This window comes from Zalophus californianus, chromosome 1 (assembly GCF_009762305.2).
Source record: "Zalophus californianus isolate mZalCal1 chromosome 1, mZalCal1.pri.v2, whole genome shotgun sequence".
NCBI lineage: Eukaryota > Metazoa > Chordata > Mammalia > Carnivora > Otariidae > Zalophus > Zalophus californianus.
Genome location: NC_045595.1, coordinates 112,428,939 through 112,573,117, shown reverse-complemented (window position 1 = coordinate 112,573,117; position 144,179 = coordinate 112,428,939). Strand labels below are relative to the sequence as shown.

At 40.1% G+C, this 144,179-nt stretch overlaps 3 protein-coding genes across 6 annotated transcripts; 2 read left to right on the top strand and 1 right to left on the bottom strand.

The window, feature by feature from the left end:
* Positions 1-32,786: 32,786 nt before the first annotated feature.
* RARRES1 (retinoic acid receptor responder 1) lies at positions 32,787-80,685 on the top strand. The gene is given in 8 exon segments (XM_027586835.2): positions 32,787-32,951; positions 32,953-32,985; positions 32,987-33,178; positions 48,111-48,173; positions 50,799-50,982; positions 54,041-54,177; positions 79,349-79,411; positions 79,949-80,685. Coding segments are annotated over 8 exon segments (876 nt in total). The 5' UTR covers positions 32,787-32,897; the 3' UTR covers positions 80,099-80,685.
* Positions 80,686-92,833: 12,148 nt separating this feature from the next.
* Positions 92,834-136,663, bottom strand: GFM1 (G elongation factor mitochondrial 1). 2 transcript variants are annotated; one of them, XM_027584595.2, is made up of 18 exons: positions 136,457-136,663; positions 134,778-134,930; positions 133,549-133,681; positions 132,909-133,113; positions 130,674-130,790; positions 128,457-128,607; positions 124,434-124,591; positions 123,747-123,831; positions 120,542-120,679; positions 118,913-119,014; positions 117,295-117,351; positions 114,313-114,450; positions 113,329-113,411; positions 102,804-102,966; positions 100,458-100,602; positions 94,847-95,007; positions 94,034-94,087; positions 92,834-93,882 (listed from the first exon to the last, which is right to left on the bottom strand). In XM_027584595.2, exons 1-18 carry the CDS (start codon positions 136,544-136,546, stop codon positions 93,751-93,753), a joined length of 2,265 nt encoding a protein of 754 aa, XP_027440396.1. In that variant the 5' UTR covers positions 136,547-136,663; the 3' UTR covers positions 92,834-93,750. The 2 variants fall into 2 exon arrangements, with proteins under 2 accessions (XP_027440396.1, XP_027440397.1); XM_027584596.2 differs by lacking the exon at positions 130,674-130,790.
* On the top strand, positions 106,990-113,299 carry LXN (latexin). Of its 3 annotated transcripts, XM_027584598.2 has the most exons (7): positions 106,990-107,097; positions 107,282-107,485; positions 108,820-108,882; positions 109,984-110,161; positions 110,428-110,564; positions 112,646-112,708; positions 112,982-113,299. In XM_027584598.2, the coding sequence occupies exons 2-7, from the start codon at positions 107,357-107,359 to the stop codon at positions 113,078-113,080; spliced, it is 669 nt and encodes a 222-aa protein (XP_027440399.1). In that variant the 5' UTR covers positions 106,990-107,097; positions 107,282-107,356; the 3' UTR covers positions 113,081-113,299. The 3 variants fall into 3 exon arrangements, with proteins under 3 accessions (XP_027440399.1, XP_027440398.1, XP_027440400.1); XM_027584597.1 differs by lacking the exon at positions 106,990-107,097 and having other exon boundaries at positions 107,119-107,485; XM_027584599.2 differs by lacking the exon at positions 106,990-107,097 and having other exon boundaries at positions 107,119-107,485; positions 112,956-113,094.
* Positions 136,664-144,179: the final 7,516 nt, after the last annotated feature.

Here is a 144,179-nt window from a genome sequence, read left to right as displayed (position 1 = left end):
TATATAGTTTTCCACCTTGGTGATGACCCTTGCTGGATGGGAAACATAATATCTTTAATACATGAGTTAAATCTAAGATGATGTTCAAAGGGACTGCAGGTAACTGATTATGTCAATAATAAATACAGAGATTACTTTAAAAACCCATACTTTGGACTTTTTATTACAGATGCAGTTGCTGACTTACCATAAATCAATGTGCTTAAAGTGCCAATATGATATCAAATGTTTAGCTTAACCGTATAAAATTGAGCCAAAACTGTAAAACGTGTTTTTATAGGTGCTATAAATCCTGAGGCTGGAGGTCCTGCTTTTTTGCATTACTCTGATCCATCAAGTCCGCTGAAAATTCCAGATAGCCAATACACTCGGAATTGCAAATTGGCTTTCAGAGTTTTAGTCACTTTGGTTATTAAGACCTCCAGAGACAGCATGTTCTGTTTCCTAACATGACGAGAGAAGCATAGGAAGCCTAGTGTAGGACCCACAGACTTAAAACACTATATCCTTTAAGGTTCTCTTTGGTTATTCCATCTTGCTGATCCTGGCCTCACCCCCACCCCTCCACCCAAGCCTCTTGTGGGCACCTCTTTAGCATCTGAAAAGAGGCCTAATTGATATAGCGAGAAGGTATTCATTGTTTATCTTAAATGTTTGTTTCTGCCAGTAGTGATGCAACATTCATCAGCAAATTGAGTTATTCCTCCATTTTACGCATTGTCTGTGTTTAAGCAATGGCGAGGAGGCAGAATCAGTGAGGAAGTGAAGATGGAGAGATGTGAATGGATATGAGGAACCTTATGGTATAGAGGCAATCAGACTTGGTGATGAAAGCAGGTGAAAAAGAGAGAAAAAAGGAGAGATGATGTCCATGTTCTTGGCTTGGCCACTGGGTGGATGGTGGTGCTGTTACCCTGAGAGAAGCGTATAAAGACAGGAGTGAGGGCAGTGAGGAAGGGAGGATACCATTGAGTCTGAGATACTCATAGGTAATCTGGTGACAGTTTCCAATAGCAAATTGGCTATAATGGATCAAGATGAAAAATACAAATTAAAAGGAATCAACTGTAGTAAACACCATTGATGGTGTTTTCTGTTGTAAATGTAGTCCCTTCCATTATAAACCATGTATCTCATGATCACTTCAAGAATTACCTGATTCAGCCCTCAATCTTTATCCATCCAGCCATTAATTTTTAAGCTTAAACCATGTATTGCTCACCTTTTAGAACTTAGAAAGCCTGCTTTTCCTCTTCAATCTATGGAATCCAGAACTGAAGGTAATGCCTTAGTATGTTGTCAGAGAATCAGCACTGAAGAAATGAGAACAGTCAGTAAAAAAGTCTATGACAAGTTAGTAAAGGGGCAAAGTGGAATATATAAAATGTATTAATCCCAAAAAATGAAAAGAAAAAACTAAAAATATAACACAAAGTAGGTGGGTTAATTAGAAGACAGTAAGAGTCACTATAAAACTCAACTAAGTCAACAATTAATATAAATTGACTATCCAAGTAAACAACTAAAACTGCAATACTGGATTAAAAAAAAAACTATCCTTTTTTTTTTAAGTACAGTTGACACAGATGTGACACTAGTTTCAGGTGTTGAACATGGTGATTTGTTATGCTCCAGCACAAGCAGAGCTACAGTCTGTCATCATAAAGCATCATACAGCACCATCGGCTGTGTTCCCAATGCTGTGCCCTTTCATCCCCCAGGACTTACTCATCTTGTACCTCCCACTCCCCTTCACCCAGTTTGCTCATCCCCCTAACTCCCTCTCTCTGGCAGACACCAGTTTGTTTTCTGATTTATGGGTCTGTTTCAGTTTTGTTTGTTCCTTTGTGTGTGTTTTTTTTATTTCCACATATAACTGAAATCATATGATATTTGTTTTCTCTGTTTGACTTATTTTACTTAGCATGATACCCTCTAGGTCCATTTATGTTTTTGCAAATGACAAGATCTCATTCTTTTTGATGTCTGAGTAATATGATATTGTGTGTGTGTGTATATATATATATATATACCCCCACTCTTCTTTATCCATTCATCTGTGGACATCATATGGACACTTAGGTTGCTTCCATATATTGTCTATTGCAAATAATGCTGCAGTGAATATAAGGGTGTATATATCTTCTCGAATAAATGTTCCCTTTTTCTTTGGGCGAATACCCAGTAGTGGAATTCCTGGATCATATGGTATTTCTATTTTTAATTTTGGGGGTAAACTTCCATACTCTTCTCCGCAGTAGCTGTACCAATTTACATTGCCACCAACAATGCGCCAGAGTTCCTTTTTCTTCACATCCTCACTGACACTTGTTATATCTTGTTTTATTGATTCTAACCATTCTGACAGGTGTGAGGTGATATCTCATTGTGGTTTTGATGTGCATTTTCCTGATGATGAGTGATGTTGAGCATCTTCTCTTGAGTCTGTTTGTCATCTGCGTAATGTCTTCTTTGGAAAAATGTCTATTCAGGTGTCCGACCCATTTTTTAATTGGATTATTTGTTTTTTTGGTGTTGAGTTGTGTAAGTTTTTTATATATTTTGGATATTAACCCCTTATTGAATATCTCATTTACAAATACTTCTCCCAATCAGTATGTTGGCTTTTTGCTTTGTTGATGGATTTCTTCTCTGGGCAAAAGCTTTTCAGTTTAACTTAGTCCCATTTGTTTATTTTAGCTTTGCTTTCCCTGCCCGAGGAGACATAGCTAGAAAAAATGTTGCTAAGGCCAATGTCAGAGAGATTACTATGTTTTGTTCTAGAAGTTTTATCGTTTCTGGTCTCACATTTAGGTTCTTAAACCATTTTATTTGCACTTATTTTTGTGTATGGTATAATAAAGTGGTCCAGTTTCATATTTTTGCATGTAGCTATCCAGTTTTCCCAACACCACTTATTGAAGAGATTGTCTTTCCCCCATTGTATATCTTGCCTCCTTGTCATAAATTAACTGACCACATTAAGTGTGGGGTTTATGTCTGGACTGTCTATTCTGTCCTGCACCTATGTGTCTGTTTTCGTTGGAGGAGCATTAAGGATAGGTATAAATCAAAACATAAGAGAATATTGAACTCCGGAGAAAAAAAGTTGTATAACAAAGGAAACATTAGTGCATGCTGCATGCCTTAGCTAGGTATGATATTTACAATAATCACAAGTGTTAACTTTGAATACTGATTTAACCAATTATATTATATATTTATGTTGGAAGATGAGGAGAACAAGGGTGCTAAATCTTCATAACTTTCATAGAAGAAGTCAAGAGTTTTATATCTAAATCTGAAAAGTCAATACGGAAGCATATTATTCAGACGCACGTAAGAAGATCCAGAAGAAGCTTAGCACAGTTGAAAGTATACTTCCGTGTTTCTGATGAGTAGGGCCATGTGGGAAATGGTAGTCTGTCAGACCACAGGGAATTTTTCTGGTCAACAAATCCCAGACTTCTGTGATTCTTTCCCCCTAGTTCACTGGGTTCAGCCAGAGTCCTCCCTTGAGGTTTGCCAAGTGTAAGCTCTAAGGACAACACAAACGCACACAATGAACTTCATTTGAACTTTGTTCATCTCTTTTTCTGAGCCAAAAGTGTCAGGGGAAGAGCCAGAGCCCACACAGATAGGTGGGGTGTTAGTACAGCAGGTCTAATCCTGAGCCTCTTGCATCTGTGTTTGCTATTGACATGAAAACTATGAGTGGCTTCACTAGCTACCCCAAATACCAGGCACTCAGTACATGTTTGAATGAATGAACAACAAATGAACCCATTATTTTTCATACATTGTGAATGCCTATAAACTAGGACTAACACTATTTTGCCTCTAATGCTTCTTTCTGATTCACTCAGATTTAATGGCCTGTTGTTGTGTTTTGTTATATATGAATTGGGCACCTCTAATGTACCAGGAACACTCCTTCCTTCAAAGATTACAATCTGTTTGGGGAGGCAAAATGTGAATAAGCAAGTTTAAACGTACAGCCACAGATAGCTGAGCAGTGGGTGCAAAGAAGCTACTATGGGATTTGAACTCATAACCTGAGTATGGGTCTGGTTCAGGGAGGTGTTCTTTCCCAGTACTGGGTGCAAAGCCCTAGGGTGGTTTCCAAGCATTTTGCCCACAGTGAAGACGGGAAGATGGGAAGAAAGTGTCATACCAAGTAACACTCTTGTTGACAAAAGTCAGCAAAGTACAGATTTGGTTGGTATCCCACAAGCATTGTCATCTTTGCGTTAGTACTTTCACTCTAAAGAATAAAATAGCAGTTCCTCTGGTGATGAAATCTCACCAGTCTTTATTTCCTGCCATGAGAGAGGGACCACTGTTTGCCTGTCTGCTCACTCCATGACTGCAGATGTCAATTGATTTCCCTCATTTGGGTATTTCTTCCCACTGGAACAATGATCAAACCATTTTTTTTAAACATTGTATTTATTTATTTGGCACAGATTGAGAGTGAGCACACAAGCAGGGGGAGCGGCAGGCAGAGGGAGAAGCAGACTCCCTGCTGAGCAAGGAGCCTGAAGCAGGGCTCAATCCCAGGACCCTGGGATCATGACCTGAGCCAAAGCCAGATGCTTTACTGACTGAGCCACCCAGGTGCCCCAAATGATCAAACCATTATACAGGAGTAGCTAAGAAATTTTCACTGCTTTGGGCTCCTTTTGGTGTTTTCTAATTCTGGAACTCTATGTCTTAACTCTATGTTCTCCTGTGGCATCACATTCACTGCCAGCCCCACCAATTCACATGAGAGTAACCCCTTCCATGTTCTAGGAGGAATATCCTAAAGAGCAAATTCTTTTCTCACTCTGCACTTCAGATTTAGAGGTTCAGACCTGAAAACATAAATCTTCATTTCTTTAGCTCTGGCTACTTTACTTTTATTTACTTGTATAGAATATCTTATTTACTTGTATAGAATATCTTATGTTTTGACTTTTGATCTATGTATTTGATGAATGTGAACAGTACAGTGTTGTTGTTAACTCTTAAGAATTGGTAGCCTATATTTACTGTATTTTATTCAGAAACATTTGGATTGAGTTCTGTCACTTGCTAGAATTTTCTTCAGTGCTCAGATATCTTTATGCAATTTGTAAAACTTCCACAGCTTGAATTTCAAAGTTACAACAGAACATTTTACAGTTATCACACTTAAGCTTTCAAAGTCACACGGGAAGTTTTTATATATGCTTTTGGAGTTCAGTCTAGAAAAATTAAGAAAGAACCTCAAAACAATAGCCTTTCATTTTAAAAGAGAAATCCAAAAAATTCCGGCTAAAACAGTTGACACAGAGCTAACAAACCTAACCATGTCTATAACTTACATCCTCTAAGAGTTTGATGCACAGTTGGAATTTTCTCCTTGCAGAGTCAGTATATAGCATCCATGAATTATTTATGTGATGATTGCACAAAAAAATGAACAGATGAATCTTTCAGCTCATAGCACCCCAAGAAAGGCATTGATCAAAGATAAATAAGACTTTCAAATATGAAATAGAAATTTGTTTTCAGCATGATTTTGTAAAGGCTGTTTTTTTTTTTTTCTTTTCCCAACTGGATAAGTGCCTATTCTTATCTTTAAAAAGTTTTAAAAAGACATGTTGGAATAAAGGTGATACTGATATGCTTGATAAAAAAAAAAAAAGATACTGAGAGATGCAGTATTCTCTCAGTTTTATAAATATTTCTTTTTAGCAAAATGTACACCCTTGGCATTTAAATGTCCCTGCCTTTGGGAAATAAGATAATTACAAGAGGAACTGAAACTTTAAAAGGCCCTTAAACTCTATAGGATGGTTGCTACTGTGTGTGTAGAGTGCATAGTTCTAACTATGTGCATCCAGAACAAAGCCTGGCTTAGAGAAGTCCCTGGGTAAGTATTTTTAGATGAATGAAAAAATCAGAACCGTTCATCTGATGGCCATAAGGTCATCTTACCACAATATGAGAGTATTGGAGAGTTCTATTTTGTGTTCTCTTCAAATCTACTGGCCATCCGGCAAACTTACATAGAGTCTACCTGTTTTGTTTGAGGCTGCCCTGGGAACCAGCTTATATTGATTAATCTAGTGGCTATATGAGTGTAAGGGAAAAGACCTCTCTCCTGGCTCTTTCCAAATAATCTTTTTCATAAGGCCAGCTCTAGGAAGATGGGGTTCCATCTATCACTTTCCATGAACTCTACAAGCAGTTAGCATGGTTTATCATATAGAAAAATCTGTGTAGGAGAAAAGCAGCTGGAGGTTTCACCTTAGAATTCATGGGAAGAAGGTCCCCAAAAGCCCCTGCCCCAGCCATGCTCCATTTAAGGATTCTGTTGTAGCAGCTGAGCACCTACTATGTGTCAGTGGGAAACAAGACAGACACAATCTCTGCTTTTAAGGAACTTGCAGTCTTGTAGAAGAGGCTGGAAGTTATCGAGTCCTATGGGGCACCTGAGGTACACTTGGCCAGACAACCACAGAGAGTGTCTCCAAGAACTAAAACCAGGCCAAAGCAGGTGGACAAGGAGAAGGTTCCAGCAGGGAAACAGCAGGTGTGAAGGCTCATAGGTGAGAAATGCTGTAATGTATTTGGGCTGAGCCTGGAACAGAGAAAGCAAGAGGAGGAAGTAGCTGCAGATTGAGAGAGGGTGAGGGAAGCAGGGGGCAGATCACAGAAGAATCATGTTAGGAGGTTTGGGCTTTATCTTGAGAGAAATGGGGAAGTCACTGAAGTATTTTAAGCAGGTTAGGAACATAATTATATTTGCATTTTAGAAATATCAGATAGTGACTTAAGCCAACAGAGCAGCAGTGGAGATGAAGAAAAGCAACAGAATTTAACAGTCTTTAAGGAGACAGAATATACAGGGAGGAGGAGATGGATATGATGGATGAGAGGTGGGGGAAGTCAAGATGAAGCTGCAGGCTCCTAGAATTAACAGCTGGGTGAACGGAGATGCCATTCCCTGACCTAGAGCTCACAGAAGAAGAGCAAATTTGGAGAAGATAGAAAGATGATTGATTCAGTTTGAACCTGTTGAATTTGAGTTATGTGTAGGACAGCCAAGTATAGATAAATGTCCATTAGATGGTTATGTTTTGGGTGTAGAGTTCACCAGATAATCTGGGCTGAAGGCAAGGATTTGTACAGTATCAGCACAGAGATGGTAACAAAAGCCATGGAAGTGGATGAGAGTGTGTAAAAGGAGAAGAGAAAACAAGAACAAAACCCTGAGGAGCACCAATATTTAAAGGCAAGATTAAAAAAGGGGGGCGGGAATCTGTAGCATAGATTGAGAGGAAACAGCCAGAGAGGTGGGAGAAAATCCAGGAGCGTGGAGTCACAGAAACAGAGAGCTAGAGTTGTCGGTGTGGTGGACACCATTGTCCAATGAAGCTGAGAGATTAAGCAGCTTAAGGGTGGAAAAGTATATGTTGGATTTAGCAGTAAAGCAGTTGTTTTGAGTTGCATTGTGTCCCCCCAAATTCATATGTTGTTTAACCCCTAGTACCTCAGAATTTGACTGTGTTTGGGAACAGGGATCTTTAAAGAGATAAGTTAAAATGAGGTCATATGGGTAGGCTTTAGTCCAATATGGCTGTTGTCCTTATAAAAAGATATTAGGAAGAAAAGGGGAGTATGTCAGAGGGGGAAACGAACCATGAGAGATTGATGGACTCTGAAAAACAAACTGAGGGTTCTAGAGGGGAGGGGGGTGGGGGGATGGGTTAGCCTGGTGATGGGTATTGAGGAGGGCACGTTCTGCATGGAGCACTGGGTGTTATGAACAAACAATGAATCATGGAACACTGCACCAAAAACTAATGATGTAATATATGGTGATTAACATAACAATAAAAATTAAAAAAAAAAAGATATTAGGACACAGACACACACAGAGGGAAGGCTATGTGAAGACACAGGGAGAAGGCAGCCATCTAAAGCCAAGAAGAGAGGTTTCAGAAGAAACTGACCCCTCCAACACTTCGATCTTAGACTGCGAACTTCCAGAACTATGAGAAACTAAATTTCTATTGCGTGAGCCACCCAGTCTGTGGTACGTTGTGGTGGCAGCCCTTGCAAACAAACACCAGGCAGTCATGGTGACTTTGATGAGAGGAGATGCTTTAAGAGTAGCATGAATGGGAGTTCAGGTGGCAGGAACCAAGGAGTGAGCAGCTGTGAGGGAAATGTCCAACAATTATAGGAAATGATTTCAAAATTCTGTCTGTGAAGGGAAAGAGCAGGTCTGGGTGATACCTGGAAGAAGCTGTGGGTCAGTGGAGGGGAGTTGACTAGTTAGTTGTTGGATTAGTTTAGTTGATTTTAAAGTGATATAACTAGTCATTAATAGCTCTCCAACTAAAGAGTCAGAGCACACTTCAAGAAGGTCAGTTTAACATTCCAAGGCTAGAGTTTAACCAAGACCAAGCTAACACATCCCATTCTGGTCAGGTCCCTAGAGCAGCACTCTCCAATAAAGTAGCCACTGGATGCATGGACTTATTGAAATTTAAAATAATTACAATTGAATAAAATTTAAAATTCATTTCCTCACTCACACTGCCAACTTTCAGGTGTTCAATGGTCTCAAATGACTAGTGCCTATCATATTAGGCAGCACAGATATCATAGGACATTTCCATCATCATAGAAAAATCAGTTGGACAATGCTTCCCCGGAGTTAAATTAAGTGAAGGGCTGGTGCAAACTCCACAGTGTCACATGGTACAGTTTTGATGAATAGGGGAGGGTCAGCAAGAGATGCATATCATTCCCCATTTCTCCTTCCCCAGCCCCTGCCAACCACCATTATACTTTCTGTCTTCATGATTTGATACTCTAAGTACCTTATATAAGTGAAATCCTACAATATTTGTGTTTTTGTGACTGGCTTATTTCACTTAGCATAATATCCTCAAGGTTCATCCATGTTGTAGCATATTGCAGAATTCCTTCCATTTTGAAACTGAACAAGATTTCACTGCATGTATATACCACATTTTGCTTATCCATTCATCCATGGGTGGACACTTGGGTTGCTTCCATGTTTTAGCTATTGTGAATAATGCTGCTATAAATGTGGGTGTACAAATATCTCTTCAATTCTCTGCTTTCAATTATTTTGGGTCTATATGCAAAGTGGAATTGCTGAGTCATATGGTAATTTATTTTTTTAATTTCTTGAGGAACCGCTATACTGTTTTCCACAGCTGCTTATCATTTTACATTCCCATCAACAGGAGTTCCAATCTCTCCACATCCTTGCCAGCTCTTTCTTTCTTTCTTTCTCTTTCTCTCTTTCTTTCTTCTTCTTTCTTTCTTTCTTTCTTTCTTTCTTTCTTTCTTTCTTTCTTTCTTTCTTTCTTTCTTCTTTCTTTCTTTCTTTCTTTCTTTCTTTCTTCTTTCTTTCTTTCTTCTTTCTTTCTTTCTTTCTTTCTTTCTTTCTTCTTCCTTCTTTCTTCTTTCTTCTTTCTTTCTTCTTTCTTTCTTTCTTTCTTCTTTCTTTCTTTCTTCTTTCTCTCTCTCTCTCTCTTCTTTCTTTCTTTTCTAATAGCCATCCTAATGACTGTGAGGTGGTCCTACTGGCAGTTTTTTGAAAACTCTAGGTTTAATATGTCCACCCAAAACTGACCACAGAGCTGACCAGACCAAGGTCTGTTACCTCAGCTCAGGCTACCAGTAGGGCTTGCTGCAGCCCATCATACTGAAGGGGCCTATTAAACCATCTGGATGTTCCAGCTGGAACATCAGTCTACTTGGGCACTCAGACTAGAACTACTAGAACTACACTACCAGCCAGCTCTCCTGGGTCTCCAGCTTGCAGATGGCAGCTCTTTTAATGATTCCTTATAAAATTCATGACCTGCTCTCACTGTCCTGACCTCAGGCTGCTCAACATTTTCATCTAATTAGTTTTCTCTTCAAGAATGGGTCTTACCTCTGCCTGGATCATCACCTTAGAAAGGACACCCCTGAGCTCCTATGAAAGGTCCCTTGCAGAGAGCAGAGGCAGCCTATCAGTGATCCACTGGGGAAATAGAGCATGGGGCAAGTGGAAAGGACTTTCCCAGACAGACTGCCCTTTGTGACATAAAGGGCAGGTCAGAAGGAAGTACCCTAATGTGTTACCCTCACCTTAAAGCTCCATATTCCATTGTTTGTCCCTCCCTACACATCAGAATTTGATATCTTTTGTTTTTTCAAGAGAACCAATGCAACAATTTTATTTACTTTTCGATAAATTTAAATCCTTGAGGGGTACAACACTGCAAGGATTCTATGTGCAGTGGCCTTCGCAGGAAGGCTGCTTCATGGTTTGGCAAGAACCCTGCCACTGTTCACATGGCATGAGTTATCTTTCTCCAGATCCCTCTGGTTTGGTTTGGTTTGCTACCAGGAGTCCACTGTGTTGTGCTTTATGCTCATAAGCACATCTCTTGCCCAAGTAGAATTCAGTTTCACGTCAGGCATAAACAAAGACCTTCAATTTTAGAAAGAGTTCTCTCTCTGATTCTGGAGACACTGCCAACAAAATAGCCCTGGACCATAGCCTCCCTGACAAAGTTACCACTTTACAAGTCCTGTTCCAGCAGGCTTCCACAGGCTCCAAGATGATGGACAGAGTAGATTTGATTTCTTTTGATAGCATGAGAATCTCTCTCTAATTAGAGAAGGACAAAGTACTTTTTCAATACAATTGGTCCCTAAATAAACTGTGTTGATTGCTGAATCTAAGACATAGTGTAGCCCTAATCTTACTCAGATTCCTTAAAACTAGCTTTGATTTGTAGGTAGATTATCATATTATTTTGTTGTTACTATTTATTATCTTGTGATTGAAAAATTAACACTACAAAAAAGTAATAGTTCCACTAATAATTCTGCCAGAGAAAAATAACTTCACTTCTCCATATTATCATTTGAAAGAGCATATCATTTTTACATTGACATTGCCTCAAAATTCATAATTAATCCCAAAATGATGTAACTAAAAGTTCTGCAGGTCAGTAAAGAAGAAAAGAGAAATGATTTCATTACAGTATTAAGATTGCTCAAGGTATGGCCCAAAGCCATGCCCCCTTGGGCTTTGTAGGATCATTTTCTCAGGCAAAGTAGAGTTAGGATTGGAGAGAACTCAAATGGGATAAAAAGCACATGGGGTAATAGCAGGACATGGGAGTTATGATTTAGGAGGCCTCCTGACCCTTGAGTCAGTAATAACAATATTTAGCACTCCTGGGGTACTTTTGAACCTTGGAAGCCTTTCAAAGCCCTACCATAGGCCCAGGGCACTGAGTGCCTGAGAAAGGTTATTGCTACAAGGATCATGTAACCTGATGTCCTTCACGCTGATGGACCCCATTGTGGGAGGAAGAAACCAGTACTGAGGGTCACATGTTTACAGTCACACCCTCCTCACTGAACTCCTCATTGTGCCTGTTCCCGTACGTGCACAGCAGGGCAGCCAGAGTGACTCTTTGCAGACCCAGTCCTGATTGTGTCACACCTCTGCTTAAACATTCAGGCCTCCCGTCAGTCTTAGAACAAAGACCAAATCCTAACATGGTCTTCAGGATTTGGTATTGACTCTTGCCCACTTCACCATCATCTTCCACTTTTTGCTCCTGCACACTGGTCTCTTGTAAGTTCCTCAAGCATTCCACAAGGGCACTTTCATGCCACAGAGCTCTGTCCAGGCTGTTCCCTTCCTCCCACCCCACCCACCCTTTGCCTTGGCTCTTGGCTCACACTAGTACTTGAGATCTCAATTTAAAAGTCTGTTCCTCAATAAACTTCCTGCCCCAGACTAGTTTACCTCTCCTAGAACCAAGATCTTTCCCTCAAGAATTTATCACATATGTGATTATGCAGTCATGTGTGTGATTTTTTGATTAATGTCTTTTTCTTCCTCTTGAGCTGTGATCTCCATAAGGGCAAGGCCCATGTATGTTTTGCTTACCATGTTTTTTCCTAATGCCTGGCAGAGGTACATCATGGACTCTTAATGAATGCTTGATGCATGAACCAATGGTAGAGTGCTGCTCCATCCCTTATAAATATAATATTTGGGTTCACTCTCCAACATTCCAGCACAAGGTATAATCAGCATACAAACTTTTATCCAAAATCCAGTAAAAGTTTGTTCACACCTTATTCTCTGGAATTTAAGAGTATATTGATTACTTCATTCGTGCTTCTCCATCCTTCAGAAGAAAGAAAATCCTCATAGACTCATGGTACTAAATGGGATTCAGTTATCTTGACTGGGCATTTTAAACATTAGGCAAATGTCGAACAGTCTAGTTAAGATAACAGAGCTTCCTAATTTTTTTCTACTGTTAGAGATCCTCTTCATGCCCCAGAAGTCTAGTGGAATACCACTTGAATCTTTATTCACCCTAATAGACCAAAGAAATATCTTCTTGCTTTTCATGTGCTATTCCTTTGAGTGATTGTCTAGGGAAATGAAGATCAACCATATGTAGCTCTGGTGCATTCCTCATTCTTCAGAGCTCTCTGTGTAGCTGATGGATACCAAGCTCCCTCTTCCCTGAAATAAACCACTCCCATTTCTAGCTAATTTCTTTATCTAAAGTGGTTTTTCTTCTCAATTGCTGTGGAGCTGTCAAGGAAAAGAAAACGTGTTTGAAAAGAATAGCAAGAATAAACCAGCTCTGCCAGGGATTAGATACATTATAAAGACTGTGGTAACTGTGACAGGTGCCAGGACTTCTGTGTCAGTGGCCGTGGTCCTCTGGGCACCAGACTAACTAGCAAGAATGGGAAATCCATAATGTAAATCCTGCACAGTGCCTGTTCAAGGCTATAATCCACTGTGGCTCCTGAGAAGTAGTTCTTCACTTGACCCACTTGAGGCTGCTTCTAGGTCAAGACCCCCATTTAAGGATCACAATCACAGTTTGAGGGGGCCTGGTTTCCCCTGACTTCTGTGGCCTCTCTCCTCTTCTGGCCACTACTCCTTTCATTCCCTGAGCCAAAGCCTTCGTCTCTTCTCTTCCCTCACATTATCTGTGGTTGGCCTATTATTGGAAAGACTCTCAATCGGCCTATCAATGCTGAGCCCCAGTTACTAGCAACTGACATCACCATGTCAGTCCTCAAGGGCTGGTGGGGCTCATTCTTCATCAAACCCAATAGTTTAATCTTCACTCCAAGGAATGAAGAGAAGTGTTGCCTCTCAGCCCTGGAGAAAGTTGCCCTCACACCCAGAATGGACCAAGCAGCTCTTTACATCCAGAAAGAAAAAAAAAAAAAACAATAAAATTTGAGTATTTGTATAAAGAGAAAGTTTATATCCTGCTCTTCAGGCCATAATCCATTTAATACTCATAAATATCTCATAACCACACACACAGAAAAGGTGATCACATTCATTATTTTTAAGAACTCCCCATAGAAAGACACTTGTTATTTGTATTTTGTTTAATGCTGAATTTATTAAAACCTACAAGTTTAATAAACAAAACTTTGAAAATCAAATTTTCTCATACATTTGAGCATTGATTATTTACTTAAATTACCTCATTTAAGCTATAATGGAATTTTAGCATAACAAATTTCTAAACAGTTCAAACGCAAACATGACTACAAAAGCCTTAAAACTGTTTTAAAATATCAACCCCAACTTATTTCCTAAGCATTTCTATACTTCTTATGCCTTCCCAAGTTTGTACAAATGCAGTATTACTTATTTCGATACCTTCCAAGTATTGTTCGATATTCCAGGCCAAAAGAAAAGATTGGCAGAATCACTCAGTGTCCAGCTGGGAAAACCAAACTCACTTGGGGTATTCCAGACATCAGAAATTAACACAGAGGGTGGCAGCAGCATGAGCACACCATTACCCTCAAGCCACTGGAAGAGCAAGAGGAGAGTGGTGTTACCAGGGTGCACAAACATTGCATGTGCAAGGCTGCTGAGCACCGCTGCTGCCACCACTGCCTCCAGGAAATTCCAAGTCCATTGTCCCACCAGCACACCGAGCCCACCCCATCAGTGCTAGAGCTGAACCCAGTGGTGTTCTTCACCCTCTCTCCTCACAGTCAGTAACAAGCGTACATCCATACCCAGTATTGGTAAGGAAATGCAGCCAGAGGAGAAATAGAAAGCCCACATGTATTACTGTTCTCCTATTTATAACTATCAACACAAAAGTAAACATGCATGATTGTATTCACTCTTCTACTATAACTTCCTTTTGTTCACTTTATATTAACTGTTCTCTTTTACAAATCTAACTTTTTACAAATTCAACAATTCCAACTAACTGTAATTACCATTTTCTTTGTGATATTCGTACTACCAAAGTACCCCTCTAGGTCAACCTCTGTATTCTTTCAGCACAGCTCCTCAAGTCCTGGAAATTATTCTTGGTTTCGCTCCAGATCAATCTTGAGGATTTTGCCAGGCCAACACAAGGAATCAGCTACCCTCTGGGGGTTCTGGATCCTCAGAGAGATCAATTCTGGACAGAAAAGTTGCACAAGAGAGTGAGTGTCGGAAAAGTACCCCACTACTATTCTTCATCATTAACACTAGAGCGAAGTGTCTTAACGACTTGTAGTCGCAATAATGCTCAAATGGAGCATATCATACCGTTGTAAGCTATTTTTCTTAGAGTATGAGATTTCATTCACCACCAAAACTGTTTTTCTTTTCTACTCTTTGTTTCTTCAAGGCAGCTGAGGCTGGGAGAGCTTATGTAATGTGTCCAGGATGAGGACATCAGTAAGCAGCAGATGCTATTTCAAACCTGGTCTAATCCCAAAGTTCATATTCTCTCCATTACACAGTACTTTGTGAAACAGAAGCTACAGTTCTGGTCATTTATTAATTTTACTCTATGAATTGGTCCTCCCTTATAACTTAGGACTTGTCTTTCCTTCTCCATCCTCTGTCATGTGGTTATAGGGTGATCTAAGTATGTCTTATCCGTTCTGGACATGCTGGTAATGATCAAGGGAAGAAAACTCCTGTAATTGCATCAAAGTAAGAAAGAATTATTTTCAGAATTATTTCAATACCTTCAAGAACTATTCTTTCAAGGCAATCATATTACCTTACATTCAAGGTCAAGGTCAGCATAAAGAGTAAAGTACAACAAAGAAATTCTCTGAACAACGCAAGCCAGCAGAGCTACAGTAACTGAGAATTCAAATCTTGCTGAGCTCTAAATTTAAGAATAAAAGATTTGCTCTTTCCTCACAGAATTGGCATGAGGATCAAATAAGAGCCATTTAAAGTATTTGTCATAGAGCAAATGCTCAAAAATGTTGATCATTCGTAGTATACTTCTTTCTGAAACAGCCAGTTCTATGGATCACTTACCATGTGTATTCTGATGCAAACTGGGGGTTATGTAAACAAACAATCCTGCCTGTCAAACAATAAAAATAATTTTGAAGATTAATTTTATTGATAAAAATGTTGATAAAAGTCACAAGGTGCTGTTTTGAGTTAGAGAAAGAAGACGGGCTGGCAGAGGATGGGGTAAAGTCAGCTCAGAGAAATGGGATACACCTGGCATGCTTCAGTGGAGAGCTTCTACCCATCTTTCACAACCTGAGAAAACTAAATGAGTCCAAAAGTAACTGAGTTCAGAACTATGATCGAGTAAGGTAAACTAAATATACATCTTATTAAGTTGAATGGTCTAAGTATTTAAGATGACTTGTCTTCATCAAGAAATCAAAGGGCTGTTTTTAGCATATAAAAAAAGACTTTACCTCACCCCAATCCTACTTCTTCCAAATACAGCACATTTATTTACTGTGGTTTCTTCAATCAGAGTGATTATATCCCCAAACTGGGATCTACTGAAGTCTTCAATGGCCTTCCATCTGTGGCGTTGGCAAATCAAATAAATTGCAATCAGCTCAGTAGGATGTGGTAATGCCATAGTAGAGAAAATTGAACAGTCCCTCCTCCACATATTATAAAAATCTACTTAAAAAAAAAACCGTCCTTTTTCCATTGGATATCTTTTCCTACTTTGTCAAAGATTAGTTGACCAGAGAGTTGAAGGTCCATTTCTGGGTACTCTATTCTGTTCCATTGATCTATTTGTCTGTTTTTGTGCCAGTACCATACTGTCTTGATGATCACAGCTTTGTAATATAGTTTGAAGTCTGGCATTGTGATGCACCACCTTTGGTTTTCTTTTTCAACATTTTTTTGACTATTCGGGGTCTTTTCCAGTTCCATACAATTATAGGATTATTTGTTCCAGCTCTGTGCAAAATGTCGATGGTATTTTGATAGAGATTACATTGAATGTGTAGATTTCTCTGGTAGAATAGATATTTTCACAATATCTATTCTTCCAATCCATAAAGCATGAAATGTTTTTCTATCTCTTTGTGTCTTCCTCAATTTCCTTCATAAGTGTTCTATAGTTTTTAAGCGTACAGATCCTTTACCATTTTCGGCTAGGTTTATTCCTAACTATCTCATGGGTTTTGGTGCAATGTAAATGGATCGATTCCTTAATTTCTCTTTTCTTCTGTCTCATTGTTAGTGTATAGAAATTCAACTGATTTCTATGCATTCATTTTGTGTCTTGCCATATTGCTGAATTCCTATATGAGTTCTAGCAATTTTGGGGTGGAGTCTTGTGGCTTTCACATAAAATATCATGTCATCTGTGAAGAGTGAGAGTTGACTAATATTCGACAAAGCAGGAAAGAATATCCAATGGAAAAGGACAGTTTCTTCAATAAATGGTGCTGGGAAAATTGGACAGCCATATGTAGAAGAATGAAACTGGGCCATTTTCTTACACTATACACAAAGATAAACTCAAAATGGATGAAAGACCTCAATGTGAGACAGGAATCCATCAAATCCTAGAGGAGAACACAGGCAGCAACCTCTTCGATGTCGGCCACAGCAACTTCTTGCTAGACACATCTCCAAGGCAAGGGAAACAAAGGCAAAAATGAACTATTGGGACTTCATCAAGATAAAAAGCTTCTGCACAGCAAAGGAAACAGTCAACAAAAACTAAAAGGAAACCTACAGAATGGGAGGATATTTGCAAATGACATTACAGATAATGGGCTAGTATCCAAGATCTATAAAGAACTTCTCAAACTCAACATGCAAAAAAACAAATAATCCTGTCAAGAAATGGGTAAAAGATACGAACAGAGATTTCTCCAAGTAAGACATATAAATGGCCAACAGACACATGAAAAAATGCTCCACATCACTTGGCATCAGGGAAATCCAAATCTAAACCACAATGAGATACCACCTCACACCAGTCAGAATGGCTAAAATTAACAAGTCAGGAAACGACAGATGCTGGCGGGGATGCGGAGAAAGAGGAACCCTCCTACACTGTTGGTGGAATGCAAGCTGGTGCAGCCACTCTGGAAACAGTATGGAGGTTCCTCAAACAGTTGAAAATAGAGCTATCCGATGATCCAGCAATTGTACTACTAGGTATTTACCCCAAAGATACAAATGTAGTAATCCGAAGGGGCAACTGCACCCCAATGTTCATAGCAGCAATGTCCACAATAGCCAAACTGTGGAAAGAGCCAGGTAGTATTTTTACAATTGTTATTCTTTAATTTTTTGTTTCTGCGTGGAGCACTGGGTGTTATGCACAAACAATGAATCATGGAACACTACATCACAAACTAATGATGTAATGTATGGTGATAACATAACAATAAAAAATTTTTTAAAAACAATCGTTATTCTGAACTCTAGTTCTGACATCTTACTTATATCCATACTGTTTAGGTCCCTGACAATCAGTACTGCCTCTTGTTCTCTTTTTTGAGGTGAGTTTTTTAGTCTTGTCATTCTTGCAGAAAGTGGTTGCTTTTCTATTTGTAGAATTGCAGCAATTCTTTTTTTAGATCTCCGGTTAAGTTCACAGGATTTCAGAATGATTTTATAGCTATCTAGCTGAATTCGTGGGACCAGACAAAACTAAGGTCTCCTACTCCTCCACCATCTTGGACTCTTCTGGTATAGGAATTTTTTTAATTTCATTAAAGAATACTATGAACAATATGACATTAAATCATTAGATGTAATAGACAATTTTCTAGAAAAATATAAAAAACCAAACTTGACTCAAGGAGAATAAAAAACCTAAAAAGATCTTTACGCATTTAAAAACAAGTTGAATCAGTAATTTAAAAAAAAACAGGGACACCTGGGTGGCTCAGTTGGTTGAGCGTCTGCCTTCCGCTCAGGTCATGATCCCAGGGTCCTGGGATTGAGTCCCACATCGGGCTTCCTGCTCAGCGGGGAGCCTGCTTCTCCCTCTGCCTGCTGCTACCCCTGCTTGTGCGTGCTCTCTCTCTGGCATATACATAAAATCTTAAAAATAAATAAATAAAAATAAATCAACTCCTGAAAATAACAATTCTTCAAAATGGCACAGCTACTTTGGATGTTAGTTTGGTGCTTACTTGCAAAGCTATAAACATACTCATATGATCCAGCAGTCATGTTTCTTGGTATTTACCCAAAGGAGCTGAAAACTTTTAGCTACACAAAAATATGTTCATGGGTATTTATAGTGGTTTTATTTATTATTACCAAAACTTGGAAGCAATTATTAAAACTTGGTAGGCAAATGAATAAATAAAATGGTGCATCCAGACATGAAAAGTCATGGAAAAAATTTAAATGCATATTGCTAATGAAAGAAGCCAATCTGAAAAGGCTACATACTGTACAATTCCAACCATATGACATTCTGGAAAGGGCAAAATTAAGAAGACAGTAAAAATATCAGTGATTGCTAGGGGCTAGGGATAGGAGGTGTTGGATAGGCAGATCACATAGGATTTTTAGAGCAGTGAAACTGTTCTGTATGATACATTACAATGGTGCATACATGTCATCATACATTTATCAAAACCCATAAAGAAATTCACCACAAGTGAATCCTAATGTAAACTATGGACTTTGGGTGATAATGATGTGTTCATATAGGTTCACCACTTGTAACAAATGTACCATTCTGATATGGGATGTTGATAGTTGGTGGGGGGTGCTGGGGGTTTGCCGGGAGAGACAAGGAATATAGGGGAACTTTCTGTTCTTTTCTGCTCAGTTTTGCAGTCAACCTACAACTGCTCTTAAAAAAAAAGTCTATTTAAAATGAAAAAAAAAGCAACAGTCTTTGATGGTTTCACAATTGTTTCATCAAACTTTTGAAGAGGTAACAAAAACTTAAAACATTAGAAAACTAAATCCAGCAATGTATTGAAACTTAAACACAGACACACACACACACACACACACACACACACACACACACACACACGTAAGGCTTATTCCCAGAGTGAAACAATGGTTTAACTACAGAAAATCTATCAATGTAGGAGACAGCCTAATAAAGAAAAATAAATAATTTAAAAAGAAAATATAAAATATTTCAATAGATCTAAAAAAACTCATTTAACAACTTTAAAGCCCATTAATGATCAGAAAATAAACTGTTAGCAAAGTAGGAATAGAAGGGAAACTCATGGGTCACCTGGGTGGCTCAGTAGTTAAGTGTCTGACTTCGGCTCGGGTCATGATCCCAGGGTCCTGGGATTGAGCCCCGCATCGGGCTCCCCGCTCAGCGGGAAGCCTGCTTCTCCCTCTCCCACTCCCCCTGCTGTGTTCCCTCTCTTGCTGTGTCTCTCTCTGTCAAATAAATAAATTAAAAATCTTAAAAAAAAAAAAGGGAAACTCATGACCCCACAAAAGATGTCCTCTAAAAAATAATAGCAAACATTATACTTAAGAATGAAATATTAGAAGAATTTCCTCACAATCAAGAAAAACTCAAGGATTTTCCAATATTATCACTTCTATTTTACACAAGGTTTTAGCCAACACAAGAAGCCCAGAGGTGAATATAAAGTGTATAAGGAATGGAAAGGAAGAAACAACCTTGCCATTAATTGTAGAAAATATATTGTTTATGTATGTATCTGTCTTCTGTTTCTAGATAACAAATTACCACAAATTTACCAGCTTCAAACAGCACACATTTATTATCTCACAGTTCTGTCGGTCAGAACTCTGCTCAGGATGGAAGGAGGCAGAAATCAAAGCGGGGCTCTGCTTCTGTTCTCAGCTGGATCACAGGGTACTTTTTCAAGCTCACATGGTTGTTGGCAGGATTCAGTTCCTTGTAATTGTAGGACTGAGGTTTCTGTTTCCTTGATGGCTGTCATCTGAAAGCTGCTCTCAGCTCCCTGAAGCTGGCCACATTCCCTTGCTACATGGTTCCCACTGTGACAGCATACTTATTCAAAGCCACCAGGAAAATCTCTCCATTCTGTGGACTACGTCTGAGTCTTATATGATAAAACGTAATAATGGGAGTGACTATCCCATCACCTTTGTCATACAAAATAACTTAACCAAGGGAGTGACCATTCTATCATATTCTCAGGTCCTGCCCACACTCAGGGGAGGGGATTAGATGGGGTGTGTACACCAGCAGGTAAAAATCTCGGGGGCCTTCTTAGAGTTTTGCCTACCACAACATGGTAAATCCAAGAGATTTTTTAAAACTATTATAAGAAATGTGACAGTTTAACAGGTTGCTAAATACACAATCAACAGACAAAAAGCCAAAGTATTTAGACCAGAATCAACTAATAAAAATGTAATAGAAAACAAGATTTCAGTATTAATACAAAATAAAACCACTAGGTGCCTAACTAGGAAAAAAAAATCTAACAAAAGCAGTGCAAGATCTAGGGAAGACTCTCAAACTATAATGAAGGACATGAGAGGAAACCTGAGCATGTGGCCCTATTTACCACAGTCACAAATGGTTAAAGTTAATATCTTAAATAAGTCAGTTCTCTCCAAATTAATAAATGCAGTGCAATTTAAACAAAACCCCAACAGACTTATTTTCATTGAACTTGTTACGTTCATCCTCAAAGTAATGGTGAGGAATAGAAAAATACAGCTAAGAAAAAACTGAGGAAGGAGAAGGAGACTCATGTTTCTGGATAATGTGACTATGAAGCTAGAAACTCTAAAATAATGAGTGCCAAGTACTGGCCCAGACAAACAGAGCAAGGAACACATCTAGATGCAGGTCCTCACACATATGAAAACACCATTTATGACAGAGGTGGCATTACAATTTAGACCATTAAATGGTACTGGGACAACTGGCTGTTGATTTGGGAAGAAAATCACTTTCACACGCATATTCAAAATTATGTATAATGAAGACTCAATATGGAAAACAACATCTTAATATCTTTATAAGAAAATAAGAGATAATTTTTATGACATTGAGGTAGGAAAGACATTTCCTGAATAAGATATAAAAGCATAAACCATGAAAGAAAAGTTTGATTACATTAAAATGTAAAACATGGGACGCCTGGGTGGCTCAATCGGTTAAGTGTCTGCCTTCGGCTCAGGTCATGATCTCAGGGTCCTGGGATCGAGCCCCGCATTGGGCTCCCTGCTCAGCAGGGAGTCTCCTTCTCCCTCTTCCTCTGCTGCTCCCCCTGTTTGTGCTCTCTTTCTCTCTGACAAATAAATAAATAAAATCTTTTTTAAAAATAAAAAAAATGTAAAACATATGTAGAACAAAAGTCAATACACATAAAGTGAAAAAAAAACAATGCACAGACTGAGAGAAGATATGTTATAGGCATATAATTGACTACATCAACAGGGTCCCCCACTCTCTTGCTTCCATTGGGTTTATCAGTGAAGAGCTCAATAGACTGGAGGCAGGCAAACGTTACAAAGCCGGAGCATCTATTCTCCAGTATCCATGGATGTCCCCATAACTGTGACTGTCAACCAAAGACCACAGCTCCTGAAAGAGCCCTCTCCACATAGCCTCACTGTCTCCAGGTTCCTTCTCTGTCCCGTCAGCCTAAGGGTACAATACCCCCCATATTAAGAGCCCTTATGGTTTCCCTAAGTCCTGCCCACACTTTTATTATACTCACTTCTAATTGCTCAACTTAAGTTTGACATCTGCTCTCTTCCTGGACACTGACTGGTATACCTAGTACAAATTCTGCTTCTTTTTTTTTTTAAAGATTTTATTTATTTGACAGAGACACAGCAAGGGAGGGAACACAAGCAGGGGAAGTGGGAGAGGGAAAAGCAGGCTTCCCCAGGAGCAGGGAGCCTGATGTGGGGCTTGATCCCAGGACCCTGGGATCATGACCTGAGCCAAAGGCAGACGCTTAACGACTGAGCCACCCAGGCACCCCACAGATTCTGCTTTTAACCTATTAGGCAAGTTACTTAACCTGTCTGACTCCAATTGCTTCAACTATAAATGGTCCTACCAAAGGAATTAATTCAAATGATCTACATAAACGCCTCAGTACAGTTTTCAGCATGATGAGCAGTCAGTAAATTGTTACTATTATTATCATGATGATGGTCGTTATTATTATTGTTTCTAGTATTTCTTCTTTACCACCTAGTGATCTGAGTATCAACTAAGCATAGCTGGGCAAAAACACCAAAGCCAAACCTACACAGAAGACCTAAAACATAATTTGCTATCAGGCTTAGAGAACGTCTCAGGATTTTCCTAAAATCACTGTTGTACTAGTAAATGGGACGCACTCTTTATCAAGTGGAATTACAGAGAGCTATCTTCTGTCCACCTACGATGAATGGGCCAGTCCAGTTCATCTCCTGCCTTCATTATCTGCAAGACCAGTCGGCACCAATCACTCACATTCCACAGACACCTGCAGGTACCTCAGCCCAGCAGTCAGGGATGCTCTGCAAATGCAGGCCTCCATAAACAGCAGCCAACGCAAACCAGTGGTGGAGGCTGGCCAGCAACCACTCCTGCACCTGTGTGCACCTGTCCCAGCTATAGACCTCATGGGTCAGTTCTGCCAATCAGTTACCATGCAGGTCCTTACATACCTAATGACATTCATGACCAGGGAGATGGTCTCCATTTCAATTCAATTTTATATATATATTTGAAAAATACTGCAAGTTACAACACAGAATAAATGCTTTAATTGGTATGACATACTGAACTATTTAAAGAAAATTATGCGATGGGAAATGTGGGAAAACAGCACACTTAAAACTTGGTTACCTGTCTCATGGAGGAGGATAGGGAATTTTAAACTATAGGTATTTGTAAATCATGTATATCTGTTTCATTTTATTTTTATAGGATACTTATTCTCTCCCCCCCCCATTATATTTGCATAGGGTCTAAGACCTGTTAGAGTGTTAGAGCCATAGAACATGTGAGGGATAAGGAAGGGGACCTTTCTAGGGTGATGAACATGATCTGTATTCCGATCAGGATGCTGGCTACATGGATCTCTACATTTGTCAAAACTCATGGACGTACACACTTAAGATCTGGGCATTTCTCTGTTGGCATTAACTCAGGTTTAATTGACATTACAGGAACATGTAGAGGAATAAAAAAGTTAAAACACGAACTCTAAAAAGTTACACTTGAAGGTATATCCCACCAGTTTCTTTATGACGGAATAAAATCTTGAAGTTTGATAAATAGTTGAAGGTGAGAGAGTGACTCAGAGACCTCCGAGTGGCAAAGGGAGTCAACTGAAGATTAGGCCTTTGCTGGGAGTATACCGCCCACTAATTACAGGGTCCACGCCTCAATTATCTGTGCTCATTCAGAGTGGAGTTGACCCGATGACACCCTGTGCTTTCTGGAAAAGGCTTCAACCCGTAAAGGATCCCAATTTTTCATGAACATGTGCTCAAAAGCCTCTAGGGTTACCCCTGAGAGCCCAAACACAATTCTATCTATTCCCAGGTGGCTGGACAGGAAAACTATAAATTATTGACGGACAGATCCTCAAGGTTCTTAAACATTTGAATCAATAATTGGGATGAGGGCATAGAAGATGCTTTTACCAAATGTTCAGAAGCCACACGGAGGGTGAGACCAGTAGGGATGGGCCACAGGCTCACAGTTCCCATCACCTAAACAGGAGCACTGACTGGGCCCAAGCCAAAAAGTTAAACTAGAATAAATCAAAAAGTAAACTGCCATTAGGTCCAGAAGCCTATTGCCAAATCCCGGGTGGGAGTGGGGAACCTGATTTGACAGAAGAAAGCCCTGTGCTTTTCACTGATCACACGTGCAGTTCTCTGTCAATGGTGGGTACAGTTGGTGAAAAATTGAACACATTGACAGGTCCACTAAACTCAACGTTGATTATCTCCTTTGGTTTACAGGTGCTGCATTTTAAGAATGGCATTGACAAATTGGAGTGTCTTCCAGAGAGGGGGATCAGGTAGAAGTAGACACCTCATTCTACCACAAACATTCTAGGAAATGCATTGTTTAGGCTGAAAAGGAGTAAAGAGGTACAGGGTAGGTGACCAACCATCTTGGTTTCCCTGGGGCTGAGGGGAGTTTCCAGACACAGAACTTTCAGGTTTAAAACCTGTGCAGACTCTCTGTCTGGCTTGCAAATGATCACCTTCTCACTGTGTCCTCACATGGTGGAGAGAAGGAGCATGCTCTGGTCTGTCTTCCGCTTATAAAGATACCATTCCATCATGGAGAATAGTGTCACCCTCATAACCTCATCTAAACCTGATTATCTCCCAAAAGCTCCATCTCCAAATATCATCACATTGGGGATTAAGGCTTCAACGTATAATTGGGGGTTGGGGGAGAGACAGAAACATCAGTCCCTAACAGAGAGATACAAGCTATGTGAGCCAGGGTCATGAACCTCGAGACCCAACTCCAGACACTGAAGGCAGAGGCCTTGGGACCAGAGTTGGCGGGGTCAAGAGTCGTGACGAGGCGTGGGGAGGTCAGACAGGCCCAGGGCAGAATCCCAGCTCCACCACTTGCTGACTGTGTGATTTGGGCTCGTTACTAAAACCCTCTGAGCCTCAGGATTCATCATCTTCAAAATGACCTGTCTAGAGCATGGCATTGTTCCCAACCTAGAGTAAGTCCTCAGGAGAAGGTGGTTAACACTTGTCACCATCACCATCACCATCATCAGTGCCAGGGAGCACTCTCTTGTACCCCCCCCAAACGGCTTCTCTTCTTTCCCAGACCTCATGCTTCCTGAGGCAGGCAGAGCCCTCACAAATATCAAAAACCTGACAGAGAGAGGCTCTGTCTAGTCAGAGGTTTGTTTCCTCACATAAGAGAGTCTGGAGTCCTGCAGCTGCTCAGGGACCCCATTCAAGAGGCACCTCCTTCTCGTTCCTGCTCCGACTTCCTCCGTGCATAGCTTCTGCTCTGGCAGAGCGGCTGCTGTGCCTCCAGGCCTACCATCTGCATTCCAGAAAGAAGAAAAAGAAAGGGCTGAAGGGCAAAGGTCCCTAAGAACACCCTGGCTGAGCCAAAACCCACCTTGTTTAAATTTTACTTTTTTAAAAAATTTAAATTCAATTAATTACTATACATTTTATTGGTTTCAGAGGTAGAGGTCAGTGATTCATCAGCTGCATACAACACCCAGTGCTCATCACATCACATGCCCACCCCATGTCCATCACCCAGCCCCCCCCAGCCCCCTCCCCCCTCCCCTCCAGCAACCCTCAGTTTGTTTCCTGTGATGAAGAATCTCTTATGGTTTGTCTCCCTCTCTGGTTTCGTCTTGTTTTATTTTTTCCTCTCTTCCCCTATGATCTTCTGTTTTGTTTCTTAAATTCCACATATGAGTGAGATCATATGGTAATTGTCTTTCTCTGATAAGCCAAAGCCATTCCCAGAAGCCATGTGTGGAAACTCCTTGGTTGTCATTGGCCAGCATCAGGTCCCACAGCTACCCCAGCTGCAAGGCCACCGGCGCAGTATTTGGTGGACACACGGCCACTCTGAACAACACTGGGGTTCAGTTAGTAAGGAAGGAAAGGAGAATGGATATTGGGTAGGCAGAGAGCAGTGTAACCCCCCTCCCCCGCCAGCTAGCTCCTTTGGGCTATACATTCGTCACCTTCCCACCTCACTTCTCCTTGGGAAACTGAAAAATCCCCACCAGCCCTAGTGGCACAGCCTGCGTGTGCAGCCCCAAACAGGAGGGCACGAGGATACCAAGAAGAGAGTGAGCGCGGGCTGTAGTGCTGTGTTCTGGCAAGGAGCTCTGTGCCTCCCAAAGCAAGGGTGGTCACAGTTAACACTGTGACCCTGGAGATTTTCCTTTAAGAAAAGTAGCAGTCGGACAGTTGGACATGGAAAAAGGATTGGGTAAGTCTTTTTTTTTCCCTCAAGACTTTGGTGGCATTGGCATAGCTATTAAAAAGAATGTTCTACCAGGGACCCTCTGTTCTAAAACAAAAACAAAATGATTGAAGAGTGGGCCAAGAGGAAGCAGCCTTGTGCAGAGTGGGTAATATTACATGGCTTGTGTTCCGATTAAGAAATACAAAAGAAAATGCAAAAGAGCTAGTCCTGGTCAGATGATTTACAATTCTGACTCTCTTGCTCACTGTCTGCCATGCCTGGAAGGTGCCAGCGGGTGTACCTACATTAACAAGGTTGCCTTTTGGCATCCCCCATGCAGGCACCCAGAGACGAGATGTATACAAAGGCGGTTCTCCATTATGCCAACTGCAACTTCCTGAACCACTGGTGTCTGACGTCTGATCCCGGGGCTGGTACCAGGAGCATCCGAGTCCCCTGGGAACTGGTCAGAAATGCAAAGGCTCAGGCCCATCCAGGCCTACTGGGATTCTGAGACATACACAGGTTTGAGACCCACTAGCCTAAGTCATTGTCCAACAGCAGGGACATATTCAATAAGAACAATCAGTCTATGGTTTTCTAACACATTTTGTAAGAGACTCATTAAATCAGTAAAAAGTTAAATCAGGACTCTGAACTATCTAATCAATTCAGAGAGTTTTAGGGTAGAGATGAATGAGGGAAACCCTCCACAGACCTGTAATTAAATTTGTATTTCTTAATGTTTTTTTATTATTCTAATCACAGCATCTCTTTATATCTGTCTTGAAAGTTGTAGTAAGAAGTGATTTATTTACAAAAATTGCTCTCATTAGAGTTTTGGCACCAGGTAAAGGGATAGAAATGTACTGAAAAGTTTTGCATATTCCTGTCATTGTTATAGCCTTACTTAGTGAGACAGGCCCCAATTTTAAGATCATATCTATTATGGGCTGAATCGTGTCCCCCAAAATCCATGTGGAAGTCCTAACCCCTAGTACTTCTGACTATATTTGGAGATAGGACCTTTAGGAGGTAATGAGGTAAAATGAAGTCATTAGGGTAGGCCCTAAGCCAATACGACAGGTGTCCCTATAAAAAGAGGTGATTAGGACACAGACACCCAGAGAGAGAAGACCACGAGGAGACACAGAGAGAGTGGCCATCTGCAAACCAACCCTGCCAATACCTTAATCTCAGACTTCTAGCCTCCAGAACTGTGAGACAATGAACTTCTGCTGTTTTATCACCCAGTCTGTAGTAGCTTGTGATGGCAGCCCTAGCAGACGAAAATGACATACAAAAAGACTTATGACTAAGTAGGGCCTTGCCTGATAATTACTGTTGTGGTAGACATTTGTTACTGTTCCAGATATCTCCCAGCTCGCCACCTCCTGGGGAACATAATGTTATTGTACCTCTCCACCCCCTGAAGAAGTTAGCCATGGCCACGTGACATGCTTTGGCCAGTGAAATGTGATGGGAACTTTAACAGCCTGAGCACAACTCCCCCTTGCTCCTTTTTCCCCCCTCAGCCACAGCAGGGAACCCTGCTCCCGAAGAGGCTGTTCCCTCAGCCCGCTCCCTGGAAGGAGGGATACAGGCATAGCCTCCAGCCAAACCTTAGCGGACTTGTGAGAGCAACAATATAAACCTTTGCTGTTTTAAGTCCCAAGATTTAAGCCTCGTTCACTACCTGCAAGCATATCCTTGCCTATCCTGACTGCTACATCAATCTAAAACGTGCATCATCTCATTTACCGAATCCCAAACATCCGATTGTCTCATTTAAATTCAGATAATAGGCATAAAAATTAAACTGTGAATCTTTTTTTGGTTTGGATTTTTTTAAATCCAAAATGGCTGAGAAATACACAAATAAAATGTAAATTAAATAAAAGAGTACTGAAAATAAGATAAAATATCCGGTAATAAATCTATCTATGGTAGCTGCATGCTGGTGAGAGAGAACAGGGCTTCTTGGAGAAGGTGGGACAGTAGCACTGAGACTAGTCCAAAGAAAGGACGATCCAGCAAGCCTCTCTGCCTTGGGTAGGCGCAGCTAAAGGAGAATATAACCACAGTGCTCCAAACTGGCTCTTCTTTCTGATTATCATCCCATTCAACCGAAACCTAGCCCTTACACAGAGGAGACTGAAGCCAGTTAGGACGGCTGAGCTGAGCCTAGAACTCTTTCCTCTCGCCTCTCAGACCAGAGCCCTTTGCACTCTTCTGTACTTGTTAGTTCTTTAAGAATCAAAAGATAGAATTCATATCAGCCTACACTAGTACCTCCTTATCCTAAAGTCTGATCATATTTCTGTTTTTACCAGTGAAGAAGAAAATCATTTTTACACTAGTATTTATTTCCAAAAAATAATGTTCATACAATCTTACTCACCTTGTGCATTGTACATTCTTTTCATCCTTGGTGTGTGGGAACTTCTGGGGCACCTCTAAGAACAAAATGCCTGTTTCTGGGCTTCAAAGTCTCCCACCTTTTTTCCTTTACCTGGTAGCCTCTGGCACCACGCCAGCCAGTCTCACTGCTGTCCTGTGCTTGGCCCTCCCTACAGTTCTTTCATTCAGGCCACCCCTCCTGCCTGGAACAGTCCCCTACCTTAATGTTCTCACAACTTGCTGACACTTCTAAACCCACCACAAATGCAGCTTTTCTTGAATAATTGCCCAACCTGAAAATCCACCCACTGCATCATTACAAGGAACTCAACTGACTCTGTATGTATATAAATTGTCTATGTGATTGTGTCATCTATTTATCGGTCAGGTGATTTACTTATCAGTATTTTGTTCTCACTACTAGATGCATGCCTTGTCACGTCTGTGGAAAGAATGGTGAGAAGGAAAAAAATACAACGCGGGTTTTATAACACATTGTCTTATTACCTAGCTGCCGTATGTGGGCAGATGCATTCTTCTGCGGTATGAGGAACTGATTTTAGTTTGCCCTGATAACATACTCTATAATGTTTGATTGGAGAACACTAGTGTCATAAATAGTTTCGTAAATCAGTCACTCCAGGAAGTTCATGGTATACAAATATTAACAATTACTAGGGATTTTTTCTCTGAAGAACATAAAATTATAAGTGTTACTGCCGGGGGGGAAAACTTTAAAATTTTTTATTTCACTCTGAACAAATACAGCATCTTCTCAAATAAGAAAGAATAAACTTTACAATTTCAAGCTTTACTTGAATATCCTTTGCTTGGAAAATTAGAATAGTCCCAACTTGTAATTTACTTTACATCACAGTTTATAAATCAAGTAGAATGTTAATTCATTCTTGGAATGGCAAATACCCTGTCTTAAGTAATTGATGGAAAAACAAAATGCCATGCCAGAATCATCAGAAATGTATAATTGATCTATAAAGATGTTGCATTCCTAACTAGCATGACATGCCAAAATGAGGGCTTACTTTGGAAAACTGCAAATCCAATACATTGGGTACTGACCGTGTTCATTACATTTTAAAACCATCTGTTGGCAATTATGTGTCAAAACGGGCTTGTCAGATCTTTGCAAGAGAAGAAATTTTTGTCAAAGTCACACCATCTAAGTTACTTTTCAGTTTTTAACTGTGAACACATGGTGGATTTTAAAAGAATTGTTTCATGCCCACAGGTAAGTGGAAGAGAGAATTGGGTAATGGTTCTATTCATCTGCTCAAATGTAGCAATGACTCTGAATCAAGAGTATCAAGCAAATAGGTTGTCCTCACTCACTATGTACATTAGCTAACAACCAGTGTTGTGATCACCAATAATTTGGATATAGGAATCCTGATGCTTCTTATCTTCTTTAGAAGCCACCAGTTTCTGGTTAGCCCAAATGCCACTCATACAGCATCCTAAGGCTCAGGCTGTTGAGTTCCTTCTGGGGGCCTGAAGTCCAACCAGGCTCATGAGATATAAAGAGAGATGCCCACACCTCAGAACAAGGCTATATTAATCCCTCCATGACCCTGAGAATAACCAGAATAAAATGAAGTTTTCGTTAGTGGTAATAGAGACAGCCCACTGCTCTCCTCTAAAAAAAAAACTTTTAATTTAGCACTGAAGATTGAGCGGCTCCTTCAGTATTCTTCTCTTGAAATAAAATAATCCCAAGTCTTCTGACTGCAAAGTTGTATTTTCTCACCCTTCTTTAGGTTTGTTGTTGTAATCTAAACCCCTCCATCTCGAGTCTCTGGTTGTGGAATATACCAAACAGTGCTTGGAGAAAAGGTGGGCCACACCTGAGTGTGGACCCCCTTTCCTGACCCTTGCTAGTGATGCAACCTTGGACAAGTCATGTAACCTCTCTCTGGCCTCCCAGTTTACTCCTCTAGACTGTGAAGATTGAATGAGATGATTCTGTTACAGAAAGCATGTAGCATCCTATCTGAAACACGGCTCCCCAAAATATTATTTTCCCTCTTTTCCCAAATCATTGCTGTAGTGAAAAGTCAGTTGTCTATAACTGTGCTGTCTAATATGGCAATCATCAACCACAAGTGGCTATGTATATTTAAATCAATTAAAAATTCAGCTCTTCAATTGCACTAACCACATTCCAAACAGTCAGTAGCCCATGTAACTAGTGGCTGCCATACAGACAATGCAAATATAGAAACATTTTCATTAGAAAATTCTATTGGATAGTGCTGGTTACCTTATCCACTTGGATTGTGAGGCTTTTCAAACACACCCATGTCAGTCTCTAACTAGTCATGTGAAATCTTTCCTCGGTGACAGGAATAAATGTTAACTACTCTATTTTCTATCACATCTCTTTTAGAAAGAACTTGTCTCCAGTTCTGCATCTCAAAGGATTCATTCTCACTGGTTCCAGCTAGAAAGGCTCCATTCTTAACCTCACAAATTCAGAAAACTATCATAGCCCATCACAGCCCAGACCTGCATTCTAGAGCCGTTGGCACTGCAGGTACCCCCTTGCTGTTTGCCTTGCTATTGAGAGTCTGGTGGGGTGTGGGTGTCATGCTCCAAGCCCTGGGTCTTGTTCCCATCTCTGGGGACTTGCTGCAGACAGTGTGAGCATCAGGTAGCTTATGGGCCCAATGTTGAGGACAATGAATTCCTCCATGAGTCCTAGGCACCTTCAAGGAAGAGATGAGGAAGCCAAATGTTCTAGGAAAACAGCTCACTCTGTCAAGCAGGGTTTCTGTTCTTTCCATGACCAGCAAAGTGCCTTCCTCCAGGGGTTTTAGGACAGATGTTACAGGCCTGGAGACACAGGATGGAAAATATGTAGGTCTCCAGGGCTTAACTGAAACAAAAGCTCAAGTCACCTTAGAGCATGCGAGATGCAGACCCAAGGAACCAGGTGAGCGGCACTTTCTCCACAGATGTTCCTGGTTCCAAGTCTCAGAGAAAAAGGATCATCTCAGTCACCGCTGAGCTTTTGTTAATCAGGTTTCAGTAGTCGAGGGTTGATATCTATAGTCTCCCAATCCTACCTACCTTTGCTTTCACCTGCCAAGGAGAATAGAAAAGGGGTATAGATTCACATTTTCTGACTTGCTAATAGCTCTGATAAAAGGTTGGGTTAAGAAGGCTAAAAGTAAATAGCTAAGATTTTATTTAATGGCCCAGCAGGTTTTAGTCCCTGACATCCCCTCTCATCATTTGTGAAAAGAAATCCACAGCTGACTGCATTATTTTCAAGATTATATCTAATTTTTTAGGTTAATAAAAGCAATCACTCACATAGCTATTACTGTGTGCTTTACATATGTATAGATATTAGCACATGCAAACCATTAGGAGGCACCACAAAAGTGCAGAGCAGTCCAGTAACACACTGGGGAAGCTGCTCTTCGAACCCTGCAGTCTGGCTCCGAGTCCACGCTGCCAGCTGCTGTTACTACCAGCAAGAGATGATAGCAAAGAATCAAAGGCTTGCAGTTAGAGTAAGCTCCTCCCACCCCCAGCTCCCTCTTCAGAGGCAACCACTGTTCCCGGTTTCTGATTGTCCCTCCAGACGGTCTGTGCAAACATCAGCATGTAGAAAGGGAGTTGTGTTACAGCGTGTGGTCTCACTCATGTATAAATAGTTGTTTCTACCGGTTTTCTAATAATTGATATCATCTGTGCTTTCCAAGGCCCATGGGGGTGCTTGCACTGGAGAGACCAGGGGTGACAGGAACTGAGAAAACTAAGTTATCAATAGAGTACTCAGGCCTTTACAAAATATTCCATCCACCCCACTGATTCCATCATCTCTGGATGGGACTCTGAGCCCTGGCCCAGGTTCAAGTCTCTAAGGGATTCCAGCCAGGTCCCCGACTGGGCTGGGGGCACGGCGCAGGGTGGCTGCGGGCAAGCTACGCTCCCTCGGGGGGAGGAGTCTCCACTGCTCCCCTCGTCCCTCTGCCAGCGCAGCCTGGGCCAGACACCCCCGGCCCCGCGCCACGGAGGCGCCGCCGCGTCCGGGCCTCGAGCCGGCGCAGCTGGGGCCCAGGCGGAGTGGGGCGGGGCGGAGGGGACCCGGGGCTGGAGGAAGCGCTGAGAGGGCGCGGCCGAGCGGGGACCTGGGCTCCCGGCAGCGGGCCGCCCCGGGGGCGGAGGGGAGTGGCCCTCCGCGGCCTTATTTCCTCGAGCGCCGGCGCAGTCCGCCGGGAGCCCGGACCGTCGAGCGCCGCGCCTGCCTGCCCGCCCGCCCGCGTCATGCCGCCCAGCCGGCAACCGCCGCCCGCCTCTGGGCCCCCGGGGCCCGCGCCTCGCCGTCCTGCTGCTTGCGCCGCTGCTGTTGCTGGGCCCTCCAAGGGGTGGCGGCGGCACCCGCGGGGGCCGGGGGACCCGAGGACACCCCTGGGCTCCAGGACGCCGAGCTCCAGCGCGGACTCCTGCAGCAGGCGGCGCGCGCGGCGCTGCACTTCTTCAACTTCCGTGCGGGCTCGCCGAGCGCCCTGCGAGTGCTGGCCGCAGTGCTGGAGGGCCGCGCCAGGGTGAGTGCCCGAGTGACACGGCCGCGCGCGCAGCGACACCTGTGTGCACGCGCGCCCGTCCGTCCCGCAGCCGATCCGAGACGGGGTCTGTGAGGAGTAAGACGTTGGGGGAGATCCGGCTAGTGCCTCGGCGCCTCCGAAGTGGTCAGGCAGTGCAGCGGCCCATGGTTGCGCAGAGTACACAGGAAGCTGGCTGGCTCTTTCGGCGGTTACGAGGCGGTAGATTTTTCACAGAGCAGCTCCAATTCCTGGGAGAGAGGTGCATGGGGAAACTGAGGAACAGGCTCCAAAGGCGAGGCTTGATCTTGTCTGGCAGTATCCAAAGGTGCTTGCCAAAGGGGTGGTCACTGCGCGACCCACCATGGCTCCGGCAGGAGTCGTGGGCGGGATTTCTTAAAATCTGCGCCCGTTCCCCTGCGGACCGTAGACGGACTGTCTCAACCGCAGGCGACCCTGCAAGGGCTTCCGGATGAAGTGGTTGGAATTGGTGCGTTGGCCGAGGGGGCAGGAACCTTCCTAATACTGGCGTCTGCTTTAATGGGAGTGGACTAGGGCTGTTTTCCATGTGAATGGAATGAATGAGAATTTGGCAGCTCCTGATTTGGTTGCTGATTTCCAGGCACTGGCTGTTGGAACCTTATTTCTTTGTGTCTGCGGAGCTACATTGCTTGCTTCATCAAACAGAAGATTGCAAAGTTACAGAACTCCACTCAGTCTGTCCCCAAAGTAGCGACACTCTTTCCCAGTAACCCCCGAATATTCCACAAAGCCTGCAGACTCAGCCTCACAAAATCTGGAATTGAGTGTAGAGTTTTAAAGAGGGGCAGTAGGATTTTTGTTTAAGACTGTTCTAGTTTTGGTGTCAGATACAGGGGTGGGGAAGGCCTTTTGGAAACACAGACTTTGTTCCTCAAAGACTTAATCCTGTAGCTAAGGTGGCTAAATTTATTGACTGATGAAATCAAATTTTTCCTAGAAAAAGGCAACCTACTCTTCTCACCTTTTTAAACAATCCTTGCTGCCTCAGGGAGAAAAGTTCAGTTTTACCAGTTCATAGAGAAGTGCAGAAACAGCTTGAGAACTTTCTGTCAAAGTAGGAGAGTAGCCACCTCCCAGAGCCCAAAGAGAGTCTCGATGAAGATTTGCTCCCCGGTTATCATAGAGGAGCATTCCCTACAGAAAACTCAGTTTTTCAAGTTCCAGGAATTCTTTTCTTCCTTCCAAGACCAAGAGCTCAGTGTTTTTCATCTGTAATAGTATAATATTCCTGAATTTTAAAGGAATTCTTTTGACCAAAAAAAAAAAAAAAAACACAAAATGGGGTGGGGCAAAAAATCAATCAGTTAGAGGCAGATATGCATGTGGGGAGTGGTGGGGGGGGAGGGTGGTAGTTAATAAGTAGAGGAATGCAGGGTATTGACCCTAAGAAAGGATAACCTGTTGTTATTTGCTTTACCTTCACATTTCTTCTGAAAATAGTTATAAATGTTTTTAAATGAAGGATCCAGGAAAAAGAGCTCAGTGACTTTCAGGACCAAGAGTCTCTAGAGACTAAAGTGGTTTCAATTTTTCCCAGGAATTCAGTGAAATTTTTTCTCCATTCCTCTACCACCTTCAAACATCACCACTAAATGGGGGCCCACCTTCAAGGGTGATCAAGGCAGCCTAGGGCAAGGTGTATCTTAATTTGTGGCAGTGGCCTGCCAGGATCCTTGGGGCTGGGAGAAGCCTAGCCGGGGGGGGGGGGGGGGGGGGGGGGGTTTGAGAGTGGGGTGCTGTCTCCTACTGGGGAGCTGCCATGGGCTGCTTGGTGTGGTGTTGTAGGGAACCCAGATTCTAGCCCCTGCTTTGCCTCCAGTGAGCCACACAACCTAGAGAAGAAAGATCATGTCTTTTCTGATTATTTCCTCATTTGGAGTGGAAATAATCCATGTTCTGCCAACCATGTTAAGAGTTCTATAAGAGGATATAAATACCAGTTGTAAAATATAAAAAATGTGAGCTACCATTATACTGTCTGAGGGGTGATCCATTTATCCATGAGTTATTTCTTGAGCACTTACTATGTGCCTGGCACTGGGCTAGATATTATGGCCCTAATTCAGATTGGGATGGGATCATCGGGAAAGCCTCTTTGATAGTCATTCAGTTTTGAAGCAGTTTCTTGGCTACCTGAATGAGGAGCGCAGACATCACCCGCGTGGAGCTTTCAGTGTAGTGGCTTAAGGAATTTCTGCTGTACTTACAAGAACATAGTATTGACAAGAAGTGAAAAATGGTACAGCCCCCAAAATGGGCCTGCATTCTTTATCAAATTGGTGCATTTCCAGGGTGGGTGCTCAGTTGCTACACAATGTCTCTCACTCATCCAGGACTGCCCCTAGGGTGAGCAAGTGGGTGGGTGGGTGTGAAAAGTGTAGCTCATAGGGAGCCCTCTTCACCCTAAGGGCCCATGCACCTCTTTGTAAGATGAGAGGCTGGAGCCAAGTCAGGGGTTTTCAAAGTAATGGCCCACTAGTGCGGTAGGAAATCAAGTTAGTAGGTTGCAGATGTCTTGTGGTTTGTTGGTTAATTTTTAACAAAATTGGTTGGAGTACAAACTATAAGTGTTTCAAAAGTAAGAGTAAATAGTACCTAAAATGTGTTTCAAATATATATTTATGAACCAGTTCACTATGAAAAATGCAGTTCTTGCTGTGGGTTTCAGCTAAAAAGATTTTGAAAACCAATGAACCAAGTGTTTTAAGACCTCTTTCAGCCCTGATTGATTTGATTTCCTAGTTGTGCAAGAATCTCTCATTTTAGAAACACTTTTGCCCTCTTGTGGTGAAATCCAGTAATAGCTGTGGTAGTAAATGTAGCCAAGTTTTGGGAAGAAATCCGGGCTAGCTGCTGAAAGAGCCACGTGAGCGGTCTGTTTCGTTTTGTGTACTATATCATAGGGGGAGATCGCAGACCACAGCTTGTGTTCCCTCACTCTCCTACCTGGTGCCATCTTTTTTCCTGGCTTTCCCCCTCCACATAGCACGTGGCACAGCCTCATGACCCGCAGTGCAGGGTGGTGGGAGATGTTGGGTGGTGTTGATACCCAGGGTATCCTGGATCAGCCCCACTCCCAATTCCTTCTTCCCTTAAGAGGCTGCCCCTTACACTGAGACGAGTCTTAGCAAGCCCCGAGACACTGCCCCTAGCAGATGATGAGAGGCCAGCCCCTCCCCTGACATTTAGAGATCTTTGCGTGCACGTACTTCATGAGAAAGGCAACCCACTCAGGAATCAGCCGTTGCTTGGGGATTGGTCACTTGAGGTGAGTGCCCGCTGCACTTCTTGGCTCCTATGTTTGGGGGAGGGAGGTTATATACCCATACCTCAAAATGCTTCGATTTAAATTAAAATCAATAAATGTAAATATATCACCTGTTTTTGGGTATAGGACCAAGGCCATTTCATTGTCACCCCTTGCAGTTTTCTGGCAAGAAAACTCAGCCGTTATGGATCATCTGTGATTTCCATTTTGGTTTACTTACAGTGTTGGGAGCACTTGCAAAGAATACAGCACAGTCCTCTCTGCTTTTACCCTTTTCTTTCTTGCTCAGTCTTGACTCATCCACACCCAATTCAACAGCGAGAGTTTTAGAGACTTAATCAATTTCTTCTACAAACTTAACTTGGATTTTGTGGACATGATACCATGATACTTTTTATTTTTGGTGCTTCCACTCTTCACAGTTTATGTGACGGTTAGTTTGCAATTAGGCAATAGGTACCCCTGGCAGGAGCGAGTTTGGGAGCAAAACAGTGGACTTCTGGCAAGCATCAGGCCACTGTCAGGGCAGACAGGCTGGGCTACTGGGGGCACTCGCCCACATGTCTGACAGCGGAACGGAGCCTGTCTGCTGAGCCACAAGCATTTAGGAGAGCACTTACTCTACTAAGAAAAACCTTCTTCCTCAATCACTTTCCAATCTTTACTTTCACTCAAGGAAGCCTCCTAGCTGCTTTTACAGGCATCACAGAAGAACGGGGGTGGGATTTGCAAGATGAACACGGTGTTTCTCCATGTGCCCTCACACTGCCCTGGGGATGGAACCTAACAATCTTGAGAGTGCAAAACAGAGATACACTCTCCTTCCTTCCCAGGCATTGCTCGTGCTGTAAAGGCACAGGTGCACCCAAGGTCTCTGCCCAGCCTCCCACCACAGCACCCATCTGGTCTGCACGCTCTGACTGCAGGGTCTGGGTCGAGCACAGGATGGGAACAGGCCACCTGGCCCTGACGATAAACTTAGGCCTTGGCCTCCTTGGCACCTAGCCCCAGTCACCCAAACCAGCTGCCCCCGGATGAGCTCGTAAGTAGGAATGCTTCTGACCTCCTTGTAATAAATTGTTTTGAACCACAACCATTTTTTTTTTTCCCAGCCCACAACACTTTTCCACTTGTCTTGCCACATGTGGTGTTCTAGCCAGGGATGTGTGTGATCACAGATTATGAGCAGTGGCCCCATATAAAGCTCACTGGTGGTGGTGGGTCATGAATCTAACCACCAGGAATCTGGCTTAGTTGCACACTCTAACTCGAACAGCCTGGGTGGTTCTGCTAGAGATAGAATATGAATACTCAACCCTACAATGACTGATTAATGAGGCATGGAAATGTTAAATACACACGCTATCTCCCAAATCCAACCTGACCTTAGTCCTCCTTGTATGGACAATGAGTCACCCTAGAGATTTTCCTTGCATGTGCAAACTTGCTACTTATTTGCCTTTGCGGTAGTGCCTCAGCTGGAGAGGTTTTTACAGGGCTGGTCCCACAGGAGACGTTGGGGATAGTAACCATAGCAAGGTGTCCACTCTAGGTTACTTCTTATGCTTGTTCAGCACGTCTCTACCCAGTAAAGTCGAGTTATCAAAGGGGGTCTTGTACTGTAGCTGTGAGCAAGATGGATGTAAACCCACCGTGGTCCCCAAAGAACCTGCAGAGTACAATGTTAAGAATCACTAACATCTATAATTAGTTTCACTGCTGTAACAAATGACCACAGACTTTATAGGTTAAAAGACCCCACAGATTATTCTCTTACAGTTCTGGAGGTCAGTGGTCCAAATGAGTCTAGATCAGGGTGTTGGAAGGGCTGCCTTTCTTCCAGACACTCTAGGAGAGAATCTGTTTCCTTGCCTTTTCCAGTTTCTTGGCTCCTGTTTCCATCTTCCATCTTTAAAGTCAGCAGCACAGAGTCTCCTGAATGCAACACTACTGTCTGCTCAAAAGGACTTTTGTAAATACGTTCATTAAGCCCACCTGGATCATCAGGCTGTCTGCCAATCTCCAGATCCTTAACTTGAGGATCCTCCATCTTCACACTGAGAACATTCCCTTTGCCTTGTTGGGCAACATACTTAACAAACTCCAGGAATTAGGACGTGGGCATCTTCGAAGACTATTAATCGGCCTACCTCACCCAGTTTGTGGGGTAGCTATGGGCTCATGCAAGTACTCCCCACACTGCTGGGCACGTGACTGTGCCCAAGAAATAGCGGCTCTTGCCCACACCTCTTGTTTGCCTGACCTCTGCAGCCTTGGTAATCTCCTCACCGCCAAACACGTCTGCCCCCTTCACACCGTCTCGGTACTTGACTGGGGGCTGCTTTATGCTTGCTCCTCAACAGGACTAGGTCAGTTGCTCTACCGTGGAAGGGCTCAGACCTCTTTGTTCCTCCATTCGTCTGACATCAGGCTCTGTAAGAAACAAATGCTATTTGTTCAATGAACTTAGTAAAGGTAGCTGGAAGGGTGCTGGGACCATGGGGCATCTGGAACACAAGCTGGGCTGGGCCCAGCCCTTCTAGAGGAATGCGGCAGACCCAGCACCTCGTATCCCTCTTAATGACCAGCCTTTTCTACTTAGCCCCACCCTGAGCTAGAGGGGCCTTGGGCCATGTCCACTTTAGCTTCTTTCCAAGGGCCGAGAACTTGGAACTAGAGTTGGCTAAACAGCACTCTTGTGTCTCTGTCCACTGCTACTTAACCTAATAAAGCAGAGTGTCCATGTGCAAAGGTCTCCTTGGGCCCCACGGGATGGGGCCTGATCCGAAGGTCACGGACTTTCGTTCCATAGAGTCTTTGCTTTATCTGTCATTGCCGAAGAGAAGGGAAACGCAGGAAGATGATTCCCCGGTATAATGTAATACACTGAAGCTCTCTGTCCAGAACATAAGAACAGCACAGCAATTTTTATCCACCAACGATTCTTTTACTTCTCTGCCACCGAGCCTGACTCATAAAGCTAACCTTACAAAATGAAGAAGTTTGCTTTTACCGAAATGGCATGACATTTATGTTTTTTTTACCAAATGTGAAGGCTGGAGGGGACATTTAGAAGCTGAGTCTGTCAGGCGAGCGGGGCCCAGTGTGTGTGGGAAGGGAGATTAGAATCACTTGGGAACTCAGTGACAACGGGAGTTGTCCCCACCACCCGTCCCCCTCAGCCTGAAAGCATGAAGTTTAATGTTGTCACCACTAGCCCTAAGGCAACATGAAGGGACTGTGCTGAGCAACCATCCACAAAGAGCAGAAAAGCAAGGACAGCGTTTCCCCAGAGCACAGGGTTTTCTTTCTGTAGATTAGCTTTTGGCAGAGTCACGGCATTTTCATGGCCCCCTGTGGCAGCCGACAGCAGGGCTTCTTGGGGACGCTGTTCCTGCCCTTTCGTCGGCTCCCAGTTTTTGAGTGAGTGTAAAGGGGGTATTAGGTTTCTAAAAATGAAATAAATACCTATTGTCTCTCCCTCATGAAGGTCCTCAGGTTTATTTCCAATATTCACACCGGTATTTCAGTGACTTGACTTTAAACAAACATTGTATTGTATCTAATGTAAATATAGTCCAGACATGTGCTGGAAGAAGAATCTTTGACCCGTTGACATGAAAAGAAACCTTTACGTTTTACAGTAAACAGCTGTTTACTGAAAATAAGCCATGACTTTGTAGAGGTGCTATTAGAATGGGCAGTTTTAACTTCTTTTTTAAATTTAGTTTTAATTTTTGAAAGATTTCATTTATTCATTTATTTTAGAAAGCACATGCATGAGTGGGGGGAGGGGCAGAGGGACAAAGTGAGCAAGCGAGAAAATCCTCACACAGACTCCCCACTGAGCGTAGAGCCTGATGTGGGGCTCCCCATCCCAGGACCCTGAGATCACGACCTGAGCCGAAACCAAGAGTCGGATGCTCAACCGACTGAGCCACCCAGGCGCCCCAGTTTTAACTTCTTGATGCATATATAAATGTCTTTACGTGGCCAAGTAGCTCTCCATGTAATAGGAAGCTAGGAGTGAATTTTCTTCAACATTGTATGTATTTGAACTGTTAAAGTCCAGAGTGCCACCTTCAAATGTTCCTGCTTGCCCAAGAGCCCATGCTGGGTTGCCATGGAGTTTATTGACTGCACTCCCTGAAGCAGGGGCTAGACCTGCCACCTTAACCTCCTGAGGCCCCATGACCTAACTGCCAAAGACACTATATCAACCAAACTTTGAATTACGTTCCTCCATTTCAGTCAGTCCTCATGAAAGCCTTGGGCCCTCAGAATTGTCATGTCCTCAGACTCTCAGTCAGCTGTATGCTAGTGATGGTCACTGGAGCTACTTGTCATTTCTACCCCTCCCTCAGAACTTCAGTGGTTCCACCCAGCACCTCGGGAGAAGGTCTCAAATGGTGGTCCCCAGACCAGCAGCAGAAGAGCCACTTGGAACTCCTTAAAATGCAGATTCCCAGGGCCGGCCCTCAGTTTGCTGACCCCAAACTCTGGAGGGAAGGCCCACCACACTGTGTTTCAGGAGGCCCTCCAGGAGATTCTGTTGCCCCAATCCACCATCTTAACCTTCACTCCAAGTATATCCTTCCACTAACTCGAGGACCTCCCAACCTGGCTGCTCACCTCCTTCCTTGTGCCAGGCACCTCTCCCTTTCTCTCGGCTTTTCTCAGTCCCGGTCCTCCCTGGAGATTTCCTCACCTGCACTGGCTCATGCTCCCCTTTATGCCTCGCCTGAAATAACACATCCGAGGCTCCTTACAAAATCTCAGATCGTCTTCACTTTCATGCTTTTGGGGGTTGTTGTGCCATCAGCCATCAAAGAAGATACACTGAAGTCCTAACCCGTGCACCTGTGATCCTGACCTTGCCCGGAAATAGTCTCTGCAGATGTAATCAGGTTAAGATGAGGCCATACTGGGTTAGCTTGGGCCCTAAATCCAATGACTGATGTCCTTAGAGGAAGACCACATGAGAGAAAAATGCCGCCTAAAGACGGAGCAGAGGTTGAAATGCTGCAGCTGCAAGCCAAGGAAACGTCCAGGACTGCCAGCCATCACCAGAAGGCAGGGAGAGGCAAGGAGGGATTCTACCCAGAGTCGCAAGGGGGCACAGCCCTGATAACACCTTGATTTTGGACTTCTAGCCTTCACACCTGTGAGAGTATCAATTTCTGTTAAGGCACCCGTTTTGTGGTACTTGGTTACAGCTGCCCTAGGAAACTGATACACATGCCTGGCCGGCTCCTTCCAGAAGGTTTGGGTGGTCCTGTCTGCAGGTACCATGGTTATAAGCACCGTCAGTCTCCGCCCCCCCCCCCCCAGCCCCATGCACGCATTCAACAGCTTTCTTTCCACCCTCTCTCAGAGGTTGCTGGCTCTGTCTTACAGCTTCTGTGCCATAGAAGGGCCGAGCAGCCGTCTGAAGCCAGGCTTTATTACTTACTAGCTCTGTGACTTGGAGTGGTTGACTCCACTTCTTCATCCTTAAAATGGGACAATGATAGTATCTACTTCAAACGGCTCTCAGCGGGGATGTGCTAATCCACAGGCACTGTGTAGAACCACAAGAAGCATGTAGCAAGAGCCCATTATATGTATTCTAGCTTTATCATTTGTTCTTTTCCTGTGGTTAAGCAGGACGCTTTATGTACAAGCATTAAATAAATGCTTGATATTGATTTTGCTAAGGATGTGAGGAGCATGTTTCTTACCCTCTCCCCCAAAATCTAATATATTGAGTTCAGTCATCCTTTGTACACTTTCCTTTGAACACTTTCTCAAACAGGACTTTAAAAGCAGCCTGTTTCCCTCCCTACTGCAAGGGAAGCCCCAAATCAAAAGTGCTGCTCATTCCCCTAAGAGCCCGTTCCTTGTGAGGATCGGCGTGTAGAAAGGGCACATGGGAAGGGGCTGCCTTCCCTCGCAGCCAGTGGGAGCAAAACCAAGAAACCTGGAAAACAAAACACACACAGAAGCCAGATTAGAATATAATCTGTATGATTAGTGGTCCCTGATTGTAAAGCATTGTGTTTGAGGCGATAGCCCTAAATCCTCTTTTATACATAATTAAAAAGAAATCTGTAGCAAAGAGATACTAATTCATCCCTTCAGGTTATATAGTCACACGGTCATTTGCTTTGTTTGCAGACTTTTCTTTTATATAAAGCGCCAATATTCTGGAAAGTATTAGAACAGCGTGCGGTACCTCTTGCTGTGTTTTAAGAAACAGATATGAGACTTCCTAATCTGTCTCCCATTTGGACACTTTGGGAGTTGGGGGCGGGGGTGGAAGATGAAAGGGTGTAAGCACCGTGGCCTGCTATTCCAGGAACACTTCTTCCCTCAGGGAAGCCAGAACTGTTGTCACCTTTCCCAGAACTAGAGTAAGCTCTTTCAAAAAATATCTACTTAGTTGTTTTTTTTTTTTTTTTTTTAATAGCTATGAATGGATGGATTAGCTCTGCACCATGCGGCTGTAGCAAACCAAGAGCCAGCACAGACGGAGGGCCACCTGACCTGGAGAGTTTGGCTCCATCCTGGGAGTAGAACTTCTAGATTCGGAACCAGGTCTCATTTGTTTAGCACACTCCTCAAAGCTAATCCCACTAACTGGGAAAAAAAGACCTAAATCTAAGATACGGGGTCAAGACATCCATGCTCAGTTACTTTAGACTTAAGATTTTTAAATGACTTTTTATCTTTTTATTTTTTAAAGATTTTATTTATTTGAGAGAGAGAGAATGAGAGATAGAGAGCACGAGAGGGGCGAGGGTCAGAGGGAGAAGCAGACTCCCCGCCGAGCAGGGAGCCCGATGCCGGACTCGATCCCGGGACTCCAGGATCATGACCTGAGACGAAGGCAGTCGCTCAACCAACTGAGCCACCCAGGCGCCCCGACTTTTTATCTTTTTAAAAGCCTGTTCATGTGGTCTTAGTCCCAGGTGCAAAGCTGAGGGAGGACCATGCCTCATTTCGGGGACCATTTTTGTCTTTGGTCCATGGAGGCTCCTTCTGGAATTTATTCTTTTATCCCCATTCCCATTACCCCCACCCTCTCATGGGCCACCACTCAAAAAAGTCTGATGTGTATTCATCTGTTTGTCAGTATTCTTATAAAAGATACTGTTGGGTTTGTGTGCAAACTTTTATTTAAACAATTTTTTGTAAATCGTTTTATGCTATACATTGTGTCTGTTTCTGTTTTCACTCACAGCCTTAAGGATCTATGTACATTGCTGTATGTCAGCTAGTTTGCTGCCTGTCCCCCCCAAATGGCACTCTGTGGCCGGCACCCCTATTTTACCTGCCCACCCTCCAGGGATGGACACCAGATTGCCTCCAGCTCCCACTACACATGCGGTGCCAGTGAGTCCCCTGGAACCAGCGCCACAGTTTCTCTGGGATATGTACCCGGAGGTGGGTTTGTTAGCTTGCAGGGCATATGTAAGCTTGATGTGACCACGTCAGCCAGGCTGCCCCCGAGCCAGGCTGCACTGGACTACTCTCCATCAGCCCCTAGACCTGGCCCACCGTCGGCCCTAACCACTTTCTAATTTATTGCCAGTCTGATAGTTGTACAGTGATACCTCATGGCTTCTTTAATTTGCATTAGTCAGAGGATTACTCATGAGTTTGAACCGGCCTTTGGAGCTCTCTTAGCATAGTTAGGACACGTGGAGTGCTCAGAACTGTACCCAGCACAGACCCACTAGGGTATCTGTTGTTGTTCTCTAAATAGAAGCATCAATTAAATGATGGTTGGTGTAATAATGTCCTAATATAAAACTTACATTCTAGCGGGTATCTCTGCCCTTGAATTACGTTCAGTGTTACCTTCTGTAGCCCTCCAGCTGTCCACCATATACTTCTCTCCATTTCCACGGCCCTCTGCTCGTCCCCTGCAGTCTCTGTGCCCTGTGCTCGCTCTGGACACCTCCTCACTCCAGCTCCAGCTCTCCACACTCCAGCTAGAGGGATCTTTTAAAAGTCTCTCCTGTCTGTGGCTTCCTACTTCTCTTACGATAAAACCCTTACCACCGCCTGCGAGGCGGCCCCTCCTTATCCTGGCCTGTCTCTCTGCCCTCTGGCCCCACTGGCAGCTCCTCAGGGAACTGCCTCCCCACTGTTCCTTCCCCGTGGAATTATTTGCCTGCACCGCTGTCCCCCCCCGCCCCCCAAGTCAATTCCTTCTTAATCTTCACAGTTCAGTTTAGAGGTCACTTCCCCGGTCCCGAGACTGGATCAGTCCTCCAGTTATCCTTCCCTAGCTCTTCAGTCATCTGTAATCAAATCTTCAGTCCCACAGGGCTCTCTTTGAAGTCCCTCTCCCTGCGGAGGATGCAGGCTACCACTGTCCTGTCGCCCCATGTTCCAGCACCTAGCACAGCGCTCCGAGCTCCACCAGTCCCGCGGGGGCAGGTGTTGAACTGCCGAGGCCTCTTTACTGCAGAACAGTCGTAATCAAAGACAGCCAGAGGGGAAGACAGTCCTGCAACGAGACACTGTCCCGGAGCGGGTGCGGCTCACGGGGCTTATCTCAGGAGGACCCGCAAAGCCGCCTCACAGGAGCTTGCGACTCAGGCAAGGAAGAAGGGAGAGGCCCTTGTGGGAGATAAAAGCTCTGCGTCTCGATAACTGATAAAGCACAACCCAAAACACAAAAATCTTATTTTGGACAAAATGCACATGCTTTTAAGGGTGCCTGATTAAAATAAGGAAATCAAATCAGCAAGGAAAATAACTCTTCAAAAGGCCAGTCTCCATTCTGACTCAGCTCACAGCCTTTGTTAATCGAGTTCTGTTTCTTTCCCTACAAAGAGTACGTACTGATACTTCATTTTGCCTCTGTGTGTTTTCAAATACTATCCTAAGTAGTTTATTTAAAATACACCCAGTTGTATCAAGGATGAGGAAGACTTTTGTGAACCCTTGTCTATGGCAAATAAGCACCACCACCCCCCCAATGTATTATTGATATGAAGGTTGGTGGTCCTCAGGATTCCTTTCTATGTACATACAAGTAGATCTTCCCTGGGGGGTTGCATCCAATTCTGTGGCTTCAACCACTCTACTCCACTGAATCTCCTGTAACATCCAGCTGCCTTCTGGACTACTCTCCCTTGCTCCTGGGCACCAGAGATTGTACCTACCAACTCTGCTTCCCCCTTCTCACCTCACGAATGGTCACACAACCCATCCTGCCCACCCCCCAACTAGCAGCCTGAGCGGGTCCCTGACTCCTGTGTAGGAGGCCTACACTCAGGGGGGGCCTTGAAGTGGATGCAAGCAAAGGTCCTGCATGTAGCAGGTGAGAGGGCCCCAGGGCTGGTACAACAAGTGATTCAAGCCTTAGAACCTACAGGCAAGCAGAGGGGCTGCCTTCTGTCAGTACTAGTTCTTGGTCGGTCCCAGTGTGGTGTGGGAGTCACAGGCAGCAAGCCCACCATTCCTTGTGTTCCTTTGACTCGGGAAGCAAAGACCCCCAAACTTCAGGAGTCTCGGAGACTGAGGCCATGGAGAGCCTTATCCAGTGACTCTGGTGCACATCTCAAACCTGTTAACCACTCATTGGGAGCTTTAGACAGGAGTAAACCAAAGTGAAAGCAAACTTGAGTCCGTGTTGCCCTTCCTCCCTAGCCTGAACTTGGGCCAGACTCTAATTTCCAGCAAGCATAGTTCTTTCTCTCTGTCTGTAGATTTTACTAATGATAAAAATAGTGACCATACATTGAACTTTTACCCTGACCCTGTCTAAGCCCTTTTAATGCCATATCTTATCCTAACACCGTAAGTGTTGTAGTTATGTTTACTGGGGCTTCCCTCCCTCTCTGAGTTCAGGATCAAGTTCCAAGTCCTCTTCATTTAAAAAAAAAAAAAAAAAAAAAGAAGCTTTCCATGACTTTGTGCCATTCTCCCCACACAGCCTTTTCTCCAGCTTCATTGCCTCCCCTGGAATGCCAGCCCCTATACTCTATTCCCACACCCTTGCCCAGCCAGTACCTGCCCCTCAAAGAACTCGTTCAGGTCTCCCTTGCTGTAGCCTCCCTACACTTAGCACCCTGCACACGTGCAGCTTTCGGCCACACTGATGAGCACACTCTGTCTCTAGTGACTTGCCTGTTGCCACAGTAGAAGGGAGTCTCTGCTAAGGCTGGACTGATGTTCTATTTCTCTGTGTCCCATCCCCCCCACCGTGCTTGGCAGGGTAGGTGGCAAACAGTGAATGAGGGAGAAGTCAGACTTGGGCGTGTGACTTCTGTAAATCAAAATCCGTGTTTCAGCTTACACCAGAACTTTTTCAAGATCGAAAATGAGTCCTAAGCAAACTGCCCCTGCGGTGTGCTCTGGGTGCTCCCCGCCCCTCAGCCCCTCCCCCTCCCCCCTCACAGTGACATCTCTACATTCACATGTTTAAATATTTGCATAAATAATTGCCAGAGAATCCTAGCCCTCCATTCTCCAGCTTTCCACAATTGTTTAAGAATCTAAAATAGGAATAGATAGTATCTGGCCTATTTAAAATAACTATCCTGTGGGGCGCCTGGGTGGCTCAGTCGTTAAGCGTCTGCCCTCGGCTCAGGTCATGATCCCAGGGTCCTGGGATCGAGCCCCGCATCGGGCTCCCTGCTCAGCGGGAAGCCTGCTTCTCCCTCTCCCACTCCCCCTGCTCGTGTTCCCTCTCTCGCTGTGTCTCTCTCTCTGTCAAAATAAATAAGTAAAATCTTTTTAAAAAAATAACTATCTTGTTTGGTTGTTGGGTTCCTGGGCTAAGATTTAAAGAAAATCGATGTTTCCAACTTGATGGCAAATAGCATGAAGTTCTTCTAAACAGTTGAAATGGCCTCAGCGTTATGGCTTTGTCAGGTCTAAAACAATGCATTGGAATCGATGACAAGTTTAAAAGGCTACACGTGCATTTCCAGAGTTTAGAAGTACACCCGCTGGTGAAGCTGCCAGGGAGGGAGAGGCCACACATCTGAGGCTCTTCCGTGTCGGTACTCCCTTCTGTCCTAGACCTCCGGCCTCAGCGCCAGGTCCCCTCTGCCCCAGGGTCTGGGGGTGGCTGCTTCCCTACTGTGTGTTGGAGCAGAGGCGTCCTCCTCAGGGTGTTCTCCTTGGCCACCTTAGTGAAAGTAGCCACTAATGCCCATCCCCCCTTCTGCATTTACCACCATCTGAAAACCCATTATCTATAATGGGGTATGCCATTGCTGCCGTCTTCCCTGTTGACCATGACCGTGAGCAGCATGAGGGCTCTCCTGGGCCAGCGCCCTCCCAGGTGCATGGATGCACAGGTGCCTGGGGCGGGGCAGGGAGAGGCGCTCCCTCCCAGCCTGGCCTGCATGTTCCTGCTCTCACAAAGCCAACTGGCCCCCTCGATACAACCATTTCCCTTTCTGAACTCCCCTTTGTGAGTACGTGTCCCACTAGCAAGCAGAATATCATGATCAGACCAAAATTTGAGATCTTTTCTCCTTGCAAAAAATGACTGATTTCATTCCGGTATAAATGCTACAGCTACCATTTGCATGCCATGCTATCCCATGAGAGTGATTCTTCAATAGGAAGATGTTAACAGAGCTTCTACTAGGCTAAGATTCTGTTTCTATGTTTCAGGTTAATCCAAAGAAGGAATGTCAAGTTGACCTGGTGTTTACCACAGATCACTATAACCCAGAGGTAAGCTGCTGCCATTGGTGAAGTATCCAAATTAGCAGCTCATGTGGGTTTATTTTTTTTTTTAAAGTGAAAATCTGAATATATAGTGACCTGGAGGTTAGCCTCTGGTTTGGTTTTTTTTATGCTTTTGAACATACGGATGCCTGGGTGGCTCAGTCGGTTGGGCAGCTGCCTTCGGCCCAGGTCATGATCCCAGGGTCCTGGGATCAAGTCCCACATTGGGCTCCTTGCTTAGCGGGGAGCCTGCTTCTCCCTCTCTCTCCTTCTGCTTGTGCTCTCTCTGTCAAATAAATAAAATCTTAAAAAAAAAAAAAAAGAATTGAAGAACAGAACTAACAGGAACCCACGATGGAACTCCTTCAACTTCATGGCCTTATGCAGGGTTGCATTTAAAACAGTCCCCAGAGCCACCATCCCCTCCTTCCTTTGCCCCTGGGAGGGAATTTCACAGTGCCTTTGGTACCCCTTCTAGCACCTCTGAATGCTTAGAATGACTCACTCCCAAATGTCAACCCGTTCCTCTTCCTGTCAGCTGTTGACATTTCTCGTTAGCAGGCTGGCATCCCATGAGGCCGATTCCAGGAGCTCCCATACAAAAGTATTCTGTAAAACACAGAGCAGTACCAATGTATGCCACAGGCATTATTAATGCCTCTACGATCCTGACCAAGCCAGGTCATGGTTGCCAAGTTTCCTTTACCCATTCTTAGGAAGAGAGTAAACAGAAGACTCATACACAAATTAGAGCCAGATGAACTGCCATGTGCTGGGCTGAGTTGGGAGTCAGTAGCTGGAACTTAGATGGAGACCAGCCCAGATGCTCTTTGTGTGGTGCGTGAGTCAAAGCGGGCAGCATCACATTCAAGTATCTCGGGGGGCAGAGCTTCCGAGGGAAAGGCATGACCCCCAGCCCCCAGCCCAGAGGGAGGCTTCTGGAAGAATGCTTACCAGTACACAGAAACAAGTGCTAACAAGATAACGGTGTATTCTGACTTTGCTACTTCACCTAAGGATTAAACCTTTTCTTAAAGCATAAGGAAGACCCCTTTGATTTCTAGTGTTACAAACTGAAAGTGTTAGATTAAAGCTAAAGGGGAAACAATTACTAGATTATTTTGACTAACAGTGTTTCTGTGAAGAGCACAACTAGCTAGTTGAAATGTTCCATTTCAGAGGATGAGGAGGGTGCTTCGCTTTGATTCTGTGGAGCTGTTTTGGGGTGGGGTGGGGGCAAAAAGAAAGCAAAAGGGGACAATACCCACTTCCTTTTCTCTTTCCTGGAAATGGCTTAGACATCAAAGGAAATTGTGTGCCAGGTCTCTATTCTGCCTTTGATAAGCCTCTTCTGGGATGCCCCCTTCACGTTCTGTGTTGCGGCTAATGATTAGGATTTTAATGCACTACTGAAACTTCCTCTCATTCGAAGTAGCACTCACAGGAGGAAGAGCCTCCCATTGGAAAGCATACTTCAGTTTTTTGAGTTAGTGCTAGACATGGACTTATGAAGCAGATCCAACTTTAATTAAAATTTGTTTCCTTGTGGGCTTTTTTGTTTAATGTTTCTTTTTGGTTGTTGTCATCCAGTTTCAATGACTGTAAAAGTGAAAAGAACTGAACTGCTCAATCAACCACTTGGTAACAGGAGTTCTTAACTAGGGGCCCATGGATGGGTTTGGGTGGGGCCATGACAAAGGCCCATGAACTTCCGCCAATTCTAGGCTCAGTGGTGAGGGTCTGAGCATACGTGCACTTTTCTGGGAATAGATTCTGGCCTTTTTGTTGTTGTTGTTGAGGTAAGGAATTTGTGACCTATGAGGATGGAGAAGCCTATGGTTGAGTCATGCATTTAATGTTTACTTGAAGCATCCAGCTGTCTACCTCCAGGTGTCTCTGGATTGGAAGAAAAGTGAGGGTGATCCCAGAATACTCAGTATGTCTGCATTTAAATACAAATGCAAACAAACATCCCTTGGACTGGTCTATTTTGGGTGACATCTGCCTCCATTCCTTCCAGATTAGATCTTGGAGTAGAGAGATGGAGTTAGTATAGGGCTAGGGCTTTGGCATCAGACAGACGTGAGCTCAATTCCTGGCTTAGCATTTACTAGCTGTGAGACCTTGGAGTAAGTTCCTCCTTAGACTTCAGTATCTTAATCTGTAAAGTTGGTATGAGAGAACTGAATTCATAAGGCAGTATGAGGATGTCAGCTTTGTTAAGGGGAACCAGCTTCATCTTTTGGTTCAAGTTAGCAGGTTTGAGGTCCAGCTAAGCATTATGTTGGTCCACAGCAGAGAGTAAAGTACCTACTGTCCTTGAGGTTTGAACCAAGCAGTACTCAACAGACATCAACAATCTTATCTTTCTTTCGAATATGCCCAGCATTACTGTATAAGGGCATCGTCAGAAAGCAGGAGTTTAAATGACAGCAAATAGTGAAGGACTTTTGTATTCAGCTGTGAGCACAAAAATCACTTTCCATAAAGCCAAGACCACTTGCATCTATATTGATGCCAATGTGTCCTGCCACATATGAGGAACTTCTCAACCCTGTGTGTACCTCTGTATTGGGGTCAGTGGGGAGTGATAAGTAGCCATTCTGTTTAATTCCAAAATCTTTATTTCAGGCTGGTGAGGAACGTTTGGGGAAATGTTCTGCTCGAGTGTTTTTCAGGAATCAGAAACCCAGACCGACCATTAATGTAACTTGTACACGGCTCATCGAGAAGAACAAAAGACAACAAGAGGATTACCTGCTTTACACGCACATGAAGCAACTTAAAACCCCGTTGGATGTAGTCAGCATACCTGGTACGAACTAGTGTCTGGAATTTCTGTATTAGGAAATGTATGTAATGACTGAATCTTAAATAGAATTATCATTTACATTTTTATCCCCAAAGTGGCACTTTAATTCATCTACAGAATGTGGTACACCTCATTATTCAAACAGAACTCAGAAGTCTCATTTTCCTGTTCTTCATCTCCAGGACAGTATGGTAACTCCATCAAGAGCTCTCTGTGCCCTTCTAATCTCCCCACTTCCCATCCCAGGCAAGGGTCAGGGCAAGAGCTCAACTTTCAAAGAAGAGGTAGGGTTGCCACAGGATCAGAACGTGGTGGGGTGGGGTGGGGTGGGGGGCAGTTTTCTGGGCTGAGTCCAGAAGCCTGAGGCGACATTTCTAAAGATTTGTGGTGTTGGCCTTGGAAATTTATGTGATGAGACACCATCGCCAGACCCCCACGGGGCCCACTGCAGACTTGGGTGCAGGGCTGGGCGAGCCAGCCTCGGGGCCTTGCTGGGAGGCTGCCGCGGAATCAAGTTTGTCTCATTTAGGTCGAGCTAATGGGCAGTGGTGCCGTCTTTAATAAGAAATGAGCCCTGCGCTCCGAAGTGACTCAGCTGAAGTGAAGCAGGGCTCATTTTTTCTGATGCTCAGTACTATTCAGTGCGTGTGTGGGCAGAGTTGAGACTCAGCACTTACTGGCAAATCCAATTTGCAAAACCACAAAAGTCATCTCTGGACTTGTGCTTGGATATTAAGCTTGACATCTGACCGCTGTAGCACTCGACATCCCACACTCTCTCCTGCTCCCTCCTTTGCGAGGGACATTTGCTAGTGACTATAACGGACCCATGTCCACATGGCAGGACCTGTGGTCTCCACTCCTGAGTGCATCTGTGCCCCCTCCATTTGTCGAGACTAAGTAGTCTTAAAAACCTGCAGGCAGAATACTGCTCCTTGCCTTTCTAAAATTTAGAAGCTTGGATGTTTCTCATAGTAACTCTCTGACGACTCAGCTTAAATCCTGTTCCAAAGAATTATGAGGGACATTCAAAATCTTACGTTGTAGTAGAACTTGCTTATATTTAATACTGTCTGAAATAAATGGGATAATGACTGATGCTTACAACCTACAGTTATTTAGGAATTTTCCCCCCTTTTGCATTAGGTGGGGAAATAAGATTTTATATATTCTCCTTAAAACACAAATTTTAGAAATTGTATAAGACCTTTTCTTTGAATATTTGCTATAGGATCACTAGACTTTGGACAGTTTTTAGTAGTGAAGGTAAACTGCCTTATGTTCAGTTAATAAGTCCTCCATGCCCACAAGGATCATTCTGTAACAATCTAACTTAGTGTGGCATGAAGTTCCAAAAACTTCTTTAATTAGAGGACACCTTTTTATTAACAGTTTACAACTTCTGTTGTCACTTTAAGTTCAGTGGTGGCATATAATGGTACTATTTATAGCCTATCTGTGTACACAAAATTATTAAAACTGGAAAGGTTTGGTTTTAGACAAAAGTGAGTCAGAACTGTGGAGCTGTCCTTGGATTGGCCAGTTCGGATCTCAGCAGCCTCAGTTCAGTATGTAGTCAATCCGGGGCTCTGGGCTCTGTAGGGCAGCATTCTCTACAACTGATAGGTGAGACCATTTAATCCGTTTCAGGATATCCTTGCTCCGCACTGTTTTTCCCCTAAAAAAGTGATCCTCTGGTTTTTATGATGAGTACAATTTTCACTTTTCTAATGAATTTACAAGCTTCCTTTAGATGAGCCCACGTACACTACAGAGAACAAGACTGAAGACCTGGGAAGAGCCGGCCCAGGTCCGGCCACCTGAGTGATTCTCTAGCGGTGCTGTCCACATTTTTAGGTTCAGCTGTCCCGTTATTCCCAGCATTTCGTGTAATGAACTTGCCTGCTAGCGGTGGGCTTTGGTGAGCTCACAGTGGCATGTCAGGTGAAGCCTGTGATGGTAGCTGGATGAAGGAAGCTCTCACTCTCTCTCACTCCCACCCCCACATACACCACAGGAGTCCGAGGCTCAGCTCAAACCTCCTCTCTGTGAAGCTTTCCGCAGACTTCTCCAGCCCAAAGAAACCTCTCCCTTCCCTGTGCTCTGTCAGCATTTTGGTCCTCCTCCTCTTGAGGAAGGTATCAGCTGTGTTTCTGCAGTGTCAACAAGTGGAGGGTAGGGACCCATCTTCGGGGCTCTCGCAGCATCTTGAATCGACCATCATTATAAGCCAGCCAAGTCAAGTTCCACCAGGACAGAGAAGAATCTGTGCTAAAGATTATTTTTCCAAGAAGGATTAGTTTCCTAATAAGTTTGTTCCTGTTCCTCACATATTATACTGTTATTGAGCCTTTATTTAAACTAAGAATATCTCCACCAAATTGCATAAAATGATGGTCCATGAACAGTTATCTCATAAATTAATTATGTGCTAAAATTTGAGTTCCTAAAAGTCACAAAAGGTAATTTCTTATCATTGTATCCCTACCTCTAGCAGTGTCTGATATGAAGTAGGTTTTTATGAATGTATGCTGAAATAAAAAGTTCCAAAAACAATACCACAGAAAAAACTCACTTGATTTCTTCATGTGTTCAAAATCAGTAACAGAGATACTGCCAATTCATTGATTAGCTTTAAAGCCAATGATCAGAGAAGGACAGACATTTGGCAGTTGGTAAAGACCATTCGTTGCAAGGACTGCAGACCCGGACCGGAAGGTAATGTGGAGAAGAGAATTGATAGACTTTTCAATCTAATTTAAAAATGCTTCTCAACTAACAAGACTTTAGATTAACTTTGAGTATCATAGCTGTTACTTTGCATTAATATGGTACAGCAAAGAGCCCTTAATTTTTTTATAGTACCTTTACTCAGCAGCACATGTTGAAGCACATAAATCTGCATATGATGCAGAAACAGATAAGAACAAATCGTGTCCAGCACAAGGTCTTGCTGTAAGAGAGGACTGATGTGGCTGAGCTTACATTCCTGAAACATACGAAATTGTGTCTCCAAAATGCCATAAGGAAAATGTCCTTTTTTTTTTTTTCTTCCTCTCAGACAGTCATGGACACATTGATTCCTCTCTGAGACCCATTTGGGATTTGGCTTTTCTTGGCAGCTCTTACGTGATGTGGGAAAAGACAACCCAGTTTTTACACTACTACATGGCACAGATCAGCAGCGTTAACCAATGGGTAAGAGAAAATCCCCAAAATTAATTTATGTCATAAGAGATACAACCAATGCAGTGTTCTAAGACTAAATTAATGTGAATTTCTTAGTTTTATGGAAACAGTTTTACTTGCATTTCATTCATTCAGTACGTATGTCCATGCCTGCAACGGACCAGGTATAGTTTTAGAGACTGTGGACATAGCAGTGAACAAAAAACACAGTGTAGCTGCCCTCATTGAAATTAATTCTGGTGAGAGAAGATAAAGACAGTGAACTAATAAACAGTTAATATGTATCAAATGGTGGTAGTAAGTGCTATGGAAAAAATCAGGGGGAAGGGAATGCAAGGGATTGATAGAATTGCTACTTATATTTTCTCAGGTAAGGCCCCTCTAATTTGACCAGGGGTGACAGTGGAGCAGAGACCTAGGGGAAGTGAGCGAGCCCCGCCTCCATAAGGGAAGACGATTTCAGGCAAAAGGAACTGAGGACAGCAGTGTGGCTGATGGGTTGGAGAAACAGTAGTGGGGCTATAGGGCTACTGTGACTGGAAGAGTCAGCAAGGGGAGTGCACCAGAAGGTGAAATCGAATGGAGAGGACCAGTTCCTGTAAGGCCTCACAGGCCAGTAGAAGAACCTTGTCTTTTACTCTTTAGAGGGTTTTTAGCACGGGAGTGACATGATCTGACTTACAATACCATCATCCTGGCTGCTGTGTTGAGAACAGACCAGAGAGAGACAACAGTGGAAGCAGGGAGACCAGGGAAGTGTTGCAATAAATCTAGACAAGGCCTGGGGGTGCCTGGGACCGGTGGTAGAGGTGGAGGTGGTAAGAAGTGTTTGCAGTCTTCATATAGTTTGAAGTCAGACCAACACTGTTTGTTGGTGGGTTGGATGCAGATCAGTCCAAGAAGGAGAAAAGTCAGGGATGAATCTTAGGATTCTGACCTGAGTAACTGGAAGGATAGAGTTTTCATTTACTGATTGGGGAAGACTCCAGGGGGAACAGATTTGGGAAGACGTGAGCTTGATTTGGGGCAGACTAAATTCTACTAAATTACCAGGTAGATGGTATTTAAAGCCCCAAGAGTGGATGACATCACAGAGAATGTGTAGATAGAGAAAAGAAGTTCTGTATGGAGTCCTGCAACACTTGTAACTTCAGAGGTTGCAGATATGAGAAAAGAAGGTATTTCAAGGATGAAGCTTGACTGTATCCGGTGCTGCCAGAGAATCATGTACGAAGAGGCCTGAGATTGAGCATTTGGCTTAGGATGGTTGGAAGTCATTGGAGAGCTTGTCCAGAGCTGTCTCACTGGTACAGTGCAGGCAAAAACCTGAGTGAAGTATGTTGGGAAAGACCGGGAGAAGGGAAGTGGACACTCCATCTCTTTCAAGGAATTGAGCTATAAAGGGGAGTACAAGAAAGCAAGGGGCTGTAGCTGCAGGATGGGTGAGCACAGGGTTGAAAGAGAGTTGGTTTTCTGTTGTATTTTTAGGTTGGAAGGTTTAACAGCATATTTATGTGTTGATGAGAAAAATCCAGTAGAGAGGGGCAAAGGAGGACTTGTAGGAAAGCAAAGGAAGAACTGCTGGAGCTCATATCTTTGAGTAGGCAAGAGGATAGGATCCGTCCAGGAGATGCTCTTAGACAGGAACATGGAGAGTTCATCTGGATGGCGGGGCAGTGGCCCAGATGCCAACAGGAGGCATGCAAGTTCTCACTGCTTCTGTGTTCTCAGTGAGGAATAAGACCAAGTCATCACGTGGGAGCAAGGTTAAGAGCAGAGGTGTTGGAAGTGTGGGGGGTGCATGGGCTTGGCATTGTGCAGCCCTGCAGCCTCCCGGAGGGAGCTGTGCTCGTGTATATAGAGGAGGACCAGTCATGCTAAGCTGTCTGGGTGTGGGTGGAGTAGGCAGAGAGGTGGACGTAGCCCAAGTTGGGGTTCTTGTCAGGAAAGTGTTATGTAGAGAGAGAGGGGCATTTCCACAGGAAACAAAGTCAATTGCTCTAAGAGAACCTTAAGTACAAATTTCTAAAATCTGTTTTCTTCATGGATGGGTGAAACAGTGGATTCACCTGTGGATGGATCATTAGTGAATATCTTCTGAGTACAAAGATTTGCCCATCATCAAGTAATCACTTTTTAAAAAAAAATTTTATTCTTTAAGTATAATGGATAGTCAATGTTATATTTCAGACGCACAGCATAGTGCTTGGACACTTCTGTACATTAGCCAGTGCTCACTACAAACTGTTGTTACCACCCATCACTGTGCAACATGCATGCGGTATTATTGGCTATGTGCCGTGGGCTGTACGTTCATCTCCGTGGTTTATTTATATTATAACTGGACGTTTGTACCTCTTAACTGGCTTCACCTAACTCACCCATTTCCCCTATTCCCCCCTCTGATAAACATCAGCCATCTGGACTTATGAGTCTGTTTTGTTTGTTTGTTTTGTTTTTTTGTTCTATATATAAGTGAAATCACATGTGTCTTTCTCTGCCTGGCTTATCTCATTTACTATAGCACCCTCTAGGTCCATCCACGTTGTTGTGAATGGCAAGATCTTCTTCTTTTTTATAGCTGAGTAATATTCCATTTCAATCCATACCATATATTCCTTATCCATTCATCTAGCGATGGACACTTAGATTGCTTCCATATCTTGGTTAATTGTAAATGATGCTGCAGTGAACAAAAGGTGTGTATATCTTTTCCACTTAGTGTTTTCCTTTTCTCTGGGTAAATACCAAATAATGAGATTACTGGATTGTGTGGTATTTCTATTTTGAATTTTTTGAAGAACCTCTATACTGTTTTCCACAGTGGTAGCACCAATTGACATTCCCCCACCAGCAGTGTGTGAGGGGTCCCTTTTCTCCACATCCTTGCCAGCCCCTGTTATTTCCTGTCTTTTTGATTTTAGTCATTCTGACTGCTGTAAGGTGATATTTCATTGTGATTTTGATTTACACTTCCCTGATGATTAGTGATGTTGAGTGTCTGTTGGCCATCTGTTATGTCTTCTTTGAAAAATTTCTATTCAGGCCCAATTTTAACCAGATTGTGTGTGTGTGTGTGTGTGTGTGTGTGTTGAGTTGAATGAATCCTTTATATATTTTGGATATTAACCTCTTATTGAGAAATTATTTTTAAATATCTTCTCCTATTCATAGGTTGACTTTTTGTCTTGTTGGTATTTTCCTTTGCTGTGTAAAACCTTTTTATATTGGTGTAGTCCCAATAGTTTGTTTTTGCTTTTGTTTCCCTTGCCTCAGGAGACATATCCATAAATATGTTGCTAAAAGCAGTGTGCAGAACATACTGCCCATGTTTTTTTAGAAGTTTTATGGTTTCAGGTCTCACATTTAGGTCTTTAATCTATTTTGAGTTTATTTTTGTGTGTGGTGTATGAAAGTGGTCCAGGTTCTTGTATGTAGCTGTCCAGTTTTCCCAACACCATTTGTTGAAGAAACTGCCTTTTCCCCATTGTATATTCTTGACTGCTTTGTCATAGATTAATTGACCATATAGGCATGGGTTTATTTCTGGGCTCTCTATTTTGTTCCATTCTCTATGTGTCTGTATTTCTGTGCCAGTACCATACTGTTCTGATTACTACAGCTTTGTAGTATATCTTGAGATCTGGAATTGTGATACTTCAGTTTTGTTTTTCTTTGTCAAGATTGCTTTGGCTATTTGAAGTCTTTTGCGGTTCCATAGAAATTTAGGATTATTTGTTCTAGTTCTGTGAAAAAGTCTGTTGGTATTTTGATAGAGATTATATTAAATCTGCAGATTGCTTTGGGCAGTAGGGACATTTTTTTTTTTAGTTTTTTTATTGTTATGTTAATCACCATACATTACATCATTAGTTTTTGATGTAGTGTTCCATGATTCATTGTTTGTACATAACACCCAGTGCTCCACGCAGAATGTGCCCTCTTTAATACCCATCACCAGGCTAACCCATCCCCCCACCTCCTCCCCTCTAGAACCCTCAGTTTGTTTTTCAGAGTCCATCGTCTCTCATGGTTCGTCTCCCCCTCCGATTTACCCCCCTTCATTCTTCCCCTCCTGCTATCTTCTTCTTTTTTTTTCTTAACATATATTGCATTATTTGTTTCAGAGGTACAGATCTGTGATTCAACAGTCTCGCAAAATTCACAGCGCTCACCATAGCACATACCCTCCCCAATGTCTATCACCCAGCCACCCCATCCCTCCCACCCCCCACCACTCCAGCAGCCCTCAGTTTGTTTCCTGAGATTAAGAATTCCTCATATCAGTGAGGTCATATGATACATGTCTTGCTCTGATTGACTTATTTCACTCAGCATAACACCCTCCAGTTCCCTCCACGTCGTTGCAAATGGCAAGATCTCATTCCTTTTGATGGCTGCATAATATTCCATTGTGTATATATACCGCATCTTCTTTATCCATTCGTCTGTCGATGGATATCTTGGCTCTTTCCACAGTTTGTCTATTGTGGACATTGCTGCTATACACATTGGGGTGCACGTACCCCTTCGGATCCCTACATTTGTATCTTTGTGGTAAATACCCAGTAGTGCAATTGCTGGATCCTATGATAGCTCTATTTTCAACTTTTTGAGGAACCTCCATCCTGTTTTCCAGAGTGGTTTACCAGCTTGCATTCCCACCAACAGTGTAGGAGGGTTCCCCTTTCTCCACATCCCCGCCAACATCTGTCGTTCCCTGACTTGTTAATTTTAGCCATTCTGACTGGTGTGAGGTGGTATCTCATTGAGGTTTTGATTTGGATTTCCCTGATGCTGAGCGATGTTGAGCACTTTTTCATGTGTCTGTTGGCCGTTTGGATGTCTTTGGAAAAATGTCTGTTCCTGTCTTCTGCCCATTTCTTGATTGGATCATTTGTTCTTTGGGTGTTGACTTTGATAAGTTCTTTATAGATTTTGGATACTAGCCCTTTATCTGATATGTCATTTGCAAATATTTTCTCCCATTCTGTCGGTTAGGTCTTTCACATCCTTGGTTAAATATATTCCTAGGTATTTTATTCTTTTTGGTACAATTGTTAATGGGATTGTTTTTTAGATTTCTCTTTCTGCTACTCCATTATAAGTGTATAGAAATGCAACAGATTTCTATCAATTTTGTATCCTAGAAATTTACTGAATTCATTTATTCTAGTCATTTTTTGGTGGAATCTTTAGGGTTTTCTATATGTAGTATCATGTCATATGCAAATAATGAAAGTTTCACTTCTTCCTTACCAATTTGGATGATTTTATTTCTTGTCTGATTGCTAACAATAAAGCTTCCAGTACTATGTTGAATAAAAGTGGTGAGAGTGGACATCCTTGTCTTTCTCTTGATCTTACAGAAAATATTTCAGTTTTTCACCATTGAGTATGATGTTAGCTGTGGATTTTTTTAAGGGATGTTTCCTCTGAACCCACTTTGTTGAGAGTTTTTATCGTGAATGGATGTTGTATTTTGTAGGATGCTTTTTCTACATCTACAGAGATGATCATATGGTTTTTATCCTTTCGCTTGTTGATATGATGTATCACGTTGATTGATTTGCAAATGTTGAACCACTGTTGCATCCCTGGAATAAATCTCACTTGATTATGTTGAATGATCCTTTTAATATATAGTTGATACCAGTTTGCTAATATTTTGTTAACTATTTTTGCATGTATATTCACTAGAAATATTGGCCTGTGGTTTTCTTTTTTTGTACATTCTTTATCTGGTTTTGGCATCAGGGTAATGCTGGACTGGTTCTGACTTTTGTAGGGAGCTTTTATTACTACTGATTCAGTTTTATTACTAGTAATTGGTCTGTTCAAATTTTCTCTTTCTTCCTGGTTCAGTTTTGGAGGATTGTATGTTTCTAAAAATTTATCCATTTTTTCTAGGTTGTCTAATATTTGGCACATACTTTTTCGTAATATTCTCTTCTACTTCTTTGTGTTTTTGTGGTGTCAGTAGTGTTTCTGCTTCATTTCTGGTTTTATTTATTTATTTATGACAGCAATAATTTACATTTTTATTATTCTTTTGTTTATTTGAGTCCTCCTTTTTATTGATAACTTTATCTAAAGAGTTACAAATTTTGTTTATCTTTTGAAAGAACCAGCCCTTGGTTTCGTTGGGCTTTTTTATTGTTTCTTTAGTCTCTATTTCATTTCCTTCTGCTCTAATCTTTATTATTTCTTCTATTAGCTTTGGCTTTGTTTGTTCTTTTTCTTTTTTTTTTAATTTTTTGAAGATTTTATTTATTTATTTGACAGAGAGAGATAGCGAACACAAGCAGGAGGAGTGGGAGAGGGAGAAACAGGCTTCCTGATGAGCAGGGAGCCCGATGTGGGGCTCAATTCCAGGACCCTGGGATCATGACCTGAACTGAAGGCTGATGCTTAATGACTGAGCCACCTAGGCGCCCCTGTTTGTTCTTTTTCTAGCTCCTGTAGGGGTAAGCTTGTTGTTTATGATTTTTCTTATATATTTTATCATTGTTTTAAAAATTATTTTCCATATGAATTTCCTTTTTTTATCAAAAAGGATGGTCTGTTATTTTATTGACAGTAGGAAATTGAGTCATAAAACTTAACAAAACTTTTTAAAGAATGTGTGACATTCCCTTGTACAGTTATTTTGTTATTTCCTTTATGCCATTTAATAACAACACTAAGCAAACATCTTTATTAACCCCCAAAATAAATCATTTCTTTCAGGAGAAGTTATTCAAGAGATACCAATTGAATTTATCTCAGATATCTGTTTATGCAGGTATTCTTTGTAGTTAGCTTACTCTGAAAGCTCTTTGTATTTTTTAAATTATAATTTTAGTATAGTTAACAGTGTTATATGAGTTTCAGGTATAAAGTGTAGTGATTCAACAATTCTATACATTACTCAGTGCTTATCATGATAAGTATACTCTTAATCCCCATCACGTATTTCACCCACCCCCACCCACCTCCCCTCTGGTAACCATGACTTTGTTCTCTAGAGTTAAGAGTCTTATTTTGGGTCTATTTTGCATCTATTTTATTTTTTGTTCTTTTGCTTTGTCTTAAATTCTACAAATGAGTGAAATTATATGGTATTTGTCTTTCCCCGATTGACTTATTTCACTTAGCATTATACCCTCTAGGTCTATCCATGTTGTTACAAATGGCAAGATTTCATTCCTTTTTTATGGCTGAATAATATTCCACTGTGTATATATACCATTCATCTATCGATGGACACTTGGGCTGCTTCTATAATTTGGCTATTGTAAATAACGCTTCAGTAAACATAGCGGTGAATATATCTTTTCAAATTAGTGTTTTTTGTATTTCTTGAGTAAATCCCCAGTAGTGGAATTACTGGATCATATGCTAATTCTATTTTTAACCTTTTGAGGAACCTGCATACTGTTTTCCATAGTGGCTGTACCAGTTTGCATTCCCACCAATAGTGCTCAAGAGTTCCTTTTCTCCACATGCCCTCCAACACTTGTTGTTTCTTGGTGTTTTGATTTTAGCCATTCTGAGAGGTGTTATTAGGCAACATCTCATTGTGGTTTTGATTAGCATTTCCCTGATAATTACCGATGTTGAACATCTTTTCATGTGTCTGTTGGCCATCTGGGTGTCGTTTTTGGAGAAATGTCTGTTCATGTTTTCTGCCCGTTTTTAATTGGATTGTTTTTTTTTGAGTTGTAGAACTTCTTTATATATTTTTGATACCCTTTATCAGATCTGTCATTTGCAAATATCTTCTCCCATTCAGTAGGTTATCTTTTAGTTTTATTGATTCCTTTACTGTGCAGAAGCTTTTTATTCTGAAGTAGTCCCTGTAGTTTATTGTTGCTTTTGTTTCCCTGGCCTCAGGAGACATACCCATAAATATGTTGTGAATTGTGCAAGACTGTTGAATCACAGATCTGTACTTCTGAAACAAATAATGCAAGATATGTTAAGAAAAAAGAAAAAGAAGAAGATAGCAGGAGGGGAAGAATGAAGGGGAGTAAGTCGGAGGGGGGGACAAACCATGAGAGACGATGGACTCTGAAAAACAGACTGAGGGTTCTAGAGGGGAGGGGGGTGAGGGGATGGGTTAGCCTGGTGATGGGTATTAAGGAGGGCACGTTCTGCATGGAGCACTGGGTGTTATGCACAAACAATGAATCATGGAACACTACATCAAAAACTAATGATGTAATGTATGGTGATTAACATAACAATAAAAAAATGTAAAAAAATATGTTGCTATAACCAACATCAGAGAAATTACTGCCTGTGTTCTCTTCTAGGATTTTTATAGTTTCAGGTCTCACACTTAGGTCTTTAATCCATTTTTAATTTCCTTTTGTGTATAGTGTGAAAAAGTGGTCCAGTTTCTTTCTTATCTATAGCTGCCCAGTTTTCCCAACACCATTTATTGAAGAAACTGCCTTTTCCCCATTGTATATTCTTGCCTTCTTTATAAAAGATTAATTGACCATATAATCATGGGCTTATTTCTGGGCTCTCTATTCTGTTCCATTGATTTATGTGTCTATTTTTGTGTCAATACCATACTGTTTTGATTACTACAGCTTTGTAGTATATCTTGAAATATGGGAGTGTGATACCTCCAGTTTTGTTCTTTTTTTTTTTTTTTTTGGTTCCATACAAATTTTAGGATTGTTTGTTCTAGTTCTGTGAAAAATGTGTTGGTATTTTGATAGGGGTTGCAAGTGTGTAGATTGCTGTGGGTAGTATAGACATTTCAACAATATTGTTTCTTCCAATCTGTGAGCATGGAATATCCTTACTTTTGTATCTGGCGTCCTCAATTTCATTCACTTATTCTTTATAGTTCAGAGAATAGGACTTTTACCTTCCTTGATTAACTTTATTCTTAGGTATTTTATACTTTTTGGTGCAATTATGAATGGGATTGTTTTCTTAATTTCTCTTTCTGCTGCCTCATTATTAGTGTATAGAAATGCAACAGATTTCTTTTTTTTTTTAAGATTTTATTTATTCATTCGAGACACAGAGATACAGAGAGAGAGAGAGTGAGCACAAGCAGGGGGAGAGGCAGAGGGAGAAGCAGGCTCCCTGCTGAGCCAGGACCCGGACGTGGGGCTCAATCCCAGGACCCTGGGATCATGACCTGAGCCGAAGGCAGATGCTTAACCATCTGAGCCACCCAGGTGCCCCTGCAACATATTTCTGTACATTGATTTTTGTATCCTGTGGCCTTATGGAATTAATTTATCAGTTCTGGTAGTTTTTTTTAGTGGAGGCTTTAGGATTTTCTTTATATATATAGTGTTATGTCATCTGCAGATTGTGAACGTTGTACTTCTTCCTTACCAGTTTGAGTGCCTTTTATTTCTTATCTGATTGCTGCAGCTAGATCTTCCAGTACTATGTTGAAGAAAGTGGTTATAGTGGACATCTGTCTTGTTCCTGACCTTAAGAGGCAAGCTCTCAGGTTTTCACCATTGAGTATGATGTTAACTGTGAGTTTTCATTTATGGCCTTTATTATGTTACAGTGTATTCCCTGTAAACCTACTTTGTTGAGGTTTTTTTTTTTTTTCTTTTTAATCATGAATGGATGTTGTACTTTGTCGAATGTTTTCTCTGTACCTATTGAAATGATCGTACAGTTTTTGTCCTTTCTCTTATTGATATAATGAATCAGTTTGATTGACTTGCAAATATTGAACCACGCTTACATCCCAGGAATAAATCCCACTTGATCGTGATGAATGCTTTTTAAAAGGTAGTTCTCTTTCTTTTTAGTGTCTTTATCTGGTTTTGGTATCAGGGTAGTGCTCATAAAATGAATTTATAAGCTTTCTTTCCTTCTGTTTTTCAGAATAGTTGGAGAAGAATAGGTATAAACTCTTCTAAATGTTTGGTAGAATTCACCTGTGAAGTCTTCTGGTCCTGAACTTCTGTTTGTTGGGAGTTTTTTGACCACTGATTGGATTTCATTGCTGGTGGTCAGTCTGTTCAAATTTTCTATTTCTTCCTGATTCAGTTTTGGGAGGTTCTCTGTTTCTAGGAATTTAATTCTTCTAGGTTGTCCAATTTGTTGGCATATAATTTTTCATAATATTCTCTTACAATCCCTGTCTTTCTGTAGTGTCGGTTGTTATTCCTCCTCTTTCAGTTTTCATTTTGTTTGAGTCCTATATATATCTCTCTTGCAATCTCCCTCAATCTCTCTCTCTCTCTCTCTCTCTCTTTCTTAATGAGTCTGACTAAAGATTTATCAATTTTGTTGTTCTTTTCAAAGAACCAGCTCTGGTTTCATTGATCTGCTCTATTGTTTTTTTTAGTTTCTACTTTGTTTATTTCTGCTCTAATCTTTATAATTCCCTTCCTTCTACTGTTTTTGGGCTTTGTTCTTTTTCTTGCTCTTTAGATGTAAGGTTAGGTTGTTTATTTGAGATTTTTATTGCTTCTTGAGGTGGGCCTGTATAGCAATAAAATTCCCTCTTAGAACAGCTTTTGCTGCATCCCAAAGATACTGGACTGTTGTATTTTCATTTTCATTTGTCTCCATGTATTTTTTTTTAAAGATTTTATTTATTTATTTGAGAGAGAGAGAATGAGAGACAAAGAGCACAAGAGGAAAGAGGGTCAGAGAGAGAAGCAGACTCCCCGCTGAGCAGGGAGCCTGATACAGGACTCGATCCCTGGACTCCAGGATCATGACCTGAGCCGAAGGCAGTCGCTCAACCAACTGAGCCACCCAGGCGCCCTCCATGTATTTTTTTTATTTCCTCTTGGTTAACCCATTCGTTGTTTAGGAGCATGTTCTTTAACCTCCATGTATTTGTGCTCTTTCTAGATTTTTCTTATGATTGATTTCTAGTTTCATAACATTGTGGTCAGGAAGGATGTATGGTATGGCCTTGATCTTTTTGAATTTGTTGAGACTGGTTTTGTGGCCTATTATGCTATCTATTCTGGAGAATGTTCCATGTGTACTTGAAAAGAATGTGTATTCTGCTGTTTTTGATGAAATACTCTGAATGTATGTGTTAGATTCATCTGGTCCAATGAATCATTCAAAGCCACTGTTTCCTTGTTGGTTATCTGTTTGGATGACCTATCCATTTATGTAAGTTAGGTGTTAAAGTCCCCTACTATTATTGTATTACTATCGATTACTTCCTTTATGTCTGTTATTAGCTGGTTTATGTACTTTGATGCTCCCATGTTTGGTGCATGAATATTTACAATTTTACAAATTTTATAACTTTCTGTTGGATTGTTCACTCGATGATTTACATACTGCCCTTCTTTGTCTCTGTTAGTCTTTGCTTTCAAATATATTTTGTCTGATATAAGTATTGCTATCCTGCTTTCTTTTCCCCTCCATTTGTATGATACTTTTTTTTTTTTTAAGATTTTATTTATTTGACAGAGAGAGACACAGCGAGAGAGGGAACACAAGCAGGGGGAGTGGGAGAGGGAGAAGCAGGCCTCCCGCAGAGCAGGGAGCCCGATGCGGGGCTTGATCCCAGGACCCTAGGACCATGACCTGAGCCGAAGGCAGATGCCCAATGACTGAGCCACCCAGGCACCCCGATCCTTTTTTTTATATCTTCACTTTCAGTCTGCCTGTGTCTAGGACTGAAACTAATCCCTTGTAGGCAGCATAGAGATGGGTCTTGCTTTTTTATTCATCCCATCACCCTCTGTCTTTTGATTAGAGTATTTACTCTATTTACATTCATAATATTATTGATGATTGAGGTATGTATTTATTGTTTTGTTGCTCTATGGTTTTTGTATTTTGTCTCTGTTCCTTTTTTTTCTCTTGATCTCTTCTCTCATTGCTCTTTGGTGATATACTTGGATTCCTTTCTCCTTATTTTTTGCATATCTATTACTGATTTTTGATTTGTGGTTACCATATTAAGTGGTTACTATATTAAGTTGATGGTCACTTAAGTTTGAACCCATTCTTTACTCCTCTTCCCCCACGTTTTAGGTATATGGTGTCACATTTTACATCCTTTTATTTTGTGAATCCTTGACTGATTTTTATAGATATACTTAATACCACTTTTGTGCTTCCTACTTTTGTTACTCCTACTTATGGTCTTTCCTGTCTACACAAAGTGTCCCCTTTAACATTTTCTATAGGGCTGGTTTAATGGTGATGGATTTTTCTTTGACTTTTGTTTGTCTGGGAAACTCTTTATCTCTTTATCTCTCCTCCATTCTGAATGAAAGCCTTGCTGGATAGAGTATATATTTTTTAAAGATTTATTTATTTATTTATTTGAGAGAGAGAGAGTGCACAGTGGGTAGAGGCCAAGGGAGAGGGAGAGAGAATCCCAAGTGGACTCCAGGCTGAGTGTGGAGCCCAAGGTGGGGCTTGATCTCACTACCCTGAGATCACGACCTGAGCCAAAACCAAGAATCAGATGCTCAACCTACTGTGCCACCCAGGTGCCCATGGATAGAGTACTTTTGGTTATAGGTTTCTTTCCTTCAGCATTTGGAATATATCATGTCACTCTGTTCTAGCCTACAGAGTTTCTGCTGAAAACTCAGTTCATACCCTTGTGGAGTTTCCCTTGTACATAACTATTTTCTTTTTATTTGCTGCTTTTAAAATTCTCTCTTATTTACTACCTATTGCCATTTTAATTACTATGTGTCTTGACATGGACCTCCTTGGGTTGTTATTGTTAGAGGCTCTGTGTGTCAACTAGATCAGGATTTCTTTTTCCTTCCCCAGGTTAGGGAAGTTTTCACCTATTATTTCTTGAAATAAATTTTCTGCCCCCTTTTCTCTCTCTTCTTCTAGGATCCCTATAAAGCAAATGTTACTATACTTGATGGTGTTGCTGAGTTCCCTAAGTCTATTTTCATTTATTATTATTTTTTCTCTCTCCTGTTAGGCTTGATTGCTTTCCATTACTCGATCCTCCAGAGCTGATCCATTCTTCTGCTTCCTCTTGTCTACTATTTATTCTGTCTAGTGTATTCTTAGATCAGTTATTGAGTTCTTCATCTCTGGTTCTTTTTTATGTTTCCTATCTTTTTGTTGAGGGTCTTACTGAGGTTCTTCACTCTTTTCTCAAGTCCAGTGAGTATCTTTATGACCATTACTTTAAATTCTCTATGAGGCATATTACTTATCTCCATTTCATTTAGTTCTTTTGCTGTGATTTTGTCCTGTTCTTTCATTTGGGACCTATTCCTTATCTCCTCATTTTGTCTAACTCTCTGAGTCTGTTTTTATGTTAGGAAAGTCAGCTACATCTTGCCAGTCAGTTACATCATGCAACAGCTCTCTTTGCCAGTTTGTGGGCAAGGTTTTGTCCCTGTGTTGTTAGTGGGCTTGACTTGAGTCTGATCAGGCATTTACCAAAGATGCAGTAGCACTGAACTGCAGGGCAGTCCCTGTGTTGTCCCCTGGGAAGTTTTCATTGGTGGGTGGGGTCTGTGGTCAGACCATATGTCTGCCCCCAGTCCGCTGCTGGGGCTGCAGTTGGACTGGTGTGTGTGGTTATCTTCCCCTCCGTCCCAGGGTAGGAGTCACCTTGGAGTGGTGCTGGCCCCTATGAGGGCTACTTGCACACTGCCAGACTTGTGGCACCACTTTGGATGGGCTCTGGCCAAGGGCGCATTGGATGGGGTAGGTCTGCAAGAAAACATGGGTGCAGGGTAGGCAGTGCCAGCCAGGAATGTGTGGTTCCATGGGCGGGGTCTTGCAGCCACCTGTAAAAACCCCTGCTGAGCCGGGCCTGGCTGGAGGGCGCGGATGCATGGAGACATGTGGTAGTGGGGTGTGCTGTTAACAAACTAGATGGAGAGTATTGGCACTACGCTGGTTCCCACAGGTGTCTGTATATCTAGGCTAGGGGGCAGGGGAGGGATATGGTGCCTGCCAGCTCTTTTCTTCTTGGAGAAGTCTCCCAGTGACCCCTGCATCTCCAGCACATGTTCTGAGATTAGCAAATACTTCTTCCCATATACCCCAGGCATTTTTCAAACTGTTGCGTCCATGCCGTATCTCAGTGGGGCTGTTTGTTGTTGTGTCTCTTTAAGGGCGGGGACTCCACCTTCCCGGTTCTCCCAGAGCCAAGCCTGCTGATTTTTAAAGTTCCAGGTGTTAAGCCCCACTAATTTTTAGGCCCCTCTGGTTTTCAAAACCAAATGTTATGGGAATCCATCTTCCTTGTGAGGGACCCCATGCCTGGGGTGCCTGGTTGTGGGGATCTGCCCCACCCCTCTCGCGTCTCTGTGTCCACTGCCTACCTCCCCATGGACAGTCCCATGGGTCTGTTTGACTCCCCACCTCATCTCCACCTTTTCTACCCTCAGTGTAGCCTATTCTCTACATTTAGCTGTAGAAAGTCTCTTCTGCCAGGCTTTGGGTCATTTTCTGGGTTATTTACACTAATGTGGGTGTTATCTAGTTGTATCCGTGGGATGAGATGAGCTAAGGATCCTTCTACTCTGCCATCTTTTCCAGAAGTCCCAAGATTTTTCTTATTTCTTGAGGTAGGCCTTTATCACTATAAACTTCTTTGAACTGTTATTTCTGGGTCCCAAAGATTTGGGCTGTTGTGTTTTCATTTTCATTTGTCTCCATATGTTCTTTTTTGCTTGTTTTGATTTCTTTATTGACTGGTTTTTTAGTAGCATGTTGTTTAGCCTCCCTATGTTTGTGGGTTCTTCCCAGTTTTTTTTTTCATATAATTGATTTCTAATTTCATACCATTCTGGTTAGAAAAGATAATTAATACGATTTCAATCTTCTTAAATTTATTGACACTTGTTTTGTGGCCTAACATGTGTTCTGACCTGGAGAATGTTCCATGTTCACTTTGAAAAGAATGTGTTTTCTGCTCTTTTTGGATGGAATGTTCTGTACTTATCCATCTGGTCTAATGTGTTGTTCGAAGCCACTGTTTCCTTGTTGATTTTCTGTCTTTATGAACTATTCTTTGATGTAGGTGAGCTGTTAAAAGTCCTCTACTATTATTTTATTGTTATCCATTTCTCCCTTTATGTCTGTTAATATTTGCTTTATGTATTTAGGAGCTCCTGTGTTGGGTGCATAGATGTTTATAATTTTTATCAGCTCTTATGGGATCAATCTCTTTATCATTTTGTAGTGCCCTTCTTTGTCTCGTACTATGGTCTGTTTTAACGTCTTTTTTGTCTAAGTATTGCTGTTGTTATTTTATTTCATTTTTTTGCTTCCATTTGGATTGGAAATGTTTTTCCATCCCTCCACATTCAGTCTCTATGTGTCTTTAGGTCTAAAGTGAGTCTTTTTTAGGATATAGATGGGTTTTTTCTTTTTTTTTTTTAAACCCAGTCAACCAGTGTCTTTTGAGTGGAACATTTAGTCCATTTACATTGAAGGTAATTATTAAGAAGTATGTATTTATTGCCATTTGTTAATTGTTGTCTGGTTGTTTTGTAGTTCCTCTCTGTTCTTTTATTCTGTGCTTGTTCCCTTACTTTCTGGTTTGATGGCTTTCTTTAGTGTTTGCTTGGATTCCTTTCTGTTTATTTTTTTGTGTACCCATGATAGGTTTTGATATGTGGTTAGTGTTTGGTTCATATATAAAATCCTCTGTGTTTCTCAGTCTATATTAAATTGATGGTCACTTAAGTTCAAACACATCCTAAAAGCACTAATTTTTTTCTCCCCTCTCCACATTCTATGTACTTAAGGTCATATTTTACATATTTTTGTGTATCCCTCAACTAATTTTTGCAGATATAATGGATTTTACTATGTTTGTGTTTTAACCTCTGTAGTGCCTTTTTAAGTAATTAATCTACTACCTTTACTCTGTGTATTTTTACCTGTAATATTTTTTTCCTTTCATAATTCTCTTAACTCTAGTTATAGCCTTTTCTTCCTCTTTAACTTTTTTTTTTTCTTTTTTTTTTTTGTAAGGCTAGTTCAGTGGTCATGAACTCCTTTGACTTTTGTTTGGGAAATTCTCTCCTATTCTGAACAATAACATTGCTGAGTACAGTATTCTTGGTAGCAGATTTTTTCCTTTCAGCACTTTGAATATATCATGCCACCACCTTCTGGCCCACAAAGTTTGTGCTGAAAAATCAGCAGAGCGCCTTATGGGGTTTCCCTTGTATGTAACTCTTTTCTCTTGCTGTTTTTAAAATTCTCTCTTTATCATTACTTTTTGGCATTGCAGTTATGTGTCTCGGTGGGGACCTCCTTAGATTCATCTTATTAAGTGTTCTTCCTGCTTCCTCTATCTAGATATATTTCTTTCCCTAGATTAGGGAAGTTTTCAGCTATTATTTCTTCAAATAAATTTTTTTGCTCTTTTCATCCTGTCTTCTCCTTCTGGGATCCCGTTAATGCAAATAGTATGCTCAATGATGTCACCTAGTCCCCTTAACCTATTCTCATTTTTCACTGTTCTTTTTTGTTGTTGTTTTGCTTGTTTGCTTTCCATTACCCTGTCTTCCAGAGTGTTGATCCATTCTTCTGCGTTCTCTAATCTGCTGTTGATTCCCACTAGTCTATTTTTTGTCATTGAGTTCTTCATCTCTGACTGGTTCTTTTTTTATACTATCTCTTTGTTGAAGTTTTCACTGAGTTTATACACTCTTTTCTCAAGAACAGTGAATATCTTTATGACCATTACTTTAAATTCTTTTTCAGGCATATTACTTATCTGTTTTATTTAGCTTTTTCCCCTTGATTGTGTTGTTCTTTCCTTTGGAACATATTTTTCTGTCCCCTCATTGTCTCTCTGTGCTTGTTTCTGTGTAGAAGGGAGGTGAGCTACATCTCCTAGTTTTGAAAGTGGTGGTCTTGTGTAGAAGGTGTTTGGTGCCCTGTAGTGCAGTCCCCCCTGGTCACCAGAATCAGGCACTCCAGGAGTGTCCCCTATGAGGGCTCTGTGTCATGGCTGAGTCCCATTTACCTTCAGTCCAGTCAACTACAATGTCCCACCTTGCCAGCTATGGACAAGGTTCAGTTCCTGTACTGTTGAGAGGCTTCTCTGAGGCCACTACAGGCATATTAATGGGGCCAGCAGTCAGACTAGGTCTCTGCAATCTGCTTCTCTGTCACACCTGCAGGCACACCCAGCATGGCAAGATTTGATCCCTGGGCAGGTAACAAAAAGGATTGGCTGCAGGAACTGTGGGCTTGCAGGTTTGTGGGGTTATCTCCCCACCTCTCCAAGGCAGGAGTCACTTTGGAGTAATACCAGTCCCTGCTCAGAGTTGCTTGCAGAGTGTGTTAGGACAAGACCTGCTTTGGAGGGACACCTGCTGATGCAGGTGTTTGGATGGGGCAGGGCCTGTTGTGCTAGCAAAATAGATGGAGAGTGCTAACATTGGTTTCCACGTGTCCAACTGTCTAGGCTGGGGGAGGGCAAGAGAAATGGCACCCACCAGCACTTTTGTTTCTGGAGAAATCTGAAGATTCCTATTCCTCTAGGACATTTTCTTGGATTAGTAAATAAATGTTTTTCACATATGCCCCAGGGACTTTTCAAACTACGGATTCTGTGTTGTGTCTCAGGCCAACTATTATTGCATTTCTAACCTTATATCTTAATATTTGTCAGTTTCTCCCTTTATGTCTGTGAATATTTAATGTATTTCAGTGGTCCTGTGTTGCATAGGTGTTTATAATTATCTCCTCTTGTAGGATTGATCGCTTTATCATTATGTTGTGCCCTTCTTTGTCTCTTGCTATACAGTCTTTGTTTTAAAGTCTGTTTTGTCTGATAAAAGTATTGCTACCCTGGCTTTTTTGTTACTTCCATTTGCATGGAGTATCTTGTTGTTTTGGTGTTGAATTGAATGAGTCCTTTATATATTTTAGATATTAACCCCTTATTGGATAAATCTTTTAGAAATATCTTCTCCCATTCAGTAAGTTGCCTTTTCATTTTGTTGATGGTGATGTTTTCTTTTAGTAGTTTTATGGTTTCACATCTCACATTTTTGGCTCTTTAATCCATTTTGAGTTTATTTTTGTTTATGGTGTAAAAAAGTCCAGGTTTCATTCTTTTGCATGTAGCTGTTCAGTTTTCCCAGCATCACTTCTTGAAAAGACTCTCTTTCCCCATTGTATATTCTTGCTTTCTTTGTTGTAGATTGACCATATAAGTGTGGGTTTATTTCTGGGCTCTTTATCCTATTCCACCAATGTATGTGTCTATATTTGTGCTAGTATCATACTGTTTTGAATACTATGGCTTTGTAGTATATCGTGAAATCTGGAATTGGGATACTTCCAGCTTTCTTCTTTCTCAAGACTGCTTTGGCTATTTGGAGTCCTTTGTGGTTCCAAACAAAATTTAAGATTATTTGGTCTACTTCTATGAAAAATACTGTTGGCATTTTGATAGGGATTGCACTAATTTTGTAGATTGCTTTGGGTAGTAGGGACATTTTAATGGTACTCATTCTTCCAATATTCATGAGGATGGTATACCTTTCCATTTGTGTCATCTTCAACTTCTTTCATCAATATCTTGTAGATTTCAGAGTATACATCTCTAACTTCCTTGTTTAAATCAATTCCTAGGTACTTTATTCTTTTAGTGGATGGAATGTTTTCTTGATTTTGCTTTCTGCTAATTCGTTATTAGTGTACAGAAATGCAACAGATTTCTGTATATTAATTTTGTATCCTGCAAATTTACTGAAGTCATTTATAAGTTCAATAGTTTTTTGGTGGTGTCTTTAGGGTTTATTATATAGAGTATCATGTCATCTGAAAATATGGAAAGTTTTACTTCCTCTTTACTAAATTGGATGCCTTTTATTCTTTTTTCTTTTCTGACTGCTGCAGCTAGGACTTCATATGACTTTATGTTGAATAAAAGTGGCGAGACTGCATATCCTTGTCTTGTTCCTGATCTTAAAGAAAAACTTTTCAGTTTTTCAATATTCAGTATGATGTTTGCTGTGGGTTTTTCATATGTGTCCTTTATTATGTTGAGATATGTTCCCTTTAAGCCTACTTTGTTGAGAGTTTTTTATCAGGACCAGATGTTGAATTTGCTAAGTATCTTCTCTGCATCTATTAAACTGATCATATGGTTTTTATCCTTCCTCTTGTTAATGTGATGTATCACATTGATTTGCAAATATTGAATCACCCTTGCATCCCTGGAATAAATCCCACTTGATTGTGATGAATGATCCTTTTAATGTATTAATTTAGTTCGCTAATATTTTGTTGAGTATTTTTACATCTATATTTATTAGGCTTACTGGCGTATACTTTTCTTGTAATTTCTTTGGTTTTGGCATCAGGGTAATTCTGGACTCAGGTGAACTTGCTAATTTTCCTTCCCCTTCTATTTTTTTAATAGTTTGAAAAGAATTCATATTAATTCTTCTTTAAATGTTTGGTAGAATTCATCTGTGAAGACTTCTGGTCCTGGACTTTTGCTTGTGGGGAGATTTTTTTTTTTTTAACTGATTCAATTTTGTTACTAGTAATCAGTCTCTTCTGATTTTTCTTTCTTTGATTCAGTTTTGGAAGATTGTATTTTTCTAGGAATTTACACATTTAGGTTGTCCAATTTGTTGGCATTTAATTTTTCTTATCTCTTATAAACCTTTGTATTTCTGTGGTGTCAGTTATTATTTCTCCTCTTTCATTTCTGATTTTATTTGCATCTTCTCTCCTTGTTAATGAGTCTGGCTAAAGGTTAATGAATTTTATCTTTTCAAAGAACCAGGTCTTGGCTTCATTGATCTTTTCTATGTTTTGGTGGGTTTTTTGGTTTTGTTTTTTTTGTTTTTTTTTGTCTTATTTCTGTCTAATCTTTATTTCCTTCTAATGACTTTGAGCTTTGTCTGTTCTGTATACACGGTATATTCCATCCAAAAACAGCAGAATACACATTTTTCAAGGAGCACATGAAACATTCTCCAGGATAGAACACATTTTAGGGCACAAGGTTTCAACAAATTTAAGTCCCATCTGGTGTAATATGTTGATCAAAACCTTGTTTCCTTAATTGATTTTCTCTCTGAATGATACATTCACTGATGTAAGTGGGGTGTTAAAGTTCCCTACTATTATTGTGTTCCTCCCTTTATGTCTGCTAATATTTGCTTCATGTATTTATGTGCTCCTATATTGCATAGATGTTTACAATGTTCTGTGCTCTTGTGGAATTGATTTATCATTATGTAATGCCCTTCTTTATCTCTTGCTACAGTCTGTTTTAAAGTCTATCTTGTCTAAGTATTGCTACCCTGGCTTTTTTGTTACTTCCATTTGCATGCAGTGTCTTTTTCCATTCCTTCAGTTTCAGTCTGCATGTGTCTTTAGGTGTGAAGCAAGTCTCTTGTAGGCAGCATATAGTTGGGTCTTGTTTTTTTATCCATTCAGTCACCCTCTGTCTTTTGATTGGAGCCTTTAGAGCATTTAAATTTAAAGTAATTATTGATAGGCATATACTTATTGCTATTTTGTTAATTTTTTTTCTGGTTATTTTTGCAGTTCTCTGGGTTCCTTCCTTCTCTTGCTCTCTTCCCCTGTGGCTTAATGGCTTTCCTTAGTGTTATTCTTGAATTGCTTTCTCTTTACATTTTGTGTATCTATTACAGATTTTTGATTTGTGGTTACCATGGTATTCATGTATAACATCCTATTTGTATAGCAATCTAAAGTTGATGGTCACTTAAGTTTGAGCACATTCTAAAAGCACTAAATTTTTACTCTTATTTTGCATATTTTTTAGTATCTCTTGACTAGCTTGTAGATAAATTGAATTTACTACTTTTGCGTTTTAACTTCCATACTGGTTTTATTAGTGACTAATCTATTACCTTTACTATTTGTTTTTACCAGTGAAATTTTCATCATTTTCTCCTAGTTATGGCCTTTTCTTTTTAAAGAATTCCCTTTAACATTTTTTTCTAAGGCTGGCTAGTGGTAATGAAATCCTTTGATTTTTGTTTGTCCGGGAAAATCTTTATCTCTCCTTCAATTCTGAATGATGACCTTGTCAGGTATTCTTAGTTATAGTTTTTTTTTTCCTTTCAGCACTTTGGTGCATCATACCATCTTCTGGTCTGCAAAGTTCCTGCTGAAATATTAGCTCTCAGCCTAATGGGGTTTTCCTTGTGTGGAACTATTTGTTTTCTCTTGCTGCCTTAAAAGTTCTCTTAGTCATCACTTTTTGTCATTGTAACTATTATGTGTCTTGGTGTGGACATTCTTTGTTCATCTTATTTAGGGCTCTCTGTGATTTCCGGATTTGGATGTCTGTTTCCTCAGATTTAGGGAGGTTTTCAGCTATTTTCATAAGTTTTCTACCCCCTTTTCCCCTCTCTTCTCCTTCTGGGATCCCTGTGACGCCAATGTAATTATGCCTGATGAGGTCACAGAGGTCCCTTAACCTACTCTTATTGTTTAGTCTTTTTTTCTTTTTGCTGTTCAGCTTGCTTGGGTGCTTCCCTTTACCTGGTCTTCCAGGTCACTGATCCGTTCTTCTGCCTCCTCTAATCTGCTGTTTCCTTTAGGGTATTTTTCATTTCAGGTATTGAATTCTTCATCTCTGGTTCTTTTTTATATTTTCTATCATTTTTGTTGAAGTCCTCATTGAGTTCATCCACTTTTTTCAAGTACAGTGAGTTTCTTTATGGCCATTACTTTGATCTCTTTTTCTGTGATTTTGTCTTATTCTTACATTTGGGATATATTCTTCTGTCTCCTCATTTTGTCTAAGTCTTCTGGTCTTGAAATTAGTGGTCTTGTGTAGAAGCAGTCCTGTGGTGTCCTGTACACAGTCCCCCTACCCGAGTCTTCAGAACTGGGTGCTCCAGGGATGTCCCCTGTGTGGGCTGCATGTACCCTCCTGTTTTTGATAAGGTGTGATTGCTGTGGGCATGCCACTGGTTGGCCCTCAGATGGCCCTCAGTGCATCTGTTGCAGGCACACAGGGCAGGATTTGCTCTCCATGCTGTTGAGGGTCCTGTCTACAGCAGTTGTGGGGTCACCGGTGGGCAGGGCCGGTCCTCAGCATGGCTGGATGCAGTTAGCCACTGCAGAAGCTGTGGGCACCCCAAAGTACAGGGCCTCCTCCCTGCACAGTCAGCAAAGAGGCCCAGCCCCAAGAACTGTGGGCATGCTGGTTTGTAGGGTTATCTCTGCCTCCTGTCCCCAGGGCAGGAGTCGCTTAGGAGGGGCACCAGTTCTTACCAGTGTTGCCTGCTGGGTGTGGTGGGTCTGCAGGGGAACTCCAGGGTGGGCACAGGGTCCTAGCAAGGTAGATGGAAAGTATTAGAACTGGCTCCCATAAGCATCTGGCTCCCTAGGCTGGGGAGGGCAAGAAAATGGCATCCACCACTTTTGTTCCTGGAGAAATCTCCTGTAGATCCCTTTGGCAGATGTCCTAAAATTAGTCAATAAATCCCCTTCAAGTATACCCCAGGTGTTTTGCAAAGTGCTCCCTCTGCGCTGTCTTGGACCTTATTATTTAGTGTCCTGGCTCTTGAAGGGCTTCATTTCCTGTAGCCCTCCATCTCTCCCAGAGCTAAGCCCCACTGATTTCATAGCTAAATATTATGGGGACTCTTCTTTCCAGGGTGGATCCCCAGGGCCAGGGGGTCTGGTGTGAGGTCTGATCTTTTCACTCTTCTGTGCTTGTGATATCACTGCCATTTGTGATTAGTCATTGTCAGGGGCCTGGTTCCCCACCATGTCTCCACCTCTTTCTGATGCAGCCTTCTCTCTACAGCCAGCTGTCACAATCTCTGCCAGTCTTCGGGTTGTTTTCAGAGTTAGCTGCAATCCATGCAGTTGTTGCTTCATTGTGTCCACGGAATGAGATGAGCTTGGGATCTTCCTATTTTTCCTTCTTCCTACTCCTTAGGATCTCTTAACATCAGTGTTTTCTTTTCATTGGCAATTGTACATGACACATTAGCAGACCAACAACCACCAGGACATAGTATGGTCCAAATACAGCAGCTCCACTTCTGTCTTGTTCTAGCCAGTCTTTGATGCCTCTCATCTGTCCATCAATATCACTCTCCCAACCTACGGTGGGGAAATTGGTATAAAAGTAACTGTAGAGTTAAGAAAACAAAAATGCAGAGGGAGTATGGTCACTTAAGTAGAAGCTTTGGCTTTTTTTACCGTGTGAAGTTTGGGTTTTAGATAAATAAAAATTGAATATGCAACTGGCTTGCTGGGCCACCTAAGGCAAATCACTTCATCTCTTAGGGCCTATTAAATGAGGATTAAGAAACTTAATGAAGTCCTTGAAATTAACACAAATCTAAATCACTGCAGCAATTGGTAAATTTGGTCTCAAAGTTGATACAATTTAGAGTTTCCTTAAAGAAAAGTATGCACATATCCGCAGAGATTTCTGGATTCTGCTACTGTGTAGCCACTAAGGATTCGCATGATCTCTCAGCAAAAGAAGCAACCAGCAACAAGCAAAACAAGAAACTAAAAAGTCACTACGATCAGATCTATATACTGTTCTAAAAAAAAAAAAAAAAAAAAAAAGATCTATATACTGTTCTAGAAGACTAGATACAGGATAGTAGGGCTGAGAAAGCCAAGACAGTACAGAAGCAGGAGGTGACTGGAGGTGCTCTGTGGCTCAAGGTGGCTCAGGAAAGTGTGAAGATTAGTTTTTCCAAAAGCTTTTTCAGTGGGAATTACTTTCTTTACACTCAGGGTTAAAGTCCCCTTTTAATGCAATAATGTAAGGAAGGGCAGGGTTACAAACTCATAGCTCCAGATGAACAAGGCCTGGGAGGAACAAGACTAAAATACTGACCGGCACAATTACCACTTTAGAACTGAGGACAGATGCCATTCCTAATGCCATGACGACTGTACCAAGGGCAAGGGAGATAGATATTTGCTGGCTAGAGAAACAAAAACAAAAACAGATGAGGACTTTCCTCACACCCTTAGCCTTTAATATGAATTGAGAAAAGTAAAAGCATTGTTTCAACTCTTAAGAGTCAATACCAGACACTGTCAGCACCCCAAATTATCCTGTAGCAACCAGCCTGAGGCCTTACCCTGCCTGGAGGCGCCCCCCCCAACCGAGGGTGCATTATAGAAGCCTTCTTACCGACCTTATTATTTAGTCGAGTAGGAAGTCTACTTTGGATGGTATATATGAATAATTTAAGCCTGCTTACTCTCTACTAAAACCACACGGGTTCTGGTGGGGATCATGAGTAATAAAAGGGCACAAACAAAACACTTCTAGTCTGTCTCTAGGAAGATTAAAGTGCTGAGTTACTGGAAAATGTAACAGTAAATCATCAATTTGGATTATAAGGATTTGGCATTTGTGATAATTTGAACAGAAGCCAAGGAGATTATTTCTGAATAACATTAAAAATAATTACTACTTGGCAGAGCATGCATTGGTGAGGGCAGCCCAAGCCTGGGCTACTTTGCCAGGCCGGAGCATGCAGTGTCCCCTGCTGCAGTTTTGTAGGGTTGGTGTAAGGGTGCTTCCTCCTGGAGGAAGAATAATCTATAAAAACAAAAATGGAAAGGTTTCATAATGTTATTGAGGAAGGTCTTAATTAAATGGCACAGGGTTTACAAACATTATAATAACCCAAGTTTTTGTATTAAAAAATACGTAACACTCAGTGTATTTAGCAAAGTAGTTTATCAAATGGAGTTGGAAACCCATCATTTGTTTCAGGATTTCCTCTTTTTTGCCTAAAATCTAGGGACTGCTATGATTTCCTCCAGAAATGCTATTTTCAAAAACAGACTAAGAAGGCACTGTCCTGAAAAAAACACTTCAAGTTTATAAGTAAAACCAATTTTTAAACATATATATCAAGGCTAACATATTCAAATGGAGGTGCATAGACAGTATCTAGATTCCAAAGGTTGTCAAAAGATTCTCCCTGTTCCCACAGAACTTAGCCTCTACCAAAACCATACTTATTAGAGAGCAAAAGTGATGGAAAGATATTCAACTAGATTTTCATCTAACTCGGTGACAAAACAGTGAGAATCCATGACTTTCATATCTCAATGCAGGCTTCTACCAGAGGAACTGAGGCTCAAATTGAAGAGGCAGCAGGAGATTTCAAGGCACTCATCCAACCAGGAATTTAAGATATAAGCCTTCCAAACTCTGAACTAACATAAATCTACCCTATTTATTACACTCACTCTTTTTCTCTTTCTCTAGAAAACAAATGATGATGGAGTTGATTTTGATTATACCGTTCTACTCCATGAATTCTCGACACAGGTAAAACAAAATTGAATGTATGTTACACGGTGTTGGGGGGGCGGGGGCAGTAAAGTATGGTCCAAACTGAGAAGGCCCCTTGAGACCAAAAAGCAAAGCAGGCAGCTCCACATTTACAGAGAGTTTGATTCAGAGTAACTTGTTGCCAAGGGGGGTCGGCAGGCAGGGATCGAGGCACTGCGCAGCTCTTCTCTGCAAAGTCCAGACTGTTTATTCACAGATCTGATAGAACAAGGGGATGTGCAGTGGCCATTGTGGTGAGCTTAAGGGTCTGATATTTTAACAGACCTCATGGCACCATCTGTGCGGGGTTGGGGGGGATCTCTACTAGTGATCAAAACAAGCCTCCCTGCATTCGGCGCAGGGCACACATTACCTCCGAGGGGCCTGGAACATGTTCCCGAGGGAGGTCACTGCCGGGACGTGAACAAGACGGGGCCAGAGGCGGAGTCAGTATGGCCAGCACTCCTACAGTACAGAACTATGTTCACCAGAAATTTCTGCAGATCACAATATTTGAGAACTCTTATTTTCTAGGAAATCATTCCCTGTCGTATTCACTTGGTCTGGTACCCTGGTAAACCACTTAAAGTGAAGTACCACTGTCAAGAGCTACAGATGCCAGAAGAAGCCTCTGGAACTGAGGAAGGTTCAGCAGTGGCACCGACAGAGCTTAATAATTCCTGAAAAGAAAAAAGGATCTGCTTATACCAAATTATAAACAAAGTGACTATACTAAATAGCCTAAATAATTACTCTGGTAAAATAGGTAAGGTATAAGGTAGTCTAATATTTGAGAAAGCCTGCAATTACCATACTCAAAAATTACAAGATGCTTTAATTCTGGGAACATAAGCATACACTGAACTCTGCTCAGTGCTAAACAGTTTCCTCCATGGGTTTCTCAGGGTTTCAACCCTAAAATGTAAAAAACAGTTAGTGTATGCTGTAATTGGATCAATAAGTGTTTAGCAAAACAAAACAAAAATTAACGGTCTCACCTCTGTATTTCTCATTACTCTGAACGTAGTGCAACCAACCCTTTTCTATTGCTAAATTCCTTCTACCTAGGATGTAAAAAAGATAATATATCGCAATGAAAGCAAATTGTAGGGAACATGTTATCAGTTAAGAGGAACTTTACTACTTTTTATCATTCCAAGCTCTACTTTTAAATGTTTACATTTCTATATAAAATGTGTTCAGTATGTTTGTAGAGATTTGTATACATTTGCAAAATTTGTGCTAAACTGAATAAAATTAACTCAATATTGCTTAATTCAAATTTTATAAATATATAGTGCTTCATGGATAAAGCCAAGTGTCTGCAAATGGGATAGTGATGTAACTGAAATTCTAACAATTTGCACCCAGTAGTGCCCTAAATTAATTTATAAAAGTAAGCACAGTATGTACCATAATCAAATTCAGTAGAGTACCTCCCCAAGGCAGGAAGAAGTGATCCAGGAAACATGGCCATCATTTGCCTTTCAAAATTCGTATTTGTAGGGGAGGAATTCAAATTTTCTTCTACCCATCAAAGTTCTTCCATCTGGTCTAAGACTTTAATTGATATGAGACAGATTAACAGGAGGAAAAAAACCAGAGAGGCCTAATAATGCAGTTGAGACCCAAAGAAATGACCAAGGCAGGCAGTTTTTTATGCTTTATAAACAGAGTATAAATCTATAAGGAATTGGCAGGACAAATAAAACTTAACTTTGGGAGCCTCAATTAGTAAGGAATTCTAAACAGAATCTGGACTGAGGGAGTAAATTAATAACAAGTAACCAGGGTTGTCTGTGTAACCTTCTTAGCTCTTAAATTACGATGTCTCTTTACCGTGTGGTATAAAAAGGGTACCTTTTCACATGGGAGATTTATTTCCTGCTTTCAGGAAGACAGAAGGGGATATGAGTGTCCCTCTTGTATAGTCTGTCTCTTAAGTAACTTTTATTTAAAATAATCAATATGCCAAAGGGGACATTTTTGGGGTGGCCTGCCCTTGGCCTCTACAGTCCCTACCACTGAAGCTTTCCTGGAAGTTTCACATATTACAAACTGAGCTGTAGATTGTTCCTTCTTGTTGAATCTCTTAGTTCTGACAATAGGTCAATTCAGTTAAACTCATTTCAGGACATAGTAATGTAGGTGTCTTCTCAAAGTTAAGCCTATGGTTCAAATAATCAGATAAGAGGCATTTCTATGGAAATAAAAAAAACAATGGCTAAGGACTGGATCAAATTTATAAACCAGTTTCTGAGTACTGAGGGTAGATAGTCGAGAGGATTTCTAGATGCAGGGTTACAGCATCTTCAGATAGGTGCTTTTAGGGGTGGTGGTGGTGATCTGACAGGTTTTCTTTGTAGTTTGGGTATTTCTGGTGATCGTTTTGAGTGGCCCATAGAACAACAGGCATGAAGATTGTCTATAAATGAGCTGTTGTGATTTCTCTGAATTTTACACCAAGTTGTTCATATTCAGTTTGCAGGGCTTCAGGGAAAAGGCCAGTTTTAGTTCTCAAATGATTCCAAGTCAAAAGGATGGCAAAGAAATCAAAGACGTTCATTTGGAGAGTTGTAGCCAGGCATTGGAGGAAACAAAGAAATCAGGATCTAGTCCAGTTTATAATGAACTGTGTTAGAATCTAATATCCACAAAGGTGTGTTAGTGAAACAAATTTTTCTCTCTATAATCACCCTTATTTTTACCAAAGATAGCCAGATTAAGGCTAATCTGTTTGCAAAATAAATAGGAAACTTGGCCTGATTATTTTATATAAGTACAGCAAGAATAGTGATTGATCCTAAAGGCTCTTTTAAATCTGCTTTGCTTGAACTTTTTGTAAGGAATCTTCTGACTGAACTTTTAATAGCCTCTGAAGTTCAGAAGCCAAGCCAAATTACTTGCCATGAGACTTTGCCTACAATACTTATAGTTTAAAGGGGTTAATTCCTTTCTTCTTGAGGTCCCCAGAATATCCTGAAGTTCTTATACCCACAATGTAGTGACCATGCTTACTCACCTAGTAAGGCTGCTTGGAACCCTGTAAGCAAGACTTTCCAAAAGTCACCCTTAAGTTGTGTGGCCATGTCTGAGTCTATTCATGTCTCCCTCAAATACAATATTCCAGTGAAAACCGTGGTAATATAACCAGTGTTTCCAATTGTGTCCTGTTACAAGGAGAACAAATTTTTATTGAACTTATGCAAATAAAAAATTGTTATGAAAATGTAAGAATACTCACTGAAAGCTTTAGGAAGTCTGGAAAGATCAAGTAGAGAGAAAAAGGTAAAATATACCTTTGTGAACAAACTGAAATATTTATCAAATTGCTGTAAGTCATAGCATAAGAGAAAAACTTTCCCTTAAATCTGAAAAAAAAAATCAAAATATTAAAAAAATCATTAATGGGTAACAGAAATGTCACAGAAATTATAGTCATCCTCTTCAGTTCATTCAGTCCCATGTTACTAATTCTTGTTCTGCCTGAATCTAGTTTTTCCACTAGTTTCAGAAATTCTTACCCCGTTCAGTTTTATAATCAAGGTCATCAAAAGAAACCTGTACTCAGAGTTCCTTCCACGAGTCTCACTGAAGATGAAACACATCTGCACGGAAGCTTTTGTGAAAACATCTGAGTAAAAGTATATGTGTCTATAAATGATAAAAGACTTAAAAATGACCACAGTGATATAGCTGATTAGAATGAATTATAATGCAGTGGACAAGTAAATTTGGTTGTTTCTGTGACACATAAAACATTGAGATAACAACATACTAGGACATATCAGATTTCATACAATTTTCTAAACACTTAATAACTATACAAATATAACTTAAGAGGGTTTAGTATCACTTATTGCCAGTGCTTCCCATGTAATTGAACATAACAAGCCTAATTAGTGTAATATACCTCCCTTTGTATAAAGAGAACAAATCTTTTGAAATGTTCCGTTGGCCCTCTGGAATATTTCAGAGTGTGGTTAAAAGATTTCATTTTAGACTTTGAATTTGGCAGGTTTCTCAAAAAAATATCAAAACGTTTGAACATTTGATTAAATGGGCTCACAGATCATTCTGAAACAATACTTATCTATTTAACCAAAGTGAGAAAAGATTTCAAAAGCAAGTACAGAACGTTATATAGTTGTGAGCAAGAAGGCTCAGGATTTTTTGATAAAGACCCAACAGAGACAAAACAGCATCTTTGTGTTTCTAGGCAGATTACATGAAAGGTAAAGGAAAACTGTTTACAACTCTTATAAAAAGCAAATCAATAACCTAAGAAAATTTTTTCCTTTTAACAGAAAAAAAAAATTCTAATTTTGTACTAGTGTACAAATGATAAAACTCATTCTTAAATAAATTTAATCTTAGCCAGTAATGACCACAAATAAAATTCCTTTCCAAAGGCTCCTTTGCTATGAAGCTTCTACAACTTTTTTTACATTCAGATTTTGTCCTAAGTTTTCCCTCTTCAAATAATTAGCCTCACTTTAGGACAAAATTGTTTTCTTTTCCCTCAACAAAAATGTATTTTTTTATATCTCATACTTTTTCTTACCAAAAACCTGTATCTTACTTTCCTTGCATACAGAGTTGTTTCTCTTATTTCTAGTACATTTAATACCACATATTAGAATTCCTCACCCTTAGAAAATTTAATTTCTAGGGAAAACTAGTAAGCAATTGTGAATTACTGTTACACCAGTAATTTTTACACTGGCAAATTTATGAATGCATTTTATAATTTCTAGGAACATGAGTTTCTTCATAGTGTATGTAATCTTTTAATAAAGCACAAAACATGTTTACTAACAGACCGAAATTGATTTTTAGTTTCTCTGTAATAAGGAAGCCAAAAGTAGATAAACTTATGCTTAGTAATTAATGTTTCTTATTTTGTTTAATTTGGAAATGACCTAGATATTCAATGAATTCAACATAATTCATCACTTAAACTTAGCAAAACTTCAAAGTTTCAGGGTTACCAAAAAGATCTGGGGGAAACTGTTTAAAAAGTTGACCTAAAAATTTTTTTCTTATTTACATCTATTCAATTTACTTGTTCTTAACAAGTATGCTTGTCACCCATAAAAACTTCAAGAGATAGCAAAGTCAGTCATCCTCCCAAGCTATGATGATTATTTTTGTAAACATTTTGTAACATAGATAACATCAGCTTATTTGACTCTAAGTAAAACCACGCAGAATAAAAGTTTTAATTTTAATGCTGGTAACGTTAAAAACACGTCTATTTTAAACCAGCAACCTTAAATTAGCTTCAATACAGAATATTTTTTCAGATCATCTGTTTTTCAGAACTTGAAAAACATTTGGGTTAGTTTCTTTCTAAGAGTTTTAGAATGCCCAATCCTTACTAGGGCTTGCCTTCAAACCAACTAAATAGAGCTCTTTTACAAACTAATTTTGGCTAGATACATAGACAGACATACAGACAGACAGATACAAACAAAAATCTTATAGCTTTTATTTTTACTAGTATTTGTGGTGAGGACATTATAGGCCTGATTTCCAACCTCTTTTTTGTTTTGATGATGAGAAACTTCTTTAAATTTGTATTTCAAAGAATGGCTTTTAGGTCCCAGAGAAGATGGGGGTAGAACATTTACATCACAAAGACACAGAGGAAGAATCCAAGTTTTCTTCGAGGTGAACTTTTTGGGACATACTGGGTCTTATCAGAGGTGCTAGTCTGGGCATAACAGCACTTTTAGCAGTCTGTATTTCAAAAAGCCTCTTTTCTCTTTTTAAAATACCATCTCAGGTGAAATAAAACCAAAAATAAAGTATTGGGACTATATCAAAATAAAAAACTTCTGCAGAGCAAAGGAAACAACATAAAAAGACATAAAAACATAAAAGACAAAATACTGAATGGAAGAAGATATTTGCAAATGACACATCTGGTAAGCGGTTAGTATCCAAAATCTATAAAAAAACCTGCTACAACTCAACACCCAAAAGCCAAATAATCCAATTAAAAATGGGCAGAAGACATGCACAGACATTTCTCCAAAAAAGATATCCAGGGGTGCTTGCGTGGCTCAGTTGGTTAAACATCTGCCTTCGGCTCAGGTCATGGTCCCAGGGTCCCGGGATCGAGCCCTGCATCGGGCTCCCTGCTCAGCAGGAAGCCTGCTTCTCCCTCTCCCACTCCCCCTGCTTGTGTTCCTGCTCTCGCTGTGTCTCTCTTCGTCAAATAAATAAATAAAAATCTTTAAAAAAAAAAAAGACATCCAGATGGCCAACAGACACATGAAAAGATGCTCAACATCACTCATCATCAGGGAAATGCAACTCAAAACTGCAATGACATATCACCTCACATCAGTCAGAATGGCTAAAATCAGTAACACAAGAAACAACACATGTTGGAGAGGTTGTGGCAAAAAAGGTTGTGCACTGTTGGTGGGAATGCAAACTGGTGCAGCCACTATGGAACAGTATGGAGTTTCCTCAAAAAGTTAAACAGCAGAGCTACCCTTTGACCCAGCAATTGTACTACTGGGTATTTACCCAAAAAAATATAAAAACACTAATTCAAAAGGATACATGTACCCCTATGTTTATTGCAGCATATTTACAATAGCCAAATTATGGAAGCAGCCCAAGTGTCCATCCACAGATAAATGGATAAAGAAGATGTACATATACACAATGGAATATCATTTAGCCACAAAAAAGAACGGAATCTGCCATTTGCAACAACATGGATGGAGCTAGAGTGTATTATGCTACATGAAATCAGAGAAAGACAAATACCGTATGATTTCACTCATGTGGAAACAAAACAAAGGAAAAAATAGTCAAACCAAAAAAGAGACTCTAGTCAAAAAACAAGTGGTTACCAGAGGGCAGGTGGGTGGGAAGATGGGTGAAATATGTGAAGGGAATTAAGAGTACACTTATGGGGCACCTGGGTGTCTCAGTCTATTAAAGGACCAACTCTTGATTTCAGCTCAGGTCATGACCTCAGGGTTGTGAGATCCAGCCCCTTGTCAGGCTCTACCCTCAGTGGGTAGTCTGCTTCTCTTTCTCTCTCTTCCTCTGCCCCTCCCCCCACTCATGCTCTCTAAAATAATCTTTAAAAAAAAAGTCCACTTATCATAATGAGCACTGAGTATTGTATATAATTGTTGAATCACTATATTGTATCCTGAAACTAATATAACCCTGTATGTTAACTATACTGGAATCAAAATTTAAAACTTAATTAAAAAAAAAGTGGGCTTGAAAGACTTCTAGAGTTGCATTTCTGGTTTTGTAACACTCTGTAAGACAAAGACAGTTGTTTCCAATTTCCCCAAAGAAATGGATTATAGACTGAATATTTATAGATTGCTTTGCCTTTTTAATGAAACTTATTTTTTTAAAGATGATTTATTTTAGAGAGAGCGTAAGAAGAGCGGCAGAGGGAGGGGGAGAGGGGGAGAGAGAGACAGAAACAGACTCCACACTGAGGGTGGAGCCTTGTGATGCAGGGCTCAACACACGGCTCGATCCCACGAAGGTGAGATCATGACCTGACACTCAACCGACTGAGCTACCCAGGCACTCCAAAAACTTTTATTTTTTTATATCAGGGAGATTTTCAACTAAAAAAGGAATCAAAAGATTTATGCCTTTGTAAAATCTATATCAAGCATTTTAACAAAAGTCTTCTTTTCTGAGTACAGAATTTAAACTTGGCTTCCATTAGTGCCTGAATATTGGCCTTCCCCGGTTCATTTGTAGGAGGGCTAGGAGACATTTTGGTCTTGTTTTCGCTCTGTGAAGGGAGGGTTTCTCCAGGGGCCTGTCTGGCCAAATAACCATAGTATCATCATGGGTGGAAGAACTCACCTTAGCAGCCAATCAAGGTCTCTGTGAGTAGGCCTGGGAATAGCCAATAAGCTAATTCTTCTCTGAATTTGGTGGGATCTTCTGAAAGTGGAGGAAAAAAGGCTTTTCAATTCAGAAGATCTGCTGTTCAGGAGACATGGGTTTTGCAGTGGCGGAGTCTAGGACACATCTACGAAGGTACTGCCCACAAATTCCTGAAGCTGAAAGGGCCTGATTACAGCAAAGCAGGCCCTACTGCCTTCCCAGGTGCTTCTGCTACATGCACTTTCTGGTTTTCAGAATGTACGTGACTAGCCTGAGTAACCTGTCTACTTTGAACTGAGAGATTAGACCAGAGTGTTCTCTGTAAATCTTCCAGGGAAAGTTAAAATAGGCAGATGGGGCCGGATTTTAAGAAGGAATTTATGTTAGATGTGGACATTAATGTCTTAGGTTTTTTTTTTTTTCATCTCATTCGGGGCATCCCTAAGTTTAGTGATTATACTAATCAGACAATTGAGAGCTCTCCATAAATGTTTCCTTGCAAATACAGCCAATTTGAAGGACCCCTCTTCCAGCCACTGACAAGTAGGATCTTATTAATTCCAGTAGCAGCTCAAACCAGTAAGCCCTTTGATGGTGTAATCCAAGACGCAAGAGGTGTCCCAAGAGAGAGGCAAGATAGTGTAGCTCCTATCATACAAAAGTTTCCCTCCAAAGATTGTCTAAGCAAGCAATGGACTTTGTTGCATAGGCCATAAGGATGGTGTAGCGAAAACGGTGTTGTCAGTCTCCCACAAAAATGAGTAGACCTGCTCATCTGTGACAGCGGCCAGACACTACCAGACTGGGACTTTCCAACACTAACAAGCAATGAAGGATGAGATGACGAAGGCCCCTTACGGGCGAGGACCTTTTATGACAAACTCCCTTGAGAACTGGCATGCCCAGATGAAGCGGGCTGCTTGTAACCGCAGGTCTTGGAACCCCAGTCTATTTGGCCATCAAGTTGCACACCAGTAAGTGTACCGTCCAGAAGGTGAAGACCAGAGAGAATATTCTTACTGATCACAAAGCCAAGCTCTTAGGACATATGACAAGATGAAAGGAAAAATCTCATCTGGTTTTTCTGATGTACACATTAACAGCTTTAGCTATGTGCTGGGTCTCTCAGAGCCAAACTGATTAATAACTAGGAGGGATGTGCCGTGGGTTACAGATGACCTATTGTTAATCTAACCTGTTCTGTGACCAACTTATCCTAACACGGGAGTCACTGAGTTAAGCAGTAAGCAGTCTAATAGCTTTTACCCATGCCCACCAGTTTTGAGGCTCTGGCTTCCAAGATTTCCCATGGCAACAACCTTTACCTCATGTGTACATTAACTCACAGTAAAGTTTGTCTGAGCAGACACCAGTCTGATGACAGCCATTAATTCATCAGTCTGTGAGGCTGGCTCAAACAGTGGGCTTCTAGAGCCCATGCCTGCTTTCTGCCCCATGGAAATTCCTTTTTATGACAAACGACACAAAACACAGAGACAAAGGAAAACAAAGACCATCTCTAGGAGGAAATGGATCACTAACAGTACTCAACCACATTTTTACCAAGATTTGCTAAGTCCAATGTATTAGTTCCACAAGATTGTCTCTTGCTAATCTAAATTTAGAGAGAGAAAAAAAAATGATTCTCATTACTCTCACTCCACCAGATTCTGCAGAGATTCTGGGAGGCAGACATGGAAAGAAATCTTACCTTCTGCTGGTTGTATGTCAGATGTCCCAATATCTTAAAACTGCAGAATCTTCGGAGTAACTATCCCATGGAAGCTGATCCTGCAAATATGCCAACTATAGGGGAGGAATCTAAATTTCATTCTACCCATCAAGGTTCTTCCAGCTAGTCTAAGAATTAAATTGATAGGTGACAGATTAACAGGAGAAAAAAGTTTTATTATGTGTGCAGAGAGGTCCAATAATGCAACTGACACCTTAAAAAATGGGTAGTTTTTATACTTTAAAGATTTTATTTGAGAGAGAGAGAATGAGAGAGAGCACGAGAGGGAAGAGGGTCCAGACTCCCTGCTGAGCAGGGAGCCCAATGTGGGACTCGATCCCAGGACTCCAGGATCATGACCTGAGCCAAAGGCAGTCGCTTAACCAACTGAGCCATCCAGGCGCCCAGTCTTTATACTTTACAGACAGAGACAATCTGTGAGGCATTGACAGGACAAAGAAAACTTAACTTTGATTAACCTTCAATTAGTAAAGAATTCTAAGTCAGTAACAAGTTACAAGGTTGTTTATATAGCTTTCTTGGCTCTTAAGTTTCCTATCTCTGATAATAAGGATGTTTCTTTACCTTGTGGTACAGAGAGGGTGCCTTTTCACGTCGGAGATTCATTTCCTGCTTTCAGGGGGCATAGAGGGTGTGATCCAGGTGTCCTTGTGCAGTCTTCTCTCTTATGCAACTTATTTAAAATAATCAATATACCGAAGTGGGACATTTTGGGGTGGCCTGCCCTTGGCCTCTACACATTTAAAGGAATGCTTATGTCAGTGTCTCAAAACCGTTAACCAGGACCCTTGGGCAGTAACTGGTTAGGAAGCATCAGCCTCAAAATATCCCAAAATATTACTCTTAAGTCTATACTGTAAGAAAATTAGAAAAGTTTATACTGAAGAGAAAAATTTTACAGACATGGACTATCACAAAATAAAAATGAACAGATACTTTTTAGATCTAGTTCATATATTTTTTTATTTAAAGCCCTTTGTTTCATCTTCCCAATATCCCCCTGATTTAAAGAACTGTTAAGTATCCTGAAGCACTGGAACCAATCATTTAAATGAAACACCAGATCTCCCACCTACGTAATAATGCAAGGAAATACTTTTTCTAAAATATCTATCTACAATGACTAAATTATGTCAAAACCAAGCAATAAGCTCCTCTAAAGGAAGTTCTCTAAATAATCTTCAAAAAAGGTGCCAAGAGCATTATAGTAATAATGTCAATGTCCTGTGATCTTTAATCAACTTTTTAGTATCACATTAAGGGCTAGAAAAGGGTTTCAGCTTTCTACTGTCACTTATCTCAAAGTCCTCTTCCTCATGAAAGCATTTTTTAATTAATGAGATTAGGCTCACAAATATGACCATTATTCAATTTACAGATTTATTTCAGTACAATAGATCATGAAGAGGAATTCTACACATAGACAACACACAATTGTCTAAATTTATAAAACTCCCAAAAGTTAAGCCAAATATTTCTCACTAATATCACAATTAGAACATCTTCTCTAGCACAAACTCTAAAATTGCTGACCTGATTTTACTAATATTGATTTTGCCAGCTAACAGCAGAGAAAAATTACTTCATCATCCTTGACATAAAATGAAAACTCTAAATTCCCTAAGTCTTCTTTTCATTAGGAGCCTAAATTCTTCTGAACCACTGAGCCAGTGGCAGATATATATATCACATTTATCTTCCTAATCACTAGAACTTTCAAAATTTTAAGACCTACAAAATAATACCAGGATTTTGTCTGCATCCCATTGCCTTCTATTCTGTTTCATTTTTCCTACCTGAATTATGAATTGTTAGAAATTAAACAAATTCTTCTCAAAGTCATTTGGAAGTTTCTGTATTTGCCCTTGAATGATAGTTCTTCATGAAATGAGTTTATTCCACCAATTTCTCTCAGCCTAGAAAATTCTATGACCTGTTCTGTGACCTTGCCTAGCTTTCTAAGTGCTACAACCACCTAACTTGCTGCCTGGCACTTATTTGCATGGATAAACGAATAAATGAATGCTCACAATAAACTGTAAATACAAAAAACTGTTTCAAGGGTGCATTCCAGTGTTATTTATTTGAAGACCCTTTAAGCAGCAATTAAAGCTCTCATTCACCAATTCCAGTTTTAGCAATGCAAACAGTTGTCTTCTTACAAAGGGATATACTTCTACATGGTCACAATTTACTACTACCTTGTGGCTGCCTAGTTTCATTGGCATCAATTTTAAAACTCATCCAGATTTGAAAAATATTAAAATATGAAAAATCCTAACACTTCAGGATTTAATTTTGATGATTTTACAACTAAATAATCTAAGAGTGAGCAGGGAGGAAAAGGAATAGACAGAAAATTGACCCTATTTCTTTAAAGACAAAGTTGTCAAACTAAGAACCTATATAGCCCAACTGTAACATCACACAAGAGAAAATGAAAAATATGACACAAAAAAATCTTCCACTTGGAGGTGCAGGGAATACTGCTCTTTAAACTTTGGAGGTGCAGGGAATACTGCTCTTTAAACTTTCCTGTATATTAGAATCAAGTGGAAAACTTTTGATCTTGATCCAAAGAATCCAAGCATCTAGAGACAGGACTGGGCAATTCTTTTTAAAGTTCCCCATGTGGTTTTTAAAGTGCTGCCAGAATTACTGGGTTGGGAATCACTGCAATACTGCCTAGTGCTGTTACTTTTCTCCAACACAATACTGTCTTTCTTTAAATTAGCCAACAATTATCCTTCGTAAGAGTAACATAAAAAAAATCCTCATTTATGAATGTTCTCATTAATTTTTTCCTTGCTACAGACGTTGGTTTCTATGTGGTCTTTACCAATTATAACCAAACTAATTAGCAAGAGATGGCAAGAGATGCAGGCTCTGGTCCTAGATCTATCCCTGTGTCAACCATACTCTTGTTACTCCCACCAGCCAGGCCTGTGTTTTTGCCTATGAAATGCCAGTGTTGGATTAAATATCTAGGTTTTTTTCTGATGCTCTATCTTTATAACTAGAGTATTTAACAAGTTAAAAACACATCAAAACTTATCCATCTTAGTTCCAATATTCCTAACTGTTGGCAATAGCCAGAGAAACTATACTAAATTCTGGAAGGTATTTCCTCATCAGGAACAATTTTCAAAGTCATTGTCAATAGCATGAGATGCTGATGAAACGAAACAGCCAATATTATTCAGGCTTGATGCTACTATAGCAACAGACATATTCATGGGGGAAATGGATGTGGTTTCATGAATACAACTAATTATCAACTTGAAAATTTAACAAGCTGTGTGGTCTTGGACAAGTTATTTACCTTCTCCGTGCTTTTGCTTCTTCTATTTCAAAATGGTAAATGGAGTGGCTAATAGTTCCCACTTTCATAGAGTTGTGACAACGAAATTAAATGCACTTAAAGCACTTAGCAGATACTTTGAAAACATGCTCAATACTTCAAAAAATCTTTTAATAGAAAGCTTAAGTTATAAAGCCAAACCTATAATCAAGAAAAAGAAAGGAATTTAAAACTGTTATTTTATCTCTATTACCCACTAAGAGAAAGGACCAGGAAATGCCCCTCCCATCAGATGATTTGGGGATGAAGTAATCCTAAACAATATGGTACTACCGTCCAGGAAAGTCCAACCTATTCTAGAAACAGAAACTTAACATTTGTTCTTTCACAGTGTCAATGAATACAATATATGATAAATTCCAACAGACTCAAATTCAACTGGAGTTTACCAGGTGGATGAAACTGACCAGGCAGCAACTATGTAAATTATGTTTTATTATTCAGAGTTGCAGAAACATTAAAATGAACATAGGTAAGAACAGCAGTATGCAAGGATCTGCTTTTCATTTTAAAATGTCCACAAGAAACATAAAAATAGGCATTTACAAATTTGCAGAAGCCACAAATTGAAGCAATCACCTATATATAAAACAGCTAGAAATTCACTAGCCATATTACATAATATTCCAATGAAGAATCCGAAAAATGTTCTCTATCAAGAACATATGAAATCCACTCTTCAAGAACAAAGTCTTGTTCAAGTATGTGTTGGTGGCACCGTGGTGAGCATAGCTGCCTTCCACAAAACCTGCTCATTAAAAGAGGACACTCCTAAGAAGTGTCATGATATAAGCAATTCACTTTCAAATTACTGTTCAGCAAAACAATAATTTAAAAAAAAATTTAAATATAGAGGTATGAGACAAAGACAGATAAAGCAAGTATGACAAAATAAATTATCATGTGATGAACAAATTGTTAACAAGATTGTTCATTATTGAGTCTAGATGGAAGGTATAGGCCTGTTCTCTGTACTGCCTTTTTTCAGCTTTTCTATATGCTGAAAATTCTTAGCATCTAAGATATTCGGAAAGGAAATTTACATACCATTCTACGCTTAGAAGTATAACTGAAATCCATCTCTTCTTCCCTTAGATATTAAATATATTTCAGTAATAGTCATATTTTATTTGATGTTTTTCAATGAACTATAAAACCAATCCACAGAGTTGGGATATACATAGAATTATCTTTGAATATGACAGAAGCTCCTGAATATAATAGGAAGGGCTTCTAAAATTTGTTTCAGCCTGAATTCATTCCACCAGAATCCATTAAAGTATATAAATCTCGCAGATTCAGTTACAGCTAGTCAACTTAAAGTGAGGGAAGTTAGTTCTTGGCTTTTCCCTTTTTTACAGGAAGTTGACCTGTAGCTTCTAAGTACTTATTGATGAGGTCTTCTTGTGTGGACGGTGAACAGGGCTGGTATCTGCAGTACTCCATTGTGTATTCTCCCTTTCCCTAAGGAGTTAAAAAACAACACAGATTTTGTTTGTTTGTTTTGGTACATCTACCAAGGAAAAGTCCTGCAAAGGCAGGATTTCACATATTTGAGCACTGTGTAGGGCATTTTCTTAAAGAGCACTTGAATAAAGTTTAAACATCTGCTTACCTCTGTGCATGACCTAAGTTCAGTGGAATAACCAAACATATCGTTTAGAGGGACCTGCAAACAAACACAGAGGATATTTTAGTATTGCTTATTGAAAAATATTTGAGAAAGTACAGAAAAGCCTTAGGCATTTAATTCCTTTAGTCTTAAGTTTCTACTAACTACTCTTGATTTAAGAGAATTAAAAGCCAGAGAAGTATATTTTTGCTTTACTGAATATCTTATTTAAAAATAATTTAATGTGACAGTCACAACCAGAAACCAAATCTTTGTTTCACAGGGTGGACACCCCTGACGGCCTTCCCCGCCGCCCCGTACCTACTCCACACTCTGGCTGAAGCTCAAAAATGGACAAGTGGTTCTTCTGTGAGAATGTTAATACAACTTTCCTCTGGACACCTCAATAATATGCTGATAGTAGTGTCTTCTAGGAGGCCTTATGTAATGTGACAGACACTTTCTCCCACGAGATTTAAGTACAGGCAATGGAACTCAACGTTATCCAGTAAATCAGAGATAACATGATAAAGCAGCTATACAAAGGAAACTTATAACAAGAAAGAAAGATAACTTTTATACATCTAAGAAAATGACATATTCACAAAGGCCCACATAAATCTTATTTTTAGCTTTTGCATTTAAGAGTTGCTCTGGCAGCAAATTATAGAAATTGCCAGGAATACAACACTTGAATAGCTAGGAAAATGTATCAATTTGCTCTACACTCTCCAAAACACACTCTCCAAAAACAAAAACTCTCATTTCCGTCTGTGGTTACTAAAAGCAAGATTGTCAGTGACCAATAGTACTTACATCCGCATACAGTGTAAAATAGTCCTCAATCCCATCTTGTCCTGTGATTACCCCATGGCGCCGATTAATTCCCGCAACCACAGGTCCATGAAATTCATTTGGGGCTATAACTTCCACAGACATAATAGGTTCAAGAATACATAATGTTCCATTTGCCAAAGCTGGGTTAAAAAAAAAGACACAAACCAGTTTATTAATCTTTATACAAATGGGAAATCTTCCTTACCCAGATATACAAAAGGGAGAGTGCTCTCCAAGGGTACACACATGAGTGATGAGGTTAAAGTACTTGCCCTGGACTTTTTTTTCTGGTAGCAGTAATAGTCACTCTCCTAAATGGAAATTCCAATAAGACGACACATGATTACAGTATTAATATTTCTATCACTGTATTTTTATCCTTAAACATTACTAAGCTGTGGAGAATATAAAACGGGTCTTCAAGCAACATTCAGTCAGGTTCTTTACCATCTAAATTATCCAGTTGAGGGCTACTCATTCTCCCTCTCTGAATACTTTGACGAGTAAGGACACTCACTGTTAAGTCTTTGACCAGGTAAACCAGTTATTTCTGGTTGATCCCTAGAAGATGGTTATTTTTAACTCTAAGAGAATAACTTTTATCATATATTTGGAGACAATAATCAAGTCACACTTGAGTTCTGTCTTTCCTTTTCTAGGCTAAGCAATTTCAACACCTGATTGAGAATCAGAAGACCAAGTTTCTAGTTTCCGCTCTGACCCTAACAAGTTATATATGCCTTTTAGAAAAAACAAAATGTGTCCAGCCCTCAAGTTTCTTCACCTACAAAATAAAGACACTGGATGTGAAGAGACATCTAAGCACTAAAACGTGTGTCCAAACATTTTTAACCCCCTTAATACATAACCAGAACACTTCTTATTGTGACAAATGCTGACTGAGGGTTATATTTAACAATGTGGAGAGAAGAGAATAACATTTCAAACATTCATATTTAATTTGTATGAGAGTGTGGAATAATATTTCAGCCTCAGAGTGGATGTATTATCTCTAAATAAAGATTTTAAGCAAAACAGAGAAAAGATGACAAAGAAAATATTGTTTTAAGATAATCACAGCTTTCCAGGCATCAATTTGTTTATAATGAATTAATCGGCAATCATTCTTGTATATTCCTTAAAACACTTCTCTTAAAGACACTATTAGCTTAAGTGCAATAATTAAAGAACAGCAATTTAATATGCTTGGATTTCTTTGAAATACTTTCTAATTCAAATCATAGCTCATACCTTTGACTAATTAGTCCCAGTGAGTGAATTCTGTTCTAAAAAGAGAAAGAACTGAACTTTGCAGACTCCTAAGCTTTCTCAGTTAAGCCCCGAAGAACCCTGCACAGACATCTAAAGCAGCAGACTAACAATTCCGGACTGTAGGAACAGCTCCATTTCTTGTAATGTCGTGGGTTATCACAATACCAGAGCTTCCCTGGCTCTAAATAAATGCAATCAATGAGGAAGACACCCAGAAAGACAGACACGAGCACACATATTAAGATTTAGTACACATTACCCAGTGTTTTCAATAGGTCAGTAATATAAAAGAGCTAGACTGTGAAAGGGTCATATTTTAAAGGGAAGAAAGGGCCAGGTATACAGTGCCCATCACTTTTTTAGTATATGTGCTGCCGAAGCGAGCACAACAGTGCCCATCACTTAACTGCTGAGGATGTCCTGTCCAGTTCTCAGTTTCATATTCTCTCAACCTGCTCCTTTCCTTTCAACTCCCTCCTTCCCCCTAAATTCACCTCCTGACTCACTTCCGAAGAATCGTGTCCTTACCCATGCCTTCTCCTAACCCACCGTGACAAGACTCTGGAGAGGATTCTCCCTGCCCTATTCGACAGTCACATGGCAGCCCACTCCTAAAAGCTAAGTTTCCTTAAACAGATCCATGTGGTCTATGGCTTTTCAAGATAGCAAGTAAAAATACCAACATCATCACAGGTACTTTTAAGCCTGAAGTGATGAGAAGAGGTGGTAATATTTTTATTTCAGGCCACTAGGAATAATGTTGATAACACCAGGCCAGGTGTTGAAGAGGTCATCTGAGGTGGTGTTCAAGGGCTAGGACTCTGGGCTGGGTTTAACTCTCAGCTCCACCACTATCATGTAATCTTGAGCCATTCAATTAACTACTCTGAGTCCTGATTTCCTCAACTATAGGGTCATTTTGAACATAAGATATGATAATTCATGTACTCAGCATAATACACAGCACATAGTGATCAACAGATGTTATTATGAGCACTCTGAGACAAGAAGTTGGTAATGGTGGCATGGCACAGCACCGGGTCGAAGGTAATACGAAGAAAAGAATGGCTAGCACTCACTGCCCAAGTATGCACGTGCGAGTGTTTTCAAATACATTCTTAGATTTAATTTTACATTCTCCCATATAATATTATGGAATTACTATCTCCAAGCAGCTTGGGGGAAATTCCTATGATTTGCACATTTCCACAAAGTATGGAGCAGAGCTGGGATTTGATCTCCAAGCCCATCACATAATGGGGCAGAGATCAAAGACGGAGTGCTGTCAAGTTAAATGAGCTACCCTTTACTTCTAGGCCTTTATTTCTCTTATGGAATGGCTACAAGTTTGAGGTTTCTGGGGAGACCAAGCACAGTGCTCTAAAACCTGGCCACAGAAAACGATGGCAATGGTCACATTCGTAAGGTGAAACATGCCCAAACAGAACATTCAATTCTAGATTCAGTTTTAGTTACATCACTGATTAATCTCAGGGACAAAGTTTAAACTGACCCAACACAGTTCCAGTTTTCATTTTTTTAATGAAAAAATGAGAATCTGAACTATTTTTCTCCCAATTTTGATAACAGAGAATGGCTCTTAAGTCTAAACTATTCTGATACTGGACTCATTTATCAACATTTTCACCCCAAAACTCTAAAACAGCATTAAATAGAGGTTTATGCATGAAAAGCTGATTTTCTTACTGAACTAAGAAAAGCTTCCTTTCACCCTATACACTTCTGTCTTTCAATCTTGGATGACTGAATAACAGATGAAGAAACAGCAAAGTAATTCATTTTTCATGCTAGCACCCTATTTTGTCCATGTTTATCTGGCAAAAAAAAAAAAAAAAAAAAATTCTCAACTACTATCTAGTGTTTTTCCTTTGCACACCCACCAGGCAGTTAATCATACTTAATGTCTGTACACTTAAATAATTAAAAAGTAAATGGCACATATTCACCTGTTAATATTCGTAGATATACAGACTGTTTTCATGGAATCATATGTGTAAATTATGGGCATATACATCTACATTTAATTATATTTCATACAGGAGCAACTAAAAAAGATGATGAGGCTTTTTGTTAACTGACAACCATACCAATTATCTGGCTTTGTGTAAACTCTATCTCCAGGAAAGCTACTAATTTCCAGTCAAGAACCAGATAGAACAATTGGTGATTTCTAATTCAGCTGTGCTTGTAGAAAGTATCATAATATACGTATATAAAATCATCACATGTACACTTAAAATATCTCACAATTTTGTCAGTTACACTGCAATAGAGCTTTAAAAAAAGGTACAAAAGTGATTACAACTAATTTGTTTAGTTTAAGATTTACTGAAGTGGTAAACACCCTAAAGGGCAAAAGAGGCACGTGTTTTAATGTGAATCATGCCTAAGAAAATCTTATTTCCTTTGTGACTTAATTTCCCTTTTTGCTATTAACACAATCTTCAGATTATGACAAAATTTCCAGATCACAGATTTCAACTGCGTTTTTAACAGAGAGCTGGCATAAAGAAAATGAAGGATTTTCTCTCCCTTTCACAACTGAGAAACTAAAACACAAATTACTAACGGTTGCCATTAGTTTAAGTAATAAAAGGAATTAGCAACCTGGTCAAGAAATGAGCAACCTTTTCCAACCATTGCCCCACACCTGATGACAGATGCAAACAGAAAAACAACACGAAGTCCAAAATTCATAGAGAATCAATAAAATCGTGATTCACAGAATGCTTAAAAGATATGATTTATCTAATTTTTACTGTCCATTTTGACCCTCTCTTTGAGAAAAATGTTTCTGAAATGTTTTATAAGTCATAATTCTTTTTTTCTTCATAATATAATTCTCCTGTGTGAAGATACTTATGGACATTATTAGTAATGAATATGGAAGAGATGACAAAGAGAATACATTTTCTGGGTTCAGGACACAAGTTTCAAGTTCCTTTGTTGGACAACCCTGATGTCAAATTGCTGTGTTATTTGCTTTTCTCTTTTAAAAGCAATGAATCACATATACTTGCAATTGTTTAGGTTTCTGGTTCATCAGGGTCAGGGTTTTAATACATCGGTTATTCTGTGTAGAAAAGGTTGACAATTCCAGCAGTTTAGCAAGGGGTCTGCGCTGTAAATAAAGTTTACTGAGTTCCTTCAAAATATGTTGCCATCCTCAAAATGCCTGAAAGCCTACAATGTCATACATTACAAAAATTACTTACAAACTTATGGATTTCCTGGCATCTGAATAAGTCACTAAAAATAGCATGACTGTAATGCTTCTATAAAACATTTCTTAGTACTCCAAGCACATCTAACTTCATTAAAAACACAACAGACAAAATATGGAAAGAGCCCAGATGTCCTTTGACAGACGAATGGATAAAGATGTGGCATACACACACACACAACACACACACACGAATATTAGTCATCAGAAAGAATGAAATCTTGCCATTTGCAACGACGTGGATGGAACTAGAGGGTATTATGCTAAGTGAAGTAAGTCAGAGAAAGACAAATATATGATTTCACTCGTGGAATTTAAGAAACAAAACAGACTGGGCGCCTGGGTGGCTCAGTTGGTTAAGCGACTGCCTTCGGCTCAGGTCATGATCCTGGAGTCCCTGGATTGAGTCCCACATCGGGCTCCCTGCTCAGCAGGGAGTCTGCTTCTCCCTCTGACCCTCTTCCCTCTCGTGCTCTCTATTTCTCATTCTCTCTCTCTCAAATAAATAAAATCTTTAAAAAAAACAAAACAAAACAAAACAGATGAACACAGAAGGGGGTGGAAATAAAATAAGGAGAAATCGGAGAGGGAGATAAACCGTAAGAGACTTAACTATAGGAAACAAACTGAGGGTTGCTGGAGGGGAGGTCCCTGGGGGGACAGGGTAACTGGGTGATGGACATTAAGGAGGGCACTTGAAGTGAGCACTGAGTGTTACATGCAACTGATGAATCACTAAACTCTACCTCTGAAACTAAAAATGCACTATATGCTAATTAATTGATTTTAAAAAAAAAGCAAAAAAAACCAGAACTTACAGATTATCTATAAATTTAAGCATATGAAAAATACTAGATAATTTAGGACACAAGGTAGTTTGTAAGAAAGAGAACACAGTAATCTACCCTCACTTCAATTCTATAAATATTTGCCTAAAACCTGCCATGTTCCCTGGTGGGCTGCCTAATACTCTGGGGGGACAAGACTAAAACAGTGCAGTTGCATTCTGAGTCTCTGATGGTCTATCAGGGAAAACAGACACAGTGTTGCAGCAAGTCCCAGGACTCAGAATACCTTGTTTAAGAGCACCTTCTCCCGCGCGGATGAAAGAGATTTCGTTGGAATCCACCATGTGGTGCGCCCCATCTTGCAGGACAAACCGGAGCCCAGAGAGCTTGTGACCAGAAAGAGGGCCTTTCTCACAGGCATCCAAAAACCCCTGTTAATGAATAAACACAACTTCTGGAGTCAGTGGATTTCACTTGCACATGAATTATGAAGAATACTCACACATTTATACTGTTCAGAAGTTAAGCATTTTTATGAATACTACATTTCACCCCTCAAAAAAAAAGTTTTAAAAAGTTGAACAGCTTAACTACCTAAATTTTATTATTGTGGCATCTAGATGAAGAATCCCTTGGAAAAGCATATCACTTAAAGATGTGAGCTGGTGGGCACCTGGGTGGCTCAGTTGGTTGAGCGACTGCCTTTGGCTCGGGTCATGATCCTGGAGTCCCAGGATCGAGTCCCACATCGGGCTCCCTGCTCAGCGGGGAGTCTGCTTCTCCCTCTGACCCTCTTCCCTCTCGTGCTATCTCTCATTCTCTCTCTAATAAATAAAATAAAATCTTAAAAAAAAAAAAAAAAGATGTGAGCTGGTTTGAAAGTGATGCTGAGAGCGCTAACACTTAACATCTTTAGGAATTACTTACCTCTTATAACCCATTATACAGATGGCATGCTCTTAATTTTTTATAAGGAGGAAACAGAGGAAAGGCAAGAAAGAGTAACTCCATCAAAGTTGGCATTGATTCAACAGCTATGTCTTGAGCTCCCACTATACACCCACCACTGCTTTGCCTCATGGCAGACCACAACATTATAGCTTTGGTGTTACACACGTAAGAACTGGAATTCAAAAGTGATTTCACTTTTCCTAATGCAGTTCCTTTTTAAAAAAACAGCTTCACTGATGTATGACTGACACACAATAAACTAAACATATTTTAAAAGTACCATTCTTGTTCAGTCCCTTCAACACTTGTAGAGCTACCACAATTCAAGTTAGTTTTTCTCGGCAAACAATCAGATTGCTGACATATAGTACAATATATTTCTGACACTGTAAAACTATAAACTCTGTATGTTGAAAAATACGTAAGTTCTTCTTCACCTACATTAATCTTTGAGAATAGAAGATAACTTAAAAGTATGAGTGACAAAATACTGTCCTGAAATATAAAGTATAAGAGGAATGAAATACACTAATCACAAAAAATGCTACCACCACTAAAAGCAAAATAATCTATTAGTAAAGATTTCTAAGTTAAAAGGGTAAATGAAAACCTAAACATTTCAATGTATGAGAACCGACAGTTGCTGAAGGTTTACAAGAGTCTTAAAGCCAGTGACCTAGAAAGCAAACAAAACACTAACCTCTTACATGTGCAAAGCACTTCACAATTTACAAAGAAATGTTACAGGGTATTATCTCATCCTAAAATTGGTGAGGGGTTCATGTTTAGTCTTCTATTTACTCATGGTTTACAAATGAAGAAACTGGCTCTGAACACCATGATTTACCAAAGAGCACATTAACCAGTAGCAGGGATGTTGGGAGTCTTGATGAATGATCGTGGTACTACAACAGTAAACTTAAAACTTTCATAAATTCCTAACAACTGCTACAAATTTTAACTGTTGATTGCAACTTAGTAGGTTCAATTTATCAAAAGAAATAGAATAACTCTGATTAAGAAACAGAATGAGGGGTACCCTGAGTGACTCAGTTGGTTAAGCGTCCAATTCTTGATTTCAGCTCAGGTCACGATCTCAGGGCTGTGAGATCGAGCCTTCCATCAGGCTCTGCACTGGGCACAGAGCCTGCTTAAGATTCTCTCTCTCCCTCTGCCCCCTAGAAGAGTGCTTTATATATGAAGAGTGCTTAATAAATACTTGCTAAGTGCATGTCTTTAAAAAGCTGGCTACAATTTTGAGATGGTTGGACTATGAGAAAGCAAATAAGTCCTCTTAGAGAAAGAACTACTGCTTTGTTTTGGAAAAAAGAAAAAGAAACAGAATGAATTCCCCCTCGTTGTCATAGCATATATTTATAGCTCTTCAACCTAATGAACCGAAGATTCTAAATCAGATGGAAAGCTTAACAATCAGATAAAGAAGCAGGGCAGTAACTAAAATGAACCATGTTAAGACAATGTGATAGAAACAGGATCTGAGGGGCGCCTAGCTGGCTCAGTCAGAAGAGAATGAGACTCTTGATCTCGGGGTCGTGAGTTTGAGTCCCACGCTGGGTGTAGAGATTACTTAGATAAATAAAACTTAAAGAAAAAAAGAAATATGATTTGATACCCAATAAACTGGTTGAAAAAAATGTAATAAAGTTATTTTTGTTGTTACCTTTTCTACTGCAGGCACAAACTGCTTTGGAACATTAGCCCCAAATGTTTCATCTAAAAACTCCAACTTAGTGTAGTTCTCTGGGTCCAGAGGCTCCAGTACACCGATCACTTTTCCAAACTGGCCTGCACCACCTGATTGTTTTTTATGTGTAAATTCAAACCTGAAAGTGATTTAGGAGGGGGGGGGGGAAAACCAATATAGCGTTATGTTAACTAGCAAAATGAAATAATTCCTACTGATTTAAATGAAAAACCACATTTCACCATTTTTACTTGTTCCTTTGAATACCTTGCCATAAAATTTTACTGTAAAATTTATTTAAAAAGTAATTCTTTCTTTCATGTTTTTACTTGGAGGTGAGGGTGAGGTACAACACCAAAGTAATCCACGGTTTTCTTTAATTCTGCCAATTCTTTACTTCATAAGTAGAAAAGTAAAAGTGTTAAAAGTCAGTCTAAGGTTCGTGCTCTAGTAACCTACATTCCAAAGAGCTCACCTTCTTCTTTTGGAATGCCTCCCTTCCCTGGGACACAGTGTTGTTCTCGTCTTAAATCTCTACAACTAAAGATAGTTACTTGAAAATAGGAGCTCTGCAGTTAATTTATTCAGATCTGAGTTTACTACCTGGACTTTATGGAGTGATGCAAGATGAGGGAAGGGAGTTTCAGGTGGATTAATACCTGAAAATAGTAATGGCAAAATGATGACTAACATCAGTCAGTCATTTAAATAGACACATACACAGACAGGTGTTTACTTCGAACCACGAATGGCAACATAAATAGAATAAGCACTTTATATAGATATTAAACATTTGTAAACATACACTATTTCCGATGAAAACATTTCATGAGTATCTACTACCTGCAAAGCATTTCTTCCTTTAAACCGAAACCTTCCTCAAGACAAGATGAAAGAGGCCAGCCACTTTCAAAATTATCTCAGGTAACTGCAAGTAAATGGACATTAACGAGCCTGTTCCTACCTACAGATCTGTGCTGGTTTGGAATTAGTAAATATTCATTTTGGTAGGAGATGCCATTTGGAATATGCAGATTTCATAAAAAGCCTAAGTGTGAATGTGCCTGATGAGCTGCCTTTAAATAATCTTCCAGCTGCCAAGAGATTCAGGACGGGCTGAGGAAAACGACCGCTGAAAGAAGAACTTTCTCTCAGAACTAAGAGAACGAAAGTAGAAGGGGAACAACTGGCAAAGCGCCACAGAACGACCGCAGGGGCTCCACAACCGTGTCTGCTGACCAAGTCGCGGGTATGTGCAAGGTCTCCGCGACATTTACAGTTTTGTTTTCAATCTGACAATAATATAACATTGATACAAATACACGCTCCATCTGTGCTATCTCTAGGGTAATCACTCACCAGGGATGTTTACATTTAAGTTAAAATTTTGAAAAAATTTAAAATTCAGTTCCTCAGTTGCACTGGTCACATTTTAAGTGGTCAACAGTCAAATGGGGGAAGCGGCTACAGGACAGGGCAGCACAGAGAACATTTCCAGACTGCCCGGCAGGACCAGTTCACAGACCAGTGAATTTCAGGGGCCAGGTCTGAGTCATAATCAAGTGGATGCTGAATAATGAAACACATAGGTGCCAGGCTTGTGCTAAGCAGTTTTTATGGATCGTTTTATTTGTTCTTCACCACAAACTATGATGAGTGTACTATTTCTATCACCATTTTACAGATGAGAGAGTAACTGGCCAAATATGATGCAGTTAAGTGGCAGAGCCAGGATCTGCACCAAAACCAATGCTCTTCATCAAACATTTTTCTAGAAGGCCAATAAGAACATAAGCTGACGTAACCTGCAAATGATGATTTCACTGGAAAAGCTGTTAGAGGGCGGTACATGAAGACAGATTTTACAGTAGCTTAGACAAAAGGTAGAAGAACTAAGACATGGCTTGGTAGGCAGCAAACAGGAGTGCTGGCGGTAAAAGGTCCCATGCCCTGGTCATCAGACCACTAGCATGTTGGAAAGGCAATTTCGTTTTGAAAAAACATCACCTCTCACGATAAAATTAATGTTAATTAGAATGGTGTTGGGTTGTTGTTAGTTTTTTTTTTTTAGATTTTTTAAATTTATTAAGAGAGTGCGAGAGAGCACAAATGGTGGGGAGGGGCAGAGGGAGGAGAAGGAGACTCCCTGCCCAGCGGGGAGCCCCATGTGGGGCTTGCTCCCAGGACCCCAAGATCACGACCTGAGCCCTAGGCAGACACTTAACTGAGCCACCCCGGCACCCCATTAACTCTATTGGTTTTCTATTTTGTAGATTTATTTTGATTTTATAGTTGTACCAAAGTTGCAAGCCACAGACCTTTTTAATTTTATGTTCATGCAAGTTATATAAAATTATAATAATTTACCTGATCCCAGGGACCCGTAATAATTTTGTAACTTTAAAGGTAACCCATACATTATTCAAATTTGAGGATAACAGACTTTAGACTAACCACTCATAAAGCATTCATAAAGTAGATAAGATTTCAAGGACTCAAGTATAGGAATAAGATTCTCTTAATGCAGTTTACTTAACATCTAGATAGGCAGTTAAATGTTTTAATGTAATAATTATACTTTGAAAAGAATATAAATTAGTATGTGTGCTTTTAGTAAACGCCTAATACGTCACAACCTACTAACGAGCTTTGACCTACAGCGATGGTATTCATAAAGCTTCAAACAGTGACTTTATCTAGGAAGCTCACATATTGTATTTCTAACAACTTTAACTGGAAATAACCAGGAGATGTTGACTAGCTATTTGTGAAACTTAAAATTTCATTATCAGCAAAAAGCTCTTTCAGCATCATCAGAATGTACTCAGCCACTCTTTCCTGGACACTATTAAAGAAACACATGATTCGAACAATTCACACACACACACACACACACACACACACACACACACAATGACAACCTAAGAGGTTGGCTAATACATGAATGACTCACCCTCTCACGCCCCAAAAGAAAAACCTACCCTTTTTTTTTCTTTTAAAGAAAAAGCCTTAAGGGGAGAAACTAACCCCTTCATCCTCTACTTACCTGACAGTTGGTTGGCTAATAATAACTACAAAGACAGAAATGCCTTATTCCTTACATTTTTTAAAAATATACTTAGTCCAAATAAAAACTTTATTAGATTAAAAAGGGTATTTGGGGAAGAGAACACATTATAAATACATTTTAAGTTTATTTTTTAAAGCACAACACGTATGCCCACCCAAAGAACTTTCAAAAATCCATTTTGAGGAAAAAAAAAAAAAGCTAAGAAGCTCTATTTTTCCAAGCCAAAGAGCTAAAGGGAAGGTTTGGCCATACAGATTAAAAGGAACCTTAGCTTCCTGATCTAGAGCAATCCAATGCCTAAATCATAGTCCCTTCAAAGGTAAAATGAGAAGACAATTAAGAAACCTGGAGAATGGAAATGCACTGCCTACTAAAAGTTTGTGCTTGCTTTAAGCAGCTTTAAAAACTCTTGTCTTTGTTAGAAGTTACTTCATGTAGTGCTTGAAGTTCAGTTCTTAAATATGTTTTGATTCTTAAAAATTTCAAAGTGAGGGCGCCTGGGTGGCTCAGATGGTTAAGCGTCTGCCTTCAGCTCAGGTCATGATCCCATGAGTCCCGCATCGGGCTCCCTGCTCCTTGGGAGTCTGCTTCTCCCTCTGCCTCTCTCTCATGAATAAATAAATAAAATCTTTAAAAAAAATTTCAACGTGATTCAGAAGGTTAGAAGCTTGGTTTTACATTTTACAGCAAAACCTCATTTTTCTTAGATTAGTAAAGGGGGAGGGGATGCAGGTGTATTTATTTCTCCTGATCCAAATTACATTATCCTCCAAATTAATGCTATCCTTTGAAATTTCTCATACCCTGATTTGGGCAGCATTGGTCCAATCCCACAAAAAGGGGGATTAACCAAGCGCGTTTCTGCACCTCACAATGGGAAGGAGAAAGAAGTAACCAACTGACCGACTCACTATCTGGAGCTCCTTTGTACTTTGCCCTGTGCCTGACACTGCGCGGTGTATAAGGAAGGTGTGCTGCAGACTGCATGTGAAGCAACCAGATTTCTTCCACGGAGAGGAAACTGCAGGCCCCGGAGGCACTCCATAAAGGAAAAAGCCAGAAAGCCCCTCCTTGCACTTCAGTAAAGGTTAATGAAGGGAAGGATGAAGTTCCAGCCAACCTAACCCACCGACTCCCTCCCCACACCGCCACCCCCGCCAGCCGGAAAGGCCGGGGCTCACCCCTCGCAAGATTCAGTCGGTAAAGTGGGCGGCAGCAGGGCGGGGCCACAGGAGCAGCCGCGGGAGCCAGCGCCCCTGCGGCAGCTTCCTGAATCGGAAGGAGGGAAGGAGGAAGAGAGGAGGGTGGGAGCTGGCGATCCCGCCTACAGCCAGCCCGACCTAGGCGTGCCGACTCTAACAACTCTTCCGTCTCGGCCACCCAGGAGGAGGCTGAGCCGGCGGTGCACTGGTACCGTCTGGTCCCCTTCAACGTGAGCAGCCGTAAGCTCCCACCAAGAATGGAAATCCCCCCGACCCACTTCCCAGCCTCCAGGGCAGCCTCGGTGGCGGAGAACTGCATCAACTACCAGCAGGGGACCCCCCACAAGGTGTTTCTGGTGCAGACTATCAAACAAGCCAGCATGGAGGTGAGTCCGGCGAGGGCAGTGGGCGGGAGCCGGCACCTACTTGCTTGCCCTCCAGCTCCCAAGGGTCTCAGCCTCGTTCTTAGCGCGACTTCCCTTCCACTCCACCCTTGCCTGTTTTGGGACTCGCTGTTGACGTCAGGTCTAGGGAAGTTAACATTCCTGGGGATAGCTGACACTCCGGGACAGCCAGGGCTGTTTGTTTTTTCTTGGAAAGCCAGAGACAGAGACAGTTTTTAATGGGCACTATTACAAAGAAATGGGAAAATGTTCTAAATGCGGGGTGGCATTTTACCCTTTTCTGACAAACCTGTAGAACCATTCAAAAGAATCTCAAAACTCCTACTACGTTTCTCATCTACTCCAATCTGAACCAACAAAAGCTCCCGTCTTCCAAACGATACTACTTTGCCTGAATTTTACAATCTTTATCAGACCCTTTAACCAAAATTAAGGGGTAAGCAAACAGTAAGACAAACTGACAACCAAAGTCAGAAAACAAAAGTATTGTGGGCTTAAGCTCTGCCTTAACTACCCAAACACCACTACCACTGACTCCTGTAAAAGATATGCTCCCTCTGGCAAAGGGTTAAATTAAATGCTTAAGGCTACAGCTGTCACTAACCAGGCTTGTTTCCATTTTACTAAAATATAAGATTTGAGATTGTGGCTTGGTTATCGGACCTAAATTTAACTAACAGTCTGTGAGAGCTGACAGGGAGTAGATGTTACTTCAAAACTGCACCAGATAATTAGGTGTACACTCTTAATTGTGTCTTGATTCAAAAGTGAAATACCTAAACAATTGTCTTATGGTTATAAAATTTGTTAAAAGTATCATTTTGCAGGTCTACTAATGGACAAGTAAAAACAGTACTTAACATCTCTAACCACTTCCCAGTAATCTGCCCCCAAATGGAATTCACCTTCATTGAACAGTGTTTGGAGGGTACACAGGGCTTTTTGAAAATGTTTTCAAAGGTATATCCTGTTTTTTTGTCTTAGAATCAAAAGGTGTTTCACAATTTCTTTTGTAGAGAATTCAGGATCACAGATCCAGAGGTTGAAGTCCTCTAATGATTGAAAGTGAATTATAACCCATTTTATATATGCTTTTATCCCACTCTTCTGTTCTCATCCAAAATAAATCTCATAAAGGACCTCTTGAATTAGATGTTACGTACATGGTGACATGCCTTTTTCAAGGTAAAGCCTTAGGGCTTTAACCATTTATCCTCACCAGTCAGCCCTCTGCCCCAACCAAATGAGAGTGTATTTTTCTAACAACACAAAGAACCGAGTTCTTTTTGTAATAACTCACTACATTTTCTTAATAGGATATTCCGGGAAGAGGACACAAGTATTGCCTTAAATTTTCTGTGGAAGAAATTATCCAAAAAGTAAGTGAAATGTCTTTTATTATGAAAAAGAATTTGACTCTATAAATATTTTAGATCACCTTTGCTGATCAAGTCATAGGATTAACTTGTGTTTTTTTTTAAAGTTGTGAAATCCCTGCCTTGAAAAAAAATAATGAACATACAAGGGTCAGATTATACTCTTTTAAAAATATATTGAGATACATGAAGTAATTCTACTGAGCTATTTAGAAAAGACTACACATTTCAGTTCAAATAAATTCCCTTAAAAATGTTATATATTCTTAGGGCAGTCTGAATTTATGCCTAATATGACAAATGAAGTAATTTACTCTCTAGTCATTACTTTCTTAGGTCTGCCCTTCTCATTCTGTTTTTGATTTCTTTCATTTAAAGAAAGCCAGTGCTTTTAGATATTTATGAGCAATAAAATGACCAAATGATACCAACATGTTCACAGGAATCTTTCAGTAATGGGGCAGGGAAATTTTTAAATATAACATACTTGCCAAATTATTAAGACAAACTTTAAAAAAAAAAAAGGAACTGCAGTCTGTACCATAACCATCTTAAAATTTAAAAAAAAAAGCTTGCCTTTTGTTGACCATAATTCAGAAGACACACAGGCTAACAAGAGATTTATTAAAAGATTATCTGAGCTACTAGACAGCCATCTTTCAAAGAAGAACCAATGCTACTATTTTCTAATTTTACATCTAGATACAAATTAATTTATCTGGGCTTGAGAATATTTCTGTTATTTCAGAAGCAGATGGTAGAGTAATAGACTTAAAAAGTAACCAAAGTCCAGAGGTAGTACATAAAGTCAGACTAAAATCTGGCCTTACAAATGGGACACCCCATTAACACTGAAATAATAAAGTTTTAAGATGAAATATAAGATTATGATACTTTAAAAGTTATAAAATAAGTTATCTATTTTAGATACCTTCAAGAAAACTGTAGGCCACACCCAATTAGATACCTCCGTAATAGACACTCTGAAGTCAAGTTTGAAACACTGTTAGGGGGCCAACACTTTAAATGTTCTATCTCAAGAATGATAATTAGGAATGGATGGCCATTTACATGTAAAGGTATTTTGCAAAATGTTTCAAACAGCAAGTTACACTGAACTGCACAGCTGAAGTACTTTACCCTCTAATGGGACAAGATACTGCACCAGAAGTCAACTTCACATTTGAAGGAGAAATTGGAAAGAATCCAGATAAAGAAGATAACACATTTTATCAAAGACTCAAGTCCATGAAGGAACCATTTGAAGCACAAAATATTCCAGGTATATAAATATGGCATGGAAAACATTTTCTCAACTTTAAGATCAATATTAATTATCTGTGCTCAAACTATTAGATGTTAACAATATGTTGGAAATATACTGGTTTTTGCAAAAATATTCATTACTAGTCTAATTCAACAAAAAAGGGCCTTAAATTCTGTACACATTTGAAGGAAACTAAAACATGACTTAGAATTTAGATTTCTCAAATTAACACTGTATGTATAAAATAATTCCATTTACCATATAAATGTTTCCCTCACCAGACAGTTTTGGAAATGTATCTCCAGAAATGAAGCCAGTTCGACACTTAGCCTGGGTTGCCTGTGGTTATATAATATGGCAGAATTCTACCGAAAACACATGGTATAAAATGGTAAAAATTCAAACTGTCAAGCAAGTGGTAAGTGATTTCTATAAAATACACTATTAACAGGGTTTTATTTTACCGAAAGTGTGATAATTCATAATTGGATAAATAGTGCCCCTTTAGTCATTTTATATTGAAAATAGTGAACCTGGCATTTTGAAGGAGAGGTCAGTTCCCAAGGTTAAAAAAGTTGAAGCTGCAGTTTCGACAGAGTCAAGTATTGAGTTACAAATAATTTGGCATTCCGTTTTTGCGCTCAGCTTAATACAGATTATACCCTTTGGTGATCTAAATTTTGTATTCGAGTTTCTACAGCTATGCAAATGAAACTACTGTGCTTTTTGTCCTCTATTGAAATGGTGGTGCCAGAGCTACTCTGAGACGTGGCCGGCATTTTTTTGCCCCAAGGATCAGCTAGAACAAATATCTTATCATCTTTTAATCTTTGTGAAGCTTGCTGTGTATCATTTGCTTTTATAACCCGTTTACTCATAATGTACAACCTTGTATCTCATTGCTAGCCTATTCTTTTAAGTCTGATACGACTGTTTAGAACCGCCTCTTTCTAGTCTTTAAAGACATAAAGTCAACTTCACATTTTAGCTTTATTAAGAGGTTAGAAAGAAAAAAAGTCAACCATTGATATCTAATGGATATGTAGAAAAACAGTGCAAAGAAACCACAACAAACAGTTTTAGTTTTTTAAGAGGAAAGGACTTTCCAAATGACTTGTTTCAGCTTGCTGGAAACAAACTGCAAGCTGGAGCACCTTTACTCCACAGGCTTTTGCAACCACTTCTTAGACACCTACGGGCACTGAAGGGCAGGATACCCAATCACAATAGGTAGAATATGATGCCAATACCTAACATAAATACCACAACAACATTTTAAGAAACAGAGCCCTTTTTTTGTTTTTTAAATTTTTAAGTAGGCTCTGCACCCACCGTGGAACCCAACACAGGGCTTGAACTCACAACCCTGAGATCAAGACCTGAGCTGAGATCAAAAGTCAGATGCTTAACCGTCTAAGCCACCCAGGTATCCCAACAGAGGATTTTTTAAATGCATTTCTGTAGACATCAACTTTGGTTACAAATTCCTGTTGGGGTACTAAGGCTCAAATAATCGAGTAACAGGGCCAGATTACAGAGGTTATACAATCATAATCATGGTTTTCAAAATATGCTCAAGACAGTGCTAGAAGTTTTATGACAGAAAACTCCTATAATCCTTCATCAAAGTTTTAAAGCATTATTAAAATTTCAGCGGAAAGGTTTACTGCTATTACCCAAAAGGGACACAGCAGCTCATGCTGCCCCTCAGAGGCCAGGGCTTGTTGCAACACATTGATTATAAGCCTTAAAAAACCTTGTACAGCAAATCTCTGGTGAATGTAGTTTTAAACTATGTGGATGCAGTATTTCTGTGGAGCTGGTGGTATAAATACTTTATATGCCCAAAACAATAAGTACAGATGAAAGCTTTAATTGCAAAACCATATAACTACACTCATTATGTTTTCCTACTTTGTTTTTAAAAAGAGAATTTCTATTATAAAATTGGTTCCCTTTAATGTAAACACTCATTTCAGTAGTTTATCCCTTAAAATGATGCTTTTCTGAATAATGGAAACATTCAGGAATCTTAAATGACAAACTTTAGATCATAATGCTCTGACGGAGCTATCACAACTCAGAACCTAAAAAGGGTACACAACTTTTAGAGTAACAGGTGAAAAAAAATCACGATTTTAAAAATGTAGTTTGAAAGAAAACTTTTTTATAAGAACACAGTTTTTCTTTTTTGGGGGGGTAGGAAGGGCAGAGGGAGGGAGAGGGAGAGGGTATCTCAAGCAGGCTCCATCTCACGACCCTGAGATCATGACCTGAGCCAAAACCAAGAGTTGGACACTTAACTGACTAAGCCACCCAGGCGCCCCAAGAACACAGTTTTTCTGATCAGGCTAAATAAATTATAACATTCAATTTTTGTTTTTACTTATTAACTGAAAGTATCATCATCTAGTAACGAAAGCTGAATTTTAAAATGAACGTATCATTATTTCCAAAGATACTAAGTTTCAAACACCAGGTTTTTATTTTTTATGATAGCAAAGAAATGATGACTTCATTGAGTTAGACTACACCATTCTACTTCATGACATTGCATCTCAGGTAAAGTATCATTTACCTTTATTTGATGACACTTTGAAAATTGAGACGTGTTTTAGAGCCACAGTGTATGCCTTATTAATTTTGACTCTAAATCAGAATTCATGTAAATTAATATAGACACCAGGTTGAAGTATATTATACTGGTAGCCATTTAACTTTTTTGTTTTTCTTTGTAAGGACTGTTTTGTCGCTAACAAAATCTAAACCCAACATTGTTTTCTTAAATGTTTTCTGAATTTTATTACAGCATTAGTTAGTTTCCTTTCCTTGCAGGAGATGATTCCTTGGCAAATGCAAGTTCTCTGGCATCCACAATATGGTACCAAAGTCAAACATAATAGCCGTCTCCCAAAGGAAGCACAGCTGGAATAAATGAAGACCCTAACACTGACGAGTCAACATGCTTATCAATGATGTGTGTATGCCAGGTTTCATCAATACCTAGTTTATGGGGCCGAGCAAATCCCAAAATGTCACTTTGTATAAATGTCTTCATTACAGTATAGAACGATACAGATTCCCTAATAGAAACTATCATGATGTAAAAGTGGTGTGTATATCCCATAATAAAAAGCTTCAATTCTGGCCTCACAGTATGTTTAATTGTGTTGCATACTTACGGGACGGGGGCAGTAATGGTCTCTCTGAAAGCAACTTTTGGCTTTCCTGTGACACAAGGACAGCCATATTCTCTTTCCATCCGCTAAAAAGGAGAGGGGAGTTAATTTTTTGGTGTACTTAAAAAAATAAACTGAAAGAAGAAAAATCCTAAGAATCTTAACTACCTTTGAAGCACTCATTTAAATATGATAAAAAATGATCAATCTTAAATCAGTATCTTTACAAAGTTATCTTACAAAGGTTAGATACATGATATTAAGTAATACAAATGACTTTGAGATTTTATATAAATGAATTCTAATTTAGACTGTTTAACTTTTACTTACCTCTAATTAATCTATCCACTAAAACTTCACCCTTGTTTCATATTATTACATATTCTCTGGAATAGCCTATGAATCTGTTGTCAGAGTTTTCTACTACCTTAACTTCAAAAATATGATCACAACCAGAATTTTTAATCATAAGTCAAATAGCTTTCGTTTTCATTCATAGATATAGAAGACCTTTCCTAGGGAAAATACAGCCCATCTACTCTTTCTATTATCTAAATTCTAATGATCTTCAAGTACTAACTTGAGAAGAAAACAGGCAAGAAATGGCCTCAAGAGTGGGCACTGGTGGGCCAACTTCCCCAGCAGGTCTCTCCCTGCAGGTTGTCTCCCTAAGGTTGAGACCAGGATTTGCTTGACCCAACTAACCACGACCTAGGGATGGATGGATGATCTTACTGCAAATACTTGGAGTCTTGATTCTAGGAGTCTGCAAATGTTTTACAAATAAAAGGATTTAGAAATCAAAAATAATTAATCTGTAAGAGACAGTAACATTTGTAACACAGTATACCACATCTGGATATAAGCCAGAATGAAGTCTGAAGAACCACTATTAGTTTACAGTCATTAGACTGAGAGTTACTGACTTGTAACAAAACACAGGCATAAATAAAATGAATTTAAGTTAACTTCCTTGTTATTCATTACCTGAGCATAGATTTCTAGGTGTAATTCTCCCATTCCAGATACAATTGTCTCTTTGCTCTCAGTGTCGAAGTGGACTTTAAATGTGGGATCTTCTCTTGTAAACCTGCCAATACCTTTTGAAAATTTTTCCAGATCATTCTTTAAAAAAAGAAAGTCATTACACATTTTAGTAAGCATGATAAGCAATGGGGCTGTTGAAAGAACTTTACTAAATGAAGTCAAGTACATTAACAGTTAGGAAATAACAATGATCCCCATCTAGTTCCTAGGCCATACATACCCTTTCAATATGTGAGCTTGGACAACACACAGTCAAGACATCAGGGAACGGTTGGCTGACAGAATTTTCTTTCCACAACAAGATACAAGAGTCTAAGGCTTAACTATGCCCTTTCCTATTTTATTCTTGGATATACACAGAAACTGTCCATTTGTGGAAAACTATCCATTTGTGGAAAACTTTCTCCAATGAAGAAAAATAATCCTTGTTACTCTATTACATTTTAGAAATTCTATACATAATCACAGGAATCAGCATGTTTACCAAGATGTGATTGTAGATTCAAGCAGGACGGTTAAGACCAAGAGTAAGGCAAATGTCATACTGAGACTTCTCCCTTTCAAAACAACCTGCTTGGATGTGATTGCATGCATCTTTATTCTCCTTAGATATAATTCCATACGTGGTAAGTAGAATTATGGTCCTCTAAGTTAAGCCCTAATCCCCCCAAACCCGTGAATGTTACTTCATGTGATAAAGGGGATCATGCAGATATGATTAAACTTATAGACTCTGCGATGGGAAGATTACCATGAAGAATCTCGGTTGGCCCAACGTAATCACATGGGCCTTGAAAAAGGAAGAGGAAAACCGAAGGGTTAAGTTAGAAAGATGGAACGAGGGAAGATGAGGCAGAAGATATATGAAGCACAAAAGGAGTTGACTGTGTGGTTGATAGCACTGAAGACGATGGGGCCAAAGCCTACGAAAATGGACAGCTTCTAGAAGCTAAAAACAGGCCCCACATGACAGTCATCAAAGAAATGGGGACCCCAGTCCCAACAGCTACAAGGAGCTGAATTTTGCCAACAATCTGAGTAAGCAAAAATAAAATGTCCCCTAGAGCCTCCAGAAAGGAACAGTCCTGTATCTTCATTTTAGTCGAGTAAGAACTATGTCAGATTTCTAACACTGTAAAATAATACATTTGTGCTATTTTAAGCCAAGTGTGTGGTACTTTCTTATGGCAGCAACAGAAAACAAACACACCCTGAATCACCAGTATTTAACAGTTATCACGAGTGCATGGAACTGTGCTATATACATGTTTTGAATGTGTACCTCAAATTCTAACCACAATGCTGCAAGACAGAATTATCCACATTTCACAGGGGAGGAAACTAGGTCTAGAAAGGTTGACTGACCTGCCGAAGGCCACAGAGCTAGTGCATGGCAAAGCTGGGACTGAAACCTCGGTTAGTCTATCTCTAAGTTTTTGCCTTTTCCCTACATAAGCCAGGTACTCCCAACTTACTAGAAGATCATCTTTGCCCCCACTATCGAGATTCACAGCTTTATGCAATGACTTCATTATTTGATTTAAATTAATTTACTCCAGCAAACAGACAAGCCTGAAACATCAAAAAAACCTTTTAGATATTGATGCCTTTGATTTTCCTCCACTATTGTGAACTATCAACAGTTAAATATCTTACATAAACTCTGAATTAGGAATGAAAAAGCACAGTATCTTTAACTTCTCTCCCTGATTATTCGGAAGGAAAAAGCAAGCAATTTAGCAAAGCACCTGGAACTGTGGCATTTCTCTGTGTGGTAATATGCAAGGTTTGCCTTTCCTCAAATTTCTGAGATGGAATGACATAATGTTTCTTGCTCCCTAAACATTCTCTTTTCTATACTAAGAAGGGTCTGGAAAAGCTCATTTCCCCAAAATAGAGGAAGTACCTGTTAATGTATCCACAAGACAATACATCAGAGTATGTTCTGTAAACAGTAGTTCCCAGATGACAAGTGGTTCTCGATGCATGAATGAATCTGTTTCAATTTACCATATTAACATGACTGTTATGAATGTCAAAGCAATTTAAGAACTGAAACAATATGGCATTAATACAAACTAATTCTAATGGCAGTAATGCGAGTAAGAACCTATTCAAGGAATTCTGGTTCCATAAAAAGCTAAATGACATCAAATCCAACCATAAAACTATTATATTTGAAACTGAGAAAGGGGTGCCTGGGTGGCTCAGGTGGTTAAGTGTCCGACTCTTGATCTCAGGGTTGTGAGTTCAAGCCCCACATCCACACAGAGCATGGAGCCTACTTTAAAAGAAAAAAAAGTGGAGGGGCGCCTGGGTGGCTCAGTCGTTTTAAGTGTCTGCCTTTGGCTCGGGTCGTGGTCCCAGGGCCCTGGGATCGACCTTGCATCGGGTTCCCTGCTCGGCAGGGAGCCTGCTTCTCCCCCCTGCTTGTGCTCCCTCTCCCTCTCAATCAATAAATAAAATCTTTTTAAAAAAAAGTGAGAAAAAGTCTTGTTTGCAGGCTTTCCATGTTATACTCCATAACTACCACAAATCCAGAGATGTAATATAATCCATGAGGCAATTAATCTATGTAGTAATCTAAGGGACCTCAGTGAGGTTTTACTACAACTTAGGATAAATGTCCCTGTTTCCCTTTTTCCACTCCTTTATGATCTGAACATAGGAAAATATTCTTACCACTTTGGAGCCAATGATATTATAAAGCACAGTCTTGTGCCCATTTTAATACCATCAATTTTTTCAGGTATAGTGAGAACTAATCACTACCAAGAGACTGGTAGTTTTAGAAGGCGATCTCAATACCAACAGAAGAAATAGAGACCGTAAGATTGCTGGTTATCACAAGATACTATGTGCATTGTGCAGAAAGATGAAAAAGAGCTCAAGTTTTTATTCGGATTGAAACCAAACTCCTACCTTGTTAGAAGGCTTCATTGCTATTGAAATGACAGGATCAGGAACATGAATTGACTCCTAAAATATTTTTTAAAAGAACAGAGAAGAATTCAAATACAGTACTGTTTGGGTCAGGGATGGATAACTTTTAATGTGGTACTTACAAAAGAACAAAGGACAAATACTAGTCAACACATTTAGGCCAGACAATATATATCTTGGTCTGTTTTGTATTAAATATATTAATACATTAATAAATGCATACACTTACATGATCTCTTCTCTCCCAAAATAACAAAAATAAACTGTTTATTAACTGTTTAAGACCCTTGTTTACTGACACATCTTAAACAAAATCGTAATGAACCCAAATGCCAAGATTTGAATTCTTATTGGCTAGTGGCGACATGTGCTATTGCTGTGTTTCGATAAGTTATTTAATCAAAATATGCCAAGACTGACTGTAAAACAAAGGACACTAGATTCTTTATACATACGATACCTCATTCAGTCACAACTCTGACAAGCAGTTATTATCCCCATTTTACAAATAAAATCATTAAAGTCTTGGAAAGACAAAATAACTTGGCAGAGGTGAGACTCTAATCAAGGTCCTAAGCCTAAGCACTTCCCACAGCCTCCAGTCCCTCATATACTAATTACAAGTATTTAGAGAAGGCCTTATCAACAATATTTGTTTATAAACCATGCCCCTTCTCTAGACCCCCCAAAGACCTGTATAGATTGATTTTTTGTAGTATCTTAAAGCAACATGTAAAACCACAGACATTAGAGAATATCTTACACAGAAAAGCTAAATTGTAAAATTATAAATTCATCACCTAATACAGGGACTACTACAGTGCTCATCTGTTAGGATTGGACCAGTTCTTATGTAAATGACCCACTGTAAATTCCTTCACCTCAAATTACCCATCCCCCTATGTACTCATATTCTTTCTTTACTGAATTCAGGAGAGGGACCACCTTCACGAACAGATGTCATACTGTCGGAGAGCCTATTCTCCTACAGGGGCAAAAAAGGGAAGTGAATGAAGGGGATTCAAAGGCAGGAAGTGCCCAAGCATGCTCTTCCCTTTGGGATCCCTCAGTCATGAAAAGGGACCTCTGAGTTCCACAGGACAGGCTATGTGTGCTAAAAGTCAGACTGTCTAGTTGCACCTTGCCTTCGAGCAAGGTTCCATTCTGTTATCCCCTAGTTTACATGTTACAGTTCTCCGGGGGATTGACGGAAGGGCCCACTCTGGCTAAGTAAGTGGCCATCCACCGGGATTAGCCTGATTCTGGTGACAGGAATTCGAGAGGAATCGCCAATGGGGAAGAAGATCTCAGAGTAGGTGAGTCAGCGCTACACAGTTCAGGTGTATCTAGTGAAGATTTTTCCCTCGATGCTAAATCTTAGAGGACTGTGGAATTATTTTACTAAGAAAAATCAGGTAAGTTAGGTTACACAGAGTACTTGTCTAACTGACATCCAAAAAGCCACGACAAATCTATACTGATGCCTGTGGCAATAAATGAAAACTGTGACTGTTTTTCTGAAGTACTAAATATACTACATAAAAACAGACTTCTAAAACTCAAGTGATATAAATAGCTTTGAAATTCAATGACGTACCATAGAAAGGCCACTATTATTTTTGTTTGTGAATGTGTCTCCACTAGCACAGTCAATGCCAAACAATGCACAGATGTCTCCAGCATACACTTCCTCAACATCCTAAATAAAGAAATAACACAAAATAATACTTGCAAATAATACAAATCAGGACATGGTAACTGAAAAGTAATCATACACTGAGCACATTGTACATAAACATGGCAGAATCTCACCATGAATTCTATAGAGAATGAATTAGCTAGAACCAATGTAATACCAATAATCAACCAAGGCAAGATATACCTTGAATAGGGCCTTTATTTAAGCCACATCTCAACTGACAAGATTTTACTTTATATGGAATCTAAAGACTATGGCATCATTAAGTTGGAAGATCTGTAGTACTGACAGAATACAGAGCCTCACACTTCTAAAGTTATTTCTATGGATTAAGAAGGATATATTTTATGTGCTGCCACAGTCCAACAATGAGATATGACAAAGATGTACAAGGAAAAACTGCAAAGGAAGTTTTGAAAACAAAGGCAGGAGAATTCAGCCCATTGTACTTAAAATAATCTTAATTTCTCACAGATGCAAGCAGTCAAATAAACACAGGAAATCTAAGAACAAAGCACTGGTGCCTCTTAAGCTTCCTAGTTTTTGTCCATTTATACTGACAGTTCATTCATAACAGCTGTGGCTGTGCCTGAGTCTTTAACAGTTCCAGAGATGTAAACATCTCGTAGCTTCTGGCCCATAAAAACATCTGTGACAATCACTACTCCCTCTATCATGCCCCCTGCTGCCTATCTCACAAAACAGCAATAAAACCCAATTTTGAAAGACTGCTTATTCATCTTCCAGGAGAGACCACAAATTTCTGAATGTCGTAAGATTTTGCTCAGACTAATAAATTTCTCCCGGAATACAGAGCTGACTGGGGAAAGAGCGGGAGTGGGAGACAACGCCACACATGTGGCATTTCTACTAAGGCCTAACCCCAAAAGACTATATAGAAGGCTAGAATAGATTCAGAGCCAATTCAAAAATTTAAGCTGTAAGCCAAAGTTTATTTCCCAGATAAGACCTTGAGAGGTTCTAAATCTTCAGATGGATTCTAGCACCAATATGGTCCTTTGGCGGGGGGGGGGGGGGGCGTTGGTTCTATAACAGGAATAAAAAACTCTAGGTTAAACAGGGCTTCCACGTGGGGCCATACTTGCGAAAGTAAATTCACTGAACAATGTGGGACATTGTATGTGAATTGATTACTCTCAATTACCTTTGAGAACCACAGTTCCACTGTCCCAACACCTGTTATACTCTTTGTAATGACAGCTCTTGAGAAAGGTGCTGAATCTTGGGTTCTAGGTCAAGGAACTAACTGTCCCTTCTCCTTAACCTTGGCCATTGAGGAAATACAACTAATCACAAATAGTACATAAAATGTGTCCTTAACATCTGCTAATTTAGCCCATACCAAAGAGCTACATCAGAATTATAGCACATTTAAGTAAAAAGGAAGAAGTTAGTGAAACATTCAAATAGAAGTGATTTTCTTGTGGGGCTCAGGGTACCAAGAAGGTAGATCTATTTCACCTGCATTAGAGAAATCTCTATCTGCCAGGAAGGACCTATACTTGCCTCCATCATGTCAGCATGCAGGCGAACCAGCCGCTGCACTCGCAGTTTCTTTCCTGTCCTCGTGTTATAGATGGTGTCACCCTTCTTCAGCTCTCCTTGATAATTGCGGACATAAGTTAACTGTCCAAATCGCCCAGCCTAGAAGTCAAGATGGGGTAAGGCGGAAAGAAGAAAAAGAAACATAAGAATCAAAATTGTGAGGAAAACTTCAGGGTGCCTGGGTGGCTCAGTAGTTAAGTGTCTGCCTTCGGCTCAGGTCATGATCCCGGGGTCCTGGGATCGAGCCCTGCATTGGGCTCCCTGCTCTGCAAGGAGCCTGCTTCTCCCTCTCCCTCTGCCTGCCACTCTCCCTGCTTGTGCTGTCAAATAAATAAAATCTTTAAAAAAAGAGAAAGAGAAAAAAATTTCACATCCTCCAATCATTCCCTATCAATTTTAGTAGTATATTTTATACACGTTTTGGTTGACTGTCTAAAAAACTTGGGCACCTGGGTGGCTCAGTTGGTTGGGCGACTGCCTTCGGCTCAGGTCATGATCCTAGAGTCCCGGGATCGAGTCCCACATCGGGCTCCCTGCTCGGCAGGGAGTCTGCTTCTCCCTCTGACCCTCCTCCCTCTCATGCTGTCTCTCATTCTCTCTCTCGCAAATAAACAAAATTGTAAAAAATAAATAAATAAATACTAGCTTTGAATATATATGAGTTAAATGGTTGTTTTTGATCTTTCTGGTACTACTTCTGATTTCTCTGAAATAAAAATTAGAAAATAATTTTATTTATTTATTTTTAAAGATTTTATTTATTTATTTGACACACAGAGAGAGTGAGAGAGAGAGAGAGAGGGAGAGAGCACAAGCAGGGGGAGCGGCAGGCAGAGGAAGAAGCAGGCTTCCTGCATGAGCAGGGAGCCCGATGAGGGGCTCGATCCCAGGACCCTGGGATCATGGCCTGAGCTGAAGGCAGCGGTTTAACCAACTGAGCCACCCAGGCGCCCCTAGAAAATAATTTTAAATTGTGTATGCAATAAGGAAATATCCTTTTGCCTTCTATTACTATTTCCTAAGTTTGGTTTAATACAATTAAGATATAAAACACAAACTATAATTATTGGAAAGACAACAAAGATATGATTAGAAATGGTAAGAATGTACTATACATCTAAAAATAAAAAACCCTTTGATAAGCACCTGGAAAGCTATATAAATAAGCATTCTTTAAAGTAACTGAATATAAAAGAAATAACCATGGATCAATTCCTCCTCAATACTAACACTAACCAACTGGGTATGTTTTAAAAGTTGCCAATTCTTCCCATATTAATTTATAGGTTTAACACAATAGCAATAAAAATCCCAAGAGGAATTTTTAAACGTATGATTAATGATTTTAAAGTTCATTTAGAAGAATGGATAAAAATAGAAATTTCTGAAGTATTATGGCAATAAGAAGCTAACCATGACTGATATAAAAACATATCAAATACTCCAAACTTAAAAAGTAAAGTAGCAGAAATTAAACTGAATAGCACACAGAGTAAAAAAAAATATCTAAAATGCAGAATATATTTGTCAACAGACAATGCTGACAAAAGACATGACAATGGAAAAGTACAGCATTGTTCAAAAACTGGGAGCTAGACAACTGGTCTTCTATTTGGAGGCAGAGGAGATACATTTAGAGTCCACCTCACAGCACACAGCAAAACAAATTCCAGCTGGATTAACAATGAAAAAAAAAAACCATCATAGAAAAAGTAGAAAACGTTTATGAAATATACATAAAGAGGATTTCTAAGGTTAAAAAATGAGAGAACTAAAAAAGACTGATACATTAGACTATAAATTTAAACTGTTGATTGTTTTAAAAAATAAGATTAGAGAAAGATCATTTAAATAAACACTTTGGCATTAATTTTTAAAATAAGAAACGAGACAATTGCAAAAAAGGAATTATAACTACATAATCAATATATGGAAAAATGTTCTCTACCATTAGGAATTAAAGAAGAATTATTAACTTTCACTTATAAAATTGGTAGTAACTTTTAAATAATACTCAATGCTGATAAAGATTCACTGAAATAATTTAATACATTAACTCTGAGAGTATGAACGAAATCTGGCAATAAACCCATTAAATAATAAAACATTCTATTCCCTTAATTCAGTAATCACCATTCCAGGAATCCTAAGAAGATATTCCTAAATGTATATTTTTAAAAGCTTTACCCATAAAAATTGTCACCACAATGTTATTTGTATTTTTTAACTTAAAATTACGTTTAGAATAAGTATATTGTAAAAATTTTAAAATAAAAACTAAAAGCCCCCAAAATATAATCCCATCCCAGAAATAACCACTTTTTTTTTTTTTTTAAGATTTTATTTATTTGATAGAGACAGCGAGAGAGGGAACACAAGCAGGGGGAGTGGGAGAGGGAGAAGCAGGCTTCCCGCCGAGCAGGGAGCCTCATGTGGGGCTGGATCCCAGGACCCTGATTCATGACCTGAGCCGAAGGCAGAAGCTTAACGACTGAGCCACCCAGGCGCCCCAGAAATGACCACTTTTAACGCTTCTAACTTAACCACCTTCTTTCCCCCTTAAAATAGTATGAACAGCAGCAACAACAACCTAACAAAAAATACTCCCAGGTACCCAAATCGTGGTTTCTAATACCATTCTCGGTTAAAAGGAATGGAACCAAGGCACCTAGAGAAAGGACTGGTTCTAGGTTCTAGGCGTGGAGGATCCTGCAGTGCCACAAAGTCAGGAAGGATTCAAAACAACAAAACATTGCAGAATGTCAAAAGGACACAGGAGCAACTAAAAGAGCTCCAATGGCCAAACTTGGCCAACCTGCACAACAAAATAAATAACATACTACTCATTATAACAAAATAAATATCCATGAGGCCAAGCTGATATAAAGAAATGACTGAATAAAAATATAAATGGGGGAGAGAAGACAACTCTCCCATATAGAAGAATCCCAAATAACTGAACAGTAGATACTGCTCCCTCAAGGGGGTGGAACATAATTCCCCACACCTTAAGTGTGGGCTGCATACAGTAATTCCCTTCTAAAGAGGCAGTATGGAAAGAGGAAAAGGGGGACTAACTTTCAGCAGAGAAATTTGTAACAAAGTCATTTTGTAATAGGAAAAACGATCCACGTACAGCAATTAAATACATTAGAAAGCAACTTACCTCCAGTTTAAAAGCTAGGCCTACAAATGGGTGGGAACTGCTTCTCTCGGAGTTCATTAAGATTTTGTTTTTCTCTTTTGAGTCACTTAAAAGAAATATAAATCTGTGAGATGCATTATTTGATATTTCTTTTATATCAATTTATCAGAGTATTATCTGAGAAAAAGCATATACATGCTAAACATTTCTGACCTCACATAAATGAAATTTCACTGAAAGAGATTAGTAAGAATAACTTCTCAGGGCTTAGTTACTACATCAGGACAGGACCAAAGCAGACTAAAAACACCAAAAATGGCAGAGAAAGAAAAAAATAATCAATGAGAACTTAAAAAAAAGTCTGTGTCTCAAAGTTTAAGGGTATTTTTTGTTTCTGTTTTTTTGGTGTGGCTGAAAACAGCTGGTCCCAAATGAAAAAATTTACTAATGATGTAAATAAACCTGGTAGATAATTAATCATACTTCTAACTTACAAACAGAGTATGATATGGCAAGTGGTATAATAAATAGTTTTCTATATGTCAAAAGTGTTACCCAAATAGAAACTGGCAATTGATTTTCGTAAATTATGAGAGGGGGGAGCCCACAAACACAACTTAATCAAAAGAACCATTCTTAAATTCTTTCATAGTGCATAAATGTTAAAAGTATTTCTGCATAAACTAAGATTCAATTTCCAAGACTTACTCCTCCTGATTGAGAATAGCGTAATTTTGGACTTCAGATGGATTTGGGAGGTAATCTAAAACAGCATCTAAAAGAGGCTGAACTCCTTTGTTCTTCAATGCACTTCCCAAAAGGACAGGAGTAAATGACCTATTTAGAGTAGCTCTTCGGATTGCACACTACAAAAGACAAAAATTTAATAATTACTTAACCTTAAAAAAAGTTTTGTATTTCAGATCAATTACAAACCAGTAAGTGAATAAAAGGAATTGACACTTTTTTTTTTTTTAAAGTTTTTTTTTAATTTATTTGACAGAGAGAGACACAGCGAGAGAGGGAACACAGCAGGGGGAGAGGGAGAAGCAGTACTCCCACGGGGCAGGGAGCCTGATACGGATGCAGGGCTCGATCCCAGGACCCTGGGATCATGACCTGAGCCGAAGGCAGACGCTTAACGACTGAGCCACCCAGGTGCCCCAGGAATTGACACTCTGGAGTACAGGCTATAGTGGAGACTAGAACCAGGTCCTCTATAACTTAAGGTCAAAATACAAGAAAAAAAATCGGTTCCTTCTTCAGGGCTAGGAAGCTATTTATTGTTTAACTGCTTTCGACACTCTTGGAACGTCACTAATTTTCAACATGACAAAGAATATACATACACTTAGAAAACAGGCACACACACAGAAATGTGTAAACAGTAGGTTAACAATTGTGTAAAACATAAGGAAAAGTAACACACACACACACACACACACACACACAAATGTCTGGAAGGATACACCAAAAACTATTAACTGGTAACCTGTTTTAGGGAGGAGGCAGAGAACTAGGCAAACAGGAGACACACGGGAGATTTTTTTATTTTGTACCTTCATATACTTTTAAATGTTTAAAACCTATGAAAATATCGTCTATTAAAAAACACATTAACAGATGTTTTCTTTTTTTAAACAACACACATACAGGAAGCCAAGTAGTACAAATCACTCATAAATTCAGAGCCATGAGAGTAACAGGCTCTACGATGATGACCTCCAGGTCCTACCCCAACCCCGGTGCAAGCACCATGAATGTGTCCCAGCTGCGTGCCACAAGTGGCTCTCCTGGCTCAGTAGGTGTCAGAGAGCAAGCAGGGAAACTAACTTCACGTCTTAGCAGCTGGAAGACGTCAACAGCAGTGCTGTGGCCACAACCTGCCACAGCAGAAGTAGGGAAGCAGTGTACAATTATTTCTCTAGAAAACTAGTTATCCTTAAAAAGCTTAAAGCAAAAACTTAACCACCACAATTTCGAAACATCACCACAATGAAAAGGAGAATAACAGCTACACACAATAAAGGAAGTATAAAAAGGGGGGAAATGTGCATGGCAAGAAAGCAATTACCATTTGAAATTATCTTAAAAGCTTGCTGTTGCTTGGATCCAGAAATGGTTAAGTCACTAACCACTTAATAAGCTACCTTAAGCCACAGGACCACAACTCTGCCTTACCACCCCTCCCTTACGTGCAGGTAGGGACATAAAAGAATCCTACCACACTTACAACAGAAAAACAGGAGGGTGGTAGATAAACAGAAGAAAAAAAAAATTACAACTATCCTAATACCAGCCTAACAAAAGCTTTATTTTTCCAAAAATTTCCCTTGTTTTCATAAGAATCATTTTCACACTCCAAAGGCGTTGCCTTTCCACTGTCCCTAAATATATCCAACAATACAGAAAGTACACCCATGTATCCTCTGCAGAAAACAGTAAACACAGCAGCACTGAATCAGCTATGCTTAGAAAGGCCTGCTTGCAAGGTTGGCCCCCTGGCTGGTGTCTGGGAACCTGGATTTCAGGAGGGTTCCCGGCATTCCCAGAACTGAGAATGGTTCAGTGCCTATAGTCTACACAATGAGGGGAATGCTAAACACCCACTTTCCTCCTGGGAGGCTGGAATCTGGGTACATGCTAGGCAGAGGATGTCTGTGACTAGCCCCTGACAGAACCAAGGGCACCGAGTTTCTAATAGATGAGACTCACAGGTACAGTCACGACTCACTGCTGGAGGAATGAGGCATGCCCTGCCATGACTCCACTGGGAGAGGATTCTTGGGAGTTTATACATGGTTTCTTCCGGACTTCACCTCATGTGCCTTTTCCCCTTGCTGATTTTGCTTTGTATCCTTTCACTGTAATAAATCATAGTCAAGAGTATGAAAATGTGTTGAAAACTTTGAGTGATCCTTGTGAATCACTGAACCTGGGAATGGTCTAGGGGACCTCTGACATATGACCTTTAATAGATTAAAAACCTAACCCTTGTTGTGGTTCCCAGGACACAATGCTTGACCAATACCCTCCTACAGAGTTTGTGAAAGCTAAAGGACTCAAGTTATGAGATGATATTAGTAAGCATCCTCAGCTTGGACAGGGTTCTTTCCTTGTGCATTTGACCTACTAAAGACTCCATTGTGCAAGGTCTTACACACAGTAATCATTTATCTGATCTCTGCTAAGTGTACCACGTGGTTTGGCAAAATAAGTATTTTTTTAATGGTAAAATAAACATAAAATTTATCATTTTAACCATTTTTAAGTATACAGTTCAGTGGCATTAAGTACACTTACACTGCTATGCTACCGTTACCACTATCCATCTCCAGAACTTTTTCATCATCTCAAATGGAAACTCTCCTCCTTAAACTCTCTATTCTGTAACCCACCCCTCTGCCACCACCCCTGGTGACCACTATTTCTGCCTGTAAGAATTATGACTATTCTGGGTACCTCATATAAGTGAATCATACGGTATGTGTCCTTTCGTGTCTGGTTCATGTCATTTAGCATGTCTTCATGGTTCATCCACGCTACAGCACAACAGAACTTTCCTTTTTAAGGCTAAATCACAGTCCATTGTGTGCGCATATATATATATATCTATATATATATATATCTATATACACACACTAATTTTGTTTATCCATTCATCCATTGATGGGCATTTGAGTTGTTTCCAGCTTTTTGCTACTGTGAAGAGTGCTGCTATCAACACAGGTATACAAATACCTATTTAATTCTTTTGGATATTATCCTGAAGTGGAATTGCTGGATCCATATGGTAGTTTTAGGTTTAATTTTTTTGAGTGGCCATACTTCTTGCACAGTGACTGCCTCATTTCACATTCCCATTAGCAATGCACAAGAGTTCCAATTTCTCTGCATCTTCACCAACACTTGTTATTTTACTATCAACAGAAAAAAAATTGTGATTTTTTAAATAATAGCTATCCTAATGGATAAAGTGAAATCTCATGCTTTTGATTTGCCTTCCCTAATAATTGGTGATGCTGAGCATCTTTTCGTGTGCTTATTGGCCATCTGTATGTCTCCTATGGAAAAATTATCTATTTGAAAAATAAATACCAGTCTTAAGCAGAGATTTTTTTTATTTTTAAGGAGCTAAATGAACCAGGGTGCCTGGGTGGCTCAGTCGTTAAGTGTCTGCCTTCGGCTCAGGCCATGATCCCAGTGTCCTGGGATAAAGCCCCTCATTGGGCTCCCTGCTCCGCGGGAAGCCTGCTTCTCCCTCTCCCACTCCCCCTGCTTGTGTTCCCTCTCTTGCTGTGTCTCTCTCTGTCAAATAAATAAAATCTTAAAAAAAAAAAGGAGATAAATGAAAAAGTGAAGAAATCTATACAGCCTTCTAAACAGTACAAATATCAGCATTTAGTCTGTAAACAGCAGCCTCGTCACTTAATCTTACTGCTCTAACACTTATATATTTATTTTCCTTCTTCTTAAGAAGATATACCCAAGAGGCTGGATGTTTAAATCTTTTTTTTTCTTAGAACAAACTATAACTCCTTTCCCATACTTAAAAAGTAATATGCCATAGCAAGTATTTTTTGAAAAAACCAATGATGTTAAATGAATTTACTCAGATTTCATTAATAAAACCCATGCATAAAAGCATCATGTCTCTTACCCACAAAAAAGCAAACAACAAAAAACCGCACCCTCTTTTTCTTGTTATTGTAAGACTTATTTTGTACTTGCCTTTAAATCGGAAACTGAGGGGATTTTTTCCTCCAGGAACATCTCACCAAGCTGCTCATCTGAATTGGCAACACATTCAATCAGCTCTTGCCGGTGGTCAGCTGCCGCTGCCCTGAATTCTGCTGGAATTTCCCCATATCGAACAACCTGACTAAGAAAAGAAATGCTTTATTTTACTACTGTAAGGATATCCAGTTAAACAGTATAAAGCACCAATGAAAAAGATAATCCCTAATGGCTAAATTTTTTCTTTAGATGAAAACGAGCTCTGATATATTTGCATTAAAATGCAAGTGAGACTAAGGTAGATCTTTAAAATGCAGACAGAATAGTGGGCAAAAATAATTAAACGGGCAAAGCAAACTGCCAAGGTTATACTACTAGTAAATGTGAGAGCCAAGAGTCAAAGCCAATCTGACTCCAAAGCTCTTATGACTCTTGAAAATTCTATTAAGCAAATTAATCAGAATATCACAGTCACTAACAAGGAGGAATAGAGACCTCACTCTATTCCTTTCCATTAATAACCAACCCAATTACACAATTTTAACACAGAATACTCAACAGTAAAAAAGGTTACTAAATATGACACTCTTCAACCTTAACCCCAGGTCTCCATTTCTCTAGGGGCTGGATAGGTAAGAGTTACAAATAAAATATACACAACTGAGAAATGGGTATACTTGATATTTAAAAACAACAGCCTTAAAGGTTTCAAAGTATTTCTTTAAAAATGGAAACTAATGTCAAAAAAATACGCTTTCCAGAAAACATGTTCCTAAATTAAAAAAATAAAGAAGCCAACTGCACATATTCAGAAAATAATTCTTATTATCCCAAACAATGCTCTTCACAGCCTTCAGATCATAATTTCATCCTTCTTGTCAAGCTCCCTGGTTCTTAACCTTTTATGTCAGAATCAGCGGTGGGTCCTTTCGAAATTTATATACCCAGCGGTCTAGGGCTGGGAAAGGGGGCAGGTATATTAAGAAATTTCATCTGTGGTTGGGGCATACAGCAAAGTTTGAGTCTTTACTTTAGAAGACAAATGTGTGCCCTGGTAACTTCGGAAAAGCGGATTTACTCATTCATTTACAAATGTTTTTTGAGTCTGTACTGTGTACCAGTAACTTCTAGGGCTGGGGACGGCACTGAATAAACCTGATAAAATAGCCACACCCTCCTGCTCCTTACGCTCCAAGAACCGGTAGATAAACCACAGTCCCTACTGTCACAGAAAACGTGAGAGCAACACCTCATCCACTCGGCAGCCTACATCCTTTCCCTGCCTACGATACAGCTGATGAGGGTAAATGATAGTTAACTGAACACAACACCCTTAACCCAACCGCCAGACTAGCAATCCCAGTTTCACAGCAGAGAAAGAAAACCTCTCAGGGATTGCCTCTGGGGAAGCGGCCAGGCTACTGGGGCCACTCCTCATAAGGAAGGGTCATTTATGACCTCCCACACTGTCTAAAACAGGGCCACTCAGAATACAATCTGTAGATCTATAGTGGCCAGCATCACCCGGGAGCTTTCCAGAAATGCACATTCCAGGCTCCAGATGTACTGAATCAGAATCTTCTGGAGGTGGATCCAGGAATGTGTTTTAACAAGCTTTCAGGTGATCTTTCTGAATGTCAAAGTTTGATAACCACTGGGAAATTAGTGTTTTGTACGTGGAGGTCACTCAAAATTGACGGATGGATCAAATATCATGTCATAAAATTACCAATTTACTTCTTATATTATCAAAACCACATTTGTACTATTTAACTGCTTTTACATATTATCCTTTTATCTCTGTAATCTCATAAAGTAGATAGAGTAAATATTCATGATCCACATTTTCTTCCAAGTTTTTATCACAATACCCAGGACATAGTAGCGGCTCCATAAAAGTCTACAGAATGAATCAATAAATAAATGAACAAGTGGAAAAAGGGATACATTATTAGCCCAAGCTGATGGCCTTTTACCATACCATGCATATCATGATATAAATTACCCAAAAAGTTAACACACTCTCCCTTGGAATGAATATCAAGCAAAATGGGAAGCAACTAGGATTAAAGGCATTAAAACAAAATCATTTTGAAGTATATTCCTCCAGCCACATTTTAAAAAGATGTTTTCTCTATATTTAAAGAAATCATCCTTTTTCTTCTCTTTGATGCTTTTTAAAATGTAAGATATAATACATTTTTAACTTACCCAAAGTCTCCATCAAAATAGATGGCACGTTCCTCAATAAGATCTATTATACCTCTAAAATCACCCTCCAAACCAATGGGTATCTGCATAAATGCTGCATTATGACTCAGTTTAGACCTGAAAAATAAAAATACATACGTCCTCCCTAAATCCCTTTGAAACGACAAATAAAAATAAATCAATGGCAGATGTTGTGGAACTGAGAGGGGTATAATCAGGAACTCAAAACAGAAAACAGAAAACAGCTGGGAACAACCAAACTCACCATGCTCAGGAAGCCAAAACCCATTTTAGGCAACAAAAGAACTCTAAAGTTATATCCTGCATCAAAAACATAAGGGGGAAGAACAAATCAATGGTGGTTGGTCAGAAAATTAAAGGACAGTGGGATCACCTTGCCCATCTCTTTCTTAGATCAGTCGACTCTGGCAGAACTGAGTACAGCTATTTGAAGAGGAAGTTCTTACAGGAGAACTCTCAGCACACGCGTTAAAAATCAGACACTCATCATCAGCCTGTTCCCTCAATCAGGCACAACCAGTGAAGGGATTCACCGGCAGGAATTCTCACTCAAAAACAAATATGCTCTGGGGGGTGCCTGGGTGGCTCAGTCGGTTAAGCGGCTGCCTTCGGCTCAGGTCATGATCCCAGGGTCCTGGGATAGAGCAACGCATCGGGCTCCCTGCTCAGTGGGAAGCCTGCTTTTCCCTCTCCCTCTACTTCTCCCCCTGCTTATGCTCTCTCTCTCTCTTTCTGACAAATAAATAAATAAAATCTTTAAAAAAAAAATATGCTCTACCATTGTTTAGTCTAGACTCTAGGCCTCCATCTATAACTATGGATAGATAACTAAGAATCACCAAATATTTGAAGGTTACCAATAGCTGGAAAGAGGTGTGAGCTCCAGAAACAGTATTAACTTCCAAGTAGAGAGTTATAAAAAAAGAAAAAAGTAAAGACCTGAGAAGTAACTACCTCTCTATTAATGAAGATGTTGCAATAAAAGAGAAAGTTTAGGAAAGCAATTACATAATTGCAGAAATTAAAAAGAAAAAAAAAACAGGCTAAATTAATAGAAGGGACACAGTTAAATATCAGATTAGTGAGTTGGAAGACCAACCTCAAGAATTCTTTCATTACGCAGTCCAAAATGAGAAGAAACAAAATGTATGAGAGTGTATGGTAGAAAAGTTAATACGTGGAGACGGGATCCAGAAGTTCTAAAATCTGTTTAATAGGAGTTACAGAATGTGGACAAAAGGGAGTAGAGCAGAAAGAGAACTGCAGTGGTCAAATGCTAAAAGAGAATGTTCCTGGAATTCAGTCGAAGACTTGGTGGAAACAGCCCATCCATTGCCAAGTACAAGTAAAATATAAGTTAAAAAGGACAAAAAGTGAAAAGGTTTTGTTTTGCCAAGAAATTATTACAAACACCCAATAAAGAAAACTTTCATGCTTATATTCCCAAATACATCACTTCCATCAGTGCACACAGCAATACTAGCGCTTGAAGTTCTTCAACACCATATCCTTCGTCATCGGACACATCACTCTTGGTCTCTCCACTACCACAGACTTTACTATTTTCATCAGCTCTGCCCTGGGAAATGTTGACTAGGAACCTGATAGCTCCATTTACACATCTACCAAAGGTAAAAAGTGAAACTTCCACTCTTTTCAAAGGCTATGTAAAATATACAGTATTGGGCAAAGTGTAAAATGCTACAACCAGACTTAGTTACATCTGGTACAGAAAGGAAGTGTTACTGTTGTGTTAGCAAGTATGTTACCATATGAAGTCAAGGGAATACACCATACTCCTTAAGGGCATTAATTAAAATTCCTTAAGTAAAGGTTAAAACAGAAGGTGATCCTCTAGGTTTGTCTAATCCTATAAAGTACTTTTAGAATCCACACTAGATTATTACTTCTCTAATCACAGCAAAGCAGTGAATTGCCAGATTGTTTTCTGAACTCACCTTAAACCTCCCTACAATTTTAGTCACATTTTCCCCATTTTACAGAGAAGGTAGCTGATGAGATCACAGCACAAACCAAATACTGACCTCAATGTTTCTTTTACTAAGATAAGTCACTCACATAAATACATTTTTTAGAGAAAAAAATTTTGGGGGGGGGGAATAAAGTTAATGACACTGAGTTAATTGTCCTCCTGCATTAAGGTTTCTTATCCAAATCATCACAGCCCCTCATGTTCTTTCTAAGGCTCAGTACCTCATTTGCTGCAGGGCCCTGGTGGGACTGGAGCCCATTCGGTCCAATTTGTTAATGAAAGTTAGAAAAGGAACGTTGTAGCGCTTCATCTGACGATTAACAGTCATGGTCTGGCACTGTACCCCTCCAACAGCACACAGAACAAGGACTGCACCATCCAACACTCTCAGGGCCCTTTCCACTTCTATTGTGAAGTCCACATGTCCTAAATAAGACAAAGAAGTGTGTGAGAGTCTCAAAGTATGAATTTTTATAACATGCACGATCACAAGCTTTTGTATCTCTGCTCATGACATAATTCTAATTAGAATGTGGATTTCTTAAAACACCATACTGTTTACTCACCAGAAGGTCCAGGGGCCCATCTCTTCAAAAAACTATGAGGGCATGGGCACCTTTAAATCAGCGACAGTTTTCAAGAGGCAAGAACCTTCCGACTCACAATTTCTTTGTACTATTTTTTAAGGAAACCACATAATGATGAAATGCTCCAGGTCCCAAGTCAGATTTCTCCAACAGGAATTCATAGTCACACTTTTGAGTATCATTTGACACTCAAAAATGAGCTGGGTCATAGTAAAGAACCAAATGGGCTTTTGTCAAAACAAGCTGCAACAATAAAACCAAGAATTCAACTCACCAGGAGTATCTATAATGTTGATATTGACATCTTTCCACATGGTGTAGGTGGCTGCCGACTGAATAGTGATTCCTCTTTGTCTCTCTAGTTCCATGGAATCCATCACAGCGCCAACTCCATCTTTACCTTTCACCTAAACACAAGCACAGCAATTCAGAGTCCCCCGTCCCTGCGTCCCAAGAAGGAAAGAAATCTTTACTGAGATGGAACTAAAACACAGATAGTTAACTGATGCAATTTTCAGAGAAGGCTATCGTCAGACCATATCACCTTGTGAAACAGAAAAGTGATTATAAGTTTTGCCCTCTATTTACTGTCTAATCCTCTTTCCATTGCTGTTCCCAGCAACAGCTAACATGGAGCAATCACCTCAGTCTTGTTTCCTCTGCACTGTTCCTGTCCACCAGCCTTGTGGCAGTCCATGAGCAGAAGCTCAAAGAACAGATTTTCCCTGCTCTACAACATGTGGATTTTGAGGCCTGGGTGGGAAGGATTCAGCTTTCAAAATATGTGATTTAACAAGATGACCTGCATCTGAAGAGTTAAGTTACTCAATGATATGGTAGTTTCTTTAGAAGACTTTCAAGTTAAAAATTTTTTTCCTGGGGCGCCTGGGTGGCTCAGTTGGTTAAGCGACTGCCTTCAGCTCAGGTCATGATCTCAGGGTCCTGGGATCGAGCCCTGCATCGGGCTCCCCGCTCGGCGGGAGGCCTGCTTCTCCCTCTCTCACTTCCCCTGCTTGTGTTCCCTCTCTCGCTCTCTGTCAAACAAATTAAAAAAAAAAAAATTTTTTTTCCTGATACATGTATTTTGTAACTATTAACATCATACCATAGTTTTAAAACCCTTTTCCACTTAACATTATAAACATCTCTACATGATATTAAAAAATATGTAAATACTACTTTAACAGCTGCTTAATATATCATATGAATTAACTTCCTAATTGAAGTATAACTGACAATGTTATATTAGTTTCAGGTGTAGACTTAACGTTCCTAAAAGACAATCTACTGAGGATACTCATAGTGATGGTTTCTAGAAAGATTCCTCACAATAACACTGCAAGCCAATTTGAGCTATCTATTCCCTTTGTGATATGACTTTGATTAAGATCCACTGTAACCATTCTTTTAATCTTTCAGGTTTTGTGATGTTCATTAAATCATAACTATTAAACAATTAAAGCCAAGCTCTAACTAGCTTGGAATCAACCATGAACTCCATACCTCATGCATCTTAGCAATTCTGCCAGTGTAGTAAAGCACTCGTTCTGTTAATGTGGTTTTCCCAGAATCAATGTGAGCTGAGATCCCAATATTTCGTATCTTTTCATTCGGAATCACTCCTGATGAACACCATCGGTGGACTTTCCAATTAACCTGAAAAAATAAGAGATCAAATCAATGCACTTTTTATAAGAGATAACAGGCAACTAGAATTGGTTTGGTTGGAACTGAGATGGAACTAAAACACAGATAGTTAACTGATGCAATTTTCAGAGAAGGCTATCGTCAGACCATATCATCTTGTGAAACAGAAAAGTGATTATAAGTTTTGCCCTCTATTTACTGTCTAATCCTCTTTCCATTGCTGTTCCCAGCAACAGCTAACATGGAGCAATCACCTCAGTCTTGTTTCCTCTGCACTGTTCCTGTCCACCAGCCTTGTGGTAGTCCATGAGCAGAAGCTCAAAGAACAGTCCCTAGCCCTGGAGGGACAGCAAGGTCCCGTATGCAGTATCTTTCCACCAACGAATCTCAATGGACACAAAACATCATAGCCTGGGAAGGCAAAAGAGGGAATGCCTCAACCTGCAATTCCTGTAACTAAAGGAGAAACTGCAAGAGAGGGCAGAAAGGATATACACAATCTTAAAAATAAATAAATCAGAAAAATATATTCAAATGAGCTAGTTAAATGAAAGGGAACAGATACTTCTCTGAATGTCACAGGTTTGAAAACATATGCTGAGGCTGATAAAACCAGAAAGACAACTTCCAACAACTACTTTAATAGGAAACACAGTTTTTAGTTTAAATTTTACTCCGCCCTCCCCTCCCCCTTACTGTAGTTCACAGCTAGCGAGGATGTTTTCAAACACTTATGCTCTGTGCTGTGGTGCGGATAGCTCCAAGGTAGCCCACAAAAGGTTTCCAATTCCTTCTGCACAAAAACAGTTACTTTTTAAAAAACTATTTCATTTTGGTGGAGGTGGGAGAATCTTGTATTTCACCGAATCAAGACACATTATAAACTACTCCCTACTGGACTGCACATCCAAAATGTACTGCAGCACTTCTGGGGAAAGGGACACAGAAGAACTTGGAAAAGGTGGGCAAACAGTAAATGGATTCTAGCGGACAGGCATTTAGATGAAATTCCATGAATACCAACAAGCAAACGATGCCTGCATACTAGCAAAGGCTCAACTCCTACCCAAACCTACTCCACTCTGCAACCCCCGCAAAAGGAGAAATACGATCAAAGAAAAGTACGCGGAAGTTCGAACGCCAAAACAACCTAGGGTTTGCCCAAAGAGGGCTGTCCAAAGCCCAAGCATACTGTGCAGTAAAAAGAGCACTTGATAATGAGTCAGAAGCCCTGGGTTCGAACCTGAACACACTAATTTTTCAGCTGTTCTGACCGTCACTCCAGTCACTTCCCCCAAAAAAGAGGCTGAACCATAAATCGGTGGCCCCTCCACTCTCCCAAGGCACCGAGACGAGCTCATGAATAACGAGAGGATGTGCAGGTACCGAAAAACTTTTCAGCACTGAGGAACGACATCTCGCATCCGGAGTTGTCAGGAGGTCCCACGGAAAGCATCACTGTTCCCTAGCCCTGGAGGGACAGCAAGGTCCCGTATGCAGTCCCTAGTTCGTCTCGCCCCGCTGGGCTCTAGTACCTGCTTCCCCTGCCAGCCCAGGGTGGCGGGGACCCGCGGGGGCGGCCCGCGCCCCAAAGCTGCGGCGGCGGCTGCTCCCAGCAGTCTCATGGCAAGCGCAGAACGGGCGTGAAGGTCCGGTAGCTGTGGTTCTGCTCAGCAACCTGACCCACACCTAGAACCGTTCAAAGTCACGCCGGCAATCAGTGCCGGAAGAGCGCTTCCGAGTCGAAGGACGCGGGGTGGAGAGAGGAAAGAGGAGGGACTTCCGGAACTCAGAGCAGAGCAGCCCCGTCCGCTGCTCTAGCGCCGTCTGTGGACTTGGAAGAGAAAGTGCAGTCGCTTTGGCGAGCTAATCAAGCATTTGTATGCTCCCAGAAAGAGGCAAACTTTTTTAAACATGGTTATTTTGCGTTTTCATTGTTGCTATCATGTCTACTTTTGTTTGTGTAGGTTTAAAATTTTTCATAACTTTTAAAAAATCTGAAATGGCTTCCTCTCTCCTTCAAAGTGCCTACAAGGCCCTGCTTGAACAGCCACACCAAAATAGCAATATAGAGAAATGTTTATAACAGAATTCAAGTAAAAAAAAAAAGAAAGAAAAGAAAAAAGAAAAATTGTTATCTATGTTATTACAAATAGGAAAAAAATAATTATAAGACATGACCCGAAGGGCGCCTGGGTGTCTCAGTTGGTTAAGCAACTCCTTCAGCTCAGGTCATGATACCAGGTTCCAGGGATTGGAGCCCCACATCTGGATCCCTGCTCAGTGGAGAGCCTGCTTCTCCCAGTGCTCTGCCCTCTGCCCCTCACCAACACCACCCCCCCCCGTGCCCCGCTCATGTTCTCTCTCTCTCAAATAAAATCTTTAAAAAGAAAAAGAAAAAAAAGACATGACGTGAAAAGAATATGGAAAAATGATCAATTATAAGTATTTTTTCTCATTTCAAAAAAGTTCATTGTTCGATGTTAAATGTAACATATTCAGTCCATATGGAAGACAGCATCCTTGAGAATTCCAGTTAGATCTCAACGTTTGGAACTCAGTATGTCCAAAATGGAGCTTCTCATCTTCCTCCTCAAAACCTTCTTCTGCAGTCTTTATTTTGAAAATGGAACTCCGTTCAAGTTGCCCAGACCAAAATGTTAGTCATTTCAACACCACTCTTGGACACCTCTGGCCTAATCTGTCAGCATATGTTATAGGCACCACCTTCAAAAATAGATCAGGACCTGCCCTTCTCCTTGCCTCTCAACACTGCCATCTATTTCCTTTATTTTCAATAGCCTCATCAATGAGATGTTCCCTAAACAACTTTTCTAAACCAGCAGGTTCCTCCCTTTCTATCTTCTCATGCTGTTTCATTTTCCTTCAGAACACTTCTTAGATATATCCAGACCTTTCATATACCTGTTTATTGTCAGGCTCTCCCAATGGGAATGTAAATTGCAAAAGGAGACTGATTTGGTTTTGTTAATTTCTGTATCCCTTTGCGTGTGCTAGGTGCTCAATAAGTATTAAATGAATGTACGAATGAGAACAAATTAATAGAAATCAAAGTACAAGGGGCAAGAAAAGAAAAATCAAAGTTCAATGATGAATTTCAAATTTACTTTTTGTATGTCATCCATGTATTAATTTGCAATAAACAATTTGTAAACTGATTTGAAGAATAAATTCATTAATGTTGGCTATACCCAATAAACTTTTTTGCTAATAGACTTTCAAAAATTTAATCTTTATAAGCCTTTTATGTATTTGTTTAAAATATATAAATATATTATTATGCAAATGATAGTAAAATTAAGATACCTTTAATTTTAAGATATAATTATGTCAAATAAAATAGTATATCTACTACATTAAAATCACTATTTTTTTTAAAGATTTTATTTATTTATTTGACAGAGAGAGACACAGCAAGAGAGGGAACACAAGCAGGGGGAGTGAGAGAGGGAGAAGCAGACTTCCCGCGGAGCAGGGAGCCCAATGCGGCACTTGATCCCAGGACCCTGGGATCATGACCTGAGCCGAAGGCAGACGCTTAACGAACTAAGCCACCCAGGCACCCCTAAAATCACTTTAACAAATAGTTTCCTTAAGTAAAAATTCATGCTCATTATCTTGTGTTATATATTCATATTTTTCTGTAATTATTGTGAATATATTATTTTTATTAATCACTTTTAACTTAAGTAATCCATTTTTATTTATTCCAAAAAGAAAACTGGAAGACAGAAATCCAAGAAGTGTCTAGCTAAATTTTTATGAGTACATATTATAGATTATCTCTGTTAAGGTTTTGTGTGTGTGTGTGTGTGTGTGTGTTTAGAGAGAGCTTGCTGGGGGCACAGGGCAGAGGGAAAGAGAGAATCTTAAGCAGGCTCCATGCCCAGTGCAGAGCCCTATGTGGGCTGGATCTCACAACCCTGAGATCATGACCTGAGCCAAAATCAAGAGTCAGACACCCAACCAACTGAGCCACTCAGGTACTCCTAATTCTGTTAAGTGGCAAAATACACATATACAGTATCATCCAAAACACTTCCACACTGTTAATTCATAGTCAGTCATTTTATAATCTCTAGGAAAATTGGAACTATCTTCAGTGACCAAAATCTGGTATCAGTTTTTACTTAGAAACTCTCCAAGTATCCAAGGACTAATTTAATATTTTCTAAGCTCTGGAAAAGTTAACTAAGGATTTGAAAAATTACAATTTTAGCTAACACATTTAGTCCTTATAATTAATAGTATTATCATAATCTTATAAGATCAAAACTCTTTTTTTTTCTTTTGAGAGAGAGAGAATGAGTGGGGGTGGAGCGAGAGAGAAGCAGACTCCTCGATGAGCAGGGAGCCGAATGCATGACTTGATCCCAAGACCCTGGGATCATGACCTGAGCCAAAGACAGGTGCTTAAGTGACTGAGCCACCCAGGCACCCAGATTAAAACCCCTTTAAAAGACATCTGTATTTCAATTTTATTTAGATAAACACCATTTTATATTCTGTAATCTTACACAATTGATGGAGTCAATAACTTATTTGACCCATAAGATATAGGAAATTTGGAAAGTTTAAATCATGAGAAGTTCAATCTTAGTTTTATATAAACTAGAAGATTTTATTACCATTAATTTTATATAATAAAACCTGGAAGAAGACATATAGTTATATATTCATTCCTTTACCCAAATCCACCTATTTATCAGAAATATTTCATAAAACTTTTTAAAACATACTTCATAAACTTTATACTCATAATCATTAAATCATATTTAAAAGTTACTTTTATCTTGAAACCTTTCTTCTTATAATCATACTAACAAAAGCTATTATTTAAATGCACTTGTCCACAATTTTATGCAAAATAGCACAAATAGTTTGACTTTTTCTCTTAGACATTTTAGACTATTTGGACTAGATAGATATTCCTAGATTACACATATGCCAAAATGACTTTTTTCTTAATTCATCTTTAAAATTTTTCAAGTGCAGGGTGCCTGGGTGGCTGAGTGGGTTGAGCATCTGACTCTTGATTTCGGCTCGGGTCATGATCTCAGAGTCTTGGGATAAGCCCCATGTCGGGTTCTGTGCTCAGCTCGGCAAGGAGTCTGCTTCTCCCTCTCCCTCTGTTCCTCCCCCCACTCACACATGCTCTCTCTTAAATAAACAAACAAATAAATAAAATCTTTAAAAATTTTCAAGTGGGAGGAAAAAAATTGGGAGGAACAGGAAAAACAGTGAGCTAGATGGCATATTAAAAATTGAGTTTGAGGGGGTACTTGGCTGGCTCAATCAGCAGCACATGTGATTCGATCTTGGGGTTGTAGGTTCGAGCCCCACAGTGGGTGTAGAGATTACTGAAAAAAATTAAAATCTTTAAAAAAAAATTCCAGTTTGAGGAAAAATCAATTGCAACCAGGCAGTGGTCAAACAGGAAGTGGTGGTTAGGAGGTCTCCACCAACTAGAGCTAAGGGAGACTTTTATAAAGAAGAGGCAGAAGCAAAGCAAGGAAATTATTTGATTATTTGATTGGCTGGCTATAGTTTAAATGGTTGCCTTATATGGGAAAGCCTAATTGGCTATTTGTGATTGATGTCTTTAGGTTTCAATTTCTTAAACTTGAGGCATAACAGGCTTGTTTTGGTTTATTTACATGGGCTACTAAGACATTAAAGCCGTCTCAGTCTAATGGCTTCTTTAATTAATTATACAAATATTAAAGTATTCCTGTAAAAGGCTAATTACTTTCCCCCCTTCAAGAAGGGAGGAGAAAGTTTAAATATAAACCATACAGTTACAAAGCTCTAAAGTATGGGGGCACTTGGGTGCTTCAGTTGGTTAAGCGTCCAACTCTCAATCTCAACTCAGGTCTTGATCTCAGGGCTGAGTTCAAGGCCTGCATTGGTCTACATGCTAGGCATGGAGCCTGCTTAAAAAAGAATTCTAAAAAACTATGAAGTATGGAAATAAAAGACAGAGAGTCTTTTACATAAACAAAGTGGTCTCTTTTAGACAAATAACACAAAGGCTCTCCTGAGGTTTTGTTTGTTGTTTTTTGGTGTTGTTCTTCCAACGTGCCTCTCAAGGCAAGTGCCTTGTTCAAGTTTTTTTCACATCCAAGTTCCCCAAAATGGTCACTACAATTCCTTGCTAAAGTTGTGCCAGGAGGTTGTACAAGTCTATTAGCTGACAAACCCATGAAAAACCGCCTGATGTCCTATCAAATGTAAAACACTGACTGCTATGTCTGTCTCAGGCTTCAACATTAAGCCACATGACTACTGACCTGAGACACATGTGGTTAGAAGGCAACATGGGTAGATAGAAGGCATCTCCCAAAGCAAACTTCTCATACAAGTGACAAGACTGAGGGAAGTTTTCACAGACAAATAATATAAGATGTTGGGCAAGTAGTCAGAAGATAGGAGATGGTGCTTAAAGTCAAATTCACCAGAGAACACCAAAGTCTGATCAGAACTCCCAATCCCCAAGACAAAATAAGCATGATCCTGGGGACAAAGAAATCATCAGAATGCAAATTTACTGCAAATTCCATGTAATCAGGGACAGAGGGGACTCAAGAGGTCTCAGATATGTACATTACTAAATTGAAGATCCTAATTCACTGCAGTGAGGGTCTATGTCACACTTCAGTAGAATCTCCAAATTGTCCTTGCCCTATCAGCCTAAGACAACTGTCTTAGTCCATTCAGGCTGCTATAGCAAAAATACCATAAACAATATAGTGGCTTATAAACAGTAGGAATAGAAAGGGTAAGGGGGGACACCTGGGTGACTCAGCTGGTTAAGTGTCTGCCTTCGGCTCAGGTCACGATCCCAGGCTCCCTGCTCTGTTGGGGAGCCTGCTTCTCCCTCTCTCTCTTCATGCTGCTCCTCCTCCTTGTGCTGCCGCTCCCCCTGCTTGTGCCGTCTCTCCCTAATAAATAAATAAAATCCTAAAAAACAAAAAAAAGGTAAGGGAGCTCTCTCTAGTGTCTCCGTTATAAACGCACTAATCCTACTCAGGAGGGCTCCACCCTCAGGACCTAATCATCTCCCCAAAGCAACATCTCCAAATACCATCATCATCATGTTACCACATTTAGGGCACCATCTGAGTCTTTTTTTTTTAAATTAACATATAATGTACTGTTTCGGGGGTACAGGTCTGTGATTCATCAGGCTTACACAATACACAGCGCTCACCACAACACATACCCTCCCCAATGTCCATCACCCAGCCACCCCATCCCTCCACCCCCCTCCCCTCCAGCAACCCTCAGTTCCAATGTGCTTCTGCCCTTGCCTTGTGACCATAAGGGATAATGGAGTCATAAAGGTAGAGTAATGGAAACCTATCACCGAGACTACCAGGTACAAGGAAAATCTCTAATGTAGCAAGGAGTGTTAAGTATGCAACTTGGCCTCATTGCCAAGGCCACATTTCCCAAATTATTACTATCTTCCCATTCCCAAAAGATCCAGGGTTCCAGAAAGATCAATGGTTGTACACAAAGGAAAAATAATATGAACTGTATACAAGCTACAGAGAACCTTCTTTCTTATATGGTTGACTTCAGCAGTATGGTAAAAATAATTCTGAAGAGAGGCAATTTCAGCAACATTGAATATGAAGAATTGACATTTAATCTATGTCACACAGTTTTATGAGTGTCCCCTTATGAAGCACTGTGGAATAAGAAGAAATATATATTTAATTCAATTTTTATTTACTTTCTATGGTAAACAAATTGGGAGAAAAAATAGCTGTAAATGCTCTAACTGCTATATGATGAGTAGAAGTTATACTGTTTTAAATACAATTATTTATTAAAGTATGTTTTTATATTTGAATATAATGATTCAAATTACCATCAGTGGAATGATTTAGGCAGAAGAAGAATAATTACAGTGTCTACTCTATTGGGATTTTGCTCTATCAAGTAAATTTATGCAAAAGTATTAGAATTTATGCCTTATGACAACTTCCCAATATGTTATTAGTATACTAAAGTATGCATAAGAGGAAAATGTTAACATCTTTCAATAATACCTGCTCAATTACTTTTTCTTATAAAAATGAATTGACATGTATGTATCTTATTTTAGTAACTAATTACAGGCATGAAACACACTGACTAATAAAATTAACAGGATATAATATGGAAGATTAGGAAAGTATAAGCACAATGACATAGGTCTATTTCCAAAGTGAAGAAAGCAAGATATTAGGATTATAAAGTGATAGTGTATTTTCTGTTCTTTTTCCTCCTGTAAGGGTTAAGATTTTATATTCTCATAAACTTTAAACTTTCTAAAAAAGGATTAATGCTTGAATTCTAGAATAAAAAAGCTAAAGCTGAATTTTTAAATGGTATAAAAGGAACAACTGAATTATTAAGTACCTTGCTCAAACACACATATCACCTGTCTAAGAAATTTTGAGACAATCAATCATTCAGGTTTACAGAATACCAAATGCATTTTTCTAAATGTCACAAAAAGGCTGAGCAGAGTTTCTCCAAGGACACTCCAACTTTAGAATGTTAACTGTGGAGACAGATTAAACTGTGGGAAAGGAGAGCAGAAATACGCTACCTTAAGAAGTTAAAGAGAAAGGTCAATGTAAAGTCTGATGAATGTTAAGAATGTAATATGGGACAAAAAAGAACACAGTGTATAAAGAAATTATAAAGAACAAAACTCATATATATTAGCAATTTAAAATCTCCTTAAAATTCAGAATTATTTGATTATTCATTATTACCAATAATAACTAATTTCTCATAAAATAGTACTAGTATAATTTTGCTTTATTTTTTAAAACCTTTGTTTTTTAAATTTTATTATGTTGTTAGTCACCATACATTATTAGTTTTTGATGTGTTCCATGATTCATTGTTTTCATATAACACCCAGTGCTCCATGCAGAACGTGCCCTCTTTAATACCCATCACCAGGCTAACCCATCCCCCCTCCCCCCTCCCCTCTAGAACCCTCAGCTTGTTTCTCAGAGTCCATAGTCTCTCATGGTTCATCTCCCCTCTGATTCCCCCCCCCCATTTTTCCCTTCCTTCTCCTAATGTCCTCCATGCTCTTCCTTATGTTCCACAAATCAGTGAAACCATATGATAACTGACTTTCTCTGCTTCACTTATTTCACTTAGCATAATCTTAAACCTAGCTGGCTGGAGCACCTGGGTGGCTCAGTCGTTAAGCGTCTGCCTTCGGCT

Coding starts and splice junctions, on each gene's coding strand:
- GFM1 (XM_027584595.2), bottom strand. CDS start 136,546: ATGAGACTGCTGGGAGCAGCCGCCGCCGCAGCTTTGGGGCGCGGGCCG. Junction 100,603..102,803: donor TTGTGCCTGCAGTAGAAAAG/GTAACAACAAAA, acceptor ATTCATTAACAG/GGGTTTTTGGATGCCTGTGA. Junction 95,008..100,457: donor AGAAGGTGCTCTTAAACAAG/GTATTCTGAGTC, acceptor TTTTTAACCCAG/CTTTGGCAAATGGAACATTA.
- LXN (XM_027584598.2), top strand. CDS start 107,357: ATGGAAATCCCCCCGACCCACTTCCCAGCCTCCAGGGCAGCCTCGGTG. Junction 107,486..108,819: donor TCAAACAAGCCAGCATGGAG/GTGAGTCCGGCG, acceptor TTTTCTTAATAG/GATATTCCGGGAAGAGGACA. Junction 110,565..112,645: donor TTCAAACTGTCAAGCAAGTG/GTAAGTGATTTC, acceptor TTTTTATGATAG/CAAAGAAATGATGACTTCAT.